A 144,179-nucleotide genomic window follows, 5' to 3' on the forward strand; every position below is an offset into this window, starting at 1 on the left:
ATTGTGCACATCTCTTCCCACTGCACAAACAATTACCTCATGTTGGTAGACTGCAATCAGCCATGATGAATAATTACATATGAAAATTGGTATTTGTTACAAAGCAAGGCTGTTAAAAATATACTTTTCAAAAATGTATTTAAGCCGAAACCGGTTTGGCTCAATGGATAGAGCCTCGGCTTGGGGACTGAAGGGTCCCGGGTTCGATTCCGGTCAAGGGCATGTACCTTGGTTGCGGGCACATCCCCAGTAAGGGGTGTGCAAGAGGCAGCTGATCGATGACTCTCTCTCATCGATGTTTCTAACTCTGTATCTTTCTCCCTTCCTCTCTATACAAAAATCAATAAAATATATTTTTAAAAATGCATTTAAGAGCATACCACTTTGTTTATAATTAGGAAAATGTTTTTAGTAATGGGTCCTACCTTAACACCTAATCTACTTCTCCTATCTGTCCAATTTTTAGAACACCATTTATTGAATAAACTGTCTTTACCCCATTGTATGTTCTTACTTTCTTTGTTGAATATTAATTAAACATATAGGAGAAGTTTTATTTCTGAACTCTGTATTCTGTACCACAGATTTATATGTCTGTATTTATGCCAGTGCCATGCAGTTTATGTTACTATTAGAGGCCCGATGCACGAAGATTCATGAAGAGTGGGCCTTCCTTACCCTGGCTGCCAGCACCACCCTTTCTCTGGCTGGAGCTGCTTTTTAGTTCTGGCCCAGAGCCTTCTTTCCACCTTTCCATGATGCCCAGAGGCCCTGAGCAGCTGGGGTGGTGCGGAATGCTTGTAATGTAGCCATGGCAAGAACTCAAGCATCCCACCCCACACTTGGTCATTCAGCGCCAGCATATGCAAATTAATCCGCCATCTACAGCTAAGTTAATTTGCATGCTCACTCCTGATTGGCAGGTGGGCGTAGCAGAGGTATGATCAATTCACATGTTTCTCTTTTATTAGTGTAGATGACCTTGTAGTATAGTTGATATTAGATAGTGTGATTCTTCAAACTGTGCTCGTCTTTATCAAGTTTGCTATGGCTATTCAGAGTTTTTTGTTATTCCATATAAATTTTTGAAATATTGTTTCAGTTTTGTGAAATAAATTATTCATACCTTGATAAGAATTGCATTGAATCTATAGATTGTTCTATGTACTCTGGACATTTTAATGATGATAATTCCTCCTATTCATAACATAGTACATCCTTCTATATATTTGTATCTCCAATTTCTTTCTTTAGTATCTCACAATTTCCTAGTACGGATCTTTTACATCATTGCTTAAACTTATTCCTATGTAACTTTAAAAAAATAACATGTATGTTAAAAATAACACACACACACACACACACACACACACACACACACTGAGTGGCCAGATTATTATGATCTCTGAATGCATAATTATCTGGCCACTCAGTAAATATCCAATATAATAAAAGGCTAATATGTAAATTGTCTCTTTGACCAGGAGTACAATCAGCAGGCAGGCTGGCCAACCTCCCATGTTCCCTTCCCCTGGCCAGGATGGCCGGATCCCACCCATGCACAAATGCATGCACCACGCCTATAATTTATACCTATATACACTGAGTGGCCAGATTATTATGATCTATGAATGCATAAAAATCTGGTCACTCAATATATATAATCTTTATTGTTGAAAGTATCACAAATGTCCTAATTTTCCCCAATTGATTTCTCCCATCCTGCTCCTGCCTTGTTACCTCTGACATTCAGCAACCTATAGTCTGTGTCCATAGGTTATGCATTTACAAATATGAGTTCGCTGGTTGATCTCTTCCCCTCCAACTCTACCATACCTTCCCTCTGAGGTTTAATAGTCTCTTTAATGTTTCTGTGTCTCTGGATCTATATTTGTTTATTGGTTTACGTTTTTCATTAGATTCCACATATGACTGAGGTCATGCAATACTTATCTTTTTCCCACTGGCTTATTTCACTCAGCATAATACTCTCCAGGTCCATCCATGCTGTTGCAAATGGTAAGAGTTCCTTCTGTTTTACAGCAGCATAGTATTCCACTGTGTAAATGTACCACAGTTTTCTTATTTCTTTGTTTGTTAAATATATTTCTATTTATTTATTTATTTATTTATTTATTTATTTATTTTAAATAAATCTTTATTTTTCATATTATTACAAATGTGTTCCTCTCCCCCCTCCCTCAATTACTCCCCTCCACCAGGCTCCCACCCCACCCTCTGTCCTTTCCCCATTCCCCATTGTCCTCATCCATAGGTGCACAGTTTTTGTTCAGTCTCTTCTCGCACCCCCACTCCTCTTTTTCCCAAGAATCGTCAGTCCACTCCCCTTCCATACCTCTGATTCTATTATATTTACCAGTTAGTATTGTTCATCATATTTTTTTAATTCCCTTGGTTTTTAGTTTCACTTGTTGATAGTTATGTATTTGTTGTTCATAATTATTATCTTTATTCTCTTCCTCTTCCTAAATAACCCCCTTCAGCAATTCATATAATTTTGGTTTGGCGGTGATGAACTCCTTTAGCTTTTTTTTATTTGTGAAGCTCTTTTGCTGGCCTTCAATTCTGAGTGATAGTTTTGCTGGGTAGAGTATTTTTAACTGTAGGTTCTTGCTATTTATCACCTTGAATATTTCTTGCCATTCCCGTCTGGCCTGCATGGTTTCTGTTGAGAAATCAGCTGACAATCATATATAGGTGCTCCTTTATAGGTAACTACCTGCTTTTCTCTTGCTGCTTTTAATATTCTTTCTTTGTCTTTTGCTCTTGGGATTTTAATTATGATGTGTCTTAGTGTAGTCCTCTTTGGATTCCTTTTGTTTGGGGTTCTGCGTGCTTCCTGGACTTAGAAGTCTAATTCTTTCCCCAGGTGGGAGAAGTTTTATGTCACTATTTCTTCCAGTATCCTTTCGGTATCTTGTTCTCTCTCTCTTCTGGGATCCCCATAATTCTGATGTTGGTTCGCTTGAAATTGTCCCAGAAGTTTCCTATACTATCTTCAACTTTCTGGATTCTCTTATCTTCTTGCTTCTGCAGAGGAGTGTCCTCTGGCTCTTTGTGTTCTATCGATAAATCTTTGTCTTGATTCTTGCAATCTTCCAGTCTCTTTTTAGGACTCTGTGTAATATTTTTTATTTCAGACAATGTTTTCTTTATTTCTAGTTGATCCCTTTTTATTTCTAGTTTGTCCCTTTTCATATCCTAATAGGTCTCATTTATTTAACCGGCCTTTTTTAGGATATTCTTGAAAAGCCTTATAACTGTAGTTTTGAACTTAATTTCCATTCTTTTTTTCCCCTCTATCTCCTTCCTTTGTGTCCTGCCTCTTGTCTACATTTTAGTTGTTTGCCTGATTTGATGGGATAGTTTTGTGTGCTAGGTGTTCTGGTAGAGCCCAGTAGCACAGCCTTCTCAGTTACCTGTGGTAAACAGTCTTAGTGTAGCCCTTTGTTGTTAAGCCTTGCTTATTGTTGGTATCACTGGGAAGCGTTGATCTCTAAGCCAATTGGCTGTGAGGATCAGCACTGTCTCAGCTAGGAGTGCTTCTGTGCTCCACTTGGATGGGGTAGAGTCTCAGGGTGGTACAGACAATCTTTGGTTCTCTGTCAGTCTTGCCTTAGAAAAGTCCTGTTCGCGGTGAGTCTCACATAATTGATTGCAGGTGCGCACAACTCTTTAGAAAAGGCGCAGACAAGCTTTGGATTCCGGCCAGTCCCTCCTTAGAGAAAACCAGCCTCTGGGAGAGCTTCTGTGCTCAGCTGGGATGGGGCAGAGTCTCAGGTTGGTGCAGACATGCTCTCTCCTGCACACCCCACAGTGGGGATGGAGCCTGCAATTCGGGCATGTGCTCTTAGCCAGAATCGAACCTGGGACCCTTCAGCCCGCAGGCCAATGCTCTATCCACAGTACCACAGGCTATGGCAGTACCAATTTTTAATCCACTCAATGTTGATGGGCACTTAAGCTGTTTCCAAATCTTACCTATTGTAAATTGCCCTGTTATAAATATAGGGTTGCATAGATTCTTTCTGATTGGTGTTTCTGATTTCTTAGGATATATTCCTAGAAATGGGATCATTGAGTCAAGTGGGAGTCCCATTTTTAATTTTTTGAGGAAATGCCATACTGTTTTCCACCAAGGCTGCACAAGTTTCATTCCCATCAGCAGTTTACTATGTTTCTCTTTTCTCTATATCCTTGCCAGCATTTGTTGTTTGTTGATTTGTTGATGATAGCCATTCTGGCAGGTGTGAAATGGTATTTCATTGTCATTTTTATTTGCATCTCTCAGTTGATCCCATTTACAATAAAAAAAAAGAAAAAAAAATTAAGATACTTAGGAATAAACTTAACCAAGAAGGTAAAAGTCCTGTTCTCTGAAAACTAGGGGGTGTTGAAAAAAAAGGTAGAGAAAGACATAAATAAATGGAAGAATATTCTGTGTTCATGGATTGGTAGAATCATCATTTAAATGTTCATACTCCCCAAAGCAATCCATAGATTTCATACAATCTCCATTAAAATACCAACAGTATATTTCACAGACAAATATTCCAAAAATTTATATGGAATAAAAAATATACCCCAAATAGGTGAGCTATCTTGAGAAAAAAGAACAAAGTTGGATGGAACACAAAACCAGATATCAAGTCATGCTTAAAATATATTTTCACTGATTTCAGATAGGAAGGGAGAGAGAAAGAGAAATAAAAACATCAGTGATGACAGAGAATCATTGATTGGCTGCCTCCTGCATGTCCCACACTGGGAATCAAGCCCACAACCCGGGCATGGGACCTGATCAGGAATCAGGCCATGATATCCTTGGTTCATCGGTCATCTCTAAACAACTGTGCCAAGATGGTGAGGATTTTCCTAGGTAAATTTGTGATGCAATTATAAATGGGACTAATTTCTTAGTTTCTCTATCTTTTAGTTCACTATTGGTATATACAATACAACTGATTTCTGGATATTTATCTTGTATCCAGCTACTTTCCTGAATCCATTGATTAGCTCTGATAGTTTCTTTGTGGAATAATTAGAGTTCTCTATATACAGTCACATGTCTTTCGCAAATAATGACAATTTTACTTCTTCCTTTCCTATTTGAACGCTTTTTATTTCTTCTTGTCTGATCGCTGTGGCCAGGACTTCAGTACTATCCTAAATAATAAAAGTTTAATATGCAAATACAGCGAACAGCAGAATGACTGGTCAGTATTATATGCACTGACCACCATGAGGCAGATGCTCAATGCAGGAGCTGCCCTGGATGGTCATTACACTCCCACAGGGGGAAAGCTGATCAGACAGAATCCAGGCTCATGGCTGACCACCATGGCAGCACTAAGGAGCAGTGAGCAGGTGGGCGGTAAGGAGCAAGGGATCCCTGACTGCAAGTGGGATGTCTGACTGCCAGTTTAGGTCTAAGTCAGGGGAGATCGGGCCTAATCCAGCAGGGGACATCCCCTGAGGGTTCCTGGGCTGAGAGAGAAATGTCTTAAGCCAGCAGGCAGACATCCCCTAAGGGCTCCTGGACTGCAAGAGGGCATAGGCCAGGTTGAGGGAAACCCCGCTATTGGTGAATGAACTTTGTGCACCCAGCCTCTAGTGTTAAATAAGAGTGGTGAAAGTAGATATCCCTATCATGTTCCCAGGTGGGGGGAGGGGCCACAGGAGGTTTGCCAGCCGGTCCTTTTCCACCAATCAGGCCGGTTCACTGGCCTCAGTGGGCAACATAGCTACCAGTCATTATGGTTATTACACATTCTGGTGGTTACAGTGTTCCGATCACTGGCCTTTTATATATATAGATAACTAATGTAGCCACAATATATTTAAACTTATATTTTCCACATTACTATGACTTTATTCAACATATCTGTTTCATATTTATTCTCTTGTCTTCCTCCCTTTTGATTTAATATATATTTTGTTATTCCATTACCCCTCTGTTAGCTTAATCTTAAATTATTATCTTATAATTCTTGTCCGTTTTATGCAAAAATTACTTGTTACCTTTTACTTAATTTTTAATTTTTTAATTATACTTTACTATACAAAACACAAAATTTACCATTTTATTGAGTTGAGGTATACAATTCTGAGGCATTAAGTGCATTCATCACCAATATCTCATTCTAGGACTCTTAAAGAAAACTCTATAGTACATCAATGCAATTGAGTATTTTGCAACTATGGAAAAAATAAGAACAAATATATCTATGGATCAATATGAAGAAATATGAGGATATATTGGTAAATGGGAGGAAAGCAATGTGCAAAAGTATACTTATAACATGCTACTTTCTATGTAAAAATGAAGGAGAAATAAAATATACATGTTTCTTCCCATTTGAGCAAAAAGAAACACAAGCATAATTAATCAGAAACTAATGAGATTGTTTACCTACAAGAGGTGGGGCAGAAAAGATTAGAGATGAGTAGAATTATTTGTATTGTTTGACCATGTTGTCTTTTGTCACTAAGAATAAATAGGAGGTGGTGAACAAAACAAAATAAAACAAATTAATCTAACCATATTTCAAATTAACACTATAATTAAAGGGTGAAATAAAATAAATTCCTAAGTAATTCTATAGAACAGACCATGTGATTTTTATAGTTTTGTTTTGTTGTGTATTGATTGGTTTTATTTTTTTGTTTGCTTCATCCCCTTAAAATGTAGCTCTACCAGATTATGTATTTTTATTTTAGTCATTGCTGTGCTCCCTCAGCCTAGACTGTCACATTTAAAAAGTCTTTAATAACTATCTATTAAAAAGAACTAATTAATTAAGTCACTTAATTTCCCAGTGCTTATTAAGTGCTCTGCCATTATTGGTGATATGCCCTAATATTTATTAGAATTTTGCATATATTAGGCACTGTGATAAGAACTCTAATAAGCATTATCTCATTTAATTCTTACAATACCCTAATAAGGCAGGTAGTATTCTTAACACTTTACATTTAAAGACTCTGAATGCTGTAGAATTAAATTATATTGTACAGTAAGTGGCAGAGCTCAAATTCAATTCAAGACCCTACAGACTCCATCCTTTCATTTTCCTACCATTTGAGTGAGGCCCAGCCCTTGCCTTCCAGGTGCCTTTCCAAGTAGCTGGGAGACCTGCTGAGCTTCATAGGAGGAGCTACAAGAGCCTTGCTTGTGAAAGGAACAGGCTTATTCTACAATCATGTGCACTTGAGAAGCCCAGATTGACCTTGGCTTCTCCTGCCATCCACCTGGAACCACCAGTTAGATAGAAAGGAGCCCAGAATGCTCCTTTCAGCAGACACCAGAGACATTGTCTTCAGGGACTGCAGTGACTCATCCCCTCTGTTCTCTGCACAGGCTCCTCCCCAAGAGGCCAGCAGTAATTTCTTCAATTAGTCCACATTGGTTGTTTCTCTATTGAAGATCCTAGGTGTTCTTTTCCCCGTGTCTTCTTTCTGCTATAAATAAACCACTCTTGCCCATTGTTCTGTTGCTGATAAACAAACAAGCAAATTTATGAAGGTCTTTGGGCCATGGAGGCTGCATCTTGTCATGTAGCTCCCCAGTCTCTTGGACAGAAAGTGAAGACTAAGGAAACAGCGCAGAGCAGAAGGTATTTGAGATTATCAAAGACTAGCATAGGTTAAAATGGGCCAGGATTCTGCCCCTATAAATATGTGTGTGGGAACATGACACTAGGTATGTGTGTTCTGTGTATTTCTACCTGTAAGTGTCACTGAAACACATGGATGTGCACTGATCAGGCCAGGCTGAAAATCTTTGAGCAATGCGTGTGCTTTAGTGGTTATGTCTATGCTATCTATGTACTGTTTGTATGATTCTGTATGTTGCAATCTGAATATATGTGACTGTATATAAGTGCCTACATGTATGTGCTTCTGTTATGCGTTATTCTTAAGTTCTTTGTATGACTGTGTATTGTGAGCATTTTGCACATATGATTATTTATGAATTTGTGTGAAACAGTTTTGTACTATGGCCGTTTTCAACTAGAACATACATATATCAGAAAAAAAATAACAAATTATTCTTCAACAATATGTGTGCTGGGTGTGTGTGTGTGTGTGTGTGAGAGAGAGAGAGAGAGAGAGAGAGAGAGAGAGAATAGAGAAACCGAGTATATGTATAGAAGATGTGTATATATTGTTTTTAACAAACTCACACCTCTACTAAATCGGGGTTTGAGTAGAACAGATAAGGAGAAAGTAGAAAGTAAAAGCTTGAAACTCTAAGAGTGTGTGTGTGTGTGTGTGTGTGTGTGTGTGTGTGTGTACCCATGTATGAAACAGTCTCCCTTTCTGATGTTCCTTTGGACTCAAGATCAGAACATAGCTAGGCACTTACAAACTGGATCCACATTAAGCTCTATTGGGGCTACTGGACTGTGTGGGTTTCAGTACTGCCCCAGTGCACTGGGTTCATATTTCTCACTCTGGCCTTTAGCATTATCCATATTTATACTTAGAGAACATGGCAGCCTCATTAAGTGTCCTGGTTTGGGTGTCCTCAAACTCTGCTATTGTCCTCCAATAGCTTTGTGGCCTTACATTGATCTCTTTGAGGCCAGAAGCCTTAAAGATAAATGAATAATATTAGCGCCTGTAAATATTGATGACAACAGTTTAATACGTATCAGGCACACAGTAAGCAACCAGTCACTGAAGCCAGTGTATACTCTTCTTCAGATGGAGGCTGACTTTCCTGGCTGCCCATCCAAGTAGCTCCCCATGAGAGAATACACTTGTCAGCTGGGACAGCAGGCCCGTGCCAAAATCCTCTCAAACCTTGGTTTACGACTTCATCACTGAGCACAGGTCACACTACCATTTACATACAAGATGAAGGTTCCCTTCCCGCTGACTAGCTCCCTGAGACTGCAGCGCCGTGCCTGCACACATCAGGTCTTCTGGCCCCCCAGCACCCACACTTCACCTCCAGAGAAGCCAGAGCTCTTAGTTGAAGTCTCACCCAGCAATTGTCAATGAGCAGCGAAGCTTAGTAAAGAATGAGGTCACCAATTTCCTCCTACTGTCCCATTGTCCCTGAGAATCACCCTAGTCTGGAACAAGAATCTACTGTCAAATGTGAATTCCCATGTCTTATGTCAGTTTCCTCTTCCAGGCATCATAAAATATAGGTATTTTAACTCTACCAGCCACTCCCCTGCAGAGAAATGAGTAGTGTCTGTTTCTAATGAGAAGAGCCTTGGGAGACTTCTCTTTGACATCAAGTTCCACCACCAAATACACTGTGTAAGTGACTTCACTTCTCAGGTTAGTAGAATGAAAAATAAAAGTCTCTGTCTTCTCTCCTTTCCAGACACAAAATACATATAGACTGCCTGTAGTTGAAAGTATGTGAAAGCTGTTTGCAAACTATAGGCTGTAGGCATATAAATGGCTGTAGGAATGAGTGATGGGCAAACATCTGAGTTGGTGATTAAGGTAATATAGAGATCCTCTTTCAAACACTGAAATAACATGCCTCAAAGGCCTGACTATGTTGATTAATTAAATACGTTGAGGTAGATTATGTTCAATGGGAGCTTAGACAATAAAATAGATACAATGGGGGGAAATGAAGACTAGTGGTTACTGGCCATGTGACGATGAGCTGATTTAGTAACATTTCTTAGTTTCAGCATGCTTGCATATGCACAAACATTACATAAATATATATACATATATGCAAAAATCCCTTCCTTTTGCCTTCATACAGTTGCATACATGTTCAATAAATGTCAATTACATTAAGATTGACATTGGGAAATAGATTAATCAAGTAAATATTAACTTTAGTAGGGATAACCAATCTTATAGCATCTATCAATTCTCAGGTCCCTAGGTGCCTTACTGCATTTGAAATTTCAGATATGAGCTAATTGATTCACTGAAGATAGACTCAAAGAAATGAACAACAAAAATAGGTAAAGAAAAAATATTTAAATCCAAATTAAATAAATTTATAGATGAACACAACTTTTAGATCAGCCACCTGCTTCTTTCGAATGCCCACCTCACATTTCTGGTATATTAGATTCCTAAAGATCAACCCAATATTTAAAAAAAAAAAAAAAACACCACAAGATTTATCTGGACACTCACACTGGCCTGAACATGTCAGATGACATAGCTGTGCCCTTACTACATAAAGAACTCTGCTATATCATAAATCTCATGGGATCATTTAATTCTTCTACAAATCCTATGGGTAAGAATTATCATACTTATTTGATAAAGATTAAAAATCAGGCTAGAAGGTAAGCTGTTGAAACCAGCTAGAAAGTGATGGAGTCAGAACCCACAAGATTGCAGATTCTCAGGTACTCAGAACAAGTTCATGAAGAGGCGATTCCTTAAAATGTGAGCTCTGGAAGGAAGGGACTTTATCTTATTTTCTCCAGAAAATAGGTCAGTGTCTAACATGTCATATAAATAAATAAATTTCATCTGGTTTACACTGAAGGGCATTTTGTGGACCAATGGAGGTCTGATGGCTCCCTCTTTATCTCCCTATGATGTGAGAGTGAGGATTCGGCAACAACATGTGAGAAATACCTGAGGAATTTCTCCAGAGAAAACAGATAACTCAACGGTTGGCCATTATCACTATTTATCGGAGACATTTCTAATATTCCTTTAATCTATGCAAAAAAGAAGGGCAGCATGAGAAGGGAGAACCAGAGCAGCGTGTCCCAGTTCCTCCTCCTGGGGCTCCCCATCCCACCAGGGCAACAGGGCGTGTTCTTCACCCTGTTCCTGGGCATGTACCTGACCACGGTGCTGGGCAACCTGCTCATCATCCTGCTTATCAGGCTGGACTCTCGCCTGCACACGCCCATGTACTTCTTCCTCAGCCACTTGGCCTTCTCTGATGTCTCCTTCTCATCTGTCATTGTTCCTAAGATGCTCATGAACATGCAGACTCAGGATCAATCCATTTCCTATGGAGGGTGTGTAACCCAGATGTATTTTTTTATATTTTTTGGTTCTTTTGATACCCTTCTCCTTGGAGTAATGGCATATGACAGGTACGTGGCCATCTGTCAGCCTCTACATTATACCACCATCATGAGGGAGGAACTGTGCACATTTCTGTTGGCTGGATCTTGGCTCCTCTCTGGTAGCATTGCCCTGTCCCACACCATCCTCGTGGCTCAATTGTCCTTCTGTGCTGACAACATTATCCCTCACTTCTTTTGTGATCTTGCTGCCCTGCTTAAGCTCTCATGCTCAGACATCTCCCTCAATGAAATTTTTATCTTCGCTACTGGGGGATTGATCACTATCCTGTCATTTACTGGGATTCTGGTCTCTTACATCCGCATTGGTGTCTCCATCCTGAGGATCCCCTCTACCAAAGGGATCTGCAAAGCCTTGTCCACCTGTGGCTCCCACCTCTCCGTGGTGTTTCTGTTCTATGGAACAACTATGGCTCTGTACATTTTCCCATCATCAAACAACTCCAATGGCAAAGACATAATTGCCTCAGTGATGTATACAGTGGTGACCCCCATGCTGAACCCCTTCATCTATAGCCTGAGGAACAGAGACATGAAGGGGGCTTTGGGGAAAGTTTTCAAGAGGGATATCCTTTTCACCTAGGGCAGACTCATTAGTAAACAGAGCCAAATATCAACAATACAACAATTGAAATTTCTCTTGAGAGCCAAATTTTTTAAACTTAAACTTCTTCTAATGCCACTTCTTCAAAATAGACTCGCCTAGGCTGTGGTATTTTGTGGAAGAGCCACACTCAAGGGGCCAAAAAGCCACATGTGGCTCGAGAGCTGCAGTTTGCCGACCACGGGTCTAGGGAACTGATTATCATCTTGTCCACTGATCCTGTCAGAGAAATCTACTTGAAAATGTGAAGTTAGGTAACCAACCTGCTTCTTGCTCTGTAACCACTTTTAATAGTCTCCCTGTTTGGTCCCCTATACTCCCTGAAATTAGAAATGAAAAATATAATTGCAGAAGGTACCTTCTTACTCTTTAAATTCTTGACATTGAAGATTGGAACTACCTTTAAGTTGAAGATTGGAACTATCAAATGTATTATGTAATATTATGTCTAAATAAAAAGCTAAATGGACACTTGACCCTTATTTGAGTTAGTTTCATATCTGTAAAACTGAGTTTCTTTAAAAAAACTGAGAGATCATAAAATATTTACATAAAAAATTAATAATAATCTAGTTTATTTTTTTCCTCTATAAAAACAGGAAGTTCAAAGTTCTTGCTAATGAGGTAGCTAATTAATAATTTTTTTTCCTCTAGCACTATTAAAACAGGAAGTAGCAAAGTTCTTGCTAATGAGGTAGCTAATTAATAAAGTGTTTCCTTATAGCTACCTAAAATTAAAAAGTAAAGTTTTGGCCTTACTAGTTAGTTTTTCTATTGGAAAGAACCCAATAGAGATGCATAGGGCAATCACTTTATTTAAAAGTTTCCTGATTTTAAGTCTTTTTCCCTCTATGGGATGTTTCTTGGTGGGATGGTCTATATTCCCCTTCCTTCTAGTTTGGGAAAATGAAGATTTTTCTTTCTGCTCAAACTGAGACAATCCATTTCTAGTTGAAGCAAAAATAAATGTATGCATTATATAACACTCATTAAATAAATTTTTATTTCAAATTTGTACTATGTACATGGCAATGTTATACAAATGAGTCAAAACTTCTTTTTTTGAGGCTTTTATATTAAAGAGGAGACATTGTCAATAAAAAAAATGAAAATAGATGTTATATTAAAAGATAATGTGTCATAGATAGATATTAGTACAAACAAGGTGAGTGGGAAAGGAGTATAGGTGACCCTGCTATTTTAAGCAGTCTAGTGGCCCAGGTAGGCTTCCATAAAAACAAGTGATTTAAGCAAAAAGCTTAATGAGAACAGGGGAATAAGTCATTGTTTTTATCTGAGGGGAAGATCATTCCAGACAGGGGAGTAGAAATTGCAGAGTCTGAGATGGGAGAGTGGTTGGCATGTTAAAAAGAAATAGAGTAAGCAGTGTATTGAGAGACTTGATAGGAGATAAAGATGAAAGGTAACAAAGGATATCAATATACTATAAAGTATTTTATAAAATTCAACAGCCAATCTTGATTTTAAAATCTCAGAAACTAGAAATAGAGAAAACTTCTTTAATTGGTAAAGAGCCGAAACCGGTTTGGCTCAGTGGTAGAGCATCGGTCTGCAGACTGAAAGGTCCCAGGTTTGATTCAGGGCAAGGGCATGTACATTGGTTGCGGGCACATCCCTGGTAGGGGGTGTGCAGGAGGCAGCTGGTCGATGTTTCTCTCTCATCGACGTTTCTAGCTCTCTATCCTTCTCTCCTCCTCTCTGTAAAAAATCAATAAAATATATATATTTTTAAAATAAAAATAAATAAATAAATTGGTAAAGAATATCTATAAAAAAACTAAAAACTTAACAGTGAAAGACTGAGATCAGGAACAAGGTAATGATTTCAGTTGTACCACTTAAATTCAAAATTGTGCTGTAATAGTGTCTATACTTAATGCTATATTGTATGTATGAAATTTGCTAAGAACGTAGATCTTATATTAAGTTCTCTGCAATAGACTGAATATCTGTGTCCCCACTCCAAATTTATATGTTAAAATCCTAACCCCCAAAGAGATGGAAGAGAGACAAGCAGGAAAAGCCACTCCAGAGAGGATATTGGATTCTCCTCATGAGAGAAGGAAGAGAGACCCCAACCATATCTAGAGCTTATATTTGTTTTTAGTTTCTATGAAAAAATTGCTGATATGGGGGGAAAGAGAATAGCAAAAGTTGAGATTAACTTTAACCTTTATAAGGTATACTAGGTGCATGAAATTCGTGCACAGGAGGTGGAAGGAGAAGGGGGAAGGAAGGGTCCCTCAGCCCAGCCTGCACCCTCTCCAATCTGGGACCCCTCAGGGATGTCTGACAGGGATGTGCCACTGCTGGTTTAGTCCTGATCATGCAGTCCTGATCATGCAGCCTATCTCAATTGGGCCTAAACGGGCAGTCGGACATCCATCTCACAATTCAGGATGGCTGGATCCCAACCACTCACCTGCCTGCCTGCCTGATTGCCTCTAACAGCTTCTGCCTGCCAGCCAGCCTAATCCACCCTAACCTCTCCCCCGCCAGCCTCATTGACACCAAACTGCCGTCCTGTGCTGGCCTGGTCACTCCTAACTGCCCTCCCTTGCCAGCCTAGTTGCCCCTAACTGCCCTCCCCTGTCAGCCATCTTGTATCCACATGGGGGTTACCTTCCCCAGCCGGCTTGGTCACCCCCAACTGCCCTCCCCTGTAGGCCTAAACTGAGTTTATTGGTAAAGAAATAAACTTGTGATATGTGCTAAAACATGGATAAACCTTGAAGATATTATGCTAATAAGCCAGACCCAAAAAGGCAAATATGTATGTTGTCATTTACATGAAGTACATAGAGTAAGCAAGTGCATAGACAGAAAGCGGAATGGTTAGTAGGAGATGGAGGGGTGAAGAAAGGGTAATTATTTAATTATAGGCCTGGTGCATGAAATTTGTGCACAGAGGTGGGGGGGGTACCTCAGCCCCACCTACACCCTCTCACAATCCGGGACCCCTCAGGGAATGATCGCCCTTAACCGCCTATCCCTCAGCCACACCACTGCAGCTGCATCTGGAATGACATCTGGAAGGATGTCCAGTAAATCATTCAGCTGTCTGGTCTAATTAGCATATTATGTTTTTATTAGTATAGATGGGCATAAACTTTCAGTATGGGATGTTGAAAATATCATGGAGATGGATCGTGATGATGTTTGCTTAAAAATCATTCAAATGGTAAATTTCACATTGTGCATATTTTACCACAATACAATAGTGAAGGGATTAAGAAAACTATACCATGTAAAAATGAATCAAAAGAAAGTTGGAGTACCTATCTTAATGTCAAACAAAGCTGATTTCAGAACAGGAAAATTATCAGGGATAAAGAGTTAATTACATAATGACAGAGAAGTCAATTCACCAAGAAAATATAACAATCATTAATGCATAGGCACCTAGCAACAGAGTGTCAAAAACTGATAAGACTGATAAGGAGAAATAGATAAACCCACTATTTTAGATGGAGATTTCAACACCTCTCTATCAGTAACTGACAGATCTAATTTTAGTATATGTGCTGCCGAAGCGAGTACAGTAACTGACAGATCTAATAGGCAAAAAGCCAGTAAGGCTATAGTTGAACTGAATGGCACCATCAATCAATTGGACCTAACTGATATTTCTAAAACACTTCATCCAACTACAGCAAAGGTACACATTGTTCTTTTTTTATTTTTTTAAATAAATCTTTATTCAGATTATTACAGGTGTTCCTCTTTTTTTCCCCCATAGCTCACCTCCACCCCATGCCCTAACCCCCCATCACTGACTTCATTCATAGGTATAAAATTTTTGTCCAATCTCTTCCCACACCACTCACACCTCCTTCTACCTTCTCCCCCCCCCCCCCCCCGAATTGTCAGTCCACTCTCTTTCTATGTCCCTGATTCTATTATATTCATCAGTCCATTCTGTTCATCAGACTTTTTACTCACTTGATTTTTAGATTCACTTGTTGGTAGGTATGTATTTGTTGTCATTTTGTTGTTCATAATTTTTATCTTTACCTTTTTCTTCTTCTTCCTCTTCTTAAAGAATACCCTTCAGCATTTCATATAATCCTAGTTTGGTGGTGATGAACTCCTTTTGCTTTTTCTTGTCTGTGAAGCTCTTTATCTGACCTTCAATTCTGAATGATAGCTTTTTGGGTAGAGTAACCTTGGTTGTAGGTTCTTGCTGTTCATCACTTTGAATATTTATTGCCACTCCCTTCTGGCATGCATAGTTTCTGTTGAGAAATCAGCTGACAGTCATATGGGTACTCCCTTGTAGATAACTAATTGTTTTTCTCTTGCTGCTTTCAAGATTTTCTCTTTGTCTTTTGCCCTTGGAATTTTAATTATGATGTGTCTTGGTGTGGTCCTCTTAGGATTCCTCTTGTTTAGGGTTCTGTGTGCTTCCTAGACTTGTAAGTTTACTTCTTTCACCAGGTAGGGAAAGTTTCTGTCATTATTTTTTTAAATAGGTTTTCAGTATCTAGTTCTATTTCTTCTCCTGGCACCCCAATAATTCAGATGTTAGTATACTTAAAGTTGTCCCAGAGGCTCCTTACACTATCTTCATATTTTTTTATTCTTTTTTCTTTTTGTTTTTCTGGTTGGGTGTTTTTGTTTCCAATTTTAGATCTTAGGTTTGATTCTTGGGGTCCTTTGATCTACAGTTGAGTTTCTGTATATTCTTTATTTCAGACAGTGTATGCTTAATTTCTGACTGGTCCTTGTCCATTTTTTTGGCATTCTCATTAAGGTCCTTGAAGGTCTCACTAAGCTCCTCATAGGTCTCATCAAGTGTCTCGGCGTTTTTAGAATGAATGTGGTTTTGAACTCTATGTCCAGTAGTTTGCTTTCCCCCATTTCTTTCATTCGTGACGTATTTCTTTGTCTCCACATTCTGGAAGCTTCCCTGTGTTGATGGAGTGGCTTTATGTGATAGGTGACCTCTAGGGGTCAGTGGCTCAGCCTCCCCAATCCCATGAGGTAGACTCCTTTATGGCCTGAGTGCAAAGACTTGGTGTAATTAAGCCTTGATTGCTGTTGATACAGTAGGAGGAATTGACCTCCAGGCCAATTGGCTGTGAGGGCCCGCAGTGTCTATAATGGAAGAACTGATACATTGGAGACACGCTTATAGGGAAGGACTTGCTTCAGTGGGGCTTAGGTGCTCACAGAGTCTGACTCTTGAATGTGTCACTTATAGATGCAAGGAGTTGAAATCTGGAGTCATCTCACACTGACCACTAGGTACACTGGCTTCTGGATCTCCAATGGGGTGCAGGTCAGCTACTGTCTGAGGCCACCCCTCAGGAGCTACAGCAAAAACTACATTTTTCTCCTCTTTGCTTGAGTCTGGAGGTTTTAGAGCTGTCTGACCAGAGCTGCAGTTTGTTAGTTTAAGCTGTGATAGGGGAGGCCATTTATATGCAAAAGCCGTTGTGTGGAGCTTGAGTGGGTTTGTAGATTGTGCGGGGTGGGGTCTCAGGAAGTCACTAAGTTAGGGCGTGGCAAACAGCAATGGCTGCCAGTCAGCCCTCTTTGCGTCTCCGAGGTTCCAGGTCCCCAAGTCTTGCATCCCAGCACAGTAAACAATTCCTGCGCACAGCTCTGCAAGCAAGCCACCCTCACTTTCTGACCTGATGGCAGACAATCCAGCTTCTCCATGCAGGAGTTTGGGTTCCCAGTGTCTCCCCAGAAACTGAATTTCAGAGTTTGCACACCTCCATACCTTAGCTTTTCAGCGCCTGTGCATATCTCAACGCTCTTTTCTCTTTCCTTCTAGTTGTAGAACTTCCACTCAGCCAGCTTTCCCATGGTTCTGGGTTTTAGACGTTTTGTCCTTTGTTTTATTTTTTACTTTATTAAGGTATTACATGTGTGTCCTTATCCCCTTTTTCCTCCCCAACCCCCACTCATGCTCTCACCCCCCCCGTGTCTATCCCATTGGTTAGGCTTATATGCATGAAAACAAATCCCCCTTACCCTTCTCTCCCTTACCTTCACTATTAGATTTGACTGTCTGATTGGTGCTTTTCTCCCTGGGTCTGTTTTTGTTCATCAGTTTATGTTGCTCATTATATTCCACAAATGAGTGTGATCATGTGATATTTATCTTTCTCTGACTGGCTTATTTTGCTTAGCATAATGCTGTCTAGGTCCATTCATGCTGTTGCAAATGGTAAGAATTCCTTCTTTTTTACCACAGCATAGTATTCCATTGTGTACAATAGATGTATCACCGTCTTTTTTCAATTTAATAAATTTTTTTACTCAGATTATTACAATAGTTTCTCCTTTTTATCTGTATAACTCCCCTTCACCTGTTCCCACACCACCCTCTGCCCTTACCTTTCCCCACTGTCCTCATCCATAGGTGTATGATTTTTGTCTAGTCTCTCCCAGCACCCCCATATCCCTTTCCCCCTGAGTTATCAGTCCACTCCCTTTCTATGCCCGATTCTATTATAATCACCAGTTTATTCTGTTCCTCATATTTTTAATTCACTTTATTTTTAGGTTCACTTGTTGATAGTTAGGTATTTGTTCATAATTTTTAATCTTTACTTTTTTCTTCCTCTTCTTAAAGAATACTTTTTAAAAAAAATATATTTTATTGATTTTTGTACAGAGAGGAAGGGAGAGAGATAGAGAGTTAGAAACATCGATGAGAGAGAATCATCGATCAGCTGCCTCTTGCATACCCCCTACTGGGGATATGCCTGCAACCAAGGTACATGCCCTTGACTAGAATCGAACCCAGGTCCCTTCAGTCCCCAAGCCGACGCTCTATCCATTGAGCCAAACCGGTCTTAGCTTAAAGAATACTTTTCAGCATTTCATATAATAACGGTTTGGTGATGATAAACTCTAGCTTTTCCTTATCTGTGAAAATATTTATCTGCCCTTCAATTCTGAATAATAACTTTGCTGGGTAAAGTAATCTTGGTTGTAGGTTCTTGCTATTCATCACTTTAAATATTTCTTGCCATTCCTGTCTGGCCTGCATAGTTTCTGTTGATAAATCTGCTGACAAGGGTCTGGCTAAACTTATCAGCCTTTTCTAGGGAAAACTTGAAATTTATAATGGTGGTTTTGAATTCTATATCCAGTCTTTTTTCCCCCTCCATTTCTTTCGTTTGTGATCTGTTACTTTGTCTCCACATTTTCGCTGCTTCCCTGAGTTGGTAGGGTAGCTTTGTGTGCTAGATTTCCTATTTGGCCCAGTGGGTCATCCTCCCCAGACACTTGAGGTGGACACTACTGGTGCACCCTTTTGTGATCTATGTGTACATCCTTGTTGTAGTTAAGTCTTGATTGTTCTTGGTATCACTGGGAGGAAGTGACCTCCAGGCCAATTGGCTGTGAGTATCAGCTGTTTCTACACCAGGAGATCTGTGCTGGAGACTGCCTTATAGAACTAGACTTGCAAAATTGTAAAAGCCTCTGTGCTCACCTTGGATGGGGTGGAGTTTCAGGGCTGAACAGACAGTCTTGGCTTCCAATCAGCCCTGCCATTGTGTGCGTGCCTCCAGACCTCTGCCTTCTGTGGCTCCCCTGAGTTTCCACCTAACAATCCAGATTCCCCCAGGCTTGCCCAGAACTGGGGTTCTGTACAATCAGGAGTTTCCGACTCCCTTCCACTAGGGAGAGCTAGAGGCTACCTTAGCAATCAGTCTTCTCTGCATGCGCATGTCTACAGTCTCCTGCCCACTGCAGTAAACCCAAGTCTCCGAGTCTCCATGTGCCTTTCTCTCTACCTAAGAGTCCAGACTCCCCCTGTATGAGCCTGGGTCCACAGGGTTTTGCCCGGAACTGGGTTCAGTGCAGTCAGAACTGGGATTCGATGCAGTTGGGGGCTTCCTTCCCTCTCCCGCCAGAGACAGCCAGCTAGGCATTCAATGCCCTTCCTCTCCGCAAGCATGTCTCCGTACCTCAGTCCTTTGCAACCCCTCTAATTTTCCGTGAGTTTTTTTCTTTCCTTCTACTTGTAGATTTTCCACTCAGCCAGCTTTCCTATGCTTCTGGATGTTGTACATTCTGTCTTTTAGTTGTAGTTTTAAAATTGTTGTGTGAGGCAACAGTTTAAATGTTTACCTATGCAGCCATTTTAGTTTCTCCTCCATTTTCTCTTTTAGTTGTAGTTTTGAAATTGTTGTGTGAGGCAGCAATTTAGGAGTTTACCTATGCCACCATCTTGGTTTCTCCCGTACACATTTTTCTTAATATCAAATGGAATATTTATCAATATATCCCACATTCTAAGTTATAAAACAAACCTTTATCAATGTAAAAAAATAGAAATACAAAGTATGGTCTTAGACCACAGTGAATATTAAAATAGAGATCAATAGCAGAAGCATAGCTGGAAAATCTCAAAAACTACTGGAGATTATAAACAATACACATCTAAATACCACATGGGTCAAACAAAAAGTCACAAGACAAATTTAAAATATTTAAAACTAAAATAAAATAACACAGTTATGAAAAATTATGGAATGCACCAAAATCAGTGCTTCAAGGGAAATGTACAGAATTAAATATATATATATATATATATATATATATATATATATATATATATATATATGGAAATAAGAAAACTCTAAAACTGATAGTATAGGCTTCTACCTTAAATAACTATAGAAAGAAGATAATATAGAATATCCTTACATGGTATTTTTCTACAATGTCATTAAAATTTTTCCCAGATTTGTGCTATCCCCATTACTCATAATAGTACCTTGAACCCTTGGGGATCAATAAAAAAAATCATCTTTGTGGTGCTTGGAGACAAAGGAAACACACTTCTTGATATTTTAGACTTACAACAGCATAATATACAATTATCCCAAGAAAACTTAAGAATTAATTCTTTAAATCTCTGGCAGCAATTTAAAAAGAACATGAAAGGATTTAATCCCTTCCATTGTGTAGAGGGCCTCTTGGAAAGGCACCTGAGCATTCTATGTTGGCTCCTCTTGCCCTTTTGCCCAAGAGAGACCCTCTCCTCACAATCTAATTGCCCAAAGCTGTTGCCTGAGTTTTCTGTTCATGTCGAGGTTGAAGCCTCATGATGATTGGTACCATGGATCAGTCTCTCACCCAGTGGGGCAAGTTGGGCCCTCCCTGGAGAAGAAACTTGGGTTCCCCAAGATATGTAATCAGTGCTGGGGCCCTGACCACAGGCAAGGGGATCCCAAGGCAGAAGCTGGGCATGGAGGCAGGGGAGCATAGAGTATCACGAAGACAGAGCTGAATCTCACATTACCCTGCTTGGCCCCAGAGGATGGCTGGTTAACCAGAGACAGGTAAGATTCCTCAGGGAATGAAAAACCTAGACAGGCACAGTCAAAGAGGAGCCATTAGAAGAGAACTTGGGGGTCAACAGAGGTGGGACCCAGACCCTCAACACCCCCAACTTTGCAGGGGCCTGAACCCTTACCCTTTCTGAGGGAAGTCTCCTGCTCCCATGGCTGCTCAACTTCCCATGCCCAGCTCAAATTAGGACCCAGGTAACAGACAGAGCCTTGGCCAACAGCAGCTGCCCTCTCACTACAACAAGACTTGTTTGAGTTGTCTTATACCCATGGTGTGGGGAAGTGGGTTTTTGATATCTAAATCCAGCCTACCACCAGGAATGCTCAGAGCTTACTCAAGAAGGCAAATAATCCTTTCCACTAATTTTTACAGGGTAAAATAAGATAGTTGTTAGAATATTAAATTTAACAGTAAAAATAGTAGACAAGTTTTCAGGCTAATTTAAATTGGCTAAGTGAAATAAGCCAATATTCTAGAAAAATTAATTGTAGTGGACAAAAAGCTGTTCCTAAAATGTGAACTAAATTTTTTATTGGTATTTCATCTCATGATAAAATTGCATAACATGTAATGAACCTAAAGCAGTCATATTATAGTGCAAAAAATTAAAATTTAAAATCTATCTAGACTACATTATAAATTTTTCAAAAGCCTCCTAATATTTAAATAAAAAGGTGGGTAGATAGTAGAAGAATACCATGTAAGGAAAAACATCCTGTAAGTAAATTACAGCTAGAAAATTTGTACTTTAGAAAGTTAATGGTAAATGTTAACAAGAAGACACCCATGAAAAATACACATGGTGTCAAAACAAGCCAGAGGAAAGTCATTTGGGTGAAAAATGAAAAAGGATCCCAAGTAAAATTTATAGAAAAGATTCCTTTATTAACTTTTGGTTGACAATATGTTTGTATATTTCCAGAAAACAACTCTGAGACTACGTGGATTCCGGCAACAGAGAGGAATTGACAGGACTACTCTGGCCATGAAGACAAAAGAGAAGCAGTCCAGAGATGGAACACGATGACATTGCCTTGCCATACTAGCAGTCAGCAGCTGTTCATTGCTGCAGGTTGCCCAGGACCAAACCAGAGAGAGTCCAACCTGCATTACCACCATTTGTCCACCATTCAGAACTGAAATATCATTAATGACATGTACACATAAGGAACTGTTTGACATTTAAATTGGGTCTCAAAAGAACTGTTGACCCAGAAAGAAATTCACTACAGACTGATTCATTTGCCTTTCAGCATAACCATTATTGCTTGTCTCATTTCGGTTCTAATAAATGTATTTCCAGTAGGACATGATCTCACTCATCTAGAGGAAATGATAAACAACACAGACTGATGAACAAGAACAAACCCAGAGACAAGGAGGCATAGATCAGACTATTGGACCTCAGAGAAAGTGTAGGAGAAGGTGGGGATAAAAGGGAAAAATCAACTAAAGGACTTGTGTGCATACATATGAGCCTAACAAGTGATCAAGGACAACGAGGGGTGGGGGCATGTGTGGGTAGGGGTGGGGGGTGGGAATGGGGGAATGAGGACAAATATGTGATACATTAATCAATAAAGAAATTTTTAAAAGATAAGATAATATAAACTTAAAACAATAGACAAAAAAATAACTAATATTGGAGCAGAAATAAGTAAAACTGAAAACAGGAAATCAATAGACAAAATCAATGAAACCAAAAGTTGATTATTCGATAAAATTGATAAACTTCTAGCTAGGCTAAGTAAGAAACGTGGACTTTTACAAAGCACAGCAGGTGGTTCAGGAAGTTGTAGGAAGGTCAGAGCATGAGGCTTGGGGCATTGGAGCTGGAAACAGACGCAAACCACCCCAGATCCATAAGCTACATGCTGAGGTGCATGCAGGCCTTGTGAAGTCTGGGGAGGGAACAGATTCTGTTCCTTCATCTGTAAGATAGTCTGGGGCACCAACAGCATGCCAACAATGTACAGCAGACACCACCCTCACTGTTCTCATAGAGTTTATGTTCCTGTGGGGAGGAGGTCACAGAATGCCAACAGAGAAGTGCCTCAGCCTTTCTGAAGAAGGGGAGGGTGGTCAGACCTTTTACCAAGGGTTCTCTGTGATGGGGGCTCTCTGCCAGCCCCTGCTCAGTGACCAGCTCTGCCACTGACAGGATAGCAAGACTTGAGGTCTGGGTATGAGGCTGGCCTCTGGATGGGCAGGAGCTGGCACAGGAGTCCAGCCCCTTGCAGGCATGTTGTGGAGAAATGTGAGAAAGGAAAGCCCAGGCCTTTGACTTAGCATCATCTCCTCCATCCCAGGCACCTTGCTCTACCTCATTTCTGTCAGCCTCTGCACTTTATTGACATAAAGCCCTTGGTGATTTATGTGCAGCTCAGCCTGCCCAGATTGGACCTGGAGCACCACACCTACCTTCTCCTGGCCCAGATGGAGTATCCAGAATCTACTGAGGCAAAGCGTGAGGGACAGGAAGAATGAGGGGTTGGTAAATGTGTGCATTGGAGGAGGTGGGGAAGGGGTTATGTCACACTTGCAAAAGCCTCCAGAGGCTGGAGCTGGGCCAGCAACAACGTGTAGCCTCAGACAGCAGGTAGCAGTCTGAAAAGGCTTCCTGGGGTAGAGTCTGGGGTGAGAGTTCTCTTAAAGGAAGTATGATGTTTTTCTGTCTTTGCAAAGGCAAATGGAAAGCCATTCATCTTGGTAAACCTTTCTCCACTTCCATTTTCAGTGCCAGATTTAAAACACAGTCAGTCTGTCACCAGTCCCAGAGGTAGAGCCAGCTACCATGCCAGTTTCAGCAGCAGTAGCAAGTCTAGGGTTATTCCAGTACCACCAGCTCTGCCACCTATTCAAGTTGGAACCAGCAACAGTTTTAGAGCCAGTCACAGAGCTAGTATTAGCTCCATCGCCCTCTCTAGCACCAGCTTAGAACTAGAGCAGCTCCAGAGCCAGAATTGAAGCCACCTCCAGAACTGTTTCCACTAATTTTTATGGGGTACAGGAAAAAGGAGAGATGGAGAGATCAACCAAAGGACTTGTATATATGCATATAAGATATCCCATAGACATAGTCAATAGTGGGGTGAGAGCATGTGCTGGGGAGAATGAAGGGGGACAAGTCGGGGGGGGGGGGGGGAAGGATTCATATATAATACTTTAAACAATAAAGAATTTTTTTAAGAGAAAGAGAGATTAGTGGTGGCTCCTAAAGGATGTCAATAGGAAAGGACTCAAAGAAACTCTGTGGAGTGAGGTCAATGCTTTGTGTACTCATGTGTATTTGTTCAAATGGATTGACAAGTTCAGTAATATCTGAGCATGTAAAGTATATATTACAATAAAATATAAGAAGAATGTAGACTATTTAATATTCTTTCACCTTCATGAGTTAAAAAATACACACACAAGAGTAATATGTGGTGATAAAAATAAAGAGATTTACCTTTGGAGGAAATTATTGGGAGAGGCATGATGCAGGATTATTTCTCTACTAGAGGCCTGGTGCATAAAAATACATACACTGGTGGGGTTCCTTCAGCCCAACCTGGGCTCTCTCATAGTCCAGGAGCCCTCAGGGACAGGAGACAGCACAGTGATCAGGAGAAGGCTACACCCATCACACCTCTGCTGCTGCCACTTCCAGTAGGGCAAGTCTGGGTGGCTGGGCAGCTGCCAGTCAAAGTTTGCCTGCACCTTGGGACAGCTATGGGCAACAGTGGAACTAAGAGGTCTGTGGAATTCCAGAAGCTTGGGGTGCACCTGCTGTCCTAGCAGGACTGAGGGAACTGGGTGCTGCCATCTTTGAGGGCATGGTGGTCAATTAGCATATTCTCCTTATTGGCTGTGGGCACCACCATCTTTGTGACTGTGTGAGGGTCAATTAGTATATTCCCTCTTTATTAGATAGAGTTTTAGGGATGTATTTCTTTGGAACTCATTAAATACTGCTTAATGTATGCCAATTTTTCTGTATGTATGCTTACATCCTTTAATAAATATTTATTTTTTAAAAGCATCATTTGTATCTATCCATAAAGTCCTTCAAATTCTGCCTCTCTGTCTTCTCTTAAAACGATATAATCAGAATTTTATGCTTATGGTTTTACTAAGTTTCTACAGTTTCATTTTTATGTGTACACATCTCTACTTCTGTCTCTCTTTCTCTGTATGTGTATATATGATATTTACATATGTATGCAGGAGACCAGGATTTATAAAAACTGTGGCCATTCCTCAGTGTCCCATTGTGACGGTGGGATATAATGCCCCTCAATCTTTTCTTCAGAGAGTGAAAGTATTAGCGTGTTTCTGGTATTCTTGAAATAGCACTGGATTCAGAAACAAGAGAGATTCACTAACACACTCAACTTCCAGTTCAGTTTATTATGAACTTGGAATTGCATTTTCCCTAATGTCAACTGAGAAGACAAACACCTTTTGGAATCACCCTCTCCCAGTAGCTGCTTCCTGGTTATTATCATTGTTCCTCCAAGGATGAACTCTCCAAGTGCCTGCTATCAACACTTTTCCCCTCAAGGGAACCAAAGGCAAAAAAGCAATTATTCCACTTTGTCTCTAATTTGGAGGCGGGGGAGAGAAGAGGGCGTGAGTTGGCCACCCACCACCACCTGGGTTTTCTACTAAATCTATTAAGTTAGAACCCACACCCATTTCTCAGAGTGTTAAACAAGTGTGTGTCTGCATCTCTATCTTATTTGGGTTTGAACCAAGGATTCATCTCCCTGCTGTGATGTACTGTGAAATTCTGAGAGATTCCACCTGCTTCAGAGACCCCACCTGCTTCGCTGTATTGTATGTCTTTTAGAGAGAAAAAGTGGAACCTTCCCATGCTGCAGCTAAAGGTGTAAGTGCTCATCACCTAAAAGGTTATATCAGATCAGGAGTGGAATTCACTATTCAGTACTGTGATTGCATGTGTTTGTGTGTTTGTGTGTGTCCAATGTAAGTTACTGATCTCTAGCATGTCCCTGCAGCACCTCACACCGAAGTATAACAGAGAGCTCCAAGTACATTAATTTATCTCAAATTCATCATCCATCTAATTTTTCATGGAATAGAAAAAACATACTTCCTCTTGCTTATCATTCATCCCCCATTAAGTCTAATTGGTTTTTCCTCCAATTTTATCCCAGTTCTATAATGATCTTCATCTTCTGCCATAATCCAGTATAAACTGGTATCACTTTTGTACCGGAATTACTGCAATATCATCCTAATATTTCTGCTAACACTCTTGCCTTGCTATAATCTGTTCCCTGCCCAGGTACCAACATAATATTTAAATATATGCATTCATTACTTTCCTTAAAGATTTTCATGAGTGTCCTGTTGCTCTGAGAATAGAATACAAACTTTCCATTATGGCAGAAAAGACCTGACATAATCTGGTTCCCAGACAAATCTCCAACCTCATTATGTTCCCATGCTGATATTCTCCTGAATTTTCTCTGTTCCTCAAACAACATACCCCCGTCTTCTCCACCTGAATAGAATGACCATTTTTATAATCTCCACATGACATGTGTTATTTTTCAGAACTCATCTTAAAGAATACATAAGATAAGGTTTCCCCCCTCCCCACCTTAGCCTCTTGTATTTGGACAATATATATAAAAATTGTGAATGTATATCCTTCTACTCCATTTCTAAGTTTTATCCTTCAGTTATACCATATTTTCCGGCGTATAAGACAACTTTTGAAACGAAAAAAAGTCAACCGAAAATCAGGGGTCGTCTTATACGCTAAGTATATCCAGAAAAAGTCTTGATATGCCACTAAATGAATTTTCCAACTCGATCCCGAAAATCATCTGGATATGCTGCTAAACAAATTTTCCAACTCAATTACGCACCAATCACTGCAAGGCTGCTCAGACCGCCTCTCTAACTCAGCCAATCCAAGCAGGCTTTTTATGCATGCAAATTATACATGTTCTGTACCCAAAGCTACACTGTATTCTAGTAAAAAGCCTGCTCAGATTGGCCAGAGTCAGAGAGGCGGTCTATTATAACCTTTGAACCTTTGCTTGTTGTGATTGGCTCACTGTGGTACATACAGTTGCAGCACAGGAACATTCTGTATAGACAAAGCTGCTGTATCAGACACAATATATGGTATATTACGGAATGTTCGAAAAATGTCATTCATTAAAAATTTAATTAAAAAAAGAAATGGTGTTGCCTCGGAAGTGGGGGGTAGTCTTCTACAGCGAATTTAGGCCTAAACCTATGTTTTAACTGTAAAATTAGGGGATCGTCTTATACGCCAGAAAATACGGTACACTAAAGTGACCAGATTATTATAATCTCTAAACGCCTAATAATCTGGCCAATCAGTATAGACTGACCAGAGAGTTGGGATTTTAAAACAAGGTTTTACATGTATAAGAATTGCATTGTGCATAGGTAGAAAGAAGCAGAAGACTTACTAGACAGAGGCTGGGGGGCACTATCTCCTGGTCCCTTGATATATCAGGATTTGCAAGCTTTCCCTTATACATAAATATGCTGAGTGGCTCTAACTTAAAAGTGTTCAGAGATTGTAATAATCTGGCCACTCACTATGTGTACTACCCTGTTTCCCTGAAAATAAGAGTGTCTTATATTAATTTTTGCTCCCAAAGATCTGCTAGGTCTTATTTTCAGGGGATGTCTTATTTTTCCATGAAGAATAATACAGTACACATTTACTATTAAATGAAAATAAAGGAAATTTATTACTTGTATACGGTATGGTAGTACGTAGTTGTCAACACAAACCAGACAAACTGTGAATCCTACAGTATCAAGAATTTACTCATTTATTCATTGACAATCATGTCATCATCTTCTGGAACATCATCATAACAATCCAATTCCTGAATTTCCTGGTGAATTTCTTGTGACTCCATTTCTTTCAGAATCAGTGGACCAAATCTCTCATGTTTAGCCTAGGGGGGGCCTTATTTTGGGGGGATGCCTTATATTTCACTCAGAAGGAAACCTGTATTTTCGGAGGATGTCTTATTTTCGGGGAAACACGGTAATGTGATAATGGCATATGAAGAACGTTATTGGTGAAATATTGTTAGAAACAGAAGAATATTAGAAACGACCAAAATGTCCACCAGACAGATAGTAAGCTTTTTCCTTGTGGTAGGTAAACTGATTACTATTAACATGAGAATGACTAGGGAAACTGAATGTGCAATTCATCTTGGGTAGCATTAAATTAACAGGACTTTTAATGTAATAGACTACAGAATATATTTTAGAGATAATTTCAGTCAAATTGGAAGAATTGGTAGATAATGTAAACTTTAGTTAACCCACAAAATGAATTATGATTCCTACAGTGAGACAGTTTCTTGGCTCTCAAAGAGAAGAATCTTTAGATTGAATATTTACATAGTATGTGGATTCTATTTTTTAATAAATAGATCATGCTCTTTTCTTGCCCTATTATTTTGTGAACGTTCATATGGACAAGTCTGAGACTAATTGACTTGAAAAAAGTAGAGAGAAATGATAATAGTGACAAAGTATAAGTGTTAGAATCTGACAAGAAAAATATCACTTATGAGTCAATGGCATAAAACTTAGGCTAGGAACTGTAAAATAAAAAAAATTAAAAAAATTAAAAAATAAATTAAAAAAAAGGTGGACAGTTACAAACTTTATTCTTTGGCAGATCCAAGATATGAATGGGGAATTTCCTGGTGTTCTGAGAACTTAAATAAGAGTGATCTGTTAAGAACTGTGGGGATAAGGTGGGAATTTGGAAGAGAAACAGACTTTTTCTTCACATTCCATGATGATTCATTTCAAAAGAGTGATGATAGACTGAAAATATTGAGGAGTGGGCAGGGATTTTCTTAAAGGAAGGACTGAGGGCTATGTAATAAACTATTTCTCTAGATTTATCATGTAATATGTGATGTTTCCAACCAACTCCTCAAATTCTGATTTCTGAAAGATCCAGTGTTGTCTAATCTTCACCCAATCCAAGGATATAAAGCATGGTATAAGAAGAATTAATGAAATATTATCTGATTATAGAAAATATAAGAAAAAGCCAAAAGCATGTGTGAGAAGCATAGGAAGGTTAAGAAAGGACAATGAACCTCTGGCATGGCCCTTTAGTGTTTCTAATAACTAGTTACTAACCTACCCTTTCCCCTCATTGACTAATCTCAGATTTCTGTCATGAATTCCTAGAATCCTCAAATTTGAACCTAACCTGACATGATCATCATTCTGATGGTTCCTGGTTTTTCCAGAAGAGATTGCATTGGTTTCTAGGTGGACATATACTATCCTGATATCAGACCACCATTAGCCCACTAGTGGGCAAAATGCATGAGTTATTCAGGTTCAAATTCATGTACTCACTAATTGTCTTGTTTCTATTATTTGTAGTCATTAAGGGTGCACAATCTTTCACATCTCTATATATTTTTTTTGCATCTACAGCAAAACAGAAGAAGACCATGAGGAGGAATAATCAGAGCAGTGTGTCTGAGTTCCTCCTCCTGGGGCTCCCCATCCGGCCAGAACAGCAGGGCGTGTTCTTCACCCTGTTCCTGGGCATGTACCTGACCACGGTGCTGGGCAACCTGCTCATCATCCTGCTCATCAGGCTGGACTCCCGCCTGCACACGCCCATGTACTTCTTCCTCAGCCACTTGGCCTTCACTGACATCTCCTTTTCATCAGTCACAGCTCCAAAGATGCTCATGAATATGTATACTCGGGATCAATCCATCTCCTATGCTGGATGCATTTCTCAGGTGTATTTCTTCATATTTTGGGGAGATCTTGATAGCTTCCTTCTCACCTCAATGGCCTATGACAGGTATGTGGCCATTTGTCATCCCCTGCAGTATACAACCATAATGAGTCAGAGCCTATGTGTTTTGCTAGTAATTGTGTCCTGGGCCCTATCTTGTGCTAGTGCTCTTTTGCACACCCTCTTCCTGGCCCGTCTTTCTTTCTGTGGAGACAACACTCTCTCGCACTTCTTCTGTGATCTCTCCACCTTGCTTAAGCTGTCCAGCTCAGACACCACAGTCAATGAGCTGCTTATCCTCACTGTGGGAGTGGTGGTCATTACTGTGCCATTCATATGCATCCTGGTTTCTTATGGCCGCATTGGGGCCACCATCCTGAAAGTCCCCTCCACAGAGGGCATCTGCAAAGCCTTGTCCACATGTGGGTCCCACCTCTCTGTGGTGTCTCTGTACTATGGAGCAATCATTGGGCTATACTTTTTTCCTTCATCCAACAACTCCAACAACAAGGATGTCATTGTGGCTGTATTGTACACCCTGGTCACTCCCATGCTAAATCCCTTCATCTACAGTCTGAGGAATCGAGATATGAAAGGGGCTCTGGGAAATATACTCAATAGAGGAACATGTTCCTCATGATATGCTTCTCCCTATTCATTGGATATACGATATGCTCATCCTGCACATGCAATGTGAGCATCCTTTTCTCTACAAATAGCTGCTTCATGGAGTATCTTGAAGTGGCAACCAATCTAGTCTCTATTTCAGCTTGGACTTACTTTTCTTCTCTGTTTAGTTTTCTTGTTCATTTTGGAATCATGCAAAAGGTATATTAAAATCATACCTGCACAGCTCTCCTTTCCTAAATGTCTTTTTTAAGTTTTCATTGATATCTCTTATCCTACAAATCTTTTAAACATGTATATAGTTACAGCTTTATTTTTTATATTCTCCAAACTTTATATAGACAACACAAATACTTATTCTGGCAATTTCATGACTTTGAGTGTTTAATTTTTAATACATTTGGAATTTATTTTTTACAAATTATATTACTTACAAATTCAGTTTTATTTTTGCTACTAGCTTCTTATCACTTGTCCAAATTTGGGTTGTCATTATGTTTTTGTTTTGTTTTTAATATATTTTATTGATTTTTTTATAGAGAAGAAGGGAGAGAGATAGAGAGCCAGAAACATCGATGAGAGAGAAACATCAACCAGCTACCTCCTGCACACCCCCCACCGGGAATTTGCCCGCAAACAATGTACATGCCCTTGACCAGAATCGAACTCGGGACCCTTCAGTCCGCAAACCGATGCTCCACCACTGAGCCAAACCAGTTTCAGCCTGTCATTTTGTTTTTAGCTTGACACTTTAAGCTAACAAAATAAATTAAAACAGTGTCAGTGAACTTGTCTGGGTTTTTTAATTTCCATTGGAGCTTAGGAAGTTGTGGGAGCATTTGTGGTTAGTCCAATGATTGAATCTGCTACCAGCATTTAGTGGTCAGTGGCCAGTAATGCCGAATGGTTTGAAATGCAAAAGACATCTTGCCCAACAAAGAACTGCCCTATTCAGAGTGTTAAGAAAACACTGTTGCCGAAACCGGTTTGGCTCAGTGGTGGAGCGTCGGTCTGCGGACTGAAAGGTCCCGGGTTCGATTCCGGTCAAGGGCATGTACCTTGGTTGCGGGCACATCGCCGGTATAGGGTGTGCAGGAGGCAGCTGGTCGATGTTTCTCTCTCATCGACGTTTCTAGCTCTCTATCTCTCTCCCTTCCTCTCTGTAAAAAATCAATAAAAAATATATTAAAAATAAAAAATAAAAAATAAAAACACTGGAAAAAGCTGATAGCCAAACATGCAAATATTTCCCCATTTTCTTATGTTCACTTTCCTTTTCTTTTTAACAGTGTATTGCTTTATTGGCGTGGGGTTGAGAGGGGATACACCATGGTGAGGAATGAAATAATTAAAGGAATACCAACTCAGGAAGCATTAATGTTGAAATAGTAGTACACAACATGGTTAACTGCAATCACTATTCTTAAAAGGACTTGACTCGTGCAAGAAAAAACTTCAATTACCATTGAAAAAAAAATCTGGATAAAGTAGAAATTGTTTACAATAACATTGAGAATATGTTCTAGAAATTGAAGGTAACTGGGTGTAGGATGCTGGCAGCAATTTAATAGAACTATCCCAATGGTTAGGCTGAGGCCAACACCTGATAAGGACAAAAGCCTTGTCTATGGGGAATTTTGGATGAAACCTGGAGAAATATTACACAGTGCATAAACCAAACTGAATAACTGTCACAGTGTTGTAAAGTTTCATACAGTAGAAGTTTTTTTTCTACATGAACTTCAATTTCACAATAAGAGTAGCATAGGATACCTAAGCAACAGAAGAGAGCATTCATGCAAGATATCTAACTTCTTCACATAACAATGCATACAATTCAAAATGATTACACTATCATTACATGCAGAGCTTTCTTTAACTGCAATAGGATAGCTATCGAAAGCATGGGCCCTGGAATCACTATCTGAAAAGCAGCCACCCCTTCTTTTAAGTGTGTTTTCTTTTTGTGTTTTTTTTCTTCATTTTTCTTTTAATCAACTCTACTGCTGTTGCTGCTTCTTAGCAAAACTGGTAAAAACAAAACTGTAATCATAGAGCATAGCACTCTGATAATCAAGCCATTTAAAACCTTCAATAGTCTAGGGCAGTGGTTGGCAAACACATTAGTCAACAGAGCCAAATATCAACAGTACAACGATTGAAATTTCTTTTTGAGAGCCAAATTTTTTAAACTTAAACTTCTTCTAATGCCACTTCTTCAAAATAGACTCGCCCAGAATGTGGTATTTTGTGGAAGAGCCACACTCAAGGGGCCAAAGAGTGCATGTGACTTGCAAGCCACAGTTTGCCGACCACGGTTCTAGGACAAAGAAAGCACTGTGCAACATTTAGAAATCTGGTTTAAAAACAAGGTGGTCACAAATTTTACTGGCTTGAAGACTTCCATAACTTTCCTGATTAGGTCATCATAGGAGGTCTGACTTAAGTTTGTTTCAAAGCTAACATAAGACAATTCTGGTTCTGGAGTGATGTGAATGGTCCAATAAGTTCCATTCAATTTCATGCCATTCATCAAATACCCACAAGGATTGAACATTGTGGCATCAATGAAAGAATCTGGTATCAGTTCACAAACTCCACTCTCACAAGTGACATCCTTTGTATTAACAACATATTTCATGGAGAACTGGTCCATAACTGCTGGGTCAAGCTCACTCATCAGAATTTCCAGGGTTTGATCTGGCTGACTGATTACCCTTCTCTCTGGGAAATCCAAAGTACCAACTGTCAGAATTCATACATTCCATACAATATGCTGCACCATTTGGGAAAAATGCATTAAGAAAATCTATTTTTTCCTAGAAATTCCGGTGTGAGCACCCTTGGTGAAGAGCTTTGAAATTCTTAGGAGAATAAAAGAAGCTTTGAATGAGTCATACCCACTGTAATCTCTAGCAAGTTTCAACAGGGGAACCAGTGCTTTCAGCAAGAGGGTGGTAGCACATGTCTTCAAAATGAAACATCTCTTGGAGACAAACATGCTACTTTCACTGAGTACATAAGCTTCCTGCTTGTCAGTCTTTCTCTCACTTAGGATTGAACATTGCACATCCTTCAAAAGTATGTCCCACTCGGATATTGGGATGATGCAAAAGCCTCTGCCATTGCCACTACCAGCATAGCAAGCCTTGCACAGCTCTGCGTAACTGGGCAGCTGCCATTCAAGGTTTGCCTGCAGCTTGGGCCAGCCTTGGGCAGCTGTGGGGCTGGGGGGCCCGGGGGACTCCAGGGGCCTTGGGACACGCCTGCTGTGCCAGGGGGGCTGATGAGATTGGGCACCACCATCTAGTGGTTGTGGGCACTGCCATCTTTGATGGCGGGACTGTCAATTAGCATATTCGCCTTATTGGCTGTGGGCACCACCATCTTTGCAACTGTGTGAGGGTGAAATCGTATGTCTCCTCTTTATTAGACAGGATTTCAGGAATGTATTTCTTTGGAACTCATCAAATAGCGCTTAATGCATGCCAATTTTTCTATATGTATGTTATACTACCTTTAATAACTATTTATTTTTTAAAAGCACCATTTGTATCTACCCATGAAGTCCTTCAAATCCTGCTTCTCTGTCTTCTCTCAAAAGGATATAACCTGATTTTTATGCTTTATGATTTTATTAAATTTCTAGTTTCATTTTTATGTGTACACATCTCTGCCTCTGTTTGTCTTACTCTGCGTGTATATATGATATTTATATATGAATATAGGAGACCAGAATTTATAGAAACCGTGCCCCATTCCCCAGGGTCCCATTGTGATGGTGGGTTATAATGCCCCTCAATCTTTTGTTCAGAGAGTCAGAGTATTAGCGTGTTTCTGATATTCTTGAAATAGCACTGGATTAGAAACAAGAGAGATTCACTAACACACTCAACTTCCAGTTCAGTTTTTATGAACTCAGAATTGCATTTTCCCTAATGTTAACTGAGAAGACAAAAAACTTTTGGAATCACTCTGTCCCAGTAGCTGCTTTGTGGTTATTATCATTGTTCCTTCAAGGATGAATTCTCCAAGTGCCTGCTATCAACAGTTTTCCCCTCAAGGGAACCAAAGGCAAAAAAGCAATTATTCCAATTTCACTCTAATTTGGAGTCGGGAGATGGGGGCAGGAGGGGAAGGGCGGGCAGGTAGAGTTGATCACCAACTACCACCTGGGTTTTCTACTAAATCTGTTAAGGTAGAACCCACATCCATTGCTCAGAGTGTTAAAAAAAAAAAAGTGTGTGTCTGCATCTCTATCTTATTTGGGTTTGAACCAAGGATTCATCTCCCTGCTGTGATGTACTTTGAAACCCTGAGAGACTCCACCTGCTTCGCTGTATTGCATGTCTTTTAGAGAGAAAAAGTGGAACCTTCCCATGCTGAAGCTAAAAGTGTAAGTGCTCATCACCTAAAAGACCATATCATATCAGGAGAGGAATTCACTATCCAGTAGTGTGATTGCATGTGTTTGTGTGTTTGTGTGTGTCCAATGTAAGTTACTGATCTCTAGCATGTCCCTGCAGCACCTCACACCGAAGTATAACAGAGAGCTCCAAGTACATTAATTTATCTCAAATTCATCATCCATCTAATTTTCATAGAATAGAAAAAACATACTTCCTCTTGCTTATCATTCATCCCCCATTAAGTCTAATTGGTTTTTCCTCCAATTTTATCCCAATTCTGTAATGATCTTCATCTTCTGCCATAATCCAGTATAAGCTGGTATCACTTTTGTACCTGAATTACTGCTATATCATCCTAATATTTCTGCTAACACTCTTGCCTTGCTATAATCTGTTCTCTGCCCAGAAGCCAACATACTATTTAAATGTTTGCATTCATTACTTTCTTTAAAGATTTTCATGAGTGTCCTGCTGCTCTGAGAATAGAATACAAACTTTCCATTATGGCAAAAAAGACCTGACATAATCTGGTTCCCAGACAAATCTCCAACTTCATTATGTTCCCATGCTGATATTCTCCTGAATTTTCTCTGTTCCTCAAACACCATACCCCTGTCTTCTCCACCTAACTAGAATCACCATTTTTATAATATTCACAAAAATGCTGTTATTTTTCAGGACTCATCTTAAAGAACACATAAGATAAGGTTTCCTCACCACCTTAGCCTCTTGCAGTTGGACACAATCTATCAAAATTGTGAATGTACATTCCTCCTACTCCATTTCTAAGTTTTATCCTTCAAATACAAATAAATGTGAAAATGGAATATGAAAAAATTTTAGTGAAATATTGTTGGAAACAGAAGTATATTAGAAACAACCAAAATGTCTATCAGTCAGAGAGTTAGCCCTTTCACTGTGGTAGGTAAACTGGTTACTATTAACATGGGAATCACTAGGGAAACTGAATGGGCAATTCATCTCAGGTAACAACATTAAATTAACAGGACTTTTAATGTAATAGACTAAAGAATGAATTTTAGAGATAATTTCAGTAAAATTGGAAGAATTGGTAGATAATGTAAACTGTAGTTAACCCCCAAGATGAATGATGAGAGTCCTCCAGTGAGATTCTAAGCACTCAAATAGAAGAATCTTTAGGTTGAATAAATATTTACATAATATGTGCATTCTATTTTTTAATAGATAGGTCATGCAGTTTTCTTACCCTATTATTTTGTGAGTGATCACATGGGCAAGTCTAAAATAATTGACGTGAAAAAAGAGAGAGAAATGATAGTATTGGCAAAGTATAGGAAGTGTTAGAATCTGACAAGAAAAATAACAGTTTTGAATCACTATCATAAAACCTAGGCTAGAACTGTAAAGAACAGGTGGATACTTACAAAATTTAATCTTTGGCAAATCCAGATATGACTGGGGCAGAGGGAGAGGAGTATTTTCTGGTGTTTTGTCAACTTGAATAAGAGTGATCTGGTAAGAACTGTGGAGATAAGGTGGAAATTTGGAAGAGAAACAAACTTTTCCCCACATTCCATGACGATTCATTTAGAAAGAGTGATGCTAGACTGAAAATGTTGAGGAGTGGGCATGAATTTTCTTAAAGGAAGGACTGGGGGCTATGTAATAAACTATTTCTCTAGATTTATTATTGTTGACATCGATTCTTCTTAAGTTATATGCAATGTTTCCACCAACTTGCCAAATCCTGATATCTGGAAGATCCTGTGCAGTCCACTTGATTGTCTTATCTTGACCCAATCCATGGAAATAAAGCATGGTATAGAAACAATGTTACTGATTAAATGTTTCTGGGTATAGAAATATATTAGGAACATGCTTTGCTGCGAGTCATGTGAAGGTTAGGAAAGGACTACAGGCCCCTATCCTTGCCCTTATTTACTAATCTCAGATTTTTGTTATGAATTCCTAGACTCCTCAAATTTGAACCTGATCTGACATGATCATCATTCTGATAGTTCATGGTTTTTCCAGAAGAAATTACATTGGTGTCTAGGTGGTTTTGTACTATCCTAATATCAGACCACCATTAGCCCACAAGTGGGCAAAAAGTATGAGTTATTCAGGTTAAAATTCATGAACTCACTGTCTTGCTTCTATTTTTTGTAGTCATTAAGGGTTCGCATTCTTTCACCTCTCCATATATTTTTTGCATCTACGGCAAACAGAAGAAGACCATGAGAAGGAATAATCAGAGCACTGTGTCTGAGTTCCTCCTCTTGGGGCTCCCCATCCGGCCAGAACAGCAGGGCGTGTTCTTCACCCTGTTCCTGGGCATGTACCTGACCACAGTGCTGGGCAACCTGCTCATCATCCTGCTCATCAGGCTGGACTCCCGCCTGCACACACCCATGTACTTCTTCCTCAGCCACTTGGCCTTCACTGACATCTCCTTTTCATCAGTCACAGCTCCAAAGATGCTCATGAATATGTATACTCAGGATCAATCCATCTCCTATGCTGGATGCATTTCTCAGGTGTACTTCTTCTTATTTTGGGGAGATCTTGATAGTCTCCTTCTCACCTCAATGGCCTATGACAGGTATGTGGCCATTTGTCATCCCCTGCACTATTCAACCATAATGAGTCAGAGCCTGTGTATTTTCCTAGTAATTGTATCTTGGATCCAATCCTGCGCTAGTGCTCTTTTGCACACCCTCCTTCTCGCCCGTCTTTCTTTCTGTGGAGACAACACTCTCTCGCACTTCTTCTGTGATCTCTCCACCTTGCTTAAGCTGTCCAGCTCAGACACCACAGTCAATGAGCTGCTTATCCTCACTGTGGGAGTGGTGGTCATTACTGTGCCATTCATATGCATCCTGGTTTCTTATGGCCGCATTGGGGCCACCATCCTGAAAGTCCCCTCCACAGAGGGCATCTGCAAAGCCTTGTCTACATGTGGGTCCCACCTCTCTGTGGTGTCTCTGTACTATGGAGCAATCATTGGGCTATACTTTTTTCCTTCATCCAACAACTCCAACAACAAGGATGTCATTGTGGCTGTATTGTACACCCTGGTCACTCCCATGCTAAATCCCTTCATCTACAGTCTGAGGAATCGAGATATGAAAGGGGCTCTGGGAAATATACTCAATCGAAGAACGTGTTCCTCACGATAAGCACAGTTCTCTCTATTCATTGGATATAAGACCGCACATCATCCACATGCAACATGAACATCCTTTCCTCTCCAAAATCTAAAAGATTAAAAAGGATCTGCCAGTAATTTAACTATCTACCAGAGCAAAACTCAGCACCTTTAAAACTAAAATATGTACTTTATACTAAATGCATCTTCCAAAATTTCCAGTATACATTGAAAAATTACTAAACACATGAAGTAAACAAAAGGGCATCATGTCAAGAAAGGGTCATAAGAAACAGATCACAAGAAAGCACAGATACTGAAATTAACCAAAAAAAATACGTAGTAGCAATTATCATAGTATGTTCATTACATAAAAGAAAAATGAGTGGTGCACACAATTCATATAAAAACAAAAACTCAACATTTCTCAAATTTGGTTAAAAGCATTAATTTACAGGATCAAGAAAGAAGTTAAGAAAACTGAAAGAAAGATAATTTGAAAAAAAAGAAATGCATCTACACACATCATAGCTAAGGATTAAATGAAAACCAAAGGCAAAGAATAAACCCATGATGATACCAGAGAAAAAGGACACAAAATGCCTTAGGAAAACTGATAAAAGAATTCAGCAGGATTAGGGTGAGGAGGCTGAGTTGTGCAGGTATAGGATCAGTTTCTATCTTTATTTACATTTTATTATTTTGTTAATCATATATTTTTGTAATAATTTTAATTTGGTAGAAGAGTGCACTGAGCTCATCTTAATTAAAAATTAATCTTTAAGTAATATTTGCTTTCATTACTGAATTTTTGAAATGTCTCAAATTTTGCACTTGAGGAAATTTTTACACATGTGCTTCTTTTGCCTCACTCTAGTCTCACCTTAATCAGCAGCACTTTTTTTAAAAAAATCACACTTTTTTAAAAAAATTAATTTGTATGTAAGTACCCTGTTTCCCCAAAAATAAGACAGTGTCTTATATTAATTTTGCTCCCAAGGATGCACTAGGGTTTATTTTCAGGGGATGTCTTATTTTCCATAAAGAAGAATACGGTACACATTTATTGTTAAATAAAAATAAAGGAAATTTATTACTTGTATACGGTACGGTAGTACAGTAGTTGTCAACACAAACCAGACAAACTGTGAATCCTACAGTATCAAGAATTTACTCATTTATTCATTGACAATCATGTCATCATCTTCTGGAACATCATCATAACAATCCAATTCCTGAATTTCCTGGTGAATTTCTTGTGACTCCATTTCTTTCAGAATCAGTGGACCAAATCTCTCGTGTTTAGCAATAGCACTGTCTTTAAATGAGTACTTCTTGTCAAGGTAGCCTGCTCGCAGTGCATTTGCAATGCAACTGTCAGTGATTTTCTCCCCTGAATTCTTCACCCAAGTCACAACTTCTTGCAGTTTAGCTTTCACAAAGTTTCCACGCTGATTTCTCTCCATTCTATTTTCAATGTAGTCATTAATTTCCATACGCAAATTGTCTTTGAATGGCTTGTTTATTGTAATATCAAGAGTCTGGAGATAGGCTGTCATTCCTGCGTAATGTCACTGGTTGCCAGTCGGGGCGACCCTAGTGACCAGTTTACGGTAAATTAATTTTCATTCTGAGACAGAACCTAGGGGGGCCTTATTTTCGGGAGAATGCCTTATATTTCACTCAGAAGGAAACCTGTAAGTAGGTCTTATTTTCGGAGGATATTTTATTTTCGGGGAAACAAGGTACTAGAACTAACTCTTAGCCTTCTCCCAAAATATCTTAAGCTAACCAAATAACTTAAAAATAGTGTCGGTGAACTTCTCCAGGTATTTTTTTAAAATATATTTTATTGATTTTTTACAGAGAGGAAGGGAGAGAGATAGAGAGCTAGAAACGTCGATGAGAGAGAAACATCGACCAGCTGCCTCCTGCACACCCCCTACCGGGTGTACATACCCCTGACCGGAATTGAACCTGGGACCTTTCAGTCTGCAGACCGACGCTCTACATTGAGCCAAACCGGTTTCAGCTTCTCCAGGTATTTTAAATTTCCAATGTAGTTTAAGAAGACATGAGAGCATTTGTGGTTAATCCAATGATTGAATTTATTACCAGCATTTAGTGGTCAGTGGTCAGTGCTGTTGAATGGCTTGAAATGCACAAGACATCCTGCCCAATGAAGAACTGCCCTATCCAAAGTGTTAAGAGTACCCCCACTGAAAAACACTGATAGCCAAACATGCAAATATTTCCCCATTTTCTTATGACCACTTTCAATCTTTCTTTGAAATACATGGTAGATTAAATTAATAATCCTCATAAAATATCTCAAAAGTACATAAAAACAAAACAAAACATGATGACTAAGATTGCTCTAAAATGTATTTTTATTTATATTTACTAGATGCCCAGTGCACAAAATTTGTGAATGGGAGCGGAGGCCTCAGCCAGGCCTGCACCTCCAATCCAGGACCCCTTGGGCAATCCAGGACCACTGGCTCCTAACTGCTCACCTTCCTGTCTGCCTGAAAGCCCCTAACCACTTTGCCTGCCAGCCTGATCTCCCCCTAACTGCTCCCCTGCCTGCCTGATTACCCCTAACCAACTCTGCCTCAGCTCCCCACTACTATGGCTTTGTCTGGAAAGATGTCTGGAAGGACAGCTGGAAGACATCTGGTCTAATTAGCATATTACCCTTTTATTAGTATAGATTAGAACTGGACGGTTCCAAGCTCACAATTAGTAGATATTTGGATCTCCATTATAAGGAAATTGTTATGATGACCCAGGAAATGCTTATAACTTCAGATCACTGAAATGAAAATAGAATTTTGAAGCATTTCTCAAAAGCAATGAAGTACACTATATTTTGAGTTAAAACTAATTATTCTAAGCCAGGGGTGAGGTCTGTCTGGCCCATGGGCCATAAAAAGCCCACAAAATCATTTGGTCTGGCCCTGCCAAGGCATTAGGCATTATATATTTGACCAAATATAGCAGGCTAGTTTTTAAGTTGATAATTTTATATGACCCACAAATGATGGCATAAATATCAAAATGGCTCTTGGCAGAAAAAAAGGTTTCCCATCCCTGCTCTAAAGTAACGTCAAGCCAAAACCGGTTTGGCTCAATGGATAGAGCGTCGGACCTTTCAGTCGAAAGGTCCCGGGTTCGATTCCAGTCAAGGGCATGTACCTTGGTTGCGGGCATATCCCCAGTAGAGGGTGTGCAAGAGGCAGCTGATCGATGACTCTCTCTCATTGATGTTTCTAACTCTCTATCTCTCTCCCTTCCTCTCTGTACAAAATCAATAAAATATATTTTAAAAAATAAAAATAAAAAAAATAAAGTAACGTCAACAGGAATGGCAGGATAAGGACCCCAGAATATACCTATTCTAACAAAAAATAAAATATGTAAAAATCCCGTAAAAAATGGTTGATTTTCTGATTTCCCCCCCCCCCCTAAGGACATGGGAATGATGAGATGAATTGTGACTTCTTTGAGACTAGGAATCTAGATCACTTGGGGATAAAATACTGGATGAAAAAAATATACTTTTTTTTAATTCACAGAAATATTTACTTGTTTCATCCAACATACAGAATCCTTTTTACTTTTAAGTGACCAATCCCTCACTCATAAAAACCAACCCTTTTTATCACTTCTTTCTGCCAAGCAAGAATCTGAGATCCAGAAAGTTGTCAGAATGGCATATTGTCTTTTTTCTAATTTTTCTAAAGTATAGTTGCATTTATTGTACCCACCTTTGTGCTGATGGGGCATAGGAGCAAGAGTGAGAAAGGGGTGATAATAATATGCTTCTTTGGTTGCTACCATATTGAAGAGGTTTGACTTCTATCCACCTGGATGATGGTTAAAACTAATTCATTCTTTTGTTGTCACTTCCAGGCCAGCGGTTATTCAGAGACTTCCATACTAGTCTGCCTTCCCACAAATCCTCTGTGATACAGATAAAGTATATTTTCTTCCTGTGACTGTTTGCCCTCATAGCCCCTCGTTCTAGTATGGTGCATCCCCTACAGATCTCTTACTCTTTCTTAGAATCTCCCAGACTTTCTAGTGGGTTTTCTTGGGAATAACTGAAAATGGTTGCAAAGCAGTTCTCTCTCACACATAATCCACCTGTGGTACATAGGAAATGTGTTTTTATTGCCCCACTATGAAAATAAGTGAAGGTGTTTCTCAAACATAATTCATTCTTTTTCTTGCTCACTCTCACCCTTGCTCTTCTCCCATTTCATCTTTCCTCTTGCTTTTCACAGTCATTAAAAATATCTCAAACTCTCTAAATAGTGCTGTTGAAGCTTCTCCAAGTTTAAGGTGAGGAGGAAGGCACCATCCCCCCAAGGTAGATTTTGGGGCTCACTGCTCAGTTTTATCCAAAAGAAATATCTACAAAAACCTCTCATCTCCTCATATCTTAGCACTTTAGATCCAGGTTCTGAGGCTCAAAAGTTATGAAGTTGATTATTGGGTATTTCCTATAAACATCTTTATTATGTGCCTTACAACTCCCTTTGGTATCTGGTGTTTCTGAAATCATGGTGCCTCCATTGGAACTTCCAGTTCAACATCCTGAGACATGCTGCTTCCTTTGCCTTGATCATCAGGATGAGAGAAGAGTTTGTGTGTCTGAGTAATTTTGATTTGTTAAATCTCTGGTAAAGCAGCACCTTCTATGTGGAGTTTTTCGTATATCCTCTGCCACTGGGCTGAGCTAATTAATTATTCCTCCTCAGGACACAGCGTTCTATAGGGTTATCATTCTTGGCTGAATTGCTGTGGAGTCAGCCAGCCAAGATTCAAGTCTTCCTTTCACTAACAACAATTCTAAATTGTTCTTCACCTCTTTGAACCTGAGTTTTCCCTACATATCTCTTAGGGTTGTTCTCAGGATTAAAGTAGATGGCTTAAATGCATATTAAGCTCTCTGACTGGTACCTGAGACAATGGATGTGACATTTATTTTGTTGCTGAATATCTGCATGTGTTGGGGAGAAAGGATGTATAAGATATATTTCTAAAGGACGAGAAAGCAGTGTGTTAATTATTATGAAAGGAGTGTAAAATTTAATATGTTCTCCCTTATATAGAAGGGCTCAGAGTCCCTGGATGTGCGGGTGCCTAGGGGGGCAAAAGCCGTATCATCACCAAAATGAAAAATTCTTTCAAAATGAAGATGTACATTTTACAACTTAAAAATTGGAGGAAGGACCAGCCCTGGCAGCTTCTATTTAATGATACCAGCCAAAGAGACACAGTATCCTCTAAGTATTTATAATCCCTATTATTTAAAAAAAGAGAGAGAGAGAGAGAGAGAGAGAGAGAGAAGAGAGAGAGAGAGAGAGCAAAGTAAGTCCAATAAAACACATCTTGTGTTATTATTCCCATAACAAGTCCAAGAATAATGTCAGCCTACATTGTGATTGATAGTTATAGAAGGAAGACAAGTGAGCTCTGTTTTTAATAAATTGTATTTACATGCTATTAAGGAAATATGATCACATGGGTGTTTTAAAAAGAAAGGTAGTATCAGCTGGAATAATATGTTTTCTTATGCAAGAATTTCCTCTGTGCCCCTTTCATGTCTTTATTTCTTAAGCTATAAATAAAGGGGTTCAGCATGGGAGTCACCACTGTGTACATCAATGAGGCGATTATGTTATTGCCATTGCTGTTGTTGGATGAAGGAATAAAATATAGACCAATAATTGCCCCATAATAGAGTGTCACTACTGAGAGATGAGAGCCACACGTGGACAGGGCTTTACGGATGCCCTTGGTAGAGGGAACCTGGAGAATGGTGACCCCAATATGGCCATAAGAAACCAAGATGCATAAGAATGGAAGCATAATGGCTGTTAATCCTGCAGTAAAGATTACCAATTGGTTGAGGGAAGTGTCTGAGCAGGACAATTTGAGCAGAGCAGCAAGGTCACAGAAGAAGTGTGGGACAGCATGGTCAGCACAGAAGGACAGACGGGCTAGGAGGAGGGTATGCAAAAGAGCACAAGCAGAAGCAATGACCCAAGACCCAGCCACCAGCATGATACAAATATTCTGACTCATGATGGTGGTGTACTGAAGAGGGTGACAGATGGCCACATACCTGTCATAAGCCATTGATGTGATCAAGAAACTGTCTAGATCAGCAAAGAGTATGAAAAAATATGTCTGTGAAACACAGCCTTTATAGGGGATAGATAGGTTCTGGGTTTGCATGTTAGTGAGCATTTTAGGCACAGTGACAGATGAAAAGCAGACATCAGTGAAGGCCAAGTGGCTGAGGAAGAAGTACATGGGCGTGTGCAGGCGAGAGTCCAGCCTGATGAGCAGGATGATGAACAGGTTGCCCAGCACCGTGGTCAGGTACATGCCCAGGAACAGGGTGAAGAATAGGCCCTTCTGCCCTTGTGGAATGGGGAGCCCCAGGAGGAGGAACTGGGACACGCTGCTCTGGTTCTCTCTCCTCATACTGGTACCCTAGCTGGAGCAGACTGGTGGAAAAAGCTGAAGGAAAAGGTGGAATTTCTTGGAATAAAAAAAAAATGATAGTTGTGACATAGCATAATAGAGTCATTCTTTTGATTTAGAGAATGTCTTCATATTTTCTTACATTTTGTGTATATTTTGCTGAATAAATATAAAAGAAGCATAGCTTAGGATATACAGCCACTTCCCTTCTCAATGTAGTCCCAGTCTCTGTAAATAATAATACTAACAGTTAATGTTTATTAAATGTTGTTTTGTGCCCTGGTCTAATAATTTACATGCAGTAACTGACTTAACAATCTTAAATATATGAATTAGATTGGTACTGTTATTATTTCCACTCTTCAGATGAGAGAACTGAGGCAGACACTCTTACAGCCGTAAGAAAAGGAGAAGCTGGAATTTGGACCCAAGCATTTTGACTCCAGATTTGTCTTCTTGAAACAAAACAAATTATTTGATATCATATATCTCATTGGCCTTCATAATTTTGTGTGTAATGATCTGTTTAACTCTGTATCCCCTGGTTGCCTACATATCCCATAATTATTTCTAATTGGTTCATTGGTTGTAGAACCAGAATCTGTCACAGATAATCCATGCATACACAATATAAATTTGTTGATCAAATAAAATATGTCTCATCTAATTAAATTCATCATGAGAGTCCATTTAAGAAACTTACATCAGAACTCTGGGGAGGGAGGGCATGTATGGGGGGGGGCAATGGTATATGTACAAAGATAATAATTTAATTTTAAAAATTTTTTAAAAAAGAAACATCAGGCCTTATTCAAGACTCCAGTTTAGTCCTAATAATCCTAATAACATGGCATTACAAAGAAGTGCATCTAAAAACCAAAAATAATTTTAAAGAGAAATTCTAATCCTTCCAGTGTTTTTAAATTAGCCTACAAGAGATTTATTTCCTAACCCAGATCATTAATTATTGAAATATCACTATAAATTTTAAAGGTAGGAATTCACTATAACATATCAAATCTTACTATGCAGTTACATTGATTACAACAAATAATGTATTTTTACGAAGGTAAACCAATAAACCAGTGGAGGAAAATGGAGTGCCTAGAAACAGACATATTTATAAAGAGGACTTGGTAACTGACAGAGTGACACTATAAATCAGTGAAAAAAATATAGACTCTTTAAGTAATGGTGCTAAGGCAGTTGTCTTTCCATAAAGGGAAAATAACATTATATCACTACCTCACACCACACATAAAAATAACCCCAATAAAAAACTTAAATGTGAGAAGCAAAATTTCAAAAACATTAGAAAAATTTTGTAAATTATAATATGATCTTAGGGAAGTAACACATTTCTTAATCAAAACTCCACAAAGCATACTATATAAATTTAAATTTGATTGCATTAAAAAAAAGTTTCTTTAGTACAACCACTACCACCGTAACGAAGCCACCAAGAGACAAGCCATGGATGGAGAATACGCACTGCCCAAATCAGTAAGCGATTAGCACTCAGGATACATGCAGAATTCCTATGAGTTAATAAGGACAGGACAAAAAGCTCAATCAATATGAGCTAGAAATTCACAGAAAAAAATGAAGTCAAAAAGTCAATAAGTATATTTAAAAAGGACTTACTTTCCAAGTGTGACAGATGCAAATTAAAATAATGAAATATCGTTGATAAATTTTTTAAAATATATATGAGAACATCATGAAATGACAGGAATATGAAGAAAACAAATTTTCAGGCACTGCTATTGATTATTTAAAGTAATTCCTCTATTTTGAATTTATCTTATAAAGTTGAAGATTTATATTCTCTTTGATGTAATTGTCTTTCTCCATCTATCTTGCAGAAAAATGCTCTCACTTCTTAAGGATACAGACCTCATAATTATTTGCAACTTTTTAATAGCAAAGAACTAAAACAACTAATTCCCCAGTAGTAAAAAAAAAAAATGGATGAACTCAGGTTAATTTATTCATGCAATCAATCCTATCCATCCGTAAAACTAAATGAACTCTATACCACATGGATAATAGATCTCTAAAAATTAATTTTTGGTTAAAGTAGATGCAAAATTATGCCTACAGATTATATATCAAAACACTCATATATCAAAATACCATATTACTTATGGTATGTATATGTGCAAAAAGTATAAAAATGCATTAAAATATTAAAAGATATAAATTAAAATTTTCATGACAGTATTTAACCCTATAGAGAAGGAAGCAGGAGATAGAAATGGGTAGATGGAGCTTTGGCTGTGTCTGAACCATTCTGTTTTGTTTATTTTAACTGTTAGAAACAAATGTGGTATATTCTGAGTGTGGGTACCTGGGTCATATGTTTCATTTATTTTTAAATATTAAATAATCAGAACATTGCTCTAAATGAAAAATACTTCTAAGGTCACATTCTCCAGAAAATGTTACTAGTTGAGAGGGTAAGATAGAGGATGGAGGGTGAGGTATGTTCAAATGTGACCTTGGGGAAAATCTGTCTGGGTAATAAAGTGCCATCAGTTTGATTAATGCATTGTACAGCTGGGTAACATTTTCATATTTAAAAGAATGGCTTCATAATAATTATAATAATCAATATTAGGAAGGCAGTGTCTCCCTCTATTTTTCCTCCTCAATTTCCATGATTCCTTTAATCCTATGCTTACCCACCAGCAGTTTAAATAAGTTTTACTATTAAAGTGTAATGCAAGTACTTTGACCAATATCTATAGCCAATGGGCAATTGTCAATCCCAAAGGCCCGTGGCAAATGCCAAATATTCTACTCCCAGGCAAGCTAGTCAATACTAAGAAAATTAGTGTCATAAAGATGCTATAAGGGAGCAGAGAATCCATACCCTACTAATTCTCTCCCATTTAAAGAAGGAGCAAAAGATTGCTTGATTCATTCCCACCTAAACATACACTATCCAACATGAGGGAAGGAAGCAGAAACAAGAAGATAGTGTTTAGAGGTCTCATCATCACTTTGTCAACTGGATTCAGAAGGCCACCCTATGCCACCAGACCTGGATTCCCATCCCAACTGAGTGAAAGGAAGACTATAGTTATGAACCATAACTATATGAATAAGTTATGAATCATAACTAAATGAAAGAGGAAATTTTCATTTCAAATGATAACTTTCAATGACTATAGAAAAGCTGACTGGCTCCCTATATATCTGAGACCAGATATCAAATCAGTATATTAATGAATGCTTAATCATCAGGTCTCCTAAAATAGGTGAATGTGGTTTTCTTCTTAGCCCCAGAGGGAGAGAAGGCTTTCTGCACAGATTCCAACCATCAGACCCAAACATGATTCCACAATCTTCATGGGTTGTGGAAAATGAGTAATGGAACACACTCCTAAATTTCTTGAGATTCTTCAGATTATGTGGGTCAGTTTTTCTCAGGGGACATGCAGAACTACAGCTGTGTGGTGTGGCTTCCAGAGCATCGAGCCTTCCATATCCCTTCCCAAAACACCACTCTCAATAGCCTGCAGATACCTTAAATTCTTTCAGCAAGAGGAAAAAGGCTTTAAGGTCCCAACTACAGATTAGCTTTAACAGTAAGTATTCCTGAGAGACAGTCCTCTGTACAACACTCTCACTGAGATGGAATGGCTGGGAGCTGTATATTTGGGGCGGGGAGTGGGGAGCAGGTTTAGAGGGCTGAACAAGGGGTGAGAAGGGGTAAGGGTCATGGGTGGGGATTACAGATAGAGTGAAAGCAGAGGCTGTAGACACTGAAAGCAAATTTACTATCATTCCAATTTAACTTAGATGCTGCCAATGAGATGACTGTGATGGGCTAGAAATAGTCACAATTATCAATAAAATAGCATTTCGAACCTAATTTGGACAAGGTGCTTTTCAAAATACTGCTCATTTCTTCCCACATAGGCATCCAATTCTCATGTTATGAGGAGAAAATTGGGACTCAGTGATGAAACTAACCCAGTGTTATAGCACTAGTATATGTGAACCTGGGATTTGATACCAGGACTATCTGGCTTCAAAGACTAAATTCTTCCTGCTATATTACATGATTTTATTAACTACATTCTCAAGGAAGACAGTGCTTGCTGCCTGAAAGCACTTTACAACTTTAGGAAATAAATCAGAAAGTTTGAGAATGAATGAAAACCTATGGTTTCAAGATATGTGCCTAAATGGTAATATCAAAATAATGACAATAACAATGATAATAAAGACCATTTATTAATCACATACTTATTGTGGAATATAGGCCAACTGCTATGACATATATTTTATATCTTATCAGCCTAATAGGACCACAAAAAAGGCATTTTTCTTATTTAACATTTGGAAACTAGGAATTAGAGAATATAAATAATTTGCCTAAAATATTCAGCATGGAAATAGGAACAGGTCATTCAATCTCAGATTTATCAGATATCAAACCCATGTTTCTAAGCACCATATTATTATTTTCTCTAGCAGAGCATAATTTGACCCCCCAAAAAGACATCTGTTCCTCATTAAAGAGCAGAAGTTGGGGTTTGTAATTTCCCACAAGCTTTTGGATAGATGTATTGCCTCAGTCCCTAATCAAATGTCCAAAAGTGAATAGAGAAACTAGAATACCAACTACTAAATTTAAAAAGACAACTACCCTCTGAGGTGGGGGTAAGGGTGAAAGATCAACCAAAGGACTTGTATGCATGCATATAAGCCTAACCAATGGACACTGACAACAGGGGGGTGAGGGCATGAGTGGGGAGGGTTGGGGGGTAATGGGGGAATAAGGTCACGTATATAACACCTTAATCAATAAAGAAATTTTTTTAAAAAGACAACTGCCTGGTGGGCTGTCATGGCTCACTGGCTGAGTGTTTACCTATGAACCAGGAGATCACAATTTGATTCCTGGTCAGAGCACATGCCTCATTTGCAGGCTTGATCCCCAGTGTGGGTTGTGCAGGAGGCAGCTGATCAGTGATTCTCATCAATGATGTTTCTATCTCTCTCCCCCACTCCCTTCCACTCTGAAATTAATAAAAATATATTTAAAAAATCCTATCTAATAAAGATGGAATATGCAAATTGACCATAACCCCACAACAAAGATGGAGGCATCCACAGCCCATAAAGAGGGAATATGCAAATTGATGTGACAAGGCAAGAGGCAGAAAGGTGGCTCCAGACCAGAGCAAAGTGGAAAGGCAGCTCCAACTGGAGCAAAGGCAGTGCCGGCAGCAAGGGGAAGGAAGATTTATTCTTGCACAAATCTTTGTGCATCGGGCCTCTAGTAAGAGTAAGTAAGTAAGTAAGTAAATAAATAAATAAATAAATAAATAAATAAATAAATAAATAAAAAGACAGTTGCTTATGAAGTGAATTTCTTGGGGTTCCAAGTCAGACCCTGGCCAATGTGTTTGATGGACTACCTAATTTCAGTCAACAATGGAAAGTTTAAGGCAACTATGGTACATATCCATTGGAAATAATTTTAGTCAATGAAATGAGTTCATGAAAAGCATATATTATAATATTTGAAAGAACATAATTAAAAAATTCTATACATGGACCACTGTTTTAAACCTGGAAGCTTGTGCCCATAGTTTGGAAGAGCAAAATATGTAAAAGAGATCATATTTTCCTAGAGATGTAAGTACAAACCTCAAAGAATTATAATTATTACATACATCTAAATTATTCAAGGTGACACAACAAAATTATATAAAGTGTTTGACATAAATCACACACACACACACACACACACACACTGTTAACTGCAGCCTACAAAAACTGCCCTTACCTAGCTCAGGAGTAATAAATTCAAATACTGTCAGCTCTAAGAGATGCACTAATATTTCATTTTCTCTTCAAAAGGTTTAGAGATGGGAAAGAAAGAAAAGTCACAAGCTCAACCCTGAAGTGAAAAGAAGGTACACTCTCTCTTTTAAACCAGACAAAAACAAGGGTATCCGTTTTTACCAGCCAGGCTGGGAACCCAGGAGACCAAGGTCACAAATTTCCAGTGAGGGACAAAGAACAATTTGGGAGTAATTACTGCATTTCCTTCACCACTCCCTGTGGAGATGTGCCTTAGCCATATACTAAAGACAGTCAACTCCTTTGGGGATATAAATGAGAACTTTTATATTTGCAGATTCATTTTTTATAAAGAATTTTCACCCTGTGACCTCATTTAATTTCACCATTTTATTGCATTTAAGAATGAGTCAAAAAGAAAATTACCAAAGGAGGATTCAAACCCAAACACATTAGCTTCAAATGTAAAGTCTAGTTCCATTGCACCATGAAGTTTCCTTGTAACAGTAGGCTCTGTAGCATATGGACTTCTTCCTTCTCATATTCAATCTGGAACTGGGAGAAGAGCTGCTGCTAATCCCTGGGAATAAAACACTTATCAAGGAATAGTTGGGTTTCTGTTTCTCAGAAATAGAGATTTTTTTCTTCCTACAGAAATACCTGAATGTATGCAGGAATATTTTTTGACAGTTATGACACACTAGGCTCAGTGCATAAAATTCATGCACAGGAGGGGGTCTCCTCAGCCCAGCCTGCTCCCTCCCCAATCTAGGACCCCTTGGGGGATGTCTGACTGTCGGTTTAGGCCCAATCCCTGGGAACTTCCCCCAACTACAACTACCCTCCTTGTGGCCAGATAGCCTCCAACTGCCCACCCCTCTGCCAGCCTGGTCGCCCCACAAAGCCTACTGTTTGGTCATTACTGTGATGGAATCCTGGACAATTTGCATATTCCTCTATTATTAGTATAGATAATAATAGTTGGCACATCCTCAGTGTTCAAAATCTATTTTTTAACCATACAAATGAGTGTAAGAAGCCTCTGAAACCTATTTTATCAAGACTTGCAAATACTGATAGGAGTTACAGAATCAAGGAGAGGAGATAGCATGTTATTAATTAAAATAGTGTGTACCTATTATGTAGTGAGAATTTTGTGAATACTGTAAGTCTATATTTGAAAACACAGGGTTGTTGTTTTTTTTAAAAGAGCCCAATCTAATGAGCAGGACAGCAAAGCAGTGTGTGTTATGGGAGCAAAGAGGTGGGCTACCAACCCCAAATTTAATGGGTTAAGCAGGTAGGCTTATAAAATATTACACATTAGCAGACACTCAAGACAACCAAAACAAGTAAAAGGTGAATGGACTATGTAGAAGAAGTACATTCGTAAGGGAGAAAAATTACCACCCAGGTTATGAAGCTAACTCCTCAGGGAACACTAGAATCCAACCTCAAATCTCTCCACCCCAGCAGTGAGTGCGCTGAGGTGTTTATGTGCCATCTCCTGTCTGTCTTTAACAGAAGACAAGTGGGGGTGGTAGTAGTTAACAGTTTCTAGCACTTCTGGCCAGCTGAATATATAAGCAAACTGAGCTTCAGTGGCCAGAGAAAGTCCTCCTCAAAGAAGTAAAAACAGTTGTCATTGGGGTTCTAGCCAAAATGCACTGAAGTGGTAAGTTAAACAAGTATGAGCTGGGAATTTGCCTCCTGCACTATTCAGACCCTTACGTCCTGTGACATATTCTCCAAGATGGTGGCCATAGGTGCGAACTGAGGGATAGACATCGATGTAACATAGGTAAATGACATGAGGGTCCAGGTTACCAGGTTCTGAAATTTACCTTGGCTCTATCTACTGAGGCTTAATATCAAATTTGCTGTTGGGGCTACTGACCTTATGACTTTTTGTTCCAGGAAGCATTTAGCTCCAGTCACTTAATAGCCCACAGTTAGGCATTTGGACTCTCTACCGCCCAGTAGTTTGGCAGCAGCTTCTACTCTAGAAGTGCAGCATTGAAGCTCTTCTAATTGAGTCTATTGGAGGCTCCATGGGGGTGCCATTATCTACCCTGGATACTGCCAGCACCATGGGTTCCATCAACTTAGATGACCCTTGGACCACAGTTTGAACCAGTCACAGAGACCTCTATTGCTCTATATCCTACTTAAAGCTGCAGTCTATCAAGTCGTTTGACAAATTGGCAAGACCAGTGTTCCAGGTGTGGTGGTGGTGGTATGTCTCCAAAATTTGAAGAGGCCTACAAAGTACTGTGAAAGGTGCAATAACTTGTCTTTTGCTTTCCAGGTAGAATCCTCTCTTTCATCTATCCCATTATAAGCTCTTCTGTCTATCTCGCATAGCCTGCCACAGGTCTTTCCTCTGACATTAAGCATGTCAGATCTTACTCCAAAGTGTCTCCACCCTGACTCATTACTCCATCTGTCCAAACCCCCACACACACCTTTGTGCAATGCCATCTGCTCCTATCTATACTGCTTGCTTACATCACTTTCTGTATCTACTACCTGAGTTCCCTAAATTCTATATCCAAGCCTTTTTGTTTGTTCAACCTACCTGCTAGCCCCACCATGTCCTCTCTGGGACATGTCTGGTGTGTCTTTCCCAGGGAATCCAGTGCCTATAGCCAATCTAGCTTATGGCCCACTTTGAGTTTGCTAAGCTGCTACTGGCTAATATTTGAAAATTGTTCTTCTCTGGCTTTTGCTTAGAATGCTGTTGGACTTCAACGGCAGTCTTTCCCAAGTCCTCTGCTCTGAAGTCTAATACTTGTAGCAGTAATATAGTCATCACAGCTAGAGAGAAACTTCATGGAGAAGCTTTGCTATATTGACTACCTTTCAAACCCAGACATCAAAAAGGGTAAAATAAATACCCAAAGAAGATTATCTCAAACTATAAATACTTATTTATTGTCCTATATATCTCACCCCTAAGAATCACTAATGATACAACAAATTATCATTTTCTCAAATGGTCAGTTTCAAAGAACCTGAAGCTTTTTAATTTTAAGAGACAAATTATTATGGGTTGCACGTGTCGACTTTTTTTTTCCTATTTGCAAGTTTACTTTCCTTGTGGGTTTTCAGCCTCTTTACCTTCCTTCCTTCATTCCTTTTTCTTACTTGAAAATCATTTAATATAACCGATCTAAATTTGTCAAGAAAGCAATAAAACTTCCAAAAAAAAAAAAGGGGTAATTATCCCTGCCTTACCCCACTTTGCATTTAATAATTATCACTAGAGAGAAAAATACAAGGTTACCTTGTGGGTAGGTACCCAATAGATCCCTTTGAGTGGGATATGGTTCTACCTAAATTCTTACAGGCCATTTAGTCTTTTGGCTTTCTGTTTGAACCTGGTTGGAGCCAGTCATTTTTTTTAACCTCTCTGGAGTTTGACCTAAGGGAAAGCTGAGCTTGGGACAGAAGGAAGACTAACAGTGTCTTAAGGGCTTTCTCTGTAGGCTCATTCTCTAAAGTACAAGGCACAAACATCCCTCCCACAGGACACATTTCTAAAAGAATCAAGGGGAAATTGGACAATTAATTAATCCAAGTTGATGGATGTTTTCAACAGGAAATTACAAGTTCTGCTCCCTATGCCCTAAGGTTCTCTCTTTTGCTAGTTATACTCTTCAATTCATAGCTCTGGGACTAATCAACAAAAGTTAAAATCTGAACTTGTAGCTTCTCTTTTTGATGCCCAAGAACGTCTAGAACCTTGGAAGCTGATATTTAGGTCTCCTAAAGAGAATCTCCAAATACACCCACCAAACATCGGATCATAAATGCAGGTAAGATCAGTAATACGAATGGAACGGGTATTTTTTTCCTCAGCAATATATGAGTTTATATATGGGTATAGAAGAGGAAGGATCAGAAAGATTATTTTGACATGGAAAAGGAAAGAATGAAAAAAGATGAAGAAAAGGGAAGGAAAGGGAAAAAGGGGGAAGGAAAAGAAAGGGAAGGGAAGAGACATGGGGTGACAGGAGAAAGAAGATACAGAGGCAGAGAGTGAGATGGAACGAAGGAGAAAACAAGAAAGATAAAGTGAAGGGACAGACAGTAAGAGAGAAAGAGGTGAACAGAAAGAAAAGTGACTCAAGAGATAAAGACAAAGACACAGGGAAGCTGAGTCTTTCAGAAGGAATCTCCACTTGCTGGATCCTAACAGAAAACCAGGTCTGGACAGCCCAGAATTTAAGCATTCCAAAACTGTTTACAGATAGTTAAGCCAGGAGTTTAAGGCAGGCTTCTTACACTTTCAAACTATTTCCCTCACTGTAGGAGGAAGAATGAATTAACATATTCCAGAGTTTCTCGGGGATCCTTTACTAAATTGAAATAAATACATATATATATTGATGAGTTTTCTTTAAGGAATACAGTACTATTCTTTATAACCTTTTATTTAAATTTTTGCCTCTCATATGAAATTTAAAAATAGATACTGAAGTCAAATATAAAAGTTACTATGACATAGCTGATGGTTTGGAGCCTCACAGAACATCCTTGGGGCAATAACGTGGCTGAGACATCAGATTCTATAATCAAGTTCCCAATGCCACAGATGTACAAATTCTGTTTTGTCAGTGAACTAAGAAAAGCTGGCTCACATTAAAATACCTCACTGACAATTTTTCTAATTCCCTTATGTGCCAACATATAAGGAATATGTGAAAAACAGGTTAAGTTTCCCAGTTTCTAAAACAAAACATACATATTTTTCATTTGACAGCTAAAAATCATTACTATAGAGTCCTTAATATTCTTAACCATATATATGCATAACCCATGGACACAGACAATAAATAGTGTGGTAAAGGCCTGGAGTGGGGGGCGGGGTGAGCTAGAAGGGGTAAATGGGGGAGGAAAGAGGGATATATGTAATACTTTCAACAATAAAGATTAGTTTTAAGATTCTCAACAATTCTTAATCCCCAACAGACAGGAGGACCATGAGGAGCGAGAACCAGAGCAGTGTGCCCCAGTTCCTCCTCCTGGGGCTCCCCATCCCACCAGGGCAGCAGGGTGTGTTCTTCACCCTGTTCCTGGGCATGTACCTGACCACGGTGCTGGGCAACCTGCTCATCATCCTGCTCATCAGGCTGGACTCCCGCCTGCACACGCCCATGTACTTCTTCCTCAGCCACTTGGCCTTCACTGATGTCAGCTTTTCATCTGTCACTGTCCCTAAAATGCTCATGGACATGCACACTAAGTACAAATCCATCCCCTATGCAGGCTGTATTTCACAGATGTATTTCTTCATATTTTTTACTGACCTGGACAGCTTCCTTATTACATCAATGGCATATGACCGATATGTTGCCATCTGTCACCCTCTTCAGTACACCATCATCATGAGGGAAGAGCTGTGTGTTTTACTGGTAGCTGTGTCCTGGATTCTGTCTTGTGCCAGCTCCCTTTCCCACACCCTCCTTTTGACCCAGTTATCCTTCTGTGCTAACACAATTACCCATTTCTTCTGTGACCTTGGGGCCATACTCAAGCTGTCCTGCTCAGACATCTTTCTCAATGAGTTGGTCATGTTCACAGTAGGGGTGGTGGTCATTACCCTGCCATTTATATGTATCCTGGTATCTTATGGGTACATTGGGGCCACCATCCTGCGAGTCCCTTCAACCAAGGGGATCTGTAAAGCATTGTCCACATGTGGGTCCCACCTCTCTGTGGTGTGTTTATATTACGGGGCAATATTTGGGCAGTACCTTTTCCCAACAATAAGCAATTTCATTGACAAGGACATCATTGTGGCTCTCATGTACACGGTGGTCACACCCATGTTGAACCCCTTTATCTATAGCCTTAGGAACAAGGACATGAAAAAGGCCCTTGGGAAACTTTTCAGTAAAGGAACATTTTTCTCATAGTAATATCTGTGACTTTTATTTAAATCAAACTCATTTTTGTTGATCTCACAGATCTGATTTTTTTCATTTGAGTATGTCTGAAAATTTTAAGTCCTCTGGAAACACAAACCCTAAGATAACTGATGGTATATTGAATACACCTGGTAAAAATTTGTTGATCAGAGCTTCATTATCTTATTTTAAGTCATTTTTTATTAAGGTATTTATATGTATACATATCTTACCGTTGCCCCCACCCCACTCCCATAATTGCCTTTACCCTCTAATGTTTTGCAACCATTGGTTATTTTAATACGCATGCATATAAGGCCATCTCCCTAACCTTCCTGCTGTAATTTGACAGTCTGTTTGATACTTTACTGCCTCTATATCTATCTTTTTGTTCATCCGTTTATAATATTTTTATTATCCACAAATGTGTGAGATCAGGTGGCATTTTTCTTTCATTGACTGGCTTATTTCACTTAGCATAATGTTCTCCAAATCTATCTAGGTTGCTGCAAATGGTAAGAATTCCTTCTTTTTTATGTATTCTATTTTTATGTATTCTATACTACAGTATAATATTCTATTGCTATATGTACCATAGTTTTCTGATCCAGTCATCTGCTGATGGGCACCTAGGCTGTTTCCAAATCTTAGCTATTGTAAATTGTGCTGCTATGAATTTATGGGTATATATATCCTTTCTGATTGGTGTTTCTAGTTTCTTAGGATATATTCCTAGGAATGGGATTACTGGGTCAAATGAGAGTTCCAATTTTAGTTTTTTTAGGAAACTCCATACTGTTCTCCCACAGTGGCTTCACCAGTCTGCATTCCCACCAGCAGTGCACCAGTGTTCTTTTTCTCCGCATCCTCGCCAACACTTGTCCTTTGTTGATTTGTTGATGATAGCCATTCTGACAGGTGTGAGATGGTACCACATTATCGTTTTGATTTGCATCTCTCAAATAATTAGTGACTTAGAGCATGTTTTCATATGTCTCTTTGCCTTCCTTCTGTCTTCTTTTGAAACGATTCTATTTAGGTCTGTTGCCCATTTTTTTATTGGATCATTTATCTTCCTTTTATTAAGTTGTATAAGTTGTCTATAGATGTTGGAAATTAAACCTTTAACAGTGATAATATTTGCAAATATGTTCTCCCATACAGTGGACTTTCTTTTTGTTTTGTTGATGGTTTCTTTTGCTGTAAAAAGGCTTTTTATTTTAATGTAGTCCCATTTATTTTCTCTTTAGCTTCCATTACCCTAAGGGCAGTATCAATGAAGAAGCTCTTTGGGCATATGTCTGAGATTTTGATGTCTGTGAATTCCTCTAGTATTTTTATGGTTTCCCATCTTATGTTTAAGTTCTGTTTATTTGAGTTTATTTTTGTGTACAGTGTAAGTTAGTGATCTAGTTTCATTTTTTTGGCATGTATCTGTCCAATTTTTCCAACACCATTTATTGAAGAGACTGTCTTGACTCTATTGTATGTTCATGCCTTCTTTGTCAAATATTAATTGAGCATAGTGGTTTGGGTCGATATCTGGATTTCTATTCTATTCCATTGATCTATATGTCTGTTCTTGTGCCAGTACCATGCTGTTTTGAGAACAGTGGCTTTGTAATACTGCTTGAAATCTGCTATTGAGATCCCTCCTACTTTATTCTTCTTTCTCAGGATTGCTGTGGCTATTCAGGGTCTTTTTTTATTCCAGATGAATTTTTGGAGAGTTCTTTCTAGGTCTGTGAAATATGCCATTGGTATTTTTATAGGGAATGCATTGAATCTATAGATTGCTTTGGGTAGCATGAACATTTTAATGATGTTGATACTACCAATCCATGAACATGGTATGTTCTTCCATTTGTTTATGCCTTCCTCTATCTCTTTTTTCAGTGTCCTGTATTTCTCCACATATAGGTCTTTTACCTCCTTAGTTAAGTTTATTCCTACATATCTTAATTTTTTTTTTTTGTATAATGGTGAATGGGGTTGCTTTTTTATTCTCTCTTTCTGTAAGCTCACTATTGGTGTATAGAAATGCCATAGATTTCCTGGTGTTAATTTTGTATCCTGCTACATTGCCGAATTCATTTATTAAGTCTGTTAGTTTTTTATGGAGTTTTCAGATTTTTTATGTACAATATCATGTCATCTACAGATAAAGACATCTTTACTTCTTCTTTTCCAATTTGGATGCCTTTTATTTCTTCTTGTCTAACTGCATTCATTATCTTATTAATAATGCTCTCTTTTATTAGTAAATTTTGATTAGCAAGTGCTAGATCAATTTTACTACTGATTTCTACAACTTGGGAGGCCTAAGATATATAATAATATACAGTTTGGTTATCTGTTATTAGAGGATATTTTTTGGAAACTCATTTTTTGAGTTCATAATCTCAAGCTTTAACCTAAGAATATAAAGAATTTAGCTACATTATTTCTCTACACAATCTTATCTAAAATAATAGATTTTCTTTTCATCTTTATAGGCTTTTTGAAAGCAAGGAATCCAAACTACTTGTTACTTATATAAGAAGAAATGTATTACTCTCCAGCAATGATATAAAATGTTATAACACTGAGATGAAGGTCCCCTTAGGAGATCACGACTGATCACGGGACCCACTTTGCCATACTGTGTGGTTGATGTTGCTTAGCCCCCATACACAATAATTAATGAAAGCATGCTTCATGCTGTCATCCTTTGTAGATACAGATACATACTATCACATACATACTCTCTGCACACATCATCACTTTCCTACAAACGCCATACCGGTTCCAGCACTGACTATCCTTCATGGACATCCTGCTTTCCCAAATGAAGAAAGAAAGCAAAGCTTTCCAAGGTTTAGTGTGCACAAGAATTCCTGGAGAACTTGTTAAAATACAGATTCCTAAAAATAATAATAATAATAATAATAATAATAATAATAAAATACAGATTCCTGAAATCTACCACCATGAAGTCCAACTCAGTAGTTCTTGGAGGGACCCCCAAATTTGCATTTATGATGCCCCCAAATGATGCTGATGCTGCAGATCTGTGAACTCTGATTTGAAGAGCCTGGTGTAAATAATTAAATTATGGAGGTATGGGATGCAAAATTATAAGACCTTACATGAACTCTGGGAGTGGGGAGAGTGAAACAAGGAAATACTTAAATTATATTAGTAATAGAGAAATATCTGGTTCATGTTGGTATTTTCAGATTGATTCTACCTGCAGTACATTTCTTTTCCAATCTATAATATCAGAGGCTCTTTCCTGGGCTATTAGATTTTCTATATATGTATTTCATATATAGCATAGATATATCAGATACTATACATCATGCTTTGTATCATCACATCAGACTATATTTTCTATGCAAATGAAGCTAAAGTTTTTTTTAAAAAATTAATACCTATATCCATTAGTGGCTTTTTGTATTTATGAAGCCTTGTGAGATTTCAGTGACACTTGTAATTTTGCTAATGTCATTCAAGCATATTTTGATATTTTAACTAATAATTATCTCACAATCACAGTAAAATATACATTTGTTATAAAGCACTACTGATTTCCAATTACCTATATCCACAAAGGGACACTTGAGTTCTTGACAAGGCACTGGACAATTTTATGTTATAGGATGTCATTTGTGTCTAAAAGTTCTCATTTGACTTGCCATGCTCCTCGACAGTCCATAATATAGCATTTGTCGTGAGTCCCACCCATATTATTGTCATTATGGGCATCAAGCTTTCACCCCAATCTTTTCATCTCTTTTTTTGACTGCCAGATGCAAAAAGTAATATGTTTACCCAACTTTATACATAAATATAAGACTTATTACTACATAATCAGCAAGAAGAGTGACATTTAAGGCTATGGTGATGCCCAAACTCTAGTCTGTTTGAGGAATAAAGTTAGAAATAAAAACATTTGAAAGAATTTAATATGTGTTATATGTGTTGAATATATCAGGAAGGCAGGCAGGTGAGCAGTTAGGAGGCAGCAGTCCTGGATTGTGAGAGGAATCCCAGATTGGAGAGGGTGCAGACTGGGCTGAGGGACACACCCCCAAGCACAAATTTCATACACCAGGACATATTGGTTAAAGTATAATATGCTAATGATATGCTAAGGCCACTTAACTGCTCACTATGACATGCACTGACCGCCAGGGGGCAAACGCTCCAACTGGTAGGTTAACTTGCTGCTAGGTTCCAGCAGATCAGGACTGAGCAAAACTGGCCGGACATGCCCTGGAGCCCTCCTGTGGTCCCTTCTCAGCCCCAACAGTGCACAGGTGGGCTCCCTCCGCCTGGCCTGCACCCTTTCACAATCCGGGACCCCTCGGGGGAGGAGAGCCAGTTTCAGTCCAATCCCACTAGCCAAGCCAAGGGACCCCCACTGGTGTACAAATTCATGCACTAGGCCTCTAGTTTAAAATAATGTGTAATAGTCTAGGATTTGGAAACAGCCTACGTGCCCATCAGCAGATGATTGGATCAAAAAACTATGGTACATCTACACAATGGAATACTATGCTGCCATAAAAAAGAAGGAATTCTCATCATTTGCAGCAATCTGGATAGAATTGGAGAACATAATGCTGAGTGAAATAAGCCAGTTAATGAAAGAGAAACACCACATGACCTCACTCATTTATGGATAATAAAGAACATTATAAACTGATGAACCAAAAGATAGATATAGAGACAGTAAAGCAACAAGCAGACTGTCAAATTACAGCAGGGAGGTAGGGAGATCTGGGGGAGATAAAAGATCAACCGAAGGACTTGTATACATGCATATAAGTACAACCAATGGACACAAAACTCTGGGGAGGGAGGGTATTTATGGGAGGGGAAGGCAATGTTGAAATATGTACACAGATAACAATTAAATTTAAAAAACAAACAAACAAACAAACAAATAAATAAATAAATAAATAAATAAAATAATGTGTAATAGTGAAATAACTGTTATTCAAAGGCAGAAAGTGTATAGCAAGTCCTAAGAATTTTTCTGGAGAGACAGAGAATTAAAGCAGACAAATAATTAAAAACTGAACGAGGTGTGCCAAAACCGGTTTGGCTCAGTGGATAGATTGTCGGCCTGCAGACTAAAAGGTCCCAGATTCGATTCCGGTCAAGGGCATGTACCTTGGTTGCAGGCACATCCCCAATAGGGAGTGTGCACGAGGCAGCTGATCAATGATTCTCTCTCATCAATGTTTCTAACTCTCTATCCCTCTCTCTTCCTCTCTGTACAAACTCAATAAAATATATATTTTTTAAAAATCTGAACTAGGTGTAAAAGGATTAAACCAGGATTAAGTATTTAGGAACTTCTCAGTGCCTTATTCCCACCCCCACCCCACCCCCAGTGATTTTTATCTTACTAACTGTTACTAGGGTAAACTATTTATCAGGTATTTTCATACCTTATTTCATTTGTCCTTTTGCTGCCAGGAAGAAAATCCCACAACAGTATTCTCAAACTGGATTCATTCCAGTTACCAGTTTTACCATTTTCTTTTTATGGAAGACACTAGGATCTCTTCTTTAGAGATTTCTGAAGCCCTAGGAAATACTAATCTGCAGCCAGGATTCAAAAGCATTGACAATAGGGAGAGAGAGCCACAAAGAACAGAATTGACCAAGAGACTTAATGGAAACTGAACTGGAAAAGAAAGGCAAGACCTATCTTCAGAGAGATAACAAACATTTCCAAAGTTGGACTGCAATGGCTCCAAGAACAAGCATGACCCTCTGTAACTAGCCTGTCCCTATGGAATCTGCCTTCACCAATTCAAGTGAGCTCACACATTAAACCTCAATAAAATGTAAACTCATGGGTAAAACTGTACCTGACACTTTTTTTTCTTCCTTTTGTGCTCCAACACTTATTATGGAAACTATCACTATCTGATTTGATTAACAATAAATAGAACATGTTTCTACCATGTATAAACATGGACAGTATTTTACTTATTTGAACATTTTGTCAGTAGTGTATAGCATAGTACCTGGCCTATGATACTACTATATACATGGTAGGCACCAACATATACATATTACCTTAATATGAATATTTTTCTTAGTACAAACATTAGCATTGAGCAGCATGATACTCAAGAATGTAAGTGTGTGGATTCCTGAGTCAGACAAGAAACAAATTTCAACCTTCCCTTCCACTTACAGCATAGTTTCCCCATCTGTAAAATTTGATCATCATAGTACCATATCCAAGATGATTATAATTAGGGAACTAATAGTAAATGGCATAATACATTTAGAGAGATAATAAAGTGGAACAAAGTAAATATTAAGCTTTATGGAGAAATCATCACAGTTAGACATATATTGTCATTAATTGCAACTATAAGTGCAACTACATAGCACATGGGGAAGTAGATTCAGTATCCCCTCTGCCTGTCACAGTATCTGGCAAATGAATGAGAGAGATTAATAAATGTTGAGTTGCATGTTTAAAAATTCACACTTTAATTAGGACAGTAAATAAATGAAGTTTTAATTTACCTTTACCCCCCTTTAGCTGAGATCACCATTCAAACCAAGGAAATACTGACAACATTTATCATAGTATATGTCCTTTATGAAATATGCTGACTTACATACATTGTAGGATTTGGAGGGTTTAAGAGAATGATTTCTATATCACTCTTCTCTAAAAGCTAAGTAAATGTGATATAGGACCATATTTCTTCACAAACACAGGGTTTCTTCAGGGTGTAATGTCAAAATACAAATACATTAGAGTTCCTGGGAAGACAGTTGTGAATTCCAAAAAGCCTTCTCAGTGCAGTCTTCATGTCATTGTTCCTGAGGCTGTAAATGAAGGGGTTGAGCATGGGGGTCACCACTGTGTAAAATACAGCTGCAACTTTGTCCTTCCCCCCTGAGTGTGATGAAGGTGGGCACAGATAGACACCGATTGCTGTACCATAGAACAAGAAGACCACAGTGAGGTGGGACCCACAAGTGGAGAAAGCCTTTTGCCTGCCAGAGGCAGATGGGACCCTAAGGACAGAGGAGATGATGTGTGAATATGACAGGATAATCAGGAAGAGAGGGCCAGTAAGTATCATGGAGGCCACAATGAACAAGGCTACCTGGTTGGTGCTAATGTCTGAGCAAGAGAGCTGCAGCAGAGGGACCACGTCACAAAAGAAGTGGTGGATGGTGTTGCCTGCACAGAAAGAAAGCCTAGCCATGAGCAGGGTGTGTAAGAGGGCAGCGAGGATGGTGAGAACCCAGCATGCTATGAGAAAAAGCACACACACAAAAGGACTCATGAGTGTGGAGTAGTGCAGAGGCTTGCAGATGGCCACATAGCGATCATAAGCCATCACCCCCAAGAGGAAGTCATCCAGTGCCCCAAATATCATGAAAAACTGCATCTGGGCCAAGCAACCCCCATATGATATGGTCTGACTATGTGTCTGGATGTTCACCAGCATCTTGGGGATTGTGGTAGAAGAAAAGCAGGCATCGGCAAATGAGAGGTTGGCCAGGAAGAAGTACATCGGGGTGTGTAGGTGAGGGTCAAAGCTGATGGCCAGAATGATGAGCAGGTTCCCCAAAACAGTGACCAGGTACATGCCCAGGAAGATGCCAAATAGGAGAGGCTGCTGCGCTGGGCTCTCAGAGAGACCCAAGAGGAGGAATTCAGTGACACTGGACTGGTTAATTCTGTCCATGCCACCACTCATTCTAAGAAGAGAAAAGAGATACAGGAAACTTGCAGAAAAAGTAACACTTGTGGTCCTCAATGATATAGTCATATTTTAGTTAGTAGATTAGACTACAAAGGTCCCTAGACCTTCCCTCCTGGATCTCCCCTAATTCTTTCCTATTCTTCAATTTAGCTGGTAAAAGAGAGCAAGTAGGCAAAGAGATTAAAACACAAAAGCAAAGTGGTAGGTATTGGTTGGAGATGTGAGTTCCAGGTTACTTCCATGCATGCTATATAGCACATGGGCATTAAGAACTGCCATTTGCTGAACCGAAAGCACAATACATTGCAGTATCTAACCAACTGCTCTGTGTAGTGCATGCTTTTGTTATCTGACAGCACAGATATTTACACAAGGCTCAATGATATTAAATCACAAAGAGGAAATAACAGCATTTCCCACATCCTTAAATGCCCTGCATCACAGCCACCTCTGAGCTGAACCTCTTCCTCTGCAGAAGGCAGATCTAGGTGACTCGGTTCCCACTGCTCACCTCAGGATGTCTGGGACAGTGCACAGGGATGCTGACTGCGATCTTTGAGTGTCTCTGAGGGAAAACACAACCCTTCCTGTTTCTTTTTTGCAGCATTCACCATACTGCTCTGGCCCAAACAGCATGCACCCCCAAAGGAGCCCACCCTGTTCCTGGGTTCTCCCTTTGGTCTCAGAAGACCATGCTTCAAGCACACAGGGCTCTTCTTAGCCGACAGCAGTTGAGAAGTTTGAAAGGAGCCAATGAGGCTAGTTTCATTGAGCCAGCTGAAGAGCAGCAACCCTGACTGCAGTGATGGGTGTTAGACATCCTTTGCTCACCTTGTCACGGGAGTATTTCTAGGTTCAGGGCCTCTGGAGTATGATTCCCTTGGCTGATCCTTAGAGACAGACATGAAGTAATTGTCTAGCCTCATACTCTGGCTCCCTAGGCCAGGCTCACCAAGGAGCATGGGAGGAGTGCAGAGCATACTGGGGAGTGGTGGTGGGGGGGGGAGTTTGTATTTGATCAGTTTTGTGCCCAGGGATGAGAGTGTCTTTGATCTCAGGGTAGTGGTTGCTTAGGGTATCTCCTCGGAAAGCTGGAAACTAGGGCATAAGGAGGTCAGGATAGGAGGTAGAACATAGCAAACTTTGACTCCAAACCTGGCCAAAAGGTTTTCTGGCCCCACTACCTTGAGGGAGAGGGAGTTGTTTGACTTCTCTGAGCCTCTAGATTTCAAGTTGTTGCTAAAAGGGTCATTAGCTTAGGCTGCTGGTTCCTATCTACCAAAACAGTCCTTCAGAAACTAAGGTAAACAAAATAATCTCGGAGAAACCCATGAGGGAAAGGAACATAGTTATGAGCTGGAATAGAATGTGGGGCAGAAAGCTAGGTTGAGAAACACTTAAATAAAAAGATAAACATTTTTAGGAAATAATATAAGATATATGGAAATGGAAAATGGTCAAATATGTTGATAAAAATTTTGGTTTTCTTGAATAGTTAAACTAAAAAAAAAATGAGAGTATATCCATTAAATCGGAGTTAAAACTCCTATAAAGCATTATCAAAAGATAATCAACCTACCATGGCCATTTTTTCTCAATGGTTAGACTGTCTTCCCACAGACCAAAAGGTCTTGGATTTGATTCCTGGTCAAGGGCACATACTTCAGTTGTGGATTTGATCCCCTGCCCCAGTTTGGGTGTCTATAGGAGGCAGCCAACCAATGTGTCTCTCTCATGTCGGTGTTTCTTTCTCTTTCTTTCTCTCTCTCTCTCTCTCTCTCTCTCTCTCTCTCTCTCTCTCTCTCTCTCTCTCTCTCTCTCTCTCTTTCTCTCTCTCTCTCTCGTCCTGTGCCTTTCTCCCCCCCTTCCATTCTGTCTGAAAAGTCAATGGTAAAAATATCCTCAGGTGTGGATTTAAAAAAAAAAATAATAATGACAGCCCAACTGGTGTGGCTCAGTGGTTGAGTGTCAACCTATGAACCAGGAGGTCATGGTTTGATTCCCAGTCAGGGCATTCAGTCCCCAGCAGGGAGTGGGCAGGCAGCAGCCAATCAATGATTCTCTCTCATCATGGATGTTTCTATCTTTCTCTCTCTCTCCCCCTCTCTCTTCCTCTCTGAAATCAATAAAAATATATTTTTAAAAGAATAAAGAATGTGTAGGAATGACCAATAGGTACATGAAAATGTGCTCAACATCATTAGAAATTGGGGAAGTATTCATTAAAACTACAAGATAACACTCCATATGCTCTAGAATGACAAAAAAAATTTTAACTCAAAGATTTCTATTGTGAGAGAATATTTGTTTTCTGGTTTATTTACTTGAGAAAATTAAAGTCCAAAGAGGATAAACAAACCTCATAAAGTCACAGAGCAATCATTTAGAGTATGAGGACTGGGACTGAGCATGAACCAAGCTTTTCCCACAATGAATACCTTAGAGACTGGTATTCCCAGATGTCTCTGAAACTTCCCTCAGAGAGCTCTGGGGATTGTGCTAGAAGCTGCATGTTTTCCTGGGATCCTAGTCAGGCTGGCTGACTCGGGATCTAGGGTACCCTCCTCTCATTTCTTCTGTAGAGTAGATTGGGCTTTCATATACCAGGGGTCCCTCCTGCCTTAAACATAGGGGAAGATGCTCTTTCCATTTGGTCAACAAATATGACTTCTTCATTCTTGACAAGTGAGAACTGAGAACAGAATAATCAAACATCTACCTTAACATGAAGAAATAAGCAGCTCTTCTTGGCCCAACTCAGGACTGACAGTAAGTCATTGGCCAGATGTCAAGAGAAGCAGAATGGTCCACTGTAAATTGTTTCAGGAATCCTGTTTTTGGTAACAAGTGTAGTGTTGAATTTGGACAGACTGCAGCAGCTCTTTGAGGTCTGTTTATTTGTTCATAAAATAAGACAGTTGTATTAGATGGCTTAATGTCCTTTAAGTTCCTAAAGGGTGGGGTGGTTAGGTAGCTTTGATCCAAAGGACTATTGTCCCAGCTTATTAATTTAATCCTTTGTTCCCTGAAACCACCATTTCTTAAACTCCATATACCCCTCAGAGGGACTTGACATGTGAATGGAGCATATCAGATCATGTTTGCTGTTTTCAAATATACAAAAGCAAGAGAATTGGTGAACATTTCTCAGCATTGGGAAGGGGCACATGAAGATATGCTCACATTAAATCTGAATTCCAAGCATTAATTTCTTGTGCATCTTTTTAAATTAAAATAAAATAATATTTAGTTTGAATGTAAGATATAAACAAACCATGAATTCAGTATTTGTGAAAATACACAATTGATTACTTTGAACAACCACAATACGTTTTTTAAAATATGTTTTTATTTACTTCAGAGGGAGAATGGGACCAAGATAGAGAGATAGAAACATCAATACTGAGAGAGAATAATTGATCAACTGCCCTTTACATGACCCCTGCTGGGAATAGAGACCGAAACCTAGGCATGTGCCCTGACAGGGAATCAAACCTTGATCAGGAGGAGATCAGGAGAACATTCATGGGTCAACATTCAACTCCTGAGCCACACCAGCTAGGGGCATTTTTTTTTTCATTTTCACAAACAATTTGAACACCTTCTATGTACCAGAATATAAGCAACCGAAGATCTTCTTTAAGAGTCATCTGTTTTATTAACTATCTCTGTAAATAAAAGGCAATGCTGGTAGCTAAACAATAATACCATACAGTTTCACTGTAGCTTAAAATGTCATTTTACTGTCTACCCATCCATTGATTTATTCAATAGAAAATTACCAAGTACATACTAAGAAGAAACAAGATGAATAAAAATGAGTCCCTGGCACTGAGGACCACACAGTCTAATGGAGATAAGTAATTATAAGGCGATATATCAAGTGTTCTACTAGAGACCCATATACAGGACTGGGGTAGCACAGAAGATAAAGCAATGAACTCCAACATCTCCAGGAGGAGACATTCAGGGAGATGGAATAGCTAAGCATCAAAGGCATGCAGGAAAAACATGATGAGTTGCTTGAGGACAGTGAATGATTCATGGGCAAGAATGTGGAGTGGCATGGCATGCGGGGCAAATGTCATTGGACAGAAAGATGGGGAAGGAATCGTGAAGGGCTGATTATGTCATGATAAGAAATAGCATCGACATTTTCCTGATATGAGGCAATAAGGAACCTCACAACAGACTGATATGCTTTTAGTGAATAATGAGTTTCCTAAAGGTTAAGTTACCCTTGAGCAAGAAAAGTAAAAATTGTAATAAATGTTCATTTATTCAAATTTTTACTATAAAAGTGATACAGTTGGATACATATAAAAATAATATGTCACTGTATTTCCTGCTATTTGCTAAGCTCCTAAGTCTAGATCCAGTTGCATTTGGGGACAGAGGAGAGAGAGAGAGACAGTAGAAAGGAAAGAGTCTGGGCCTTTCATGTAAAAATCATGATTTGAGGCCTTAAGTTTTACAAGTATAGAAACTGGATCTTATCCAAACATTGGACAGAAGTGGACTGATTTACATCAATTCACACTCACATAAAATAAGCCAATATTACAAAATATCCCCATTTGCCATGAACTGGAACTGCCCGATTGAATGAGTATTTCAATTCTCTAAGGTGATGGATATGTTAATTAACTTGATTGTGATTATCATTTCACAATGTATCTGTAATTATGCACTAAACGTATTAAAACATCACATTGTACCCGTTAAATATATGCAACTTTTATTTTCAGCTATAGCTCGATAAAATTGGAATGAATGAATTTGCTGATGGTTCATTTTCTCCTTATTAAACACTAGAGGCCCAATGCACAAAATTCGTGCAAGAGTAGGTCCTTGCGGTCCCACCCCTTGCCCACCGGTCATTCTGGAAGGTTATTCCAGAAGGTTGTTCCACCATCCAGTCTAATTAGCATGTTAGCTCTTTATTTATATAGGATATTCAGGAAGCTAAGCTAGAGTTAGAATGTGGTTTGGTGAACACTGAAAAGCAGCATAGCAGATCAGAAAACTTAGGCTTTTGATTCAGACAATTTAACTTCAATTCCTAAATGTGTGGTTTTGCAAGTTTCTTAACCCCTCGGAATGCAAATGTATTCTTAATAACTTAATTCTCAGTTTCTTAATAAAGATAATCATAGCATCTTTGCACAGAGTTATCACTTAAGATAATCTAGTGGCCAGTACATGGCTCTTGCTCAGCAAGTGTTGTTATTATTACTCTGACTTTTTCATTAACTCAGAGCAATGAATATAGATTGGTTAAACCTAAAATCCAATATTTAGTTATGAGATTAGTTATGAGATTCCTGATGTATCCGCAATATGGTTGCTACGGAAAATAAAGATATCTGAGTCTCAGATCAAAACATCCTCTTCTCTGAATAGGGCTGGAAACAAATAGGTAGTTTGGGGGATGAACTAAGAATTTGACACCTTTATATAGCTTTGCAATATATCAATCTAGTATCTAAATATAAGAAAGTCCTGTGAGAGCAAAGGAGTCAGAAGCAAGAAGAGTCTATTAGATTTTTAAATACAGATGAAGAGGTTCCAAGTGTGTGGAAAAGTCAGATGAGTGAGACCATCATTGTTGTCAGAGAAAAAGCACAATGATTCCCAGCCTTGTCAAAGGAAATGGGCAATATTTTATGCACTTCTAACAGCCTTTTCTTCGGAAAAGTTGGAAAGATTTGAAAGGGCCTACATGGACTGGGCTATGGGGATGACAAATTCCTGCTCCCTCACTTGTTCTTTCCTTTACACATTTGATTCTTGTTCTCCTACTCACTTGTCAGAGCTGCCATTTAGAGAGTACAACCTGGTCAACTCGACAGAACTCCCCCAGTCTCCAAGCCTTCTGGATGGTCACTTGGATTAATTCAATGAATCAATCACATCCTTCATACTTTAAAAAGAATTTTTTCATTACAAAGATAATACGCTCTGGTATCGTTAAAACTGAGTAATGCAGAAGGTGGCACCCACAACCTTCTGACACATACTCACTTCTCAAAACAAAATACTATTGACCTCTACACGGTTTTTATTTCAGTGTCCTTACACATATACCAACAATTACGTTTTAATTTTACAAAAATGAAATTATGAATATGCATGCTATTCTGAAATGTCACCTTTTTAAAAATGTATTTAAAATAAATTATACAGTTGTTTTACTTATAATTATATAAGTAAATTATTTTAATTAGTTATAACTAAGCAAAATGTTATTTACTTAATAATTATTCAGGGAAGTTATAATTATTCAGTGTGCTGATAGGATGGGTGCCATTCAGAGCACCTTCCATCCTCCCTGCCATGTTTCATGGAGACAGCTGACATCATTTGAAGGAGCCTTGGATATCTGGTCAAGTGCTGACACCAATCTATAACTTTATAAATCATCTGATCCAAATGGTCTTTTCTAATGTGCATAGTTATAAATTCAAGCTCTCTCAAACAGAATTGTCTAAAACATGGAACTTTTCTAGTGGATCAAAAATTTTTAACACATCTATATTTTACCTTTTGCTACTTATACTTAATACAATTTATTTCATACAGAATTCCAGACATGGAAAGAAGAAACCAGACCAGCATCTATGAGTTTCTCCTCATGGGCCTCTCTGAGCATCCAGAGCAGCAGCCTCTCCTGTTTGGGCTCTTCTTGGGCATGTACCTAGTCACTGTGCTGGGCAACCTGCTCATCATCCTGGCCATCAGCTCTGACGGGAACCTCCACACCCCCATGTACATCTTCTTGGCCAACCTGTCCTTCTCTGACATCTGTTTCATCTCTACAATAATTCCCAAAATGCTAGGTAATATTGGCACAGGAAATAAGATGATTTCCTATGGTGAGTGCCTTACACAACTCTATTTCTTTGGCCTTTTTGCAGATCTAGACAACTTTCTCCTAGCTGTGATGGCATTTGATCGCTATGTGGCCATCAGCCACCCCCTCCATTATGCCGTGACCATGAACTCCCAATGTTGTGTCCTTTTGGTGGCTGGGTCATGGGTGGTCACTGTCTTCCATGCCCTAGTGCATACCCTCCTAGTTACCAGGCTTTCTTTCTGTGGCCCCAATATCATCCCCCATTTCTTCTGTGATCTGGTCCCCCTCCTGAAGCTAGCCTGCTCCAGTACTTATGTCAATAGCCTGATGCTCATCTTTGTAGCAGGAATATTGTTAATTGGGCCATTTGTCTGCATCCTTACATCTTATTTTTACATTGCATTGGCTATTCTAAAAATTGATTCCCCAAAGGGTAAGCAAAAGGCCTTCTCCAACTGCACCTCCCATCTGTCTATGGTCTCTCTGTTTTATAGTACAGCTATTGGGGTCTATTTGTGTCCTCCATCATCCACGTCAGGTGGAAAGAACAGAGTCTTCTCAGTGATGTACACAGTGGTCACCCCCATGCTGAACCCTTTCATCTACAGCCTGAGAAACAGGGATATGAAGGGGGCTCTAGGAAAGCTACTCAGAAGAAAAACACTCTAATACTCTTTTCAGGACCTTAGGGTCCTGACTCCAAGACTCAGAACTGAGAGTCAAAAATTGGACTCTGGAGAGCCCAACTGTAATTTCTAAAACTGAGACTCCTGTTTTTCTCATGTTTATATTTCACAGAGCAGATCGACATCTGAGGACAGGGAGAGGATCTGTGATAGCCTATCCCCAACCTTCTTTGTGAAGTGCCCATGCTTCGAGTAGTGTACTACACACTTCCACAGCAGTTCTTATTGTTACTGGATGATTAAGAAAAGTCCGCCAGTGGGGGCTTGTATACATATAAAATGAAAATAAAAGTGCAATTTTTTTGTTTAGCTCACGTTATAAAGGAACTATAGAAGATATATATCTCTAGCTCAAGAATATAAGATTCATTATGTCTGGTAGAATTAAATACAAAGGAAATGACCAGATACTTTACTCTTAAACAGGCAGTATTCTAGAGAAGAATAAGAACAAAGCTTTAATTTAAGTCCTGGGTTCCAGTGTTGGCTTTGCGTCTGCTAGATAATCACTTAATGTCTCTGAGACTTGGTTCCCTTATTTGTAAGTTAAAGTAAATGGATTGTGTTAGTCTAAGCCCCTCCACACATATACCCACCCTAGTTCTAATTATATTTACCGTATTTTCTGGCGTATAAGACGACTTTTGAAAAGAAAAATAGCCTGCTCAGATTGGCGAGTCAGAGAGGTGGTCTATTAAAAAAAGAACTGGTGTTGCCTCGGAAGTGGGGGGTAGTCTTATACAGCGAATATAGGCCTAAACCTATGTTTTAACTGTAAAATTAGGGGGGTCGTCTTATACGCCAGAAAATACGTAGTAATTTAATGGCAAAAACTCAAGACTTGATATCAGAAGTTACAAGTCAGAACCGAGAGTCCACCACTTTCATACTATATAACTTCAGGAAAGTTCTTCATCTCAGTTCTGGTTTCTTTTTTTCTGTAAAACTGAAAGAATAACTACATCATTGGATTCCTCTAAGTAGTAAATAATATGTTAACTAACTTGGATCATAGTAAATGCTCAATAAACAACACTTAGGCTGTTTCCATGTCTTGACTGTCATAAATAATGCTACAATGAACATGGGGTAACTCACATATATGGTTACTGTAAGGATTAAATGACATATAAGTATTTGAGCACTTTAAACAGAATGCCTGACACATAGTAAACACTCAACCTCTGTGAACTGTTATTATTGCCAACTCTGTCCATTCAATGATGCCAGTGTTCATATGTGTTTCAGATTTTTGAGCACTGACTGATATGAAATCTAATAAAGAAATGTCACACTACCCTAGTGGGTTTGACTAGTGGATAGAGCGTTGGCCTACAGACTGAAGGATCCCAGGTTTAATTCCAATCAAAAGCATATGCCTGAGTTGTAGGCTCGATCCCCAGTAGAGGGCGTGCTGGAGACAGCAGATCAATGATTCTCATTACCGATGTTCCTATCTCTCTCTCCCTCTCCCTTCATCTCTAAAATCTATTTAAAAAAAAAAAAAAAAATGGCCGAAACCGGTTTGGCTCAGTGGATAGAGCGTCGGCCTGCGGACTGAAAGGTCCCAGGTTCGATTCCGGTCAAGGGCATGTACATTGGTTGCGGGCACATCCCCAGTAGGAGGTGTGTGAGAGGCAGCTGGTCGATGTTTCTAGCTCTCTATCCCTCTCCTTTCCTCTCTGTAAAAAATCAATAAAATATATTTTTAAAAAATGTTACACTACTTCCTAGGAAAACTAATGATTTGTGTTCTCAGAATGAAAAGCATAAGTAAAAGAAAAAAGTGTCCATCCAAGCTGGATACTAAGAATAGTTAGAGAGTTATGAGTAAGATCAAGAAGGAAAGCCTGCTCTGACTGGTTTGGTTCCATGGATAGAGCATTGGCCTGTGGACTGAAGGATCCAAGGTTCAATTCCAGTGATTCCAGTCAAGAGAATGTACCTTGGTTGTGAACATATCCCTAGTAAGGGGTGTGCAGGAGGCAGCTGATCCATGTTTCTCTCTCTCTCATCAATGTAGAAAATCAATAAAATATATATTTTTTTTTTAAAAAGGAAGGAAGGAAGGAAGGAAAGCCTAAGAGAATATCTCTTTACCACATTATAACCCTTATAAACAAAACAACAACAACATAGCAACCACATAGAAAAGTGAGCAAGGATATAGTTGGAAAATTCAAAGGAGAAAAACTAAAATGTTCAAAAAATTACCCCCAGCAATTAGGAAAAAAAAAGTAAACCTCTTATAGTTTGGGGGATTTTGCTTAGTTTTTTGTCATTAGGTTGAGAAACAGCAAAGAGTTTGCAAACGGTGCTGTCAGGTGGTGTAGAAAGGGCACTCCTGTATGCCCTTAAAGGCTATATAAATTGGTTTTAACTTTTTTGAGGACAATCCAGTGGCACTGATGAATTTAAAATACACATATACTTCCATCTAGCATTTTCATTTCTGTAAAAATATATGTACACAAAGAGGCTGTATAGGAATATCCATGAAGTGGTTCTTTTGTAATAGCTTCCCCAAAAAAGGAGATTAAGTGGCACGCGTAGGGATATTTTATAAGTTCTGGCACATCTAATAATCTAAAAAATACTTTTAAAATAATGAGGTAGGCCTGATGGTGACATAGGACCATGACATATTGATTAGATAAACAAAGAAAGCTCCAGAATAAATGAACTCATTTCTGTGGAAACAAAACTGTACACATACATATGTGTACAGGAAAATGTGTTCATGGGAACATGCCAAAACATTAAGAGATCACCCCTGGAGAGGAATGGAAAAAGTGACACTATCTCAGTTTTCAATACATGTTTCACAGCTAAATTTTTTTAAAAATAAGAATATATCACTTTAAAAAAATGCTACATCTTCCAGGACTCAGGCAGGGAGACAACCATTTGTGATTTGACCATATCTAAGTTTTCCTGAGCTTTCTTCTCAGTGCCACAGTTTGGAGCTCACATCAGAGAACCCCATGTCCAGGCTGGTCTCCCAGGTCTTGGATGCTCTCCTGGGACAGCTGAGATGTCAAGCCATGGTCACTAATACTAACAGTGGAAGCACTACCTCATGGGCCCTGCCCTCCAGAGAAGGCAGTGAATTCGGCCAATGACACACTTGGGAAACTGTGCTGCTGGAAGCAGGGAATTCATGTAAAAACATGCTCAGTCCTCCCAGTGCCTTTACCAGACACGCTTTCCTGCCTCTGACAAGCAGAAGCACCCCCTGGTATCTAGCTGTTCTGCCCTTCAACCCCTTCCTGACACCTTTCTTTCTTCTGTGCTGGGCAACTTTCTCTGTCTTCTCTAAGTGGACTGCTCCGTGCTGCTGTCAAAGCAAAACATGATGACGTGTGCTGGCTAAGGGAGGATGGGCATGCCGAGCCCAGCCCATTGCAGTCTAACTGGGGGTCTGCGGTAAGGTGAGTGCCTGCATTAGGGATGCACACCTACACAGAGCTTTCTGAGCACCTTACACTATTCCTACATAGGCTCCTAGTAATTTCCAGAGAGACGACCATCTTTCTCAAATATTATGCATCCTGTGAAGTTTGTCTCTGACTCCCTAAGTTATCTTCCTTTTTTTCTTCTTTCCCTTCACAGTGCCCCTTCCCTACACCATCATCAGATATGCTGTGTGTTCATGGACTCTCTCCCCTCCCCTTATTAAAACTTAACCACAAAAAATAAAGAATAATTTAGTCAAGAGTGTTCCACTCAGGGACATTATATCATATCACATATCACATACCTATATCACAATTTCTGTGATCATCAAGGAAAAATACATACATTAAGCTCTTAGAACAATTCCTGGTTTACATTAAGTGCTTAATAAATGTGGTTACAACTCTTTTTTTTTTAATATATTTTATTGATTTTTTTACAGAGAGGAAGGGAGAGGGATAGTTAGAAACATCGATGAGAGAGAAACATCGATCAGCTGCCTCCTGCACACCCTCTCCTGGGGATGTGCCCACAACCAAGATACATGCCCTTGACCGGAATCAAACCTTGGACCCTTCAGTTGGCAGGCTGATGCTCTATCCACTGAGCCAAACCAGTTAGGGTACAACTCTTAGTTCTTATTCCTCATCATTCCATAGTGAAATCAATCAAGGATAGCTCAATGGCATATTATGAATTTTTACACTTTTATAGTTGAACAAGCTAATGCTTACCCTCTTAAGCTGTACCATGGTGATAACCTTTAATTTGACATATAAAAGCAGACAGTCCAGGAGAGGTGAATAAATCCATTTCCATAGGGAAGATAATAAGTTAGCTAAAGGGGAGTGTGATATAGTCAGACGCACATGGAACTCAAGGTATTCAGACATAAGTGTAAAGTCCAGCTAGACCATTTATGCTGAGTAAATCACTTCACCTCCCTATGCTTTGGCTTCCTCATCCATGAAATGAGGGTAAGTGATTGTTGCAGCTGGAAGTGCTGTAAGGTTATGTGAGACAATGCATCTGAAAGTGCCTTATAGGGGGCAAATCTTAATTGCTTGCACTTTTTTCTTCTAACAATTTAATTGTGACGTTTAAGTATTCTTGGGATAGCCATGGACATAGCTCACTTGCGGACTGCCAACTCTGATCTCTACCCAAAAAGCTATGATTTATGACCAGAGCAAATCATCATGATTTCCCTGGGATGAAAGAGCAGACTCACAGAATTTTGCTTAGTTCTGAGAGCCACATTTTATTTTTTTTATTTAATTCTTTTATGTGTAAAATATTACATATATCTCCTTTTTCCCCCATTGACCTCTCCCCTGCCATTCCTATCCCACCCCTCAACACATGCCCTCATTCCCCTACCTATGTGTCCATGGGTTCTGTTTATATGTATGCATATAAGTTCTTTGGTTGATTTCTTATCCAACCCTTCCCTTGCCTTCCCTCTGAAGTTTGATTGTCTGTTCAATGGTTCTCTCTCTCTGGATCTATTTTTGTTCATCAGTTTATGTTGTTCATTATGTTCCACAAATGAGTGAGATCATGTGATATTTATCTTTTTCTAACTGGCTTATTTTGCTTAGTATGATGCTCTCCAGGTCTATCCATGCTGTTGCAAATGGTAAGACGATATACGAACTGGAGCAGTGTCACTGTAGAGAGATCTGGATGGCAAAACACTGTCCTCGCAGAAAAACCTGGAGACTCTGTGTAGAGAAGACTGAAAAATTGATAGGCATAGTTGGACCAGGTACTCTCATTTAATCCTCATAACAACTTTATGAGTAATGTGCTATCAAAATCCCCCCAATTTACAGATGAGAACACTAGGCTCCTACAGGGTAAGTGACTTCCTTAAGGTCATATGGCTGTTTAATGAAAGCTCCAGGGTTCTAGCCCACTACGCAATGCTGCCTCTGTTGATTGATGTTTAGAGTTAATGTTGAAAAATAGTAGACTTGTTCTCTGAGATTCCAGGGGACCAAAAGCTGTCCAAGTAATGACAGTAACTAGTGTTACATATAATCAAAAATTATTTTTAATGATGTGCTGATAACTAGATTAGGTATTCAATTTTTTTTTAAAGCAAGCAATGGAAACCCCTCAATCTAAAAATATTTGTATTCTCTGCAGCTGTTCTCCTGGTGACAGCTGTGGCATTCCTCTGTGGGAAAGAAATTGCTACACGATCAAACACCTCTTAGCAAAATGGAAAGTGGGCATATGTGTGACAAACATGAGGGGGGGAAAAGAAAAAATAATAAAATAAAATAAAAATATTTGTATTCTGTTCATTAAAGTAATTTATTTTCTTAATAGCTCTAATTATCCCTTCATTTGGCTTCTTTAAGGTTTTTATATCCTGAGCCAATGCATAACATTTGGCTGGGTTAAAGTATGTCTTTCATTTGTTAAGTGGGAGACAGAATAATGAATAATGATTTGGTGACATCTTAAAGACAAAATGATTTAAGAAAAGAAAAATGCAAAAGCTGAGAATCTGGATAGTGATTCTCCTAAAACCATGTCTGTGTACTCTGAGAAGTCATTGGGTATCACTGGGATATGCATTTCCCAAAATAGAAATTGCTGGACCAAATGACCTCTGAAATCCCTGTTAGCCAAAATGCCTTGGTTAAATAGCCCATCAACAGTTCTCATTACCATGCATGAGATGCCTTGGCTTTAATTTGAGGAGTTATGTTATGCAGTGTCACTAGCATAGCCTCTGCAGCCAGATAAACAAAACCAGATTTTGCCCTTTTATGAGCTTAAACTTTCTATAGCTCAGTTTTCTCATTTGTGAAATAATAATAATGATAATAATAATAATAATAATAATAATAATAATTGCTTCCATAGAGTTATTACAAAAATTAAATGTGATAATGTAGCAAAGTCCCTGGTTCAAGGTAAGTTCTCTGTGGATGTTAGCTATGGTGATAGTGACAATGTTAATTATAAAGAAAAATTCATATCTCGTTATTTTGGAAAACAAGCACTTGATCCTTTCATAAACACCATATGTAGTTTACATTGGAGCAAAAAAGTGATAGTAACTAAATAGCCTGCTCACATGTCCAAGTCTATAAAAATAACCATTTTTGAAAAACAGTATAGAGGTTCCTCAAAAAAATTAAAAAGATAATAACCATGTAATCCAACAATCCTACTTCTGAATATTTATTTTAAAAAAAACACAAAAACACCAATTTGAAAAGATACAATATATGCAATCCCATATTTACTGCACCATTAGTTATAATAGCTAAGGCAGGGAAACAACCTATCTGTCCATTGATAGACGAATGAATAAAGAAGATGTGATATAAATAAAGGAATATTATCCAGCCATTAAAAAAAAAAGAATGAAATCTTGCCATTTGCAACAATATGTATGGATTTTGAGGGTACTATGCTAGGTGAAATAAGTCAGACAGAGAAAGACAAATGCCATATGACCTCATTAATATGTGGAACCTATAGAAAAAATTCATAGATACAGAGAACAGATTTGTGGTTGCTAGAGGTGAAGGTAGAGGAGGAGGTAAGCAAAATGGATGAAAGGGATCCAAAAGTTCAAACTTCCAGGTATAAAATAAGTAAGTCATGGGGATACAATGTACAGCATGGCACTAGAGTTAATAATAGTATATTGCATATTGGAAATTGCTAACAGAGTAGCTCTTAAAAGTCCTCATCACTGCCGAAACCGGTTTGGCTCAGTGGTAGAGCGTCAGTCTGCGGACTGAAAGGTCCCAGGTTCAATTCCGGTCAGGGGCATGTACATTGGTTGTGGGCACATCTCCGGTAGGGGTTGGTAGGGGTTGTGCGGGAGGCAGCTGGTCAATGTTTCTCTCTCATCGACGTTTCTAACTCTCTCTCCCTCTCCCTTCCTCTCTCCCTCTCCCTTCCTTTCTGTAAAAAATCAATAAAAAATATTTTTTTTAAAAAGTCCTCATCACAAGAAAAAAAATGTAATTAGTACACTAGCATTTGGTGTGTTTTTGTTTTGTTTTGTTTTTAATATATTTTATTGATTTTACACAGAGAGGAATTGAGAGGGATAGAGAGTTAGAAACGTCGATGAGAGAGAAACATCGACCAGTTGCCTCTTGCACCCCCCCACTGGGAATGTGCCCGCAACCAATGTACGTGCCCTTGACCGGAATCAAACCCCGGACCTTTCAGTCCACAGGCCAACGCTCTATCCACTGAGCCAAACTGGTTTCGGCAGTACACTAGCATTTGGATGCTAGCTAGATTTATCATGGAGATCATTCCACAATGTATACTAATACTGAATCATTATATTGTACACATTAAACTAGTATAATGTTATATGTCAATTATATCTCAATAAAAAACTAGTAATAATCATTTTTGTTCTTACACCAACAGATGGAAAATACCAACTGGACCAGTGTATCCCATTTTGTTCTCTTGGGCATTTCTGCCTACCCACAAGAACAGATCCCACTCTTCCTTCTTTTTCTATTTATGTATGCAATCAATATTTCTGGCAACTTTGCCATCATCACACTAATTATCTCTACTCCACATCTCCACACTCCCATGTACATGTTCCTCAGTAACTTGGCCTTGGCAGACATCTGCTTCACCTCCACCACAGTCCCCAAGATGCTGCAGAACATTTTCTCTCCTACAAAGACCATTTCCTACATGGGCTGCTTAGCCCAGACTTATTTCTTCATATGCTTTGCAGCCATGGAAAACTTCCTCCTGGCTATAATGGCCTATGACAGATACATTGCCATCTGCCACCCTTTCCGCTACCATATGATTCTGACCAGGATGCTATGCTCACAGATGGTGGCCCTATGCCACATCCTCTCCCATCTTCATGCCCTGTTGCACACCTTTCTCATGGGCCAATTGATCTTCTGTGCAGATAACAGGATCCCTCACTTCTTCTGTGACCTCTACCCTCTGATGAAGTTATCCTGCTCCAGCACTCACCTCAACACCCTGATGATTCACACAGAAGGTGTTATTGTCATCAATGGAGCTCTGGCCTTCATCATTGCCTCCTATGCCTGCATCATCTCAGTGGTCCTCCGGAATCCCTCAGCCAAGAGCAAGTGGAAAGCCTTTTCTACCTGTGGCTCCCACCTCACTGTGGTGGCTATCTTCTATGGCACACTCACATGGGCCTACTTCCAGCCTAGTACCAGCTATTCAGTGGCCAAGGGTCGCACCCTGACAGTCATGCACACAGTGGTAACCCCCATGATGAACCCCTTCATTTACAGCCTGAGAAATGGGGATGTCAAGAGAGCCTTCAGGAAATGGAGGAGCAGATCATGGATTTCTTTCTTTAGATGAAACCCCAAAACACTGTTCCAAATTTTATCTGTGATTCTGGGAAAACAGTTTTGTCCCTTGTTATGTTTTTCTTTTAGAACTTCCTAGAAATATCTATATTAAGTACATTTTAAGTACATTTTACAGATTTTCTTATTGGATATTGTCCTGAGATTTCCCTTAAACCCAAAGTATATGAAATTATGTATTTAGTGTAAAACAATAGCATGGCTTTGGTTATAGCTGAGGTTGTTTTCTGGACCTGTCATTAAACACCCAGATTCTAATGCTCAGAGTTACTTACATGCAAGGAACAGAAATCAATTCTCATTGATTTGTGAAGGTAATATGGTTATTGAAAATGTACATGGATTTTCCAAGAAGACTAAGCAACAGGGCTCAATAAAATGGAAGAGAGCCGAGACCGGTTTGGCTCAATGGATAGAGCGTCGGCTTGGGGACTGAAGGGTCCCGGGTTCGATTCCGGTCAGGGGCATGTACCTTGGTTGCGGGCACATCCCCAGTAGGGGGTGTGCAAGAGGCAGCTGATCGATGACTCTCTCTCATCGTCGTTTCTAACTCTCTCTCTCCCTTCCTCTCTGTACAAAATAAAAAATAAAAAAAAAATTAAAAAAAAAAAAAAAATGGAAGAGAAACAACAGACAAAATCATATCTCAGGTTGGTCTGATGAGCTCAATGCTGTAATTACCATACTGCTCACTGCCACTTGTACCCCCCCCCACAACAGTTACCAGCAACAGTCACTGGGCATAACCCTTGGAGGCTTGAAGACTAGATATGATCACCTCCAGAAAGAACTGCCCAGTTCTATTCTTTGCACCAACACATCCAGATTCAAATAAGGTGGTACAGGTGATTGGCCAAGTCTTGATCACTCTCCCATGTTTCTGCCATGGGGCAGAAAGTGCATGACAAATGGATTTAAACTATTTGCCTGGAAAAAGTTTCAATTATAAAATATGCCTGGTTATGGCACTGAGTTGAGAAGGAACTAAAAATGTGGTAATTTTGTATAATGGGCTAGAAAAAAAGTGTTTTATAACCTATATATAATTGTTAGTCAAAATTTACACCACTGAAATTGGTTTAAGAAGCTACACTTCCTGTCTTTGACTACATTAAGATAATAAATATTTCCAAGATGAAGGAGGCCCTGGCACTAGTAAAATGATAATAACAAGGAAAGCCATCCAACTTTTGGTTAGTTAATTAGCTCTTTCCATTTGCCAGAAAGTATCTTACATACCCAATATTTTTCTTCTGGACTCTATCGTTTCCTCTGATTTTATCTTTCCTGCCTCCTTGACCTACCTCCCTCCTTTCTGTCTTCACTGGCAGTTCGATTACTGATACCCTTTAGTCTTGACCAACTAATTAGCCTCACTTCTTAGCAATGTAGCCTCTTCTAAGAATCCCCCCTGCTCCCATTTAAAGAACTTTCTTAAGGTAAATAAATAGGAACGTAAAATAATACACTTTGAAGAGCAGATGGACAATTCTATTTTTTAAAAATTGTTTTTAGATATTTTTCCTCTTCCAGAAGTTTTTCTCACAGTTTTAAGTACATAAGACACAGGATTGATAAAACTATTGTAATAATCATAACCTATATGTTTTTCCATACAAACAACTGAAATCTACTTTTGTCAACCCCTATATATCATGAATAAATATATATTATATATACAAATGTACATGTATTTTATGTTAAACACACTGCCTGTGAGAGTGAAAAATTATAATTTTTATGCATATTATTGGAATCTTGGCTCACTGTGTTGAGTAGTTCAACAGATAGTATTATCTGTTCACAATTCTTCTTTCCTTTCCTGTCTTAGCCATGGTTTCACTGAAGGCAAAATATTTTCTCCATACCATTGACTTCAGACTTGTTTTAGCCAGCAGTTTGTGAACAGACATAACAAATGCTGCTTCCGATAAATAAATAAATAAATAAATAAATCTCTGAATAGGTTTAGACTGTTTGGTTGTCCCCATGAGCTTTGGGTTTCAGCCTGGGAAGATAAGCTCATCCATATAACTAGATTCCCTTAGCTTGAATTTCAGAATGAGAAATACATAGAACAGACTTCAACTTGACCTAAAGTCTGAAGCACAGTTGGCTCTCTCAACCTACAGACTTTAGACTGAGAAATAAATGTCTATTATTATAAAGTATGGAAGTTTTGGATTATTTCTTTTTCAGTGTTTTGAAGAAAATCTCAAACACAATGTAAGTATACTATGAATTACTATTCAGTCAATAAAAAGAATGAGGCAGATTAACTCCTGATCTTACTCTTATTTCATCAATAGTCTCTAGGTACATATACTAGCCTTTACCTAGCAGCTCTTTGTACTTATCTCCCATTATTTCTTCATCTGTATGCTAATAATGATAATAATAATAATAGAATATACATATATAGTACTTACTATGGGCTAGTCACTCTTATGAGTGCATTACATAATACAGGCTAGAGCAAAAGTAAGTTTATAATTGTTTGTATGGAAAAGAATACAATGATTAATAAATAACAATACCAAAATAAACTATGTATGTTTCACACTCACAACTATAAAATTACTTTTGCCACACCCTGTATATCAAATCATTATGTTCTAAACTTAAATTTATACTTTTTTATTTTAAAAAATAAAATAAGAAAAATAAAACTTTCTGGTGTTTCACCTTCACTCCTTGATGACTTCAGCAACTAATTCTCTAACTCTCGCCACTGCTATTTAATTATCACTTTGGAAATTTATTTGTAAGATAAACCACTTATATAAATGCCCATATAACTGGTTTATCTTACAAATAAATTGGGTTCTCAGTTCCTGACCTGTTTAGCTTCAGCAATATTTTACTTTATCCCATCTTAAGCACCCACTCAGATATGGTCATATTTTAGACTTTGCCATTATAAATAATTAGATGCCTGGTGCACAAAATTCATGCACTGGGGAAGGGGGCCCTCAGCTTGGCCTGTGGCTTCTCACAGTCCAGAAGCCCTGCAATTAATCACCCCAAAGAGGTAAGCCCCACCCACCTGCCACAGCACCACCAAGGGGTAGCCTGGGCCTCCCTTCTGGGGCAATTGATCATACCCTGATTGATTGCCCTACCAGCCAGTAGCCTGGGCCTCCCTCTGCAGGGTGATCATGGGGCAATGGTCAGGCCCCGCCTTGGCTGGCTTGGCACCAGTGGATGTCATAGCATGGTCATTTGGAAGGTCGTCCAGATGATCATTTTGCTGTTCAGTTGTTCAGTTGATTTGCATATTATGCTTTTATTATTATAGATTAACCACAAGTAAAACTCAATTTTAAACTTTTCGCTTCTTATCCGCTTCTGTATTTTCCACCTTAATTTAGTTCTTCAACTGCAATTCTCTGACATCACTGAGATCTATTGTCCCTTGAAATTGATTTTCATTATCCATCACCTAATTTATGCCCTTATTTCCCACCTTTACTAGAATACATTTTATGATCCAGAACTGTAAACCACCTTCTTGTAAACACCCTTAATTCTTTTGTTCACTTTAGCTCTATCAGGATTTTATTTATTCATAATTATACTTGATTACCTGATAATTATTGCAGAATATCACCAACCATGCTGACGTGACTAATATTAAACTTATAAATGAAATGCCTAAATGGGCACTCAATATTGGCAGAATTGAGGCTTACCAGAACATTTTTCTAGTACTTCACTTTCTCAGACTCTAGCATGTTTCACCTAATTTCCTTCTACAATTCTCAAAAAAAAATTCTGCTCCCCCCCACTCTCAGCTGAAGTCTTTTCAAGTATATGCCATCTTCCCACCATCAAATCAACCAGCCCATCTGCATACTCTGACTTCCTTTTTGTTACAGGGAAAGAAGTGGCTCATCTCCTTCATAAAAATATTCCCTTAATAGATATGCATTCCATTTCAAGGACTCTGTTCCTGCAAATAATTACTTTCTTTCTTGAATCCTGAATATTTCATTATATACAAAATTATTTCTACCAGAAAAGGATACTTAATGTCACCAGTCTTCACAAAAATTAGAAAAAATTCTCCCTTAACTTGTCCTCCTCAAGTTACATACCATTTTTTTAATCTATCTTCTTTTTTAAAATTATACTTGAGAAATGTCTATTACCACAGCTTCCACTTACTCAGTTGCAACCTATCCTAATATATAAAAAGCCAGAGGTTGTCACAACCAAAATAACCAGTTGGACGACTGAACACAGGCTGCATGGGGCAACAAGGCTGGCAGAGGGGTTAGTGAGGGATCACCAAATGACTGAACAGCAGGCTGCATGGGGCAACCAGGCCAGCAAGGGGGATGGAAGGGGTTGAGCAGCTGGGGTGACCAGACTGGTGGGGGGGGGGGGGGGGGGGGGCGACCAGGCTGGCAGGGGAGGCAGTTATGGGTGACCAGGCTGGCAGGGGTGGGGCATGTTATGGGTGACCAGGCCGGCAGGGGGGCAGTTATGGGCAACCAGGCTAGCAGAGGGGGGCAGTTAGGGGCGATCAGGCAAGCAGTCAGAGGCGGTTAGAGATGATCAGGCAGGCAGAGGCAGTTAGGGGTGATCAAGCTGGTGGGGGAGGGAGGCATCAGGTGGGTGAGAGGGATAGTTAGGGGAGACCAGGCCAAAGGGGGATGTCCAATTGCCAGATTAGGCCAAATCCCCAGGATCGGCATCCACTGGCATCCTGTGTCCATTCCTTCCACACCCAGCCCGGCGACTATCGCCTCCTTCTGGGGGCCCAATCCTTCCGGGGGCCTTCGGACACCAGGCTGGGATGGGGAACCAGGGATGGGTGGCAGCAGACACAGCCCCTTTCCCAGGAAGGCCAAGGGCCCTGATTGCCGGCCAGGCCTAGGGACTCCACCTGTGCATGAATTCATGCATCAAGCCTCTAGTTGTATTATAAAATGACAATAATTGTCATTTTCCCCCTAACACTTCACTTAACTGGCTTTACCATAGTTTGCAATAATCTAGATATATCTTATCAAATCTAATAATTATCTATTCTCAATAATGATTTCTTAAATGCATTTGAGTGACCACTCCCATTTTCCAGAAATACTCTTTCCTAGGATCCAGACATATCAAACTTACCTTCATTCTTCCTGTAAATAGCCATTTCTCGATTTCCTTTGCTGTCTCTTCTCCTAGACCTCTAAATGCTGGAGTAAGCAATCGTATTGGGACTCTTTTCATAGTTGTCTTTTCTATATTTTCTCATTAGGTGATTTTACCCAGCCTTTGAATATCATCTACATTTTGTTGAGACATAGCTATCTTAAGACAATGCCTTAAGCTCAAGAATTATGTATTTAACTGCCTATGAAATATCTCCACTTGGGTAGATATTACAAAATATGGCCAAAAACAAGTTATTGATTTTGCACCCCTCTCCCACCATATCTATATGCCCCCACTTTCACAGAGCCTTCCACATATAAATAATTATTCCACCCATTTTCAGAGTCCACCCTTGGTTCTTCCTTTCCCCTTACATATTGTGTCTAGTTTTTCAGTGTGTCTCAACAGCTCTACTTATCATATTCTCCATATCTGACCACCTACTCCTGGTATTAGAGCCACTATGAAGAGCCCCTCAGCTCTTTATTATCAGTGACCTATGCTGTCTTTTATGAAGTAACACAAAATTTCAGATGAAATAATTCAGTCACTATCAGTATTAAACTGCTTATTATTACTGTGAGTTTGGAATAATGAGAAACCATAATATTACCACCATTTTAAGAGAGATTGAGACTACTCTATGGTCTGCTGAAAAACCTCTTCTGTATAGTGGTATTGTACTCACTTTGACTTCTCTCTGGAAAACAGTACATGCAATATCATCACTAAAATGATCAAATTTCTTAAAGTACAGCATAGGAAGTACAATAAATAATGCAATAACTATGTATTATGTTAGTGAGTACTAGACTTATGGGAGTGATCACTTCATAACTCATTTAAATGTCTAATCACTATTTTGTACACTTAAAACATATAACATTGTGTGTCAACTGTAATTGTGAAAATAAATTTTTTAAAGAAAAATAATAAAATATTAAAAAATGATCAAATTTCTGATGTGTAATAATTCGGCTTAGTAATCCCCCATGCCTCATATTAGATCTGAAAGATGAGAGGTTCAAGTTTGATGATTTAAAAGTATCTTTTCAGTTTCAAAGTGACGAGATTCCAGGTCAGTCAATAGGAACCAGAACTATTTATTCAAAAATGAACATCTTGCCAAATCCAAAGAAGAACAAGTCATAGAAAAGATTATCCCACAGGAATGTGACCATATCAGTTATCAGGAGTGCAACCCATCTATTCGAGGCATTTTCAAGTTAGATCTTAACTTTTCCGGGTGGCCTGGGAGTCAGGCTGGAAGTTTCCTGAGATGCAGTTTTCTGGAAAGCCTTTGCAGAGCTCCCTTGACCTCCTGGTTCCTCAGGCTGTAGATCAGTGGGTTTAGCATAGGGGTAACTACTGTGTAAAAGATGGCAACTTGGCGATCCTGATCCAAGTCATAGCTGGAGGAGGGCCGGAGGTACATGCGGATCACAGAGCCATACAGGAGCAGCACAACCAGGATATGAGAGCCACAAGTGGACAGAGCTTTGCGCAAGGCAGCAACTGAGTGCATACGGGCTATGACAATACCAATGCGTGCATAGGAACCCATAATGAAGAAGAAGGGACTGATCACCACAGCTACCCCTTCAGTAAATATTAGCATTTCACTCACTACTGGTCGGGTGCAGGAAAGCTTCAGTAAGGGTGTGATGTCACAGAAGAAGTGGGTGACCTGGTTGCCACAGAAGGTTAAACGGGTGACCAACACACTATACAGAAGGCTGTTGAGGGTGACAACCACCCATGAGATCAAGGTTATATATAGAAAGAAGCGACGGCTGATGATGGCAGAGTATCTTAAGGGGTCACAGATGGCAACATAGCGGTCATAGGCCATGGCAGCCAACAGGTGGCCTTCCATGCTGCCCACAGCCATAAAAAAGAACAACTGGAGCATGCAGTGATTAAAGGAGATGGTTTTATTCACAGACAGGGTGTGGACCAGCATCTGGGGAACAGTGATGGTTGTGAGAAATATGTCAATAAAGGAAAGCTGGCAGAGCAGGAAATACATGGTGGTCTGAAGTTTGGGGTCTGAGAGGGCAACAATTACTAACAGGGCATTGCCCATAACTGCCACCAGGTACATAGCAAGGACAATCCCAAAAATAACTGGCTGCATCTCTGGACAGCTGGACAGGCCCAATAAGACAAAGTCAGTTACCTCTGTCCTGTTTCTAGTGGCCATAGACTCAATTCCACATTCCCTGTGAAAAGTAAGTGTTAAGATCAAATAATGCTGAAATTTACTCTGGGATAATTATTAGGAAAAATCTTTTCTTGCATGAATGACGCTAGTTTCCAAAAGAGGTTTTTTCCCCTTTAATTTATTTCCCTTACCATGATCTTTCTATCCAACTACTCACTCGTATACTCTTTAGTTTATTCCAGGTTCTTTGTTGATCACTGAGAATCAATTTGATCCATATGAAGGACAACAAGATAAATTACTCATGGTCTCTGATTTTAAGAAATTCATTGTATAGCAAGAAAGACATCACACTATTCACAGAATTTCCTTGATGCTTGTTATGAGCTAAAGAGCATACTATTGAATAAATATCACACATTTGGTTCTCACAACACCATATAATAGAAACTATACTATTATACTTTCAGACCCATATTACAGATGAGAAAAGTAAATCCAATAGACTACTGTATTAGAGATCTGAGAGACAAAAACTGGCCTTGACCCTGTATAGTTTTGTTGGACTTAAGCACCACACTTGGCTAGCTGTCAGAGTGGGAGAAGAAAGGAAAAGATATCAAAACTCCAGTCAGATGTCAGTCTCTACATCCTTGATGGGGCACTTGAGTAATTATCTGGTCCTAATTTTGTATGTTCTTTTGGGAGGGGAGTTTTATTCCATTAAGTCAACTAAATTTACCTGAAATGAGAGTAGAAGCGATTAATATAATCATTGATTTTATTAATGATTAATTTTCAATTAATAATAAAATCTTACAGGGATAGAATTCTCATATCTTTTCAGCTCAGGTTTTTCCTATAGGCAGATCTAAATGGTACACCAAAGAGATAACTTTCTGAGGCTGCTATAGGGAGAAGGATATTTTGATGAAATATTTTTCTTTATGAATGTGAGAAAATAATTTTAAAATAGGAGAGTATAAGAGAACATACAATAAAAAGCAGGATTCTCTAACTTTGCCCACCTCCATATTTAGTTTTAACTCTTCTGGTGTTTCATAATATTAATGCCTTTATTTTTTTTAATAAATCTTCATTATTCAGATTATTACAGTTGTTCCTCTTTTTTTCCCCATAGCTCCCCTCAACCGGTTCCCACTTCACCCCACCTGCTGTCCTCATCCATAGGTGTACAATTTTTGTCCAGTCTCTTCCTGCACCCCCCACACTCCTTTCCCCCAGAGAACTGTCAGTCCATTCCCTTTCTATGCCCAATGCTATTATATTCACCAGTTTATTCAGTTCATCAGATTCTTTATTTACTTGATTTTTAGATTCACTTAGTGATATGTATTTGTTGTTCATAATTTTTATCTTTACCTTCTTCTTCCCTTTCTTAAAGAATACCTTTCAGCATTTCATATAATTCTGTTTTGGTGGTGATGAACTCCTTTAGCTTTTTCTTATCTGTGAAGCTCTTTATCTGACCTTCAATTCTAAATGATAGCTTTTCTGGGTAGAGTAATCCTGGCTGTAGGTCCTTGCTGTTCATCACTTTGAATATTTATTGCCACTCCCTTCTGGCATGCATAGCTTGTTGAGAAATCAGCTGACAATTGTATGGGTGCTTCCTTGTAGGTAATTAACTGTTTTTCTCTTGCTGCTTTCAAGATTTTCTCTTTGTCTTTTGCCCTTGGCATTTTAATTATGCTGTGTCTTGGTGTGGTCCTCTTTGGATTCCTTTTGTTCAGGGTTCTCTGTGCTTCCTGGATTTGTAAGTCTATTTCTTTTACCAGGTGGGAGAATTTTTTGTCATTATTTCTTTAAATAGGTTTTCAGTATCTTGCTCTCTTCTTCTGGCATCCTCATAATTTGAATGTTGGTACGCTTGAAGTTGTCCCAGAGGCTCCTTAAACTATTTTCATATTTTTGGATTCTTTTTCTTTTTGCTTTTCCAGTTGGGTGTTTTTCGTTTCTTTGTATTTCAAATCTCTTACTTGATTCTTGCAATCCTCTAGTCTGCTGTTGGATCTCTGTATATTATTCTTAATTTCAATTAAGTGTATGCTTAATTTCTAATTGGTTCTTTTTCATATCATTGAGGGTCTCGCTAAATTTATCAGTGGTTTCTAGAAAATTCTTGAGTAACCTTATAACCGTGGTTTTGACTCTATATCCCGTAGTTTGCTTTCCTCCATTTCTGTCATTTGTGACATGTTTGTCTCTGCATTTTGTTTGCTTCCCTATGTTGACAGAGTAGCTTTGTGTGCTAGGTGTCCTATAGGGCTCAGTGGCTCAGCCTCCCCAGGTACCTGAGGTGGACTCTCTTGGTGCATCCCTTTGTGGGCTGTGTTCACAGTTTTGTTGTAGTTAAGCCTTGATTGTTGTTGGTATCACTGGGAGGAATTGACCTCCAGGCCAATTTGCTATGAGAATCAGCTATGTCTATGATAGGAGAACTTCTGGGCTGGAGACACCCTTATGGTGCAAGCCGTGCTTCAACGGGGTTTTGGTGCTCACTGAGTCTGCCCCCTTATGGATTTGAGGAGTTGTAATCTGGATGGCCCCACTCTGACCATTGGGTACACTGACTCCTGGATCTCTAAGGAGGTGCTAATTTAGCCTCTGCCTGAGGCCACCTAGCAGTAGCTACGGAGAAATCTGCAGATTCCTCTTCTTTGTTTGGGGTTTGGAGGTGCCCAAATGAGACCCAGTATGAAACGATGCAAGCTGCTGTGGGGCCTTGGGCCTTCTTTTGGATGTTCTGGGTCTCTCTGACCCAGCTGCAATTTGTTAGGTAATTTTAGATTTCAAAGGGCCAAGCCATTCATATGCAAAAGCCTCTGCACACATCTTGGGTAGGGCAGGGTCTCAGGGAATCCACAGGGCAGAGAAAACAGCAATAGCTGATCCTCAGCCCTGCCCTAAGAAGTCCCTGGATCTCAGTGTCACAGTAATTGCTGCAAGCACCTTTGAGAGAAAGCTGCCCTTGAGTTCCATCCAATGCCAGACAGCCCAGTTTCTCCCAGTATGAATCTGGGTCTCCAGAGTCTCTCCTAGAACTGGAGTTCAGAGCAGTCAAGAGATTGTGTCTCCCTCCCAATTGAGAAAGACAACCACGTACTCAGTTGCCAGCCCTATCCACATATGTGCCTCCATACCTCTGAACTTTACTTCCGCAGCTCCTTGAGTCTCAATGTGCTTTTCTCTTTCCTTCTAGTTGTAGATTTTCACTCAGCCAGCCTTCCTATGGTTCTGGATGATGTCTATTTTGTCTTTTAGTTGTAGTTTTGAAGTGATTGTGTGAGGCAGCAATTTCAGATGTTTACCTATGCCACCATCTTGGTTTCTCTCTCAGTGTTAATGCCTTTAAATAATATACTATTTGTTTATAGTCTATGTAACAATTTTATCAATTTAGGATTATCTTTTGACTTTATTATGAAAGATGAAGTTTTATCTTGTTTATATAGTCCCCACTCTTTTCTCTATCCTTTCCCCCATTTTTGAATGATTATTTTTAGTTCTACAATTAAGTTACTTTTTTGCTTTTAAATAACATACTTAAATCTGTATCTCTTATTCAATCAACTTAAGGCTATACCTATCATCTTCACCCCTGCAACCTCCCTAACTTTGGAAAGCTATTCTATATTTGTTTATCGTCAAGATTGAAAACATATAAATTAGGAATTATAACTATAGGTAACTCTTCCAGGTAAAAGAGAATCAACAGACAACATTTACATTAATATAACTATGTAAGTATGTTTTACTGCAGAGCCAAATGGTGTGCTATAGTTGCAGTTATTCTTTGATGAGACCAGTGTTCTACCCAACTAAAGGAGAATACTCCTAACATTGAGATAAAGAATCAAAACCATTTAAGGATATCTCTCTTAGTGCTTTCTTTACTCTAAAGATCACACATAAAGCAGAAACTTAAAATGTAAAACTTACCTTTTATCTTTATTTCTCCCTGTATTCTTCTGTGTCCATAGATATAGCTCAACTATATGCTGTTGTGGTCCTATTACTCATTCAAGGCAGTGGCCACATTGGGATGTCTATATTGAGGTATAGATGAAGGTGAAAGGGAAGAAGAGATAAGAAGAAAGGAAGAGGGAATAAGTCTCTTCCCAGGGAAAGGGAGAAAAAATGGCTTCCAAGGAACAAAAAGAAACAAAAAGTATAGATTTATCCACTATGAGGATAAGAATGTAATAACAGAGAGTTCATTTTTCCCAAGTACAGCAAAACTGTGTTTTTTAACCAATTATATGTAATAAAAGTAATAAGCAATTGTAGTGTTCTTACTGGCTGACTTCATCAATACTCATCTCTTTATCTTTCCTATTTTCCAATATCTCAACATGCTCCCATCAGAGCCTGAGCTTTGTAGATCCTGTTCAGACAGCTTTGAGGGATCAAAGATGCTGATGCCAGAGAGAAGAGTAATTTGGTAGAATAAATAGGAAGATATGCACATGTACAGATTTGAACACCTTAAGATAGTAACCTAAACTGAAATCTAGCAAACAAAAACAAAAGGAAGAATACCTGAAATGAGAATAAAAAGCATGTCAGGTCTTCCAATTTCCACCTGGTGCTTCAGGGACATCTAGAGTAATAGATAAGGGAAGGAGCTAGAGTTTCAAGGCCTAACTAAACCTGCTTACTAGTATTCCTATCTTTCTTCTTTGGTGAAAGCACAAAGGACATATGAGTCTTCACTGTTTTATCAGTATCTAAATCTTAGGAATGTGCACTAGTTAATGTCTTTTTTGGTCTAAATTCTATTTCTAGTCCATAACCTGTATTGATGAACCACAAATACTGAATCTGAGATATGTAAATTAGAACTTCCTTTTTCTGTCTCAATAATAATTATATCATTCAAATTCTCACAAAATAAATTGATCCACTGTCACACAATTCTTGTACCCAGAAACTATGAAATGTCTCTCCATACCCTACCTAATTGCATGATTATATTCTCCATCCACACCATTTTTTCACTCAAAAAACGACCCCTTCGTGTTATTATTGACAATTACTCCAGCCCATTGCTTACCTTTATTTTAATACTTTTACCACATTCTATTCATTGGTCTTCTGGGTATAACTATCATGCAATTTTCTACAAGAGGATTATAATGTCTTATTTTCTATTCTCTTTTTATTTACTATTAGGGCAGATTATAACCTTATCCTCACCTTTTCTCTGTATCCAACATCATACACTCAAGTTAGAAAATCTGAGCTCCTAGCTACATTCTCACAAAATTAGAGATTGCCTTTGTGTAATTTTCTACAGTACAGCTCATCCCATTGAAGCAGTCTTGCTTACATGTATGTATCTGAGACTCCAGCAACCTCAGAAGCCTCCAATTGAATTCGGATGAAATATTGATTAGAATGGGCTGAGCCTTTTATCTTTCTTTATAAGCATGGACTCTAGCTCAGGAGTCTGCTCCTCCTTCCTTGTACCTAGATCTCCCTGAGGCAAAAAAAAAAAAAAGCTTCTGAAAACAATTATGTCTGTAGGGAAGGCCTACCCTGTGGGGATCACCATAGCTTTGCACAATGTCAACAGGTGGGCAAGAAAAAAAACCCAAGGAGGAATTGATTCTCATTTCATCACCTCAAGAAACCATCTTTTCTAACCTATCCTTTTTATAATTCTGAGTGTTTGCTTTTTTAATTCAACTACATTAGTTGCAAGGCATGAGGCTTTATGAGATAGCAATAGTACAACTCTGACCACTCTCCAATTACTTCCTCATTTCCCACCCTCATATAATTGTATTTCATCCAGCCATTTTGCTTATCTGTTTTTAGGAACTATCATCCTCAGAATACTTTATTTAAACAAGTCTTTGAGTATAAAAGAAAGAGCAGGATGTAGACCAGCACATCAAAAAATCTGAGACTATGCAAACTGGAGGAATTTTTGGTCTCATTTTAAAATATAGTAATAATGACATATTGCTTATTGATATAGATTCTATATTATGGAAATGGTTACAAACTCAACACATACCGGTATTTTCCACCATTAACCTGCACGGAAGAAACTCAGTCCCATGTTAATTACTAATTGATAAATAGGATCAAAATTCATTGTAAACACAAAGAGATTCTAATCAAACAAAATGTAATCAATTTCCTCAAAAAGTGTAATACATTTATTTTTGTTTGCAGAGAAGCTATTTGATCCTACTTACTTTGAGGAAAAAGTAAGAGGACTGAAAATGGTTGGATGAGATTCATTTCTACCAGTCTCACCCTAAGCAAACAGTCCTGAATTTTAGGCTGTTTTTTACTCCCTCGACCTGAGTCGTTCCCCCTGTCTATACATGTACAGTCCATGTTTATTAAGTCTTCCAATCCAAATACTTAATACTAGGATTGTTACAAGTGTCCACAAATGATCTACAGATTCAATGCAATCTCTATCAAAATCCCAATCAATTAATTTATAGAAATGGAAAAAGGAATCCTAATATTCACATGGAATTGTAAGGGGCTGGGTAGAGATAAGCAATGGGAGGAATGGGAGACATCTATAATAGTGTCAACAATAAAAAACTGATTGACACCCGGCCGGCAAAGCTCAGTGGTTAAGGGTCAACCTATGAACCAGGAGGTCATGGTTCAATCGCTTGTCAGGGCCTATGCCTAGGTTGCAGGCTCGATCTCTAATAGGGGTGTGCAGGATGCAGCCAGTCAATAATTTCCTCTCATCATTGATGTTTCTCTCTCTCTCTCTCTCTCTCTCTCTCTCTCTCTCTCTCTCTCTCTCCCTCCCTCCCTCCTCCCTCCCTCCCTCCCTCTTCCTCTCTCCCTCTCCCTCTCCCTCTCCCTCTCCCTCTCTCTCTCCCTTTCTCTCTAAAATAAAAATATATATTTAAAAAATCAATTGACAAAAATAAATGGGTTTATCCCTGGACTCTCAATTATATCCTCTCTCAAATACCACATTATTTTTATTGTGGTAGCACTGTAATAAGTTTTGAAATAGAGATTCATGAGTCTTCTAACATATTTTCTCCCCAATAGTGTTTTGTGTACTCATGGTTCCCCTGGTAATCACTATGTTGTCTGTATCTTGTTTGCTTATCTTGTTTGTTCATTTATTGCTTTGTTTTATATCCCACATATGAGTATTTCACTTTTTCTTATGTCAGAGTAGTATTCCATTGTATATATGTATCACATCTTTTTTTATCCAATCATATGTCAAAAGACACGTTGATTGTTTCTATGTCTTGGCACAGTGAATAATGCTGCAATGAACACAGGGTGCATATATCTTTCTGAATAAATATTCTCAAATTTTCTGGATACCCAGTAAAAAAGTTTCTGGGACATATGGTAACTATTCTATATTTTTTAATATGTTTTATTGATTTTTTTACAGAGAGGAAGGGAGAGAGATAGTTAGAAACATCGATGAGAGAGAAACATCGATCAGCTGCCTTCTGCACATCCCCCACTAGGAATGTGCCCTTGACCAGAATCGAACCTGGGACCTTTCAGTCCACAGGCCGACGCTCTATCCACTGAGCCAAATTGGTTTTGGCTGTTTTAATTTTTTTATTGATTAAGGCAATACATATGTGTCCTTATCCCCCGATTCCCCCTAAAACCCTACTTCTCATGCCCTCACCCCCATTGTCTGTGTCCATTGGTTAGGCTTATATGCATGCATACAAGTCCTTTAGTTGATCTTTAGTTTTGATTCTCATTTCCCAAATAGCTAGTAAAGTTGAATCTAAAAATCAAGTAAATAAAAAATTTGACAAACAGAATAAACTGGTAAATATAATAGCATCAGGGGCACAGAAAGGGTGTAGACTGACAATTCTCGGGGGAAGGGGGTGTGGGCGGTGAGAGAAGAGACTGGACAGAAATTGTACACCTAAAGATGAGAACAGTGCGGGGTGGGGGGGATAAGGGCATGGGTGGGATGGGAACCAGGTGGAAGGGAGCTCTGGGGTGGGGAGGAACAACTGTAATAATCTGAACAATAAAGATTTATTTTTTTTTTAAAGAAAGTGCAATGAATTGTAAAATATGATTAGAAATCAGTGACAGGAAATAGGCCATGTGCAGTTTTGCAGGGCATGTTGGGGCCTAGATGCATGAATTCTGTGTGCTTTCCTAAATTAACAAGAGTAAAAGATCTGAAGAGGTGGCTTCCCCTAGTTGTAATAGCAAGGAAGGAGGATTGGCTAACAAGGGAAGGGAGACCTGAGGCCAGGTTCAAAGATTACAACACTCTCTTTTGTAGGAGGATAACATCATGAAGTCATACCTACTAAACAAGCAAATGTATCTAAACCTGTGAGGAGTGGAACACAAGGTACCCAATGCTGGGCTACACTGATTAGGTGTCCTTCAGAGAAATGGAGGCACTAAGGGGAGGTCTTATCAAAGCTTTATACGTTCAAGAAAAAACTGGATCCTGGTGTCCTGTCTGGTATTCTGTCCTCAGTGCTACATGGGATGACATCTCTCAGGTAAGCCCCTACAAAGGTTGGAAAAGCCAGGGACAGAAAAGTATTGTCTGTTTCCAACACCTACTCCAGGCTAAGCAGATGTTGCATTATACCCAGAGTCAAGGAGAGCCATGTAGGACACCTGAAAAGTGAGAACACTTGTAAGTTCCTCTGGCTCCTTGGAGACAATCTTACACTAAGTTAATAGATGTTTGTTTTCTTACTCTCGCCCTCATCAAACATCAGAAACTTAGTGAGACAGTCTCAGAGGATATTCCCATGAGAGAAGCAGGGCATATGAGTATCTACACCTATGAAGGATAAAAATCCAAGGAAGGGAACATTTGCAGATTTTTATCAGGTACCTTTCTGTATGCTGTTTCTTGGCAGAGTTTTGTCTTCTCTTTGACAAATCGTTTCATGGAGCATAAAGGAAGGGAGTGGAATAAATAGAACACATTACCCAAGAGCTCAATGTCCTTTCTAGGTAAGAAATCAACTTTGAGAATGCCTGTTGAGAAGAGGGAATATCTTATCTCAGAGAGACACTAAATAAGACAGCTAACTTATGTTCATGCTAAATGTTGATGTTTTTGCATCTATACTCTCAAGTTCAATCTGCCTTTGCCCTAGTTTACTTGTGAGGCACAGTTCCCCGATCTCATGATATAAATTATCAGCCAAAAAGTAGGAAAATTTGGGAGAGTGTTTTTTCACACATTTCTCTCATTTCCCCTCCCTCCATCTTTCTTTTCCCTGTAACTGTTTACATTCAATTCAATATTCTTTAAATAACTTTCTTATTTTCATTGTAGATTATATAGAAAGAGGCATCTTCATTTAAAATGATAGTTATTCATCAACCACAAGCTAGGTGAGATAGCTATCATGATTAGCTGGATATGGATTAGCCACAGATAATTCTTAATCTAAAGCTTACCTGAACCTGATTCAAAGCCTGCAACTGTGGGGCCTGTGATTTATCAGCCCAGAGTCAGGAGGCAGAAAAGAAAATCCAGCTCTCCAACCTAGTCTCTCTCTATCTCTTTCTTTCTTTCCCCCTGCTTCCTATCTTTTTCTTTAGATTTCTATCTCAAAGATTTTAAAAGAACAAGTTAAAACACACTTTCCACTCTGATTTTTCCATATTCAGGAAGAAAAACACTGGAGTAAATGCTCTATTAATAACAGCTCAGTATAAAAACAAGATGTAAAATACAAATTCTAGATTAAAAGAATCATTTATTGACAGTGTTGTTTACCTTCAGGTGCATATAAGTCCATGGAAATGTGCAACCTGACAAGACTTCCTGAATTCATCCTCTATGGACTCTCCTCTCGCCCTGAGGACCAGAAGCCACTCTTTGCCCTCTTCCTTATCATGTACCTGGTCACCTTGATGGGAAATCTGCTCATTATCTTGGCTATCCGCTCTGATTCTCAACTCCAAAACCCTATGTATTTCCTCCTGAGCATCTTGTCCTTTGCTGACATTTGCTACGCAACAGTCATAGTCCCCAAGATGTTAGTGAACTTCTTATCAGACACAAAGACCATTTTCTATGCTGAATGTCTGGCACAGATGTATTTCTTCCTGGTCTTTGGAAACATGGATAGTTATCTTCTGGCGGTTATGGCCATTGACCGCTATGTAGCCATTTGTAACCCTTTCCACTACGTCACTGTTATGAACCACAAACGCTGTCTGTTGCTAGTGGTCTTTTCCTTAGCTTTCTCCTGCCTCCACTCCCTCCTGCATGTACTCCTGGTGAATCGACTCACCTTTTGTGCATCAAATGTTATCCATCACTTCTTTTGTGATGTCAACCCTGTTCTGAAACTGGCCTGCTCTTCTACCTCGATCAATGAAGTTGTAGCCATGACAGAAGGGCTAGCCTCTGTGATGGCCCCATTTGCCTGCATCATCATTTCTTACCTAAGGATCCTCATTGCTGTCCTTCATATTCCCTCAGCTGCTGGAAAACGCAAAGCCTTCTCTACCTGCAGCTCCCATCTCACTGTGGTGACTCTGTTTTATGGAAGTATAAGCTATGTCTATTTCCAGCCATTATCAAATTATACTGTCAAGGACCGAATAGCAACGATCGTATACACTGTATTGACATCAATGTTGAACCCATTTATCTACAGTTTAAGAAACAAAGACATGAAACGGAGCTTAGAGAAACTGATAAACAGGATTAAGTCTACAACAATCAACAAAATTCATGGACCCTAATTGCAAGGTATGGTGTGTTTGTACATACAAAACACACACACACACACACACACACTAACATGTACACATAAAAACACGCGACCAGCACCTGAGGCAAGTCTTTGGTGGAGAAACACTCTTTCATCTTTGTAGCTGCACCCTGTGCTTCTCCACCCTGTGGTCTCTGTCGTGCATGGTAGCACAGTTCCACTCAGTCTTAGTACCTGGGCTATGACTGCATACCTACCCCATAATATCTCTCCATTCTAGAAAATCACATTCTCTTTACTCCTTCCATATTTATTTGGAAACTTCAATATTTCTATCTATTTATAAAGTCAACCCTGTTTGGTCACTGAATATCCAGAAAATATTATACATATAAATACAGAAAGTATTTATGTGCAGAGATGTTTATGCATACATAATCACTCTATTCTATTTGAAACTTTAGAATTTTTTTCCCCCCAGGGTTATGTGGGTGTGTCATCTTCCTAAAAGACTAGAAGCTGGCTGGGACCGATTTGGCTCAGTGGATAGAGCGTCGGCTTGGGGACTGAAGGGACCCGGGTTCGATTCCGGTCAAGGGCATGTACCTTGGTTGCGGGCATATCCCCAGTAGGGGGTGTGCAAGAGGCAGCTGATCGATGACTCTCTCTCATCGATGTTTCTAACTCTCTATCTCTCTCCCTTCCTCTCTGTACAAAATCAATAAAATATATTAAAAAAAAAAAAAAAAAAAAAAAAGACTAGAAGCTGCCCAATGTAGAGTCTGTTCCCTGATCATGCCCTTTCTTTAAATTCTCCCAACAGCTGAATATCCTGGGTTCTGGTCATTAGATTTCCAACAACTGACATCAAGCACCTACTTTACTATTAGTGAGCCAGTTCTATGCTTCTACACATGTTTTGGTCTCGACTCTTCCTCTCCTTCATATGCCCAGAGTGCATTCATCACCTGATTCTTCCCTGGGGCTACTTGCCTGTGTGCTCTCCTCTCTAGAGATACATGTGTTTCCATGTGTCTTATCTCTGTCATTTTTTTTAAGAAGGAAAGATTTATTCCATGTCATCAGAAATGTTTCCTGCGGCCACAGGAGTAAAGAAAATGTTGTAAACTACTAGTAAGAAGCTTTGTTGAGAATGCCTGATGTAAAACAATTTAGTTGGAGAATGAATTATATAGCAATGCAGCCAGATGAATTATATTGTTTTGTGTTGTTGAGAAAAACCGCAGTTTATTGTGATACTCTCTGTCTCATTCTCTCCTGGTGTTTGTATCTTAATAGATAGAAATGTCTAAGTCAAACAAATTAATCTTTCATGGTATTTTAGACAAGGAATAAATGGATGATCTTAAAGATTTTAAATGATAGAATAAGGAGTCTTTAAACACCTTTGTTTTTGCCTCAGTCATGCCAAACCTAGGGTGAGACAGTCTGGGTGAGTATATATTGCCCAATTTAATTCCTTTGTTGCATGCATGGCCAATTAGTTTTCACTTCCATACCTACTCTGATAATTTAATAAGGACTTCCTGAAATGCTGTAGTGAAAAAAATCTTTTTCCTCCTTTGGGCTGAATGAAGGAGGATGAATAAAGATTGATTGCAATGTATCCTATGGCCATGGGAGCAGAAAGTACTAGTACATATTAACCATTTGTTTGCTCTATGCATTTGCAAGTATTTTCTCCAAATAAACCATTTGCATTCAGCTTCAATTATTAGCTTTTTTTCTCTCTCTGCATTCAGATTCTGTGCTGCTTTGCTTCCATTTTGCCAAGTTTCCTTGGGCAACTGAGTGAGATCCAAATTTTCCTGAGTTTTTTACCACAATGCCCTCTCATAATTTCCATCTTGTTGTGAGCCAGCATATACTACTGTCCCCTGGATTGCTTCCAAAACTTCCCAAAAATACCAACATCCATAAATGTTCAAGTCCCTTGTATAAAATGATGTGGTATTTGAATATAACCTATGCACATCCTCCCTTATACTTTAAATCATCTCTAGATTATTTATAATACCTAAGGCAATGTAAATGCTATGCCAATGTTGTTATACTAGTTGTTATACTAGTTATACTGTTATACTAGCTTTCTTTAGGAAATGACAACAAAAAATGTCTGTACAAGTTCAGTACAGACACAACTATTGTAAGCCTAATTACATAGCCCATGTCATTAATAGATAACATTTATTTTTAATATTTTCTATCCACAGTTGCTTAAATCTGATACAGAACCCATGAGTACTGAGGGCCAACTGTACTTTTGTGTATGTGTATGTATATGTATGTATATATACATACATGTATATATATACATGCATATATATGTATGTATACACACACAGTGACTTCTTTTTTATCTTTATTGTTGAGAGTATTCCAGATGTCCCATTCTCTTTCCCCACTGCCCTCTTTTACCCAGTTCCCCTCCCCACCTAAGTCCTTCACCACCCTACTGTCTATGTCCATGGGCAAAGCATATATGAATATAAATTCTTTGGTTAATCTCCCATCTCCCTTCCCCTACCCTTCCGAGATTCATCAGTCTGTTCCATGTTTCCATGCCTCTGGTTCTATTTTGTTCATCAGTTTATTTTGTTCATTAGATTCCACATATAAGTGAGATCATATGTTGTTTTTCTCTGTCTCTGACTGGATTACTTCACTTAGCATAATAATCTCCAGATCAATTCATGCTGTCACAAAGGGTAATAATTTCTTCTTTTTTACAGGTACATAGTATCCCACTGTGTAACTGTACCACAGCTTTTTCAGCACTCATCTACTGATGGGCACCTGGCTGTTTCCAGATCTTAGCTATTGTAAATTATGAACATAGGGGTGCATATATTATTTCTAATTGGTGTTTCGGGTTTCTTGAGATACAGTACTAGAAGTGGGGTCACTGAGTCAAACAGCAGTTCTATTTTGAGGAAACTCCACACTGTTTTCCCTAATGTCGGTACTAGTCTGCATTCCCACCAGCAGTGTACTAGGTAGGTTTCTTTTTTTTCTCCACATCCTTGCCAGCACTTGTTTGTTGATTTATTGATGCTAGCCATCCTGGCAGGGAGGTGATGCCTCATAGTGGTTTAATTTGCATAACTCAAAATTGACTAACTCTAAATCAGAAGTGCCTACCCAACACCATGGGGAGAAGTGGGAGCTGTCTGAGGCTACATTTTAACCTGTGTGAGGATATCACCAAGGACAGCCATGACATTCCCCACAGTCCCTTCTTGGCTCCTACTTCAGAATTCTGAACCACATGAGCCCATGTCCTTCTGAACAGGAGATCGACACTTTTGCTCTCAAGGTAAAGCATGCTTCTCAGACTAGACGGTGTGATAAATGTGCCTTGGTAGTCTTTCTCTGACCAGGGACTGTTTTAGTTGTAGTCATCCTTTCATTGAGACTGATCTGATATGCTAAGAGACAACTGGTTTAATTCCCAACCAATCATTCACAAGGAGGAGCCAAACTTTAGCATCTGAATTCTATTCAACTGGTCTGTAAGAAATGCTCTGAGTAGTTAATTATCCTCCAAGTAAAGGAGCCTGGAGTTTCACTAGCAAAAGCTCCCCTGAGCCTCGTTAAGAAAGCTGAGATTGGACTTCATCTCTCTGAGGAGCTTCTGTAGTGACAGTGAAAACTTTTCACTGGGATGTTTCCTGGTTTCCTCCTGAGGCCAATCCTCCAAGGCTAGCACTGGAGGGAGCTACTGAGTAACCTGTTTTAGGTGGAGGGGATTTTTTTATTACTAAATTTTTGGAGGTGACATTGGTAACAAGATTATATAGGTTTTAGGTATACATTTCTATGATACATGATCTGTATTGTGCATTGTGTGCCCACCAACCAAAGTCAAATATTGTACCATCACCATATATTTGACCTCCTTTACCCTTTAATTCCCTCCCCACATCCCTTTCTTCTAGTAACCACCATATTGTTGTCTATGTCTATGAGTCTTTGTTTGTTTTGTTTGTTAATTTGTTTCTTTCAGGTTTATATCTCACATATGAGTGAAATTATTTCATTCTTAACTTTTTCTATGACTTGTTTCATTTAACATGATATTCTCAAAATCTATCCATGTTGTCACAAATGGCAGTATTTTATCTTTTCTTTTTCATCTTTTCTTATGGCTGAGTAATATTCCAGAATTTTAAGCTAATTCTAGCCAGATCCTTTTTTTTTAATTTCTTTATTAAGGTATTACATATGTGTCCTCATCCCTCCATTAACCCCTCAAATCCCCCCCACTGATGCCCTCACCTCCCTGGTGTTCGTGTCCATTGGTTAGGCTTATATTCATGCATATAAGTCCTTTGGTTGGTCTCTCCTCCTTTCCCCTCCCCTCCCCTATCTTCCCTCTGAGGTTTGACAGTCTGATCAATGCTACTCTGTCTCTGAATCTGTCCCTATTCATCAGTTTATGTTGTTCATTATATTCCACAAATGAGTAAGATCATGTGATATTTATCTTTCTCTGACTGGCTGGTTTCACTTAGCATAATGCTCTCCAGTTCCATCCATGTTGTTGCAAATGGTAATATCTCCTTTTTTACTGCAGCATAGTATTCCATTGTGTAGATGTACCACCATTTTTTAATCCACTCATCTGCTGATAGCACTTGGGCCAATTCCAAATCTTAGCTATGGTAAATTGTGCTGTTCTGAACATAGGGGTGCATATTTCATTTCTGATTGGTGTTTCTAGTTTCTTGGGATATATTCCTACAAGTGGTATCACTGGGTCAATGGGAGTTCCATTTTTAGTTTTTTGAGGAAACTCCATACTGTTTTCCACAGTGGCTGCACCAGTCTGCAATCCCACCAGCAGTGCAAAAGAGGTCCTTTTTCTCTGCATCCTCGCCAGCACTTATTGTTTGTTGATTTGTTGATGACAGTCATTCTCGTGTTTGGGATGATACCGCATTGTTGTTTTTGATTTGCATATCTCAGATAATTAGTGACTTTGAGCATGTTTTTATGTGTTTCTTGGCTTTCCTTCTGTCCTCCTTCAAAAAGAGTCTATTAAGGTCCTTTGCCTATTGTTTATTGGATTGTTTATCTTCCTTTTGTTAAGTTGTAATTGACCCTGCTTGAGACTCTCTTTATTTGTGTAACTTTTTCTTCCCAAAGTTTTCTGTCATTATTTCTTCTTATAGTATGTTACTTTGTTTCATGTTGTCCCAAAGCTCCCTTAGGCTTTCCTCCTGCTTTTTAATTTTTTTCTCAGTTGCTATTCAGATTGGGCTTGTTTCTGTATCTGATCTTCTAACTCACTAATTCGGTCCTCTGCTTCTGCTAGTCTACTATTGAAATTTTCCATGGTGTTTTTGATTGTAGCTATATCACTTTTCATTTCTTCCTGATCCTTGCATAGGATCCTTGCTGATTTTCTCATCCATCTAATGTATGAATTCCACAACCATTATTCTGAATTCTTTTTCGGTCATGTTGCATGCTTCAATTTCACTAATTTCCTTTCTTGGCCACTTCTCATTTTCTTTCCTCTGGGGATTTTGTCGTCTCCCCATTCTGACTACCACCAGAAAGTTCAAACTGCAAGTTGTGTGGACCTGGGCCATATACCATAGGAGCTTCACACCACCCAAGTGTCACTGAAGTGCTCCACCACTAGGATGTGTGGCTGCCATGGTTGGTGGGAACAAGGCTCACCCAGGGTCAGTTTTACCAGCATTCAGTATAGTCTCATGTGTGCAACTAGAATCATGGACCCCACCTGCACTGCACTGTTGGTATGTGCCAAAAATGAGTCCCCTAGCATGTGCCAGGAGTCAGAGTTTCCCTGTGTCTGCACCAAGAATTGAATATCAGAGTCTCTGTTGCCTTGTACAGCTTCTCGCTGAGAATCAGGGCCCCCATGTGTGCATGCACCAAGAATTGGAGTCACTGGCTCTTAGTGTGAATGTGCTGTGAGTCAGGGATCCCAGGTGCACATGGTAAGAAACAGAGCCAAGTGAGTGGTGCCCAATGCTGACTCTTGCTTGGAGAGTCTGGGTCCCAGTCAACATGGGGGACTGGGTTGCACAGTAGCACTGTAGGATGCCTGCACAGCAGAAAACACACTTCTCTATGTGCTTGCCCAGAATCAAAGTCAGGTGGCACTGCCACTCTGCATGAGCTTCAGGTTTGGTCACCTGATTGCAATGCGGGGAGCAGATTCCAGTCTCTGTGCATGTGCAGACTCAAATTCCCATAGGGGTGCTGCACCTGGAGTGAGGGGCGGGTCTATCAGTTACTATGGCACTATCTGTGATCCTGCAGGGAGGGGGATAGGATCTTTGACTCACAGAAATCTGCGGCAAATCTGCGGCCGGGAAGTCTGGATTCTTGTTGTCTGTTGTTCTAAAGCTGTGGTCGCAGTTCTCTATCCCCAGTGGCTGCAGGGTCCTGGTTTGTGTCAGAGACATGACTAGGTGGTGCTGAGTCTCAAGCAACTCTGTTTCTCAAGATGGCGTGGTCTGGCCAGATTCTTTTTCCTAGTGTTCTTTGAAACATTATTCTCATATTTAGCATATAAGAAGATACTGATGCTGAGGGCCACGCCCACATTAATTAAGTCAGAATTGCTGAGATGTGGTCTAGGTATCAGCAGTTTTAAAGCACCTACATGATTTCAGGGAGGAGCCAAGGTTGAGACCACTGATCTCTTTAGAGGACCCCAGTTGGCTTGTGAAATTTGTTAGAGCTGGTATTGTAATTTTAGGTTTCAGAAAATTAATGAACTTCTTCCTCTGTCTCCTAGGTATGTTTTTATATATCATAAAAGTTTTATTTATCATTAACATTTTCTGTGTGTCAAATACTTGATAGCAAAAAGACACATAAAGCAAAGATATTTTAATTCTACTTTTCTGGTTTTCTATATTTCTATTTTCCATTTCTTAAGTATACAGATAACACATGAATACATTACAGTTATGAAATTTAAACAGAAGCTATAAAAACTGAAAGTCTCTTGATCCTACCTGAAAACTGTTATTTATAAAAATATATCTTTACATTTACAAATGTGAAGAGTAATGGCACTGCCCTGGCTGGTGGCTCAGTTGGTTTGAGTGTCATCCCATACACCAAAAGGTTGCAAGTTCAATTCCTGGTCAGAGAACATCCCTAGGTTATGGGTTCAATCCCAAGTTGGGGCACATACAGGAAGAAAATCAATCAATGTTTCTCTCTCACATTGATGTTTCTCTCTCCCTTCCTGTCTTGAAAAGCAATAAAAACATATCCTAGGGTGAGGATTTAAAAAAAAAAAAAAAAAAAAAAGAATGTTCAATGAACTTAGGGTAAGAATAGATGAACTTAGTGAGAACTTCAACAGAGATAGGAAGCATAAAAACAAAACTAGAAAACAAAAAAAAAGAACCACTCAAAAATGAAGAATATATTACTGAAATGAAGAATACATTGCAGGCCCTGGTGAGAGTGGCTCAGTTAGGTGTACATCATCCTGTGTACAGAAAGGTTACCAGTTCAATTCCTGGTGAGGGCACATGCCTTGACTTGATCCATGGTAACAGGCATGCGGGAGGTAGCCAATCAATGTTTCACTCTCACATCAATGTATCTCTCTCCCTATTCCTCTCTCTAAAAACACACACACACACACACACACAATTTAAAATATTTTTTTTAAACAATACATTATAAGGAATCATCAGTGCAATAGATTAAGCAGATGATCAAATCATAGATTTGGAAGATAAGGAAGCAAAAACACTCAATCAGAATAGCAAAAATAAAAAATAAAAAGAATCCAAAAAAAATGAGGGTAGTATAAGGAGCCTCTGGAACAATTTCAAGTATACCAACATTCGCATCATGGGGGTGCCAGAAGGAAAAGAGAAAAAGCAAGAAATCAAAAACCTTGTAAAAGAAATAACGATGGAAATTTTCCCTAATATGGGAAAGGAAATAGATATATAAATCCAAGAAGCTCAGAGTCCCTAATAAGATGAACCCAAAAAGATCCATACCAAGACACATCATAATTAAAACCAAAGGCTAAAGACAAAGAGAGAATCTTTAAAGCAGCTAGAGAAAAGCAATTAGTTACCTACAAGAAAGCTCCCATAAGACTGTCAGCTGATATCTAAACAGAAATTTTGCAGATCAGAGGAATTGGCAAGAAATATTCAAAGTGATAAAAAGCAAGAACCTATAACCAAGATTATTCTATCCAGCAAAACTATCATTTAGAATCAAAGGACATGCCGAGACCGGTTTGGCTCAGTGGATAGAGCGTCGGCCTGTGGACTGAAAGGTCCCGGGTTCGATTCTGGTCAAGGGCATGTACCTTGGTTGCGGGCACATCCCCAGTAGGGGGTGTGCAAGAGGCAGCTGGTCGATGATTCTCTCTCATCGATGTTTCTAACTCTCTATCCCTCTCTCTTCCTCTCTGTGAAAAATCAATAAAATATATACAGTGGTGCCTCGCATAAAGAACGCCTCGCACAGCGAATGCTGCACACAACGAACTTCATTTCATGATTCATACAACGAACTTCGTTTCACACAACGAAGTCGCCCGAGCTTCCACGACTGCTTCGCCCGAGCTTCCACGATCGCTGCCGATGTATTGCATCCTTCCGCGCAGGCACTGTAGGCAGTCGTTAGTCACTGCGCTTAACTTAAGCACGTATCGCGGCAATCGTTCTTCATTACGAATTAAATCACGCATGTATCACGGCAGTCGTCCTTTTAAGTTAAACTCAATATTTTTTTTATATCATGATGTATCTAAATAAAAATAATAACAAAAAATTTATCTTTTTTATGTCATCTTAGCATATTTTATGCTACAGAACGAATTTTTTTTTTTAACATGTATTGTTATGGGAAAACGCGTTTCACATAACGAACTTTTCGCATAACAAACTTGCTCCTGGAACGAATTAAGTTCGTTGTGTGAGGCACCACTGTATTTAGAATCAAAGGACATTATAGAGTTTCCCAGACAAAGGAGAGCTAAAGGAGTTCATCTCCACCAAACCAGTATTACACAGGTCTTCTTTAAGAAGAAAAAAATTTTAAAGATAAAAAATTTGAATAATAAATGGCAATAAATACATATCTATCATCAATTGAAAATAAAAATAAATGAACAAGCAGAACAGAAACAGACTCCTAGATATAGAGTACTTTTTTTTAATATATTTTATTGATTTTTTACAGAGAGGAAGGGAGAGGGAGAGAGTCAGAAACATATCGATGAGAGAGAAACATCAATCAGCTGCCTCAGCTGCCTCCTACACACACCCCAATGGGTATGTGCCCACAACCAATGTACATGCCCTTGACCAGAATCAAACCCAGGACCTTTCAGTCCCGAGGCTGATGCTCTATCCACTGAGCCAAATAGGTTTTGGCAAGAGTACATTTTGACAGCTTCCAGATGAGAGATGGGTTGTGGAGATGGGTGAAATGGTGAAGAGATTAAAAAGCACAAATTGGTAGTTACAGAATAGTCATGGGGATGTAAAGTACAATATAGGGAATATAGTAAATAATATTATAATAACTATATATGGTATCAAATGAGTATAAGATCATACACACACACACACACACACACACACTAGTGCCCGGTGCACAAAATTCATGCATGAGTGGGGTCCAGCCAGCCTGGGGGTGGGGGGAGGATAGTTTAATGGTTTCTTACAAAACTAAACATACTTTACCATATGATCCAGCAATCACTCTTTTTCATATCAACCTACAGGTGTTGAAAATTTATGCCCACATAAAAACCAGATATTTATAGAAGCTTTATTCACAATTGCCAAACTTGGAAGGACCAAGTGTCCTTCAGTGCATGGATGAATAGAAAAGGTAAAACTATGAATACAATGAAAAGATCAGTGGTTGCCATGAGTTAGAAGAAAAGGAAGAATGAGTGGGTGGAGTACAGAGAATTTTTAGGACAGTGAAACTATTCTCTATGATACTATTATATAATGGTGTCAATATACATTTGTCAAAATCTACACATGGTACAAAGCCAATAGTTAACCTTAATGTGAACTATGGATTTTGGGTGATATGTCAGTGTAAATTCAACAATTTTAAAAATGTATCATTCTGATGGGGATGTTGATAGCAGGGGAGGCCATATGTATATGGAGGCAGCAGGTATGTGGGAAATCTCTGCACTTTCTCATAAATTTTGCTATAAACCCATAAAAATGGCTCTAAAATAAAATATTTATTTAAAGGAAAATATCTATCTAAAAGGTATGATTGCTATGCCATTTGTACATGAGGACAATGTGAGTTGGTGAAGCTAAATATCTTGCCCAAATTCACCCCCTTAGTAACTGGTGGAATAGGCATTTATTTTCTTTATTTTAAAATTTTATTTAATAATGAGAGAGAAAGAGAGAGACAAGGTGACAGAGAAAGATCAATTTATTTTTTCCAGTTATTTATGCACTTATTGGTTGCTTCTTGTATGTGTCCTGACCCAGGATAGAACTCTCAATCTTGGTATATCAGGAGGATGTTCTAATCAATTTAGCTACCCAGTTAGGGCCTAGAACTGGCATTTAAAAACAAGTAGTCAGGCCCTATCCAGTGTGGCTCAGTTGGTTGAGCATCGTCCCCCTGCACTGAAAGATCGCCAGTTCGATCCCAGGTCAGGGCACATACCCAGGTTGCAGATTCAATCCCCGAACAGAGTGCATATGGGAAGCAACCAATCGATGTTTCTCTCTCATGTCAATGTTTCTCTCTTTCTTTCTCTCCCCCTTCCTTCTCTCTCTAAAATCAATAAAAATATATTTAGAAACAGTAATCAGGCTTAAAAAATGGAAGCAAGAAAATATTTGGGAAAGGCAAACAAAGCAACAACAAATCAAAATGAGGCTAATTACTGCAAAAGCTCACCCAGCTTGAAAGAGGCAGAACCAGTATCCGAAGCTATTCTGTCTGTCCCCAGAGCTAGTACCTCAATCCCTTCCCCATAACACTACATCTGCAACTAGACAGTCATACAGACATAGAACCTCAGAGATGTCAGAAACCATCACCTCTCCTTCTAGGTAGTTACTCATAAGCCTACACAGAGACATGGACAGGAGCACATACGTGTACAGAGAGTACATATACACATGGACACGTATGTGCATGAACACAGCTCCACATCTGCTGCAGCATGGCCCTAATTCCCTTCCCAGGAATGAGGCTACACTTCTGGAGCTCAGGTTCCCCACAAGCCCCTGGGCACAGAGCTTAGTGCGGGCATCAATAATATTTCTTCTCCTAGGAAGGCCGCAGGCCAAAAGCCCCCAGGGCTCTGGCTTGCTGGGAGGACAGGCCCCTGGGTCTCTCTTTCTATCATCAATTCCCACAGTAGACGGAGAGAAGAGCTAGCACATTTCTGAAGTTATATGAGCACTTCTAGCAGCCTTTGTCCTCAGAGATTAAGAGCCTGATCGTAACTCCCTAGCAAGCCCCAAACTCAGAACACTGACTCTCCTCTGCAAGCCCACAGGTAGGCAGGCTGAGAGTTTTGGGGATCAGAGACTGTGGCATCAATATATTCATGAGATCCTCCTATCCTCATGCTATCTTCTTCTCTTCTCCATCTCAAAAGCTAGGAAACAAGTAAACAAGAAAGTTAGGATAATACAAGAAGGGGTTCAAAACATGCACTCCAAAACTAGATCCACTCCTTCTAGCTATGTGGACTTGGGCAAGTCACTTCAATTCCCTGCACCTGACTTTCATTATCTATAAAGTGGAGGGCTGTAAAGACTACATGACCTACTGTGTGTCAAGTTCTTAGAGCAGTGTCTGGCATGTGTAAGCACTGACAACACACAGGGAAGAGGCTGCAGGGAAGTGGGCATCTCCAACAGGGAGCTTCTGGGTGAGGTGCTGCCAGCTTAGCAGAAAAACACAAGAGATTCATTTCCAGCATAAACCCCATTTTAAGCACCTATTGTTAATCAGATGGAAACTAAAGGTATGCTGAGGCTGAGGGAAAATAATTTCAATGGCCACGTTTTACTAGTAAATGTCCACTTCCTTGGAATCTACAACAGCTGGGAAGGGAAAGGTAAATCTATAAACTGACTAAAATTTAAAAATAAAAAAATAAAAATAGAAAGGAGAGATTTCAGAGAGCTGAAAAAGGGGTCCTTCACAATCCCTAGCTTATCAGTCATACCTATTCCAATGCAAATAATATAATATAAATTAATATGGAAAGAACTCTTCACACCATCCCTCCAAATTCACTTCAGAAGGAAGCCACACACACCAAAGCAAACACCAATATAAAGGTGTTTGTTTTTTTTACCAAAATAAGATTATTCTATATGCATTGTTCTGCAACTTGCTTTTATTACTTAAACAAATATCCTAGACAGTTCTGTAAGGGAGATAGATAATATAGCTTAGCAATGAGTAGCTCCCACTCTTCACATCAGATTGCCTGAATTAAAACCACAGCTCTACCACCTCCACACTGTGGGATCTGGTGAGTTACTCAACTTTGCTAAATTCTATTACTTTATCTGTACAACAGGGATAATGACAGTGTCAATATCAGAGGATTTGGAGAAAATGAAATTATTAAGGATACACAAAGTGCTTAGTTCAATGTGTGGCATATATTGAGTACTAATATATAATGGCTAATGTTAGCTATTATTTTTTCAGAGACTGCATGATATTGACTAAGAAGAACACACTACAAATTATTTAATAATTCACCTATCTTGATATTTAGGTTGCTTCCTCTGTGGGTTGTTTTGCATATTTGTACTGTTTGGTGTTATAAACAAAGTCATAATAAAAATGTGTACACATCTCTGTGCTACACATATGTGTCTATTTTAAAAGGATAGATTCATTCAAAAGGAATAGTAGATATAGATTTTCAATTCTATCAAAAGATCTATCTGATTGCACTCTCATTACCAATGTATATGAGTTATTTTTCCTTTTAAATATTGTTCAAAAACTGTACTGATAATCTGATGGATGAAAATTGTATTTCAGTCTAATTTATGTTTTCTGATTACCAGTGGATTAAACATCTCATGTTTTCTTTGGTAAACATGTTGCAGATGTTTTCTTTGAGTCAATAGTTTATACTTCAGCTTCACTTGTCTATTGTGGTGCAATTTTCACATTTTTAGTACACTATTTTGACTTTACTGCCACCATATATTTTTAATATGTTTTATTGATATTTTACAGAGAGGAAGGGAGAGGGAGAGAGAATTAGAAACATCGATGAGAGAGAAACATTGATCAGCTGCCTCCTGCACATCTTCTACTGGGGATGTACCCACAACCAAGGTACATGCCCTTAACCGGAATCGAACCTGGGACCCTTAAATCCACAGGCTGACGCTCTATCCACTGAGCCAAACAGGTCAGGGCTATTTCTTGCTTGGAATGGCATCCCCATACTGAGATCATTAAAATATGCTCCTTCATTTTTTGCTAAAACTTACTTCGGAATTTTACTTTTAGATTGTTCATTCATATGGGTTTTATTTTTATGTGTGAGTTTAGATAGAAATTTAGCCATATTTTCCAAAGATTCAGCCAACTACCATGAATATCATTTATTTAATACTCTATCTTTCCTACATTGCTATGAAATATTTCTTTATTACATACTAAGTTCCACAGAATTTAAGATCTGTATATATGTATAAATAGAGATATACAGACTTTATTTATGTTGGTACATAATCTGCTTTTCTCTGTATGTTTTTCTTATTATTTTTCATTACTTGTGTGTTTTGATTTTTAGATTAGAAAAGTTTTCAAATTAGAATAATCTTGTCTTTATTTAGCATTTAGATAAATTTAGAATGTCCTAAAGTGACAGTAAAAATTCCCTTGGGGTTAATTAGAAGGGTGAATGGGGGTGGGAGGAGGTAGAGAGGGAATAGGAGGAATGAATGGTGACAGAAGGAGATTTGACTTGGATTGTGAACACACAATACAATATACAACATTGCTATAAAGTTTACAGATAATTTGATACAATTATATATTGCAAAATGATTACCAAAGTAGGGTTAGTTAATACCTTTATCACCTTACATAATTACTATTTCTTTTATGTGATGAGAACATTTAAGATCTATACTCTTGTCAAAACCGGTTTGGCTCAGTGGATAGAGCATCAGCCTGCAGACTGAGGGATCCCGGGTTCAATTCCAGTCAGGGGCATGTACCTTGGTTGCAGGCACATTCCCAGTGGGGGGTGTGCAAGAGGCAGCTAATCGATGACTCTCTCTCATCGATGTTTCTATCGATAACTCTCTATCCCTTTCCCTTCCTCTCTGTAAAAAATCAATAAAATATATTTAAAAAAAAAAAAAAAAAAGATCTATACTCTTAAGTAGAAATTGTAGTTTCCAGGAGCTGGGGGAGTGGGTAGAGGAAAAGGGGAAATGTTGTTTTGAGGTACAAACTTCTAAGCAGTAGATAAATTAATCCTCGATATCTAATGCACACCACAGTGACTATAGACAATACTGTACTATAAACATCAAAGTTGATAAAAGACTAGATTTTTTTTTATATTTTTGTGACTTGTAACACGATATATATGCTAGCTAATGCTATGCTGGTAATCATACAGCAATATATAAATGTATCTAATCAACATATTCAACCCCTTTAAACGTACACAACATTATATATCAATTATGTCTCAATAAAAATATATAAATATATATTATCTTAGAAAATTTCAAGTGTGTAATACAGTAATTTTTTTACTTCAAATGTACAACCTTGACTTTATTGGGGATTTTATTTTTGTCCCTTTTATTTAATTTAATTAATTTATTAGGGTGACACTGGTTACAATTATACAGGTTTCAGGTGCACAATTCTAAAATATGTCATTTGTGCACTGTATAATACAGTAGTGTTAACTTTATTCACCATACTCTACAGTAGATTCCCTGAATTTAATCATCTTGTAGCTGGAAAATTGTATCTTTTGTATAACATCTCTCCATTTCACTCACCTCCCAGTCCCTGGCAACCACCATTCTACAACCTATTTCTGTGAGTTTGTCTTTTTTAGATTCATCCATGAGAAAGAAGGAAATCCTGCCATTTGTAACAATGTGGATAGATTTCAAGAACATTATGCTAAGTCAAATAAGTCAGAAAGAAAAAGACAATTACTATGTGATATTACTTATATGTGCAATATATAAGTTGACATTCTTTAATATTGAATCTTTTTTAGGAACAGAATATCTCCATTTATTCAGATCATAACTTTATATTCTGTTATAGTTTCTTCAGATAGATATTTTACATTTCTTTTTATTTTCTCTTTTAGGTTTATTCCTAAGTATTTCTTAAACTTTCTTATCATTATCAATTGAAAGTTTTTCTCCATGCATTTTCCTAATGTAAGAAAAGTATTAATGTTTATTTATCTTGTACCTGGCCATTTTAGTTAAATCTTCATATGTTTAAAATTTTCAGATATGTATTAGCACTTTTCCAGATATAGAAGTCACTTAAAAATAATGACTATTTTGCCTAATCTCATGTTTATGCCTCCTATTTCTTTAATTTTGTCTCTTAATTGGCTTAGGCTACCATCTGAGTAATGCAGTTCAATAATAGTAACAGAGCCATCCTGACTCATCCTTTCCATGATATCGATGGGAATCAGACTTTTATATTCACAGTTTTATATTCTGGTATTTTTAATGTTTAGAATAAGGACTTCATAGTTTTTTATCAGAAAAATTACCCTATTTAAATAATCTCTATAACAGGCTATTCCTCGTAACATTTCTATTTTGAGTGGCATCGTTGAACAAAAACTTAAAATTTAAATGGCCAGATTATGTTATTCGATACTCGAACAGAAATATTTAAATATATATTAAGAGACTTTTCTCTTAAGATTTGAATATTCTCATCCGATTTCTGTGGATACCAAAGAGCACTGATTAAATCTGATGCTCACTTTTGTCCTATCCCAACTACCATGACTTCTGGAACTATCAGAAGAGGATCCTAATAAGATGACCTCACATTAACCCCTTCTTTGAAAGCATCATGATCAAAGATGGGACCCAGAAGCCTCTTCCCATGGGATTAAAAAAAAAAAGGTGGCTAGAAGTTGGTCAGGAAACAACCTAAGAAGAATCTTTAAAAAGAGAATTGGGGGGAAACTCAGGCAAATTAGACTATTTAGAAGGTCCTAAGAGCACATGAGAAATGTTTAGTTTCTCATCTAGGAAGCAACTTGAAATTTTCAAATGTTTCCCTTGTGAGATTTTACTCCCTATTTCTCTACAGTTTCTTGAAGTAAATGATCTCTAAAATCCTAACAAATAGCAGTGGGAGTTTTTCATAGGCTAGAGGTTAGGTAAGACGCTCATATCTCTTCTACTGCTTCTCCAACCCTGTCCAAGGCAAGAGACATGGAGATAAAGAATGGCAGCAGCAGCACCTCAGGATTTATCCTGGTGGGCTTATCTTCCAACCCTCAACTGCAGAAACCCCTCTTTGCCATCTTCTTCATCATGTACCTGGTCACTGTGGTGGGAAACGTACTCATCATCCTGGTCATCTACTCTAACTCCCGGCTCCATACACCTATGTACTTTTTTCTCAGCAATCTATCCATTATGGATATCTGCTTCACAACAGTTGTTGTGCCCAAGATGTTGGTAAATTTACTATCAGAGACAAAGTCTATCTCCTATGTGGGCTGCCTGGTCCAGATGTACTTTTTCATGGCATTTGGGAACACTGACAGCTACCTGCTGGCCTCTATGGCCATAGACCGGCTGATAGCCATCTGCAACCCCTTCCGTTATGATATGGTTATGAACCTACGGCGTTGCTTCCTCATGCTGCTGGGTTCTTGCACCATCTCCCATGTGCACTCCCTGCTCCGTGTGCTTCTCATGTCCCGCCTGTCTTTCTGTGCCTCTCACGTCATTAAGCATTTTTTTTGTGATACCCAGCCTGTGCTGAAGCTATCTTGTTCTGACACTTCCTCCAGCCAGATTGTCGTCATGACCGAGACACTGGCAGTCATTGTGACCCCCTTCTTGTGTATTCTCTTTTCCTACCTGCAAATCATCATCACTGTACTCAGAATCCCCTCTGCAGCTGGGAAGTGGAAGGCCTTCTCTACCTGTGGCTCCCACCTCACTGTAGTAATCTTATTCTATGGGAGTGTCATCTATGTCTACTTTAGGCCCCTATCCATGTACTCAGTGGTGAAGGACCGGGTAGCCACAGTTATGTACACAGTAGTGACACCCATGCTGAACCCTTTTATCTACAGCCTTAGGAACAAAGATATGAAGAACAGTTTGAGGAAATTAAGGGACAGAATTCACTCATAGAAAGAGCAATACAATGAAATGTCATTATGGTGAGGTAACTTAAAAGATGATAGGTTATCCTCCTTCCTATTTTTCACATGGCACCCATAGAGGTCATGGCAGGTGGTGTTGAATAGCAATTAGAGCATTGACCTGGAAGCTAGAACATTTGGTGTCTATCAATGAACTTGACCAAATATTTAATCCCAGAGTAGGTACTGCTAGGAATCCAAATTTCAGAAAAACAATTTCTTCAACCCAGCTGGTAGAATAAAATTTTTTCCAACTATGTCTTCTATAAATTTGACATCAGCTAGTCCTCAAGGAATTATAAAATTCAATTCATTTTTAGAATATGGAGTTGGGCAGGAATTGGCAAAGGCTCTTTGAGGAATAATCTAAGATTGTCTTAAAAGCTGGGTTGAATTTTGAGAAATGGGAGAGTTTATTAGACAAGGAAATGAGCAGAGTATTTAAAACAGTGCGAAGAATCCAAGCAAGTAGAGGCAATAAACACATGGGATGTGTTTCATATACAGTAAAAAGCCCTGTGAAGCTTTTTCAATTTGAGAGCAGAGAGTATAACACTAGAAAGATAAAAGAATTTACAAAGCAGATGTACACCTTACCAACACCAACGTATTATCACAGTGTGAATTCTCAATATTCATTTCCTTTTTCCCTTCCTTAGTAATTCTTTTTTCCACATGGCCAGAATTCTCACTGAAGTTCCCTTTATAGTTGGAGATAGTGATGTAAATCAATCATGATAAGCTAGGTTATGCTGTGGAAACAAACAACCTCAAAAATCTTTGGGACTTAAAACTGAAGGTCTATTTCTTATTCACACTGCAAATCCACTGTATAAAAAATTAAAAAATTTTAAAAAGTAAATGTGTGTTGCCTATTTTATACACTCAGAGAACGAACTTGATGGAGCAGCGATCATTATAAGTATTAATCATCACTGTCAGAAGCTGAGAAAGACTCTTGAAGATTTATTCTGACAAATAAATACTTAGGTTCAGAAGTTGCTCACATCACTGCTGACCACAACTCATGGTCCACAACCGATCTCGTGACACCACCCAACAAAATGGAGCCCAAGGCACAATCCAACATGTATTTGTAAAATGGAGAGCCCAAAGTATTCAGTGATCAACATTAATGACCATTACACAATCCTAACAACTCACGAATACATAAAAGTGTACATTTGTGGCTTAATCAATCCTTCCCTGATTATGTTACTGCCAATAACAATAGTAAAGAAAGATATAATATATATATATATATATATATATATATATATATATATATATACTTCCTGTAATTGTTTTGCCTCAATTAGTTCATCAAGTTTTTACAACCAGCTGTGGCTTTGTTGCTCAGCGGTTAGAATGTCCCTTCCCTCCACCCCCCACCCCTACAACCCTTTCCACACACACACACCAAAGGGTCACCAGTTTGATTCTTGGTCAAGGGAAAGTACCTAAGTTGCAGGTACAATACTAGGCCTGGTCACAGTGCATGTGGGAGGCAACCAATCAATGTGTCTCTCTCACATTAATGTTTCTCCTCTTTCTCTCCCACCCCCGTGTGTGTGTGTGTGTGTGTGTGTGTGTGTGTGTGTGTGTGTCCTCTCCTCTCTCCCTCCCTTCCTCACTCCTACTCTCTCTAAAAATCAATGGAAAAAATATCCTCAGGTGAGAATTAACAAAATCAAACTAAAAAACTTTTTACATCCAGCAGATTTTATAAGCTTGTAGATAGCAGGACCTAAAGTTGAATACAAATCCTTTTGTCCTAACAATATAAGAATAAGTTTATAGTGGCCTAATGAAACTCAGGGATACCTAGTGCCTGAAATCAAGGTCCCTGCCATTGCTATCGTTCTCTTCTAATTGTCATGAAACAACCAGCAATTCTGACAAATTTAATTTGCAATAACCTTCATATCTGTCCAGGCACACCTGGCTTTCAGCACTAACTCTTACCAATCATTTGGCTTAGGAGATCTGTACCCTTTCCACTGCCTCTATTTACATGCCCTAGTTTTCTCATGCTCAATCAAGTACAATAAACCACTTTAGAATATGAAGAATTCCTAGCATATATTAAATAAATTCATTAATTATAGCTTCTAGTAACTTATAAAGTCATTTGGTCCCAGGGGACATATTGTTTCATTTCTATCTTCACTCTGCCATCAGCACCTGACTTCTTTGTCCCAGTAACACACAAGTCACTAAAAAATGAAGATCTTTTATATGCAAGCCTACAGATATTCCAAAAAGTTCACACTAAAGAGAATCCCAGATAATAAAGTCATGCAATAACATGTCAGGTGAAAGAATTACCAATCTAACCCTTAGGTTAGTCCTAACCTTCTCAGTCAGAGCTATGATGTCTATCAGAATATGAGGCAATGCTACCTGAGGATTTTAATAAAAGTTTTTCTATCCAGACTAGATGTACTGAAGTTAACTTAGAAAAATTCTAATAAGTCTTTGGTAAGCACAAAATAAATTCCAAATGGCATTTTAACAGAAATAGATAAGAAATCCTAAAATTCATATGGAACTAAAAATAAGCCAATATAGCAAAAACAATGTTAATAATAAAAACAAAACTGGAAGCCTCACATTTCATGATTTCAAAATATATTCAAAACTACCAAATCAAAGTAGTACTGTACTGGCATAGAGATCAACAGAACAAAAGAAAGTCCAGAAATAAACCTAATAAACATGAACAGCTAATTTTCAACAAAGGCATCAAGAATACACAATGAGAAAAAAATAACTGTGGTGAGAAAACTGGATATATCCACATGCAAAAGAATGAAATTTGACCCTTATCTTACACTACTCCCAAAAATCAATTCAAAATTGATTGAAGACTAAAATGTAAGACCTGAAACTATAAAACTCTTAGAAGAAAACTTAAAGGAAAATCTTACTGACATTGGTCTTGGCAAGAATTTCTTGGATAGGACACCAAAAGCACAGGTAATAAAAGCAAAAATATACAAGTGATAATACATCAAGCTAAAAGCTAAAAAGCTTCTACAACGCAAATTAAATAATCAATGGAATGAAAAATCTATAGATTCAATGCAATGCCTATCCATTTTATAAAGCCAGCATTAACCTAATTCCAAAGCCAAATAAAGACACTACAAGGAAAATTATAGGCCAATATCTATGATGAACATAAATGATAAAATATTCAACAAAATCCTCCATCAAATCCAGTAATATATTAAAAAGATTATATACCATGATCAAGAGAAATTTATTCCAGAGATGCAAGATTGGTGCAATATCTACAAATTAATAAACATGACACACCACATAAACAAAAGGAAGGATAAAAACCACATGGTCATATCAATAGATGCAGAAAAAGCATTTGATAAAATCCAGCACTTGTTTATAATCAAATCTTTTATTAAATAGTCATCATATAAATGGAAGTTAATGTATATGAAAATTTTTGTCAGTTGAAGGTAAATAAATATGAAGGAATTAAATTATCTAGTAAAGGGACTAAGAAAATTTTGGACAACTTTTGGTGCTCACATCTCAAATAATATATTGTGCTTAACTTCTCTAAACAACAAAAGAGAAGTTTCCATGTGCAAGGATTAAGAACATGGGCTATGATCACACAGATTAGACTGAATCCCATGAAGTAGATAATACTTGGTCATTTTTAATTTATAGAAAATGACAGTGTATATATATCAAGTTATATACATTGTATGTCACATATATTATAGATACAGATATACACACATGTGTGCTATTCTGTCCCCTGCTGTACTGTGTGTGCCTACAAAATCTGTGTCATTATATTTCTACTACAGTCAGTGCATGAAATTTGTGCACGGAGCGGGTGTTCCCTCAGCCCAGTCTGCACCCACTCCAACCGGGGACCCTTCAGGGGTTGTCTGACCACCGGTATAGGCCCGATCCCACTGGGCAATTGGACACCCCTCTCACAATCTGGGTCGCTGGCTCCTAACCACTCACCTGTCTGCCTGCCTGATTGCCCCAGCCCCTCTTCCTGCCTGCCCAATCACCCCTAATTGCCCTCCTCGGGCAGCCTGATGGAGCCCCCAACTGCCTCTGCCTCCCTATCACCCTAACTGTCCTCCCTGATCTCGCCCCCAACTGCCCTCCCCTGCCACCCTGGTTGCCCCAACATTTACAGGGGACTCATACTACTTAACAAAAGGAAGACAAACAACCCAATCAGAAAATGGGCAACAGACCTAAATAGATACTTTTCAAAAGAAGACAGAAGGAAGGCCAAGAGACATATGAAAACATGCTCTTAGTTACTCTCATCAGAGAGATGCAAATCAAAACAAAAATGAGACACCAGCCAAGACAGGTTTGGCTCAGTGGATAGAGCGTCGGCCCGGGGACTGAAAGGTCCTGGGTTTGATTCCGGTCAAGGGCATGTACCTTGGTTGCGGGCACATCCCGAGTAGGGGGTGTGCAAGAGGCAGTTGGTTGATGTTTCTCTCTCATCGACGTTTCTAATTCTCTATCCCTCTCAATTCCTCTCTGTGTAAAATCAATAAAATATATATATTTTTTTAAATGAGACACCATCTCACACATGTCAGAATGGCTATCATCAACAAAACAACAAACAAGTTTTGGCAAGGATGCTGAGATTGCTGGTGGGAATTTGTTTAAAAACAGTAGCTTTGGAAACATTATCATATGCATCCTGATAATATGTACTGGTGTAAATCTAAGTCTGAAATACACCTACAGACATACTAGTACATACATATATACATACATACACAGAGAGAAGGTAAACATAGTACAATATTAACCATTGGGGAATTGGCTAAAGATTGACCAGGAATTCTTAATATCATTATTACAACTTATCTGTATCTTTAAAATCATATCAAAATAGAAAGTTGAAAAATCTTTCTTCCCAGCTGGAGCAATGCCCAAGAACAAAGCAGTCCAGGGCACTGTCCCCCAGGACTCCAGTCCCTCTTATTCTGGGACACATGACTCCCCAAAGGGCAGTCAGAAATTAGCCCAAGCTTGCGGACTTGGTTGCAGTGTCTCATTAGCAGTTAAGTGTCACCTGTGGACTGATTTCTCTGCAGCTGGTTAAGGAAAATGAAAGTCTGTAGAAGTGCCAAAGCCCCAGATATTGCTTCTGTGTGTCTGGATGTGAGGTCTCCTGAAGAAAACCTGAGGAGATGGGCAACAGTCTGGAGCAGAAGGTGTCTGAACTCACCGATGATGAGCCCAGGTGAGAGGAGCTGGAAATCTGCCCTTGGCGATGGATCTGCCTGTGTGCTAGTGGGTTCATGTGTGAGACTCTGTGTCCATGACCCTGTGTGTGTATTGTGTACACTTGTATATGTGCTGTTTGATAGTTGTGTATGTGTTTTGAATCTGACTCACAGTCTCATTTCAGCATATGTAGACCAAGTTATCAGCCTCCTGGATGTGATTAGGGACTCCTGCTTCATGTTTGTGATTGTAAACAATGGTATCACAGCTGAGCATTGGAAGTGAGACTGTTATCTCTGCTGGAGAACAAGAAGATGCCTGCCTCATCAAGAACCAAAATCAGCTCAGACAGAGCTCAGACCTCTGCTCAGCCGTGTGTTGTGCACATGTGAGCTGTGCCTGTGGGCAACACTCTCATATATGAGAGCTGGAAATTATGTTATTGATTTTCTCTGTGTGTGTGTGTGACACATGTGTATGACTGTATGCATGTGTGTTGGTGGTGGTTTAATGACTGTGCCTGTAAACTGAATAGGCTTAACTGTTCCATGCTGACTGCAAGGGGAAGGTCAGAAGGAGGAAAGTTTCATTAATAGGAGAGTGTATACTGTTTGTTGTAGTGAGTGTGGTTGGGTGTGCATATGTGTTGTGGTGTGTGTTTCTTATAAGATTACTGAATTGTTTGTACTCTATGTGGTGATTTGAGTGTTCATCAGGTGCATCATGAAGCATGTGTGTTGATGAGGATTGTTAGTATGTTTTGGGGTGAGAGGTGTATTATTGTAGGTTGTGTATGTCCAACTTTGTGTTAGTTCTGACTTGTATGTATGCATATGAGTGTTTATGAGTTGAACCACATATTGGCAGTTCTTCCTTTACGATGGAAATTTGGTCAGGGGTGACTTACATTCTCCAATCAGCAGTGTGTGTGTGAGTGTGTGTGTTCTGTATCCATGACTCAAGTGTTTCCTAAAGTGTCCTCCTTCAGGGCACCATTACCTAAGATACTCAATTCTAAGCAACACCCTGTCTCTTGAAATTGATTTGCTATTATTTTTATGAACCTGAGTGTGACTGAGTTGCTCAGAATTTTCCAACCTTTTCTTTATTTTTACTAAATACTAAATTTTTACTAAATGTAAAAATAAATACTTTATTTTTACTAAATGTGAGACATTACTTTCAGGCAGAAACAACCAACACCACGTAAACATACCACGGAAACAAACAAACTAACCATAAACTCCAGGTATCATGATGTGTAAAGGTATTGGGCAGAATTGGCATTATATAGTGATGAGATCTTGGGGAGGTTATATAAAACATTGGTCTAACTTTCACATATATAAAATGGAAAGAATGACACAAGTTTAATGAATCTTGCAGACATTCTCAGTAAATAGTTATTTCATAAATAGATCTTAATGTATTTGAGAGGTTTTTGTCAGTTGGAAAGTAAATAAACATGAAGGAATAAAATTAACTAGTAAAGGGAATAAAAGCACATTTTGGACAACTCTGTGTCCTCACAGCTCTAAAATAATATATTGTGCTTGTCTCCTAAGCAAGAAAAGGGAAGTTTCCCTGTGTAACAGTTAAGTCAATGGTTTCTGCCCTGGCCTGTTTGGCTCAGAGGCTGGAGTACCGGACTGAAGGATGGACTGAAGGGTCCCTGGTTCAATTCCGGTCAAGGGCATGTACCTTAGTTGCAGGCACATCCCCAGTGGAAAGTGTGCAGGGGACAGCTGATCGATGTTTCTCTCTCATCGATGTTTCTGACTCTATCCCTCTCCCTTCTTTGTAAAAAAATCAATAAAATATATTTTTTAAAAGAAAAAACAAAGCATGGTTTCTGATCACACAGACATATTAGACTGAACTCCATGAAGTAGCTAACACTTGGTGATTTCTAACTTATAGAAAATGGTAATACATATATATCGTTATAAACATTTCATATGATATGAAATGTAATATGTAATTACATTGTAATACATAGATACTAATACACACACATGTATTGTGTGCTATTCTGTTCCAGCTGTACTGCTGTGAGCCTGCAGAATTTGTGTCATTTATGTTTCTATTTCTTAAAAACTAAAATAGGTCAAAGAATACAAATCCTTAGAGTAGCTGTGAAGAGGTTTTAAAACCTGGGAATGTAAGGCTGATGTGTGAATTTAATTAGGAAATGTAGGTAAAGTCCTTAGCCTGGTACCCAAATGTTCATCTAAATGTTCAGCATTATTTTGAAAGATAAGTTTGTAGACTATTCTGGTTTTGAAGATATTCTGGCATCCAATGGCCACCCATTTCCAGACTGTCCCTGAGTTTACAGCTGAGGGTCAACGGGAGCAGGCAGATTCATAGGAAGTCTGACAATTCTCCAACCAGGTCCACTCAGCAGTAGAGTCTCACATTACTTTCAGGCAGAAACAACCAACACCACGTTGCAGGCTCTGACTTTCCATTCTTGCCACAGTGAATGATTATGGTTTGGCTCTGGCCTGGCATAGATGTAAACTCATAGAAGGGGGCACATTGCATTCTTATTCACTGCTGCACTTCAGTCCTTAGTAGAGGTTCTGACACAGAAGTGATATTAAAGGTAATATTTGAGTAAACAGCAAACCCCTCTTATTTCTATGTGATGAGGTCTTGTAACTACTTAGGAGGCTCAATGTGTTCCTGGAACCAGAGTGGGAGAGAGGGAAGAGGCACACATCCACAGGTGTGAGAAATTAATATGAAGTATTATATTTAAAAATGAATGGTTTTCCCAATTACGACAGTATGAGATTAGATGTCCTGTTCATCCTTTCTAAGTTCCTGAGACTCCCACACCTTCTGCATCCCCAGCAGACAGAAGAGCAGCATGAGGCCTGAGAACCAGAGCAGCGTGTCCCAGTTCCTCCTCCTGGGGCTCCCCATCCCACCAGGGCAGCAGGGCGTGTTCTTCACCCTGTTCCTGGGCATGTACCTGACCACGGTGCTGGGCAACCTGCTCATCATCCTGCTCATCAGGCTGGACTCCCGCCTGCACACGCCCATGTACTTCTTCCTCAGCCACCTGGCCTTCTCTGACATTTCTCTCTCATCTGTCACTGTCCCTAAGATGCTCATGAACATGCAGACTCAGCAACAATCCATCTCCTATGTAGGATGCATTTCTCAATTGTATTTTTTCATGCTTTTTGGTGATCTTGACAATTTTCTTCTGGCTGTGATGGCATATGACAGGTATGTGGCCATCTGTCACCCTCTGCACTACATCACCATCATGAGGGAGGGCCTGTGTCTGCTGCTGGTGGCTGGCTCCTGGATTCTCTCCTGTGGCATTGCCCTTTTCCACACTTTCCTCATGGTCAGATTATCTTTCTGTGCTGACAATACCATCATTCACTACTTCTGTGACCTTGCTGCACTCCTGAAGCTGAGCTGTTCGGATACCTCCCTCAATGAGCTGGCCATATTCACCGAGGGAGGGATGATTTTATTTTTGTGTTTTGGTGTAATTTTGGGCTCCTATATTCGTATAGGGACCATCATCCTGAGGGTCCCCTCCACTAAGAGACTCTCTAAAGCCTTGTCTACCTGTGGCTCCCATCTCTCTGGGGTGTTGTTATACTATGGGACAGTTGCAGGTATTTACTTTTTCTCCTCATCATGGGGTTCCAAGGACATAATTGCTTCGGTCATGTATATGGTAGTTACCCCCATGCTGAACCCCTTCATCTACAGCCTGAGAAACAGAGATATAAAACAGGCCTTAGACATGTGTGTCAAGATTAAGTTCTTTAAATGGTAATCATTAAATCCTCTTGTTGCAGTCAGGAGCACATGGAAATATATCTCTTAAAATTACCGAATAGTCAACATCTCCATATAACTTAAATAAAATATGCATTCTGTTGTCATGTACAGTGTAGTTAATATGTAAACTAGGCCAAGTTTGCCACATGGATTGTGAGTAATGTTACATTCCCAATTAGTAATTGTTGCTTGTTCATCACCTCATAAGATATATGCAAAATCTTATGCAAAATATATTGCACAATGATAGTTGTGGATTTGTCTCTTTCTCCTTTGAAATATGCCAGTATTTGCTTATGTATTTGTTATACTATGTTATTGATTTAGTCTCATGATTTTCTTCTGGTGAAATTTTTTTTTACTTTATTCTTTGATGCTGGCTTTTGATAGCTTCAAATTGATTGTGAGAATTTCTTCCCAACTGACATTCAGTGACATTATGTTGGTAGATTGCAATCAGCCATGATAAGAAAAATTACACTATGAAAAATGGCATATGCTACAAAAGAAGGCTTTTTTAAAAAGAGAGCCAAACATTTTAAAAATACATACAAAATCATACCACTGCATTTATAATTAGGAGATATTTCTAGAAATGGGCTTTACCTTAACTATTAGGTCTAGTAATAATTAATGTCGTTTTCTAATACTTTTTTTAAATCGAATTTATTTAAACAATACAACAAAATTTAATCAACAATATAGTTGCCGTTGTTTTCTACTACTTGTGCCCAACGCTCAGGAAGCATTTTAATCCCTCTGTTGTAAAATTCTGGTGATTTTGATGCAAAAAATTTTCAATACATTTTTGAGGCATTCTTCATTATTAAATTTTTTTCCAAGAAGAAAGTTTTGCAAAGAACGAAACAAATGGTAATCGGAAGGGGCAATATCAGGAGAATATGCAGGTTGAGGGAGAACTTCCCATTCCAACTGGTGCAGTTTTTTAGCAGTGATTCTTGCAGTATGCGGTCGTGCGTTATCGTGGTGAAGAATTACGCCCTTCCGATTAATCAGCGCGGGTTCTTTTTCTCTTAAAGCTTGGGCTAACCTTTCCAATTGGGCACTATACACTGCACTTGTAATGGTTTGGTTAGATGGTAAAAGTTCATAATGAAGAATTCCTTTAAAATTCCACCAAACACACATCACTTTTTTCGCATGCAAGTCAGGTTTTGGCGTGGGCTGCAGAGCCTCATTTTTGTCCAACCATTGAGGCCGCCTTTTCAAATTAACATACAGCACCCATTTTTCATCTCCGGTAACAATTTGCTCTAAAAACGGCTAACGGTTTTGATGAGAGAGGAGCGAACTGCAAATTGTGACTCTTTGATTACAGTTGTTGTCGGTCAACTCATGAGGAACCCATTTTCCAAACTTTTAGACTTTGCCAAGTGCACGCAATTGATTGGAAATTGTTTTTTGTGAACAATTTAAAGTTGTCGCAAGCTCTTGTTGGGTAATTTGAGGATTTTGCACCAAAAGAGCTTGAAGAGCTTCTTGATCAAAATTGGACACACGGCCTCGACCACTCTTGTCAACTAACGAAAAATTTCCCTCGCGAAATTTCTCAAACCAACGCTAGCATTTTCTGGCGCTAACTGCATCTTGACCAAGAGCACTACAGATGTTTTTTGCAGCCTCACTTGCTTTTCTTCCTAATTGGAACTCGTAAAGCATGCAGTGTCGAATATGCTCTTCATCCGCCATCTTCTTAGCCCTAGTTTTGCAACAAAAACCAAACCAAACACAAACTTTTTCAAGCAAAACTTGTTAATTGCACTTCACACGTTCTGTAGATACCACGTGTTTGAAGGTTATGTCAATACAAGTCAACGCCAAGCAAGATTTTAAACGAATGTTTAAAAACGACATTAATTATTACTAGACCCGATACTACTCATCTCCTTCCAATATTAGTATAGGTACTTTATATCTATCGCTATGGATATGAGTATACATACAAATATAAGAACAGACATCCTGTATAATAAAGAGGTAATATGCAAATTGACCATCATTCCAACACACAAGATGGCTATCCCCATGTAGTCAAAAATGGCCACCCCCATGTGGAAGGGCAGTTAGGGACAACCAGGCCTGCAGGGGAGGGCAGTTGGGGGGCAATCAGACCAGCGGGGTAACAGTTAGGCATCCATCAGGCTGGCAGGGGAATGATTAGGGGGTGATCAGGCTGGCAGGTAGAAGTGGTAGGGGCAGGCAGGCAGGCAGGCAAGTGGTTGGGAGCCAGCAGTCCTAGATTGTGAGAGGACAGTCAGATATCCCTCGAAGGGTCCAAGATTGGAGAGGGTGCAGGCTGGGCTGAGGGACACACACCCCACCCCCATGCACAAATTTCATTCACCAGGCCTCTAGTGTAGGTATAAATATACAGATAGAGATATAGATACTAGTATAGAATAGGTAGTAAAATGCAGCTTTCTTGCAGTTAGAGTTTAAATTGTATAATTTTTCCATCACTTTAAACTTCTCTTTTTCCTTATATCTCTGAGGTGTCCGTTATTAAAAATGTAATGCTGGATATTGCTCATCTTATGTAGAACAACAATTATTTCTGGAGAATTTTATCTCTTGACATCTAATATAATCATAATACATCTTAATTTATATTTTCCATGTAACTATGTTTTTTATTTGATACATGTTTCACATATATTCTCTCATCTTCCTCCCTTTTGATTAAATATATATTTTAATCCATTTCCCTCTACAGTAGGTCCTTGGATTACATGTGAGCTCCACTCCTATTAGTTTCTGATTTATTCTTCCTGTGCTTCTTTTTGCACAAATGGGCAGATAGATGGATATTTTATTTCCCTTCATTTTACATGAGAGGTAGCATGCTATAAATGCAAGCAAAACATGAATAGAAAAGATGGTTAGTAAAGCAAAATAGAACAAAATAAATCAAATGAACATTAAAAAAATTAATTAAGACCATAATTACACTAAAAGGGAAAATAAATAACCTAAGTATTATAGTTCTTGAACCCAGAATTTTGTCTATATATTTTCACAATTAAAATAAACAACAAAAAAACTCAAAACAAAGTTTTAAGCTGTGGTATGTTATTAACTGTGGTGTGAGTTCAAGATTCTGAAACAATTCACCATGTATCCAAAGATTCATCAATTAAGCCAACACTGAGGAAAAGATCGTGACTCTCACTCTCAGGGAAAGGAGCTCTGAACATGGAAAAGGAGAGGCTGGAAAACACTATGGTGTCAAACTAGAGTTGGAGATACCAATTCAAACTCATGGGTTTTAAAATATATAAACAGTTTGCAATTTATTTTTTTATTCATAGTCTGTATACCAACATCTATTGTATATTGCCCCACCCTCATTATTTGTGTCCCACTCCTGACCCACCTCCTGTGGGTAAACTTTCCTTCAGTTTCTTAGTTTCTAGTTTTTACTCCTTTTGTTTCTGTTATCAGTATTTCCTAGTTGGCTTCTCTGAGATCATTTAGAATCCCTGCAACCAATGAAAATGCTTAAAGCTACAAAACAAATAATGGTAATGGGTTATAACTCAAGAGAATAAGGAAGTGTCCATGAGACTATAATGATATGGAAAAAATTTAAATAAAGTGGGAAATTGGGTAAGTCCCTTCTTATAGGATAATACTCTTAATAAACATCTTATCTAATAAAGAGGGGAAATGCATATTGACTGCCATGCTATAACGGACAAGATGGCTATGCCCACGGCAGAGGCTGAGTTTCCTGTAAGGAGCCTTAATGAACAATCAGCAGGGACCTGAGGCTACGTAGTGCTGGGCCAGGGCGGGGGACCTGACGCTGCACCCCCCATCTGGAGGGGCTTGACAGGGGACCTCGGGCGGTGTACCCCACCCAGCAAGGATTGATTGGGAACCTCAGGCTGCACCCGACTCCCCAGCCCAGGCAATCTCAGGCTGCACACAGTGGTAACCCCCATGATGAACCCCTTCATTTACAGCCTGAGAAATGGGGATGTCAAGAGAGCCTTCAGGAAATAGAGGAGCAGATCATGGATTTCTTTCTTTAGATGAAACCCTAAAACACTGTTCCAAATTTTATCTGTGATTCTGGGGAAACAGTTTTGTCCCTTGTATGTTTTTCTTTTAGAACTTCCTAGAAGTATCTATATTAAGTACATTTTACAGATTTTCGTATTGGATATTGTCCTGAGGTTTCCCTTAAACCCAAAGTACATGAAATTATGTATTTAATGCAAAACAATAACATGGCTTTGGTTATAGCTGAGGTTGTTTTCTGGACCTGTCATTAAACACCCAGGTTCTAATGCTCAGAGTTACTTACATGCAAGGAAAAGAAATCAATTCTCATTGGTTTGTGAAGGTAATATGGTTATTGAAAATGTACGTGGATTTTCCAAGACTAAGCAACGGGGCTCAATAAAATGGAAAAGAAACACAGACAAAATCATATCTCAGATTGGTCTGATGAGCTCAATGCTGTAATCACCAAACTGCTCACTACCACTTGTACCCCCCCCCCCCACAATAGTTACCAGCAACAGTCACTGGGCATAACCCTTGGAGGCTTGAAGACCAGATACAATCACCTCCAGAAAGAACTGCCCAGTTCTTATTCTTTGCATAAACACATCCAGATTCAAATAAGGTGGTACAGATGATTGGCCAAGTCTTGATCACTCGCCCATGTTCTAGTTCACAGGGAAGTTGGGAGAGAAACATGGATGCTTTTATTCTCTACAGGATAGAACGAGGTTCTGTCTCCAACCAATATAGGGAGAGGGATATAATGACTAATACCTGTTATTCAATAGATATTAGTCATTATATCCCTCTACAATTAAGATGTTCTACAATTAAGCCACTGTCACAGTTCTCCAACTTGCATTTTCTTAAATTCACAAGTTGTACCATTCAAGAACAACTTAAACTACTTTATCTCTGTACACTCTTGATTTTTTTCTATAGTTGATATATAGAACTTGTCTATTTTACTAGGTATTTGTTTGCTGACCAATCAATGCTGGAGATGAGGAAAATGTCCAAGAGCCGTTATGTCTATTACAATATCAGTCTTCAGTTTCATGAGTATAGAATCAAAAGGAAAAGGTGAGAGGGGCCTTCAGGGACATGTGGCAGAAGTTGCATGACAAATGGATTTAGTCTATGTCTGGGAAAAAGTTTCAATTATAAGATAAGCCTGGTTTGGCACTGAGTTGAGAAGGAACTAAAATTATGGTAATTTTGTATAAAGGGATAGAAAAAAAAGTGTTTTATAACCTATATATAAGTGTTGGTCAAAATTTACACCACTGAAATTGGTTTAAGAAACTACACTTCCTGTCTTTGACTACACTAAGATAATAAATATTTCCAAGATGAAGGAGGCCCTGGCACTTATAAAATGATAATAACAAGGAAAGCCATCCAATTTTTGGTTAGTTAATTAGCTCTTTCCATTTGCAAGAAATACCCAATATTTTTCTTCTGGACTTTACCGTTTCCTCTGATTTTATCTTTCCTGCCTCCTTGACCTACCTCTCTCCTTTCTCTGTCTTCACTGGCAGTTTGATTACTGATCCTCTTTAGTCTTGACCAACTAATTAGCCTCACAATGTGGAATTTCCTCAAAAAAACTAAAAATGGAACTCCCTTTGACCCAGTGATACCACTTCTAGGAATACATACCAAGAAATTAGAAACACCAATCAGAAAGGAAATATGCACCCTTATGTTCATAGCAGCACAATTTACAATAGCTTAGATTTGGAATCAGCCTAAGTGCTATCAGCAGATGAGTGGATTAAAAAACTTTCACACATCTACACAATGGAATATATGCTGCTGTAAAAAGGAAGGAGCTCCTACCATTTGCAACAGCATGGATGGAGCTGGAGAGCATTATACTAAGTGAAATAAGTCAGTCAGAGAAAGGTAAATATCACATGATCTCATTCATTTGTGGATTATAATGAACAACATAAACCTATGAACAATAACAGATCCAGAGACAGAGAAGCATTGGTCAGATGCTCAAACCTCAGAGGGAAGGTAGGGGAGGGAAGGGATAAGGGGGAGATATCAACCAAAGGACTTGTAAGCATGCATATAAGCATAAGCAATGGGTGTAGACAGCAGGGAGTGAGAGTGGGATTGGGGGAATCAGGAGGAAATGGGGGGTTAAGGACACATTTGTAATACCTTAATAAAGGGGAAAAAAGAAAAGGGAGCCTACTGTATGGGAAAATATATTTGCCAATTATACATCCAATAAAAGATTAATATCAAAAATATATATATAAGGAACTCATACAATTAAACAAAAGAAGACAAGCAATCCAATTAAAAATGGGCAAAGAACCTAAATAGATTCTTTTCTAAAGAGGACACAGAGATAGCCAAGAGACATATGAAAAAATGGTCAAAGTCACTGATCTTCAGAGAGATGAGATGCAAATTCAGACTACAATGAGGTATCACCTTACACCTATCAGAATGGCTATTGTCAACATATCAACAAATGACAAGTGCTGGTGAGGCTGTGGAGAATAGGAACCCTAATACACTGCTGGAGAACCCTAATACACTGCTAGTGGGGATGCAGATTGGTGCAGTTGTTATGGAAAACAGTATGGAGTTTCTTCAAAAAATTAAATATGGAACTGTCATTTGACCCTGCAATTCCACTTCTAGAAATATATTCTTAAAAAAAACACCAATCAGAAAGAATATATGCACCCCTATGTTCATAGCAGCACAATTCACAATAGCTAAGATCCAGAAACAGCCCACCAGTAGATGAGTGGATAAAAAAGCTGTGGTACATATATACCATGGAATACTACGCAGCTGTAAAAAAATGACCTTTTACCCTTTGAGACAGCATGAAGAGACCTGAAGAGTATTACAAGCAAAAAGCCAGACAGAGAAAGACAAATATCGCATAATCTCACTTAAATGTGGAATCTAATGAATAAAATAAACTGATGAATAAAATGATCCAGCAACATAGAGGCATGGAACATACTGTCAGATCTCAGAGGGAAGGCAAGCATGGGTGAGCAGGTGGAAAGAGATCAACAAAAGAATTGTATGCATGTATGCATAATCAGTGGATCCAGATAATATATGGTGAAGTTCTGGGGTAGGGAGTGGGGCAGGCTAGAAGGGTTAATTGGGGGAAAGGGGAGACATATGTAATACTTTCAACATTAAACTGTTTTAGAAAATTTGTTTTAAAAAAAGAGTAAAAACAGTAACTTTGCAAACATTATCATATGCATTCTGATATGTACTGGTATAAATCTAAGCCTGAAATATACATACAAACATACTAGTACATACATACATACATACATACATACACACACACACAGAAGGTAAACATAGTACAATATTAACCATTGGGGAATTGGCTAAAGATTGACCAGGAATTCTTAATATCATTATTACAACTTCTCTATTTTTTTAAAATCATTTCTTTTTTTTTTCTTTTTTTTTCTTTTTTTAAAATATTTTATTGATTTTTTACAGAGAGGAGGAGAGAGGTATAGAGAGCTAAAAACGTCGATGAGAGAGAAACATCGACCAGCTGCCTCTTGCACACCCCCTACCGGGGATGCGCCTGCAACCATGTACATGCCCTTGACCGGAATCGAACCCAGGTCCTTTCAGTCCACAGACAGACGCTCTATCACTGGGCCAAACCGGTTTTGGCAATTTTTTTTTTTAATCATTTCAAAATAGAAAGTTGAAAAATCTTTTTTCCCAGCTGGAGCAATGCTCAAGAACAAAGGAGTTCAGGGCATGACTGGAATCAGGGACTCTGTCCCCCAGGACTCCAGTCCCTCTTATTCTTTTCTGGGCTCCCAAAGGGCAGTCAGAAATCAGCCACAAGCTTGGGGACCTGGTTGCAGTCTCTCATTAACAGTTAAGTATTATCATGGATTCATTTCTCTGGAGCTGGTTAAGGAAAAGGAAAGTCTGTAGAAGTGCCAAGGTCCCAGATATTGCTTCTGTGTGTCTGGATGTGAGGTCTCCTGAAGAAAACCTGAGGAGATGGGCAACAGTCTGGAGCAGAAAGTGTCTGAACTCACCGATGATGAGCCCAGGTGAGAGGAGCTGGAAATCTGCCCTTGGCGATGGATCTGCCTGTGTGCTAGTGGGGTTCATGTGTGAGACTCTGTGTCCATGACTCTGTGTGTGTATTGTGTACACTTGTATATGTGCTGTTTGATAGTTGTGTATGTGTTTTGAATCTGACTCACAGTCTCATTTCAGCATATGTAGACCAAGTTATCAGCCTCCTGGATGTGATTAGGGACTCCTGCTTCATGTTTGTGATTGTAAACAATGGTATCACAGCTGAGCATTGGAAGTGAGACTCTTATCTCTGCTGGAGAACAAGAAGATGCCTGCCTCATCAAGAACCAAAATCAGCTCAGACAGAGCTCAGACCTCTGCTCAGCAGTGTGTTGTGCACATGTGAGCTGTGCCTGTGGGCGACACTCTCATATATGAGAGCTGGAAATTATGTTATTGATTTTCTGTGTGTGTGTGTGTGACACATGTGTATGACTGTATGCATGGGTGTTGGTGGTGGTTTAATGACTGTACCTGTAAACTGAATAGGCTTAACTGTTCCATGCTGACTGCAAGGGGAAGGTCAGAAGGATGAAAGTTTCATTAATAGGACAGTGTATACTGTTTGTTGTAGTGAGTGTGGTTGGGTGTGCATATGTGTTGTGGTGTGTGTTTCTTATAAGATTACTGAATTGTTTGTACTCTTGTATGATGTAGTATTTAAGTTATGTATATGTGGTGATTTGAGTGTTCATCAGGTGAATCATGAAGCATGTGTGTTGATGAGGATTGTTAGTATGTTTTGGGGTGAGAGGTGTATTATTGTAGGTTGTGTATGTCCAACTTTGTGTTAGTTCTGACTTGTATGTATGCATATGAGTGTTTATGAGTTGAACCACATATTGGCAGTTCTTCCTTTACGATGGAAATTTGGTCAGGGGTGACTTACATTCTCCAATCAGCAGTGTGTGTGTGAGTGTGTGTGTTCTGTATCCATGACTCAAGTGTTTCCTAAAGTGTCCTCCTTCAGGACACCATTACCTAAGATACTCAATTCTAAGCAACACCCTGTCTCTTGAAATTGATTTGCTATTATTTTTATGAACCTGAGTGTGACTAAGTTGCTCAGAATTTTCCAACCTTTTCTTTATTTTTACTAAACATACCATGGAAACAAACAAACTAACCATAAACTCCAGGTATCATGATGTGTAAAGGTATTGGGCAGAATTGGCATTATATAGTGATGAGATCTTGGGGAGGTTATATAAAACATTGGTCTAACTTTCACATATATAAAATGGAAAGAATGACACAAGTTTAATGAATCTTGCAGACATTCTCAGTAAATAGTTATTTCATAAATAGATCTTAATGTATTTGAGAGGTTTTTGTCAGTTGGAAAGTAAATAAACATGAAGGAATAAAATTAACTAGTAAAGGGAATAAAAACACATTTTGGACAACTCTGTGTCCTCACAGCTCTAAAATAATATATTGTGCTTGTCTCCTAAGCAAGAAAAGGGAAGTTTCCCTGTGTAACAGTTAAGTCAATGGTTTCTGCCCTGGCCTGTTTGGCTCAGTGGCTAGAGTACCGGCCTATGGACTGAAGGGTCCCTGGTTCAATTCCGGTCAAGGGCATATACCTTAGTTGCAGGCACATCCCCAGTGTGAGGTGTGCAGGGGACAGCTGATCGATGTTTCTCTCTCATCCATATTTCTGACTCTATCCCTCTCCTTCTTTGTAAAAAAATCAATAAAATATATTTTTTTAAAGAAAAAACAAAGCATGGTTTCTGATCACACAGACATATTAGACTGAACTCCATGAAGTAGCTAACACTTGGTGATTTCTAACTTATAGAAAATGGTAATACATATATACCATTATAAACATTTCATATCACATATGTAATAGATACTAATACACACGCATGTATTTGTGCGCTATTCTGTTCCAGCTGTACTGCTGTGAGCCTGCAGAAGTTGTGTCATTTATGTTTCTATTTCTTAAAAACTAAAATAGGTCAAAGAATACAAATCCTTAGAGTAGCTGTGAAGAGGTTTTAAAACCTGGGAATGTAAGGCTGATGAATGGATTTGATTAGAAAATGTAGGTAAAGTCCTTAGCCTGGTACCTAAATGTTCACCTAAATGTTCAGCGTTATTTTGAAAGACACTTGGTGGACAATTCTGGTTTTGAAGATATTCCGGCATCTAGTGGGTTACAGTGGCCACCCATTTCCAGAGTGTCCCTGAGTTACAGCTGAGGGTCAATGGGAGCAGGCAGGTTCACAGGAAGTGTGACAATGCTCCAACCATGCCCACTCAGCACTGGAGTCTCACATTACTTTCAGGCAGAAACAACTGACACCACGTTACAGGCTCTGACCTTCCATTTTTGCCACAGTGAATGATTATGGTTTGGCTCTGGCCTGGAGTAGAAATGATCCCACCATGCTCATCAAGATGTAAACTCAAAGGAGTGGGCACATTGCATTCTTATTTACTGCTGCATTTCAGTCCTTAGTAGAGGTTTTGACACAGATGTGATGTTAAAGGTAATACCTGAGTAAACATCAAACCTCTCTTACTTCTGATGAAGTCTTGTAACTACTTTGGGAGCTCAATGTGCTCGTGGAGCCAGACTGGGAGAGAGGGAAGAGGCACACATCCACAGGTGTGAAAAATTAATATTTAAGTGTTTAAAAATGAATGGTTTTCCCAATTATGACAGTATGAGATGAGATGACTGTTCATCCTTTCTAGGTTCCTGAGACTCCTAACCCTTCTTCATCCCCAGCAGACAGAAGAGCAGCATGAGGCCTGAGAACCAGAGCAGCGTGTCCCAGTTCCTCCTCCTGGGGCTCCCCATCCCACCAGGGCAGCAGGGCGTGTTCTTCACCCTGTTCCTGGGCATGTACCTGACCACGGTGCTGGGCAACCTGCTCATTATCCTGCTCATCAGGCTGGACTCTCGCCTGCACATGCCCATGTACTTCTTCCTCAGCCACTTGGCCTTCTCTGACATTTCTCTCTCATCTGTCACTGTCCTTAAGATGCTCATGAACATGCAGACTCAGCAACAATCCATCTCCCATGTGGGATGCATTTCTCAAATGTATTTTTTCATGTTTTTTGGTACTCTTGACAATTGTCTTCTGGCTGTGATGGCATATGACAGGTATGTGGCCATCTGTCACCCTCTGCACTACATCACCATCATGAGGGAGGGCCTGTGTCTGCTGCTGGTGGCTGGCTCCTGGATTCTCTCCTGTGGCGTTGCCCTTTTGAACACCCTCCTCTTGGTCCAACTGTCTTTCTGTGCTGACAATACCATCATTCACTACTTCTGTGATCTCGCTGCACTCCTGAAGCTAAGCTGTTCGGACACCTCCCTCAATGAGCTGGCCATATTCACCGAGGGAGGGATGATTTTATTTTTGTGTTTTGGTGTTATTTTGGGCTCCTATATCCGTATAGGGACCCTCATATTGAGGGTCCCCTCCACTAAGAGACTCTCTAAAGCCTTGTCTACCTGTGGCTCCCATCTCTCTGTGGTGTTGTTATACTATGGGACAGCTGTAGGTGTTTACTTTTTCTCCTCAGCATGGAGTTACAAAGACATAATTGCTTCGATCATGTATACAGTAGTTACCCCCATGCTGAACCCCTTCATCTACAGCCTGAGAAACAGAGATATAAAACAGGCCTTAGACATGTGTGTCAATAGGGTTAAGTTCTTTAAGTGGCAATATTAAATCCTCTTATTGCAGTCAGAAACACAGGGAAATATATCTCCTAAAATTACTAAATAGTCCACATCTCCATATAATTTTAATAGAATATCCATTCTCTTGTCATGTATGGTGTGGTTAATATGTAAACTAGGTCAAGTTTGCTACATGGATTGTTAGTAATGTTATAGTCCCAATTATTAATTGTTGCTTATTCATCACCTCATAAGATATATGCAAAATCTTATGCAAAATATATTGCACAATTATAGTTGTGGATTTGTCTTTTTCTCCTTTGAGATGTGTCTTGCTTATTTATTTTTTTATACTATGTTATCGATGACATACTGATTTAGTGTCATGATTTTCTTCTGGTGAAATTTTCTTTTACCTTATTCTTTGATGCTGGCTTTTGATAGCTTCAAATTGATTGTGAGAATCTCTTCCCAACTGACATTCAGTGACATCATGTTGGTAGATTGCAATCAGCCATGATAAGAAAAATTACACTATGAAAAATGGCATATGCTACAAAAGAAGGCTTTTTTAAAAAGAGATCCAAACATTTTAAAAATACATACAAAAATCATACCACTGCATTTATAATTAGGAGGTATTTCTAGAAATGGGCTTTACTTTAACCACTCATCTACTTCCAATATTAGTATAGGTACTTTATATCTATTGCTATGGATATAGGTACACATGCAGATTTTCGAACAGACATCCTGTATAATAAAGAGGTAATATGCAAATTGACCATCATTCCAACACACAAGATGGCTACCCCTTGTAGTCAAAAATGGCTACCTCCATGGGGGAGGGTAGTTAGGGGCGACCAAGCCAGCAGGGGAAGGCAGTTAGGAATCAATCAGGCTGCCAGGGGATTGATTAAGGGGTGATCAGGCTGGCAGGCAGAAATGGTAGGGGCAATCAGGCAGGCAGGCAGGCAGGCAGGCAGGCAGGCAGGCGAGTGGTTGGGAGCCTGCAGTCCTGGATTGTGAGAGGACAGTTAGACATTTCTTAAGGGGTCCCAGATTGGAGATGGAGGAGGCTGGGCTGGGAGACACACATCCCACCCCCGTGCACAAATTTCATGCACTGGGCCTCTGGTATAGGTATAAATACACAGATAGAGATATAGATACTAATATAGAATAGGTAGTAAAATGGAGCTTTCTTGCAGTTAGAGTTTAAATTGTATATTTTTTCCATTACTTTAAACTTTTCTTTTTCCTTATATCTCTGAGGTTTTCATTATTAACAATGTAATGCTGGATATTGCTCATCTTATGTAGAACAACAATTATTGTATTTCTGGAGAATTTTATCTCTTGACATCTACTGTAATCATAATACATTTTAATTTATATTTTCCATGTAACTATGTTTTTTATTTGATACATGTTTCACATATATTCTATCTTGTCTTCCTCCCTTTTGATTAAATATATATTTTAATCCATTTCCCTCTACAGTAGGTCCTTGGATTACATCTGAGCTCCACTCCTATGGTGCGACATAATGTGATTTTCACCATAAGTCAGAACCCACCTACATAAGCACCTACATCACTCACGTGGAGCACATACACAGCAGTAATAAAGTGAAACAGTAAAAAAAAAAATTTAAATAATAATTCCTAACCTTTACTTGTGGTAAATAAATAATAAAAAACATAAAGCACATATGTACATACATCGAAATGGCAGGACTTTTTTTATATATAAATAAATGGGAGTTGGCAACATAACCACAAAACGACATATGTCCAGTCCAACGTAACCCAAGGACTGTCTGCATTAACTTAATCATACATTATTATTATTGTTTTACGATTCTCCCCTGTGCTCTTATGAGATCATTTCTTACACTCCCTTTAATTTTTCATTGTAGTTTGATATACAAAATATAAAATTTACCACTCTAGCCATTTGAACCATTTAGGACACTCATCAGCAATATCTCATTTTATAATCACTAAAATAGTCTCTATAAAACGTCAATTGAGTAACTTGCAACTGTGAAAAAATAAGAACAGCCGATACCGGTTTGGCTCAGTAGATAGAGTGTGGCTTGCAGACTGAAAAGTCCCGGGTTCAATTCCAGTCAAGGGCATGTACCTTGGTTGCAGGCACATCCCCAGTAGGGGTGGTGCAAGAGGCCGCTGATCGATGATTCTCTCTCATTGATGTTTCTCACTCTCTATCCCTCTCTCTTCCTCTCTTTAAAAATCAATAAAATATATTTTAAAAAATAAATAAGAACAAAGATATCTATTAATACAAAGAAATATTAAGATATATTGCTAAATGAAAAAATGCAATGTGTAAAAGTGCACTTATAGTATGCTACCTCTCATGTAAAGGAAATAAAATATCGATATGTCTGTCCATTTGAGCAAAAAGAAACACAGGAAGAATAAATCAGAAACTAATAGGATTTTTTATGTACAGGAATTGGGGCAGAAGTGATGGGGAGATGGGGAGAATTATTATATTTATGTAGTTTTGACTATGTTGCTTTTGCAAGCAAAACATGAACAGAAAAGGTGGCTAGTAAAGCAAAATAGAAAAAAACAAATCAAATAAAAATAACAAAATTTAAATTAACATCATAATTACACTAAAAGGGAAAATAAAATAAATAATCTAAGTAGTTCTTGAACCCAGAATTTTATCTATATACTTTCACAATTTAAAAAAAAAAAAGAAAAACCTCAAATTAAAGTTTTAAGCTGTGCTATGTTATTAACTGTGGTGTGAGTTCAAGATTCTGAAACAACCCCCCATGTATCCAAAGATTCAGCAAATAAGTCAACACTGAGGAAAAGATCGTGACTCTCACTCTCAGGGAAAGGAGCTCTGAACATGGAAAAGGAGAGGCTGGAAAACACTATGGTGTCAAACTAGAGTTGGAGATATCAATTCAAACTCATGGGTTTTAAAATATATAAACAGTTTGCAATTTATTTTTTTATTCATAGTCTGTATACCAACATCTATATTGCCCCACCCTCATTATTTGTGTCCCACTCCTGACCCACCTCCTGTGGGTAAACTTTCCTTCAGTTTCTTAGTTTCTAGTTTTTACTCCTTTTGTTTCTGTTATCAGTATTTCCTAGTTGGCTTCTCTGAGATCATTTAGAATCCCTGCAACCAATGAAAATGCTTAAAGCTACAAAACAAATAATGGTAATGGGTTATAACTCAAGAGAATAAGGAAGTGTCCATGAGACTATAATGGTACCAAAAAAAGTAAATAAAGTTAAATAAATAAAGTGGGAAATAGGGTAAGTCCCTTTTTATAGGAGAATACACCTAATAAACATCTTATCTAATAAAGAGGGGAAATGCAAATTGACTGCCACACCATAATGGTCAAGATGGCTGTGCTCACAGCAGAGGAAGGGATTCCATAACACGAGAGGGCTGTGCCCAGAGCGGAGGTGGAGTTCCCTGTAAGGAGCCTTAACAAGCATCAGCAGGGACCAGAGGCTGTGTGGTGCTGGGCCTGGGAAAGGGACCTGAGGCTGCGCCCCCGCCTGGTGAAGCTTGACAGGGAACCTTGGGCCACGCCCCCCATCAAGCCAGGCTTGATGGGGGACCTCAGGCTGTACCCCCAGCCCCGGCCCGGGCAACTTCAGACCTAGCCCCCCGTCTGGCAGGGCTTGATAGGGACCTTAAGGCATGCCCCCTGCCCCAGCCCAGGGTGGGGGACCTCAGGCCATGCACCCTGCCCTGTGCCAGGGGACTTGAGATTCCACCTCCTGCCTGGTGAGGTTTGACAGGGGACCTCAGGCCACGCCCCCTACTTGGCAGGGCTTGATGGGGACCTCAAGGCACACCCCCCCCCATCCCAGACCAGAGGGCCCAAGGCCATGACCCCTGCCCCAGGACCGGGCCAGGCAATCTGAGGCCATGCCCCCTACCCAGTGGGGCTTGACCAGCCAGGTCTAGATCTAGTCCAATGAAGGTGGGGCTGGCTGGTTCTGGGTCTCACACAATTTTGAGGCGCACGTGGGTAGGGGGTTGGGGGGACTTGACTTTGGTTCCCATAGCATACCCCAGACTCTGACAGGAGGAAGATTTTCATATACATTTTACTAATTTTCTTTCATCTCTGACACTTCTATTACAGAGCAAGGGCAAACAGCAATATTAAAATATTTCCTCTAATTAATTCCCTTGTAATGTGCATGAATTTCATGCACCAGGTCACTAGTAGAAGAATTAATTAGAAGAATCACCAGTTAGCCACCACATTTGCAATAATTTTGTCATATAAAAATCACCAATAAATCTTTACAGAGAATTCCTTATGACCTCAGCATATTTTTATAGATGAGCCATATCTCTACCCTCTCATATCCCAGAGAACATTTGTTCACTTTTTCCACATACAGAACTACAGGAATTTGAAGACAATGATTGTGTGACCCACCCTATATCAAATATGTTCAATTCATTTATTTCTACTTATTTGCTGGTAGGTAAAGTATTTTCTAGGACTCAAACCTGGGTCTGCACATATCAAAGTGAATACTTTATATTGGTACCATCAGGTCAGAGCCTTTGCCACCCAGGCATCATGATGACATTGATGACAATGGCACTTACAATTCTATATATGAAACTTAAACAGTTTTCAAAGTCCAATTTCCCACAGATGGTAACCAAGTGTCCAGGTTACCTAGGGCTGAGGGATGTTCCATTTTAAAAGCAAGGAAGTCCTGAGTAAATACAGAGGATTATTTGATCACTCCAGAAAGCAACCTCCTTTTGTTAACGCCATCAAGAAAAGACAATAGCAGAAAAAAAACTAGTATCAGACCAGCATTTGATAAAAAATAGTTCTAGTTCTGTATGATCCTTATCATTTCATGGATCTTCAAAGGAAAAGAGGGAAGATACTCCCATCATACCCAGAATATCTGAGTCTCAACTATGACTTATCTATGTAATTAGTTATTCCTTTTCTAACCTTACACATGAGACAGAGCAACAGAAAGAGAGAAAGAAACAGAAACAGAGACACAGAGAGAAAAACCTGTGCTTAATAATTTTCTAGTAAATACAAATCTCCAGGATATCTTTTTTTTTTTTTTTTGAATCTTCACCCAAGGGTATTTTCTATTGATTTTTTTTAAGAGAGTAGAAAAGATAGAGTAAGATAGAAATATTGATGTGAGAGAAACACATCAATTGGTTGCCTTCTGCATGTGCCATGACCAGGGCCCGGGGCAGGGAGGAGCCTGCAACCAAGTTATGTGCCCTTGACCAGAATCGAACCCAGAACGCTTAGGTCTGCAGGCCGACGCTCTATCCACTGAGCCAAGCCAGCTAGGCCAGATATCTTATTATTCAGATTTCACAAGCCTATGAAATTGATAGCTTGCCTATTAGAAAAGGGGCAGGTGGAAAAGACTAAAACTTCGGAAGTTTCTTCCCATCTAATCTCCAGTTGGACCTCTTCCAGCTGATCTACAAGACAACATACTAGAGAGCTAAAATGTGAAGGTCACACTCAACAGGATCTCCCATTATCATTGTCCATAGACCTCACCTCTATAGATGTTTACAAGCCTGCTGCCAAGAAACATCAGTGCGTCTCTGTGACCTCTGAAAAGAATGCAGAGAACAGATGAAAGACTTTGAATGATATAACTTTTTGGAGTCTATGTATATTTAAGAAAGATTTTCCTCCAAATGTTTTACTTTAAATGGGGATTAGAAACCAAACCAGTGTCTCTGACCTCCTGCTCCTGGGCTCCTCTGAACACCCAGAGCAGCAGACCCTCCTGTTCAGACTCTTCCTGGGCATGTACCTGGTCACCCTGGTTGGGAACCTGCTCATCATCCTGGCCATAACTTCTGACCAGCACCTCCACACTCCCTGGCCAATCTGTCCTTCATCAACACCTGCTTCTCCTGTTCCATTGTCCCCATCCAGACCCAGCACCACACCATCTCCCACACTGGGTGCTTCATGCAGATGTACTTCTTCATGGCATTGACCCTTCTGGATGACTTCCTGCTGGCTGTGATGGCATATGACCGGTATGTGGCCATCTGTCTTCCTCTACACTACACCATGATCATGTGTCCCCAACGCTTCCTGGGGGCTGGTTGCTATATCCTGGCTCTTCTCCCACCTCCTGGCCTTTTCACTCACTCTCCTGATGTCTCAGTTCTCTTTCTGTGCCTCCCATTCCATCCCACACTTCTGTGATCTTCTCCCACTCCTCAAACTTCAGACACCCAAATCTTTCAGACCATGATGTTCACTGAAGCAGCCCTTGCAGGTGTGATCCCTCTCACATGTGTCCTGGTCTCTTATGCCCACATCATCCACACTATCCTCAGGGTCCCCTCTGCTGGGGGGAAATACAGCCTTCTCTACCTGTGGCTCTCACCTGTCAGTGGTCACTCTCTTCTATGGAATACTCTTTCTAGTGTATTTCCAGCTCTCTTTTTCCTACTCAGCAGATACTGAGTATATACTGGCAAAAGGCTAGACATATGGATCAAAGACATAGAATGAAGTGTCTACAAATAAACCTTCACATTTATGGTCAATTTATTTTCAACAAGGCTGCCAGGACAACTCAGTGGACAAAGAGCAGTGTTGTCAACCATTAGTGCTGGAACAACTGGTTATCCAAAGGCAAAAGAATGAAGTTGTATCTTTACCTCACATCACACACAAAAATTAACTCAAAATAGATCATAGACTTCAATGTACTAGTAAGTACTAAAACTAAGCAACTCTTAGAAGGGAAGTATGGCAGTAAGTTTTTATGACCTATATTACACAATGGCTTCTTATGTATGACACCAAAAGCACAAGCATTAATAGAAAAAGTGGATAAATGGGACGTCATCAAAATCAATACAGTTTATGCTTCAAAGATATCATTGAAAGAATGACTATCAACCCAATGCAAGGTAGAAAATATATGCAAGTCATATATCTGATAAGATATTTGTATTAAGAATATATAAAGATTTTTTTAAAAAAAGAATATATAAAGAACTTTTACAACTCAATAAAAAGAAGACAAGTAATCCAATTTTAAAATGGACCAAAGAAAAAAACATCCGTATGACACTTGCCATGCCTAGGAAATGGATGTCCAGCATAAACCTATTAAATAGATATCATGAATTAAATGGTTCTTATTTTATAACATTAAAATAAATAAATATGGACAAAGGATTTAAGTAGACATTTCTCCAAATAAAGAATACAAATGGCCATTTAGCACATCAAAACTGTTCAACATCCTTAAGTCATGAGAAACATGCATATCAAAACCACAATGAGATACCACTTTACTTTCACTAGAATGGTTATAATAAAACAGTGAACAATATCAAAATGTTGGCAAGAAATGAGAGAAAGGTGAACCCTTGCCATGTTGGTGAGATCGTAAAATAAAACAGCCACTTTGGTAGTTTCCCAAAAACTTAAGCATAGAGCTACCACAGGATCCAACAGTTCCATTCCT

The 144,179-nt window shown here is 39.0% G+C and overlaps 12 protein-coding genes, 1 non-coding gene and 1 pseudogene across 13 annotated transcripts; 10 read left to right on the forward strand and 4 right to left on the reverse strand.

The window, feature by feature from the left end:
* Window positions 1-10,710: 10,710 nt before the first annotated feature.
* LOC118716139 (olfactory receptor 1J4-like) lies at window positions 10,711-11,649 on the forward strand. Its single transcript, XM_036432927.1, has one exon. The coding sequence runs from the start codon at window positions 10,711-10,713 to the stop codon at window positions 11,647-11,649; it is 939 nt and encodes a 312-aa protein (XP_036288820.1).
* A 17,861-nt stretch (window positions 11,650-29,510) lies between these two features.
* Window positions 29,511-30,449, forward strand: LOC118716140 (olfactory receptor 50-like). Its single transcript, XM_036432928.1, has one exon. The coding sequence runs from the start codon at window positions 29,511-29,513 to the stop codon at window positions 30,447-30,449; it is 939 nt and encodes a 312-aa protein (XP_036288821.1).
* A 1,938-nt stretch (window positions 30,450-32,387) lies between these two features.
* Window positions 32,388-33,544, reverse strand: LOC118716142 (annotated as a pseudogene).
* Window positions 33,545-37,064: 3,520 nt separating this feature from the next.
* LOC118716134 (olfactory receptor 1J2) lies at window positions 37,065-56,220 on the forward strand. Its single transcript, XM_036432920.1, has 2 exons — window positions 37,065-37,569; window positions 55,274-56,220. The coding sequence occupies exons 1-2, from the start codon at window positions 37,065-37,067 to the stop codon at window positions 56,218-56,220; spliced, it is 1,452 nt and encodes a 483-aa protein (XP_036288813.1).
* LOC118716138 (olfactory receptor 1J1-like) lies at window positions 43,535-44,476 on the reverse strand. The gene has a single exon (XM_036432926.1). It carries the CDS (start codon window positions 44,474-44,476, stop codon window positions 43,535-43,537), a length of 942 nt encoding a protein of 313 aa, XP_036288819.1.
* Window positions 56,221-62,969: 6,749 nt separating the features above from the next.
* Window positions 62,970-63,947, reverse strand: LOC118716674 (olfactory receptor 1N2-like). Its single transcript, XM_036434234.1, has one exon. It carries the CDS (start codon window positions 63,942-63,944, stop codon window positions 62,970-62,972), a length of 975 nt encoding a protein of 324 aa, XP_036290127.1. The 5' UTR covers window positions 63,945-63,947.
* A 6,595-nt stretch (window positions 63,948-70,542) lies between these two features.
* On the forward strand, window positions 70,543-71,475 carry LOC118716733 (olfactory receptor 1361-like). The gene has a single exon (XM_036434269.1). It carries the CDS (start codon window positions 70,543-70,545, stop codon window positions 71,473-71,475), a length of 933 nt encoding a protein of 310 aa, XP_036290162.1.
* A 5,597-nt stretch (window positions 71,476-77,072) lies between these two features.
* LOC118716845 lies at window positions 77,073-77,206 on the forward strand. Its single transcript, XR_004987295.1, has one exon. It is a non-coding gene; the product is annotated as a small nucleolar RNA SNORA41 (small nucleolar RNA).
* Window positions 77,207-79,340: 2,134 nt separating this feature from the next.
* Window positions 79,341-80,364, forward strand: LOC118716779 (olfactory receptor 1Q1). Its single transcript, XM_036434292.1, has one exon. The coding sequence runs from the start codon at window positions 79,368-79,370 to the stop codon at window positions 80,310-80,312; it is 945 nt and encodes a 314-aa protein (XP_036290185.1). The 5' UTR covers window positions 79,341-79,367; the 3' UTR covers window positions 80,313-80,364.
* Window positions 80,365-86,729: 6,365 nt separating this feature from the next.
* On the reverse strand, window positions 86,730-87,674 carry LOC118716534 (olfactory receptor 1L1-like). The gene has a single exon (XM_036433923.1). It carries the CDS (start codon window positions 87,672-87,674, stop codon window positions 86,730-86,732), a length of 945 nt encoding a protein of 314 aa, XP_036289816.1.
* Window positions 87,675-97,424: 9,750 nt separating this feature from the next.
* Window positions 97,425-98,381, forward strand: LOC118716675 (olfactory receptor 1L3-like). The gene has a single exon (XM_036434235.1). It carries the CDS (start codon window positions 97,425-97,427, stop codon window positions 98,379-98,381), a length of 957 nt encoding a protein of 318 aa, XP_036290128.1.
* Window positions 98,382-114,829: 16,448 nt separating this feature from the next.
* LOC118716734 (olfactory receptor 1L4) lies at window positions 114,830-115,773 on the forward strand. The gene has a single exon (XM_036434270.2). It carries the CDS (start codon window positions 114,838-114,840, stop codon window positions 115,771-115,773), a length of 936 nt encoding a protein of 311 aa, XP_036290163.1. The 5' UTR covers window positions 114,830-114,837.
* An 8,114-nt stretch (window positions 115,774-123,887) lies between these two features.
* Window positions 123,888-124,839, forward strand: LOC123652114 (olfactory receptor 1J4-like). The gene has a single exon (XM_045579890.1). The coding sequence runs from the start codon at window positions 123,907-123,909 to the stop codon at window positions 124,837-124,839; it is 933 nt and encodes a 310-aa protein (XP_045435846.1). The 5' UTR covers window positions 123,888-123,906.
* A 10,893-nt stretch (window positions 124,840-135,732) lies between these two features.
* LOC118716735 (olfactory receptor 1J4-like) lies at window positions 135,733-136,932 on the forward strand. The gene has a single exon (XM_036434271.2). It carries the CDS (start codon window positions 135,752-135,754, stop codon window positions 136,691-136,693), a length of 942 nt encoding a protein of 313 aa, XP_036290164.2. The 5' UTR covers window positions 135,733-135,751; the 3' UTR covers window positions 136,694-136,932.
* The last annotated feature ends 7,247 nt before the right edge of the window (window positions 136,933-144,179 follow it).

The sequence above is a fragment of the Pipistrellus kuhlii genome, unplaced genomic scaffold (genome assembly GCF_014108245.1).
Source record: "Pipistrellus kuhlii isolate mPipKuh1 unplaced genomic scaffold, mPipKuh1.p scaffold_m20_p_12, whole genome shotgun sequence".
Lineage (NCBI taxonomy): Eukaryota > Metazoa > Chordata > Mammalia > Chiroptera > Vespertilionidae > Pipistrellus > Pipistrellus kuhlii.

Excerpts from the sequence above, each read along its gene's own strand:
- LOC118716139 (XM_036432927.1), top strand. The coding sequence starts at position 10,711 with ATGAGAAGGGAGAACCAGAGCAGCGTGTCCCAGTTCCTCCTCCTGGGG.
- LOC118716140 (XM_036432928.1), top strand. The coding sequence starts at position 29,511 with ATGAGGAGGAATAATCAGAGCAGTGTGTCTGAGTTCCTCCTCCTGGGG.
- LOC118716134 (XM_036432920.1), top strand. The coding sequence starts at position 37,065 with ATGAGAAGGAATAATCAGAGCACTGTGTCTGAGTTCCTCCTCTTGGGG. Across the intron at positions 37,570-55,273 it reads TCTCGCCCGTCTTTCTTTCT|ACAGGAGGACCATGAGGAGC; the intron begins GTGGAGACAACA and ends AATCCCCAACAG.
- LOC118716138 (XM_036432926.1), bottom strand. The coding sequence starts at position 44,476 with ATGAGGAGAGAGAACCAGAGCAGCGTGTCCCAGTTCCTCCTCCTGGGG.
- LOC118716674 (XM_036434234.1), bottom strand. The coding sequence starts at position 63,944 with ATGAGTGGTGGCATGGACAGAATTAACCAGTCCAGTGTCACTGAATTC.
- LOC118716733 (XM_036434269.1), top strand. The coding sequence starts at position 70,543 with ATGGAAAGAAGAAACCAGACCAGCATCTATGAGTTTCTCCTCATGGGC.
- LOC118716779 (XM_036434292.1), top strand. The coding sequence starts at position 79,368 with ATGGAAAATACCAACTGGACCAGTGTATCCCATTTTGTTCTCTTGGGC.
- LOC118716534 (XM_036433923.1), bottom strand. The coding sequence starts at position 87,674 with ATGGCCACTAGAAACAGGACAGAGGTAACTGACTTTGTCTTATTGGGC.
- LOC118716675 (XM_036434235.1), top strand. The coding sequence starts at position 97,425 with ATGGAAATGTGCAACCTGACAAGACTTCCTGAATTCATCCTCTATGGA.
- LOC118716734 (XM_036434270.2), top strand. The coding sequence starts at position 114,838 with ATGGAGATAAAGAATGGCAGCAGCAGCACCTCAGGATTTATCCTGGTG.
- LOC123652114 (XM_045579890.1), top strand. The coding sequence starts at position 123,907 with ATGAGGCCTGAGAACCAGAGCAGCGTGTCCCAGTTCCTCCTCCTGGGG.
- LOC118716735 (XM_036434271.2), top strand. The coding sequence starts at position 135,752 with ATGAGGCCTGAGAACCAGAGCAGCGTGTCCCAGTTCCTCCTCCTGGGG.